This window comes from Hypanus sabinus, chromosome 7, assembly GCF_030144855.1.
Source record: "Hypanus sabinus isolate sHypSab1 chromosome 7, sHypSab1.hap1, whole genome shotgun sequence".
NCBI lineage: Eukaryota > Metazoa > Chordata > Chondrichthyes > Myliobatiformes > Dasyatidae > Hypanus > Hypanus sabinus.
Genome location: NC_082712.1, coordinates 83,405,428 through 83,549,606, shown reverse-complemented (window position 1 = coordinate 83,549,606; position 144,179 = coordinate 83,405,428). Strand labels below are relative to the sequence as shown.

The window sequence follows — 144,179 nt, the reverse complement described above, 5'->3', positions numbered from 1 at the left end:
CCATGCCAAACCACTTAAACTGCCTTTATCCCATTGGTCTGTACCCATTCCGTAGCCCTCCATACCCCTACCATCCATGTACCTATCCAAACTTCTCTTAAATATAGAAATCAAGTTTGCATGCGCCACTTCTGCTGGCAGCTCATTCCACACTCTCACCACCCTCTGAGTGAAGAAGTTTCCCTTCATGGTCCTCTTAAACTTTTCACCTTTCACCCTTAACCCATGACCTCTAGTTGTATCCCACCCAACCTCAGTGGGAAGAGCCTGCTTGCATTTACCCTATCTATACCCCCATAATATTGTACACCTCTGTCAAATCTCCCCTCAGTCTTCTACATTCCAAGGAATAAAGTCCTAACCTATTCAATCTTTCCTCCAGACCCAGCTACATCCATGTAAGTTTTCTCTGTACTCTTTAAACCTTATTTACATCTTTCTGTAACCAGTCAGGATACTGTCCATGGTGCATCTATAGAAGTTTGTCAAAGATTTTGATGACATGTTGTATCAACACAAATTTCTAAGAAAGTGGTGGTCCTTACAAACTATTAAGCTTTTCTCCTAATTGCGTTTGTGGGATCTTCCTGTGTACAGATAGGGCATTGCATTTCCCTGCCCTCCAACATGGCTGAGTTGTTGCAGTGAGAGGTAAAATATATGTTTGTTTGTATCTTGTATGTTTGACCATGATCCATAGGGAAGAAAGTGGAGTCATTGGGACGCTGTTGTAACAGCCTGATTTTAGGTTTTAACAAAGATGAGTTGCTAGCTCGACGCTCAACCCAGCACGGGTGGAAAGCGTGCACGGGAGCCGGCTGGATTCGAACTCGGGACCCTTCGCTCCAAAGTCCAGCGCTGATGCCACTACGCCACCGGCTGGCAGGAGCTTAGCTCTAAATGATCCCACCCTGCCCCAGGGTAACCGGGGCTAGCAATCGCTCCTTCTCTCACGGTCAACATCTGCCATTCCTTTCCGTCCAGAGAAACGGGAGCAGGGAAATTCAGTCAGTGGAGTCTCTGCCCTGTGCCAGCGAAGTGGTTCGGAGAGAGACCAAAGCGGCTCACGATATTCCACCAATGTCTTAAACCACTTCAATATGACATCCCAACACCTTGATGTACTCCGGTGCTCTGGTTTCCTCTCACAGTCCAAACACGTTCTGGTTAGTAGGTTAGTTGTAAATTGTCCTGTGATCGGGATTAGGCCAGTGTTAAATGGGTGTGTTACTGGATGGGATGGCAGGGTACATTCTGTGCTGGATCTCCACACCTCCACAAGCCTCAGATCAGCAACATCGAGCGGCCGGCCAGTCCTTGTCCATCAACAGAGTGTGTGTGTGTGTGTGTGTGTGTCTGTGTGTGTCTGTGTCTGTGTGTGTGCGTGTGTGCGTGTGTGTGTGTGTGTGTGTGTGTGTATGTCTGTGTGTGTGTGTGTGTGTGTGTATGTCTGTGTGTGTGTGTGTGTGTGTGTATGTGTGTGTGTGTGTGTGTGTGTGTATGTCTGTGTGTGTGTGTGTGTGTGTATGTCTGTGTGTGTGTGTGTGTGTGTGCGTGTGTGTGTGTATGTCTGTGTGTGTGTGTGTATGTGTGTGTGTGTATGTCTGTGTGTGTGTGTGTGTGTATACATGTGTGTTCATGTGCATGTGTGCCTCTGTGTGTGTGTGTGTGTGTATGTCTGTGTGTGTGTGTGTCTGTGTGTGTATCTGTGTGTGTGTGTGTGTGTGTGTGTATCTGTCTGTGTGTGTATCTGTCTGTGTTTGTATCTGTGTGTGTGTGTGTGTGTATCTGTCTGTGTGTGTATCTGTGTGTGTGTATGTGTGTGTGTATGTGTGTGTGTGTGTGTGCGTGTGTGTGTGTCTGTGTGTGTATCTGTGTGTGTGTATGTCTGTGTGTGTGTGTATGTCTGTGTGTCTGTGTGAGTGTGTGTGTGTGTGTGTGTGTGTGCGTGTGAGTGTGTGTGTGTGTGCGTGTGTGTGTGTGTGTGTGTGAGAGTGTGTGTGTGTGTGCGTGTGTGTGTGTGTGTGTGTGTGTGTGTGTGTGTGTGCGTGTGTCTGTGTGTGTGTGAGTGTGTGTGTGTGTTTTCATGTGCTTTTTTGTGTGCCAACATTTCTGAAGCTGCCTGTGCAGGTGACTGGCGATGACTACAGTGTGACCCTGTGGGTGAGACAACTGCCCCCCACTCCCTCCCACTCACTGAGTTTCAGACCCTGCCTGCCAACACCCCCTGTGAAAGCCCTCGGGCCGTTGTCAGCAGCTACAGAAATTCAGCTCCCTCTGATAACCCCGAGAGTCGAAACCCTTGCCTGGGATTTGGTTCACACCGAGCGAAAGAGCAGCAATTAGCGTGCGTTTATTCACGCCAGCTCTGTGGATAATCTGTCTGAATCGAGCAAACCCTTTGATGCCGCCACAATTAAAGCAACAACTGAGAAGGCATGGGTTACATCGCCCGAATCACTGCCGGGGCCTGGCACCGTGCCAAGGAACCGCCCGTTCTCGGTTTCCCGGGAGACTCCCTTCAGAGTTAAACCACCTTCCCTCTCCGCAACCTTGGGCTGACCTTGGAGTCTGTCTCTTTATACAACCTTGTTCGTGGGTCTCAGACGTTGTTGGCATCCGCCTGTGTTTACCTTCCGCTCCTTTCCCCCTTGGATGACGGGTGTATCCATCGGGTGGGTGTGGGTGGTAAGGCTCAGTGTGGGACCTCGTCTTCCACCTGGGCGTGTCGTCGCCTTCTTGACTCGGTATCACATTCAAAAGTTCAAAGTAAGTTTAGTATCGAAGTACATGTTAGTCCTTAAGACACAGGAGCAGAATTAGGTCATTTGTTCCTTGAGTTAGCTCCACCATTTCACCATAGCTGATCCATTTCCCTCAGCCCAGTATCCTGCCTTCTCCCCACATCCCTTTGTGCCCTGACTAATCAAGAATCTATCAGCCTCTGCCTTAAATATACATAAAGACTTGGCCTCTACAGCCACCTGTGGCAATGAATTCCACAGATTCACCATTCCCAGGCAAAAGAAATTCCTCCTCACCTCCGTTCGAAGAAGATGCCCCTCTGTTCTGAGGCTGTCCCCTCTGGTCTCAGACTCTCCCACTATCCTCTCCACACCCACTCTGTCAAGGCCTTTCAACATATATGTCACCATATACAACACTGAGATTCAGGGAGCTTCGTAGGGTTCAACAGGCCACTCTGCCCAACTGGTCGGTGCTGAACAGGATTCTCAACATGTCCCATTTGCCCCCTTTGAACCACTTCCTATAACCTGTCCAACTCCCTGTTAATGCGTCTACCTCAACCGCTTCCTCTGGCAATTCTTTCCATCTACTCATCACTTTCTGGTAAATATGTTATCACTCAGATGCCTATTAAATTTCTCCCCTCTCACCTTAAACCTATAGTGTGTCTAGTCCTCCAAAGGGATCACAACCATGTCGTAGGGTTTGGAGGTTTGCGTGCCTCAATGACCCGACTACTTTGGCTGGAATCAGGGCTCTATGCTTTGGCTCTTGGTAGGGTCACCCATGCCAAACAGGTCAAAGGGGAGAGGCCAGACTAAAAGTGCTCCACCAATCTCCCAGGTTAAGAGGTTCAGCTCAGGGTCAACAACCCTGACTCGTAAAACAAAACTTTTTCTACATCTGAGTGTGACAGTATTCCTGAGTCTCCAGCCGGGACTTGTGTGACTGACAGTGGTGAAAACCGAGAGGAAGATAAAGACCTCCGATGGAAATGTCAACTGTTATTCCCCCCCCCACCCCTCACCTATCTCCTATAGATGCTGCCTGACCTGCAGAATTCTTCCAACATTTTGTGTGTACTTCTCTAATTCGCAGTTCCTCAGCTCTGGGGAAAAAGACTGGGTATAGAGGTTGATAGAGTCTTGATTAGTCAGAGCATGAAGGGATATGGAAAAAAGGCAGGACACTGAGGCTGGGAGGGAAAATGGATCAGCCATGATGAAATGGCAGGGCAGACTCGATGGGTCGAATGGCCTAATTTTGCTCCTATACCTTATGGCCTAGGACATAAGACATAGACATGGAATTGTACGGCACAGGAACAGGCCCTTCAGCCTGTAATTTTGTGCCAAACCAGATAAAAAGTAAATTTAAAAAAAAACAAACACAAATCCCTCCTACCTACACAATGTCCACATCCCTCCATCTTCCTCATACTCATGTGCCTATCCAAACATCTCTTAAAAGACTTTCGGCAAGATGGCAGCGCAACTGGTCGCAGTGGCTTCTATGCGGTCAACAAAAGGTGCTAGCGTTTTACCGAAACATATCGCTAATGACCGCAAGATCCTGTTGTACATTGTTACGTACCCTGTGGGTATCTTGTGACTGTCACATGATCATGATGTAGTTGAGTATCTGGTGAGCATGATGTAATGGTCTTGTGATGGCGGGGTGATGTCCCACCAGTGAGAGGTCATGTGATGGTCTGTTTCACCAGGTATAAAAGGGGAAAACCTTGCTGTGACGCAGGTCAGTTCGTTGTTTAATTTGTCAGCTACTCTGTTATGCTGCGTATTCATCTCATGATGCAGTTTTGTTTTAAAGTGGAATTTTATTTTCTATCTTAAGTTTCAAAGGTTATTGCCAGCAGTTTCGCTAAACACTGCCAGTTGCGATATATAACCATATAACATATAACAATCACAGCACAGAAACAGGCCATCTCGGCCCTCCTAGTCCGTGCCGAACTCTTAATTTCACCTAGTCCCACCTACCTGCACTCAGCCCATAATCCTCCACTCCTTTCCTGTCCATATACCTATCCAATTTTACCTTAAATGACACAACTGAACTGGCCTCTACTACTTCTAAAGGAAGCTCATTCCACACAGCTATCCCTCTCGGAGTAAAGAAATACCCCCTCGTGTTTCCTTTAAACTTCTGCCCCCTAACTCTCAAAACATGTCCTCTCATTTGAATCTCCCCTACTCTCAATGGAAACAGCCTATTCACGTCAATTCTATCTATCCCTCTCAAAATTTTAAATACCTCGATCAAATCCCCCCTCAACCTTCTACGCTCCAATGAATAGAGACCTAACTTGTTCAACCTTCCTCTGTAACTTAAATGCTGAAACCCAGGTAACATCCTAGTAAATCATCTCTGCACTCTCTCTAATTTATTGATATCTTTCCTGTAATTCGGTGACCAGAACTGTACACAATATTCCAAATTTGGCCTTACCAATGCCTTGTACAATTTTAACATTACATCCCAACTTCTGTACTCAATGCTTTGATTTATAAAGGCCAGCGTTCCAAAAGCCTTCTTCACCACCATATCCACATGAGACTCCACCTTCAGGGAACTATGCACTGTTATTCCTAGATCTCTCTGTTCCTCCGCATTCTTCAATGCCCTACCATTTACCCTGTATGTTCTATTTGGATTATTCCTGCCAAAATGTAGAACCTCACACTTCTCAGCATTAAACTCCATCTGCCAACGTTCAGCCCATTCTTCTAACCGGCATAAATCCCCCTGCAAGCTTTGAAAACCCACCTCATTATCCACAACACCTCCTACCTTAGTATCATCGGCATAGTTACTAATCCAATTTACCACCCCATCATCCAGATCATTTATGTATATTACAAACAACATTGGGCCCAAAACAGATCCCTGAAGCACCCCGCTAGTCACCGGCCTCCATCCCGATAAACAATTATCCACCACTACTCTCTGGCATCTCCCATCTACCCACTGTTGAATCCATTTTATTACTCCAAAGGTGCAAAGGTTTCAACCTTTGCAATTCAGTTGGAGAGTGAAGAATTTATCGAAGTACGGGAACCCAAAGGATCAAGAAAAGTTGGTGTTGTTGGCGGTAAAACAGGAGCGACCTTATTTAATCTTCGTTCAAGAAATTAGTGGCCAGCATCCGAGATAGCTCCTGCATTGTGAAAGCAGAAAGAGCTGGACGCAGTGGTATTCGCCAAGGAAAGGTCAGTGCCTTTAAACTGTGTTAATTTCCTGCGTTGTAAATCCTTTGGGCAAGGCATATTTCGACTAGGATCAGCAGTAATGTCACATCATTGAGGAATTCGTTACTTCAGGAAAGTCTCTCCTAATTGACTGTGTAAATAGTTTGGACTTTTGCATTTTGCTTTAAGAATGGTTAGAGTTGCCGTATAGAAGTTAACTTCCAGTTTACTTTTCATTTTTGTTGAGCTGTGTTTAATAAATGTTTTATTTGTTTGATAAAAAAATTTGATTCTATATTCATTGTTGCCATATCGTAACAACGTTAAGGACTGAAAGTACTGCAGGTCTACACCATCAGTGAGTCGCTCACTAGTGGAGATAATGACAGAGCTGTGCACCGTGCTGTTGCCTGAGTCGATGGAGTCAAACAGCGAGTGGTCGTCACGGTCGCTTGACACCTTTGGATGTGGTTAATTGGGTAGGCCACAAGTTGGATTCACTGATTCATTGGATGCGAGCAGGGTTGGATGGAGGGGGCCTGGACCTCGGTTGAGGACTGGGCCAGTTTGCGGTTCACCTGGGCCGGTGTTGAAGCTGGCCTCCCAGAGGCAGAAGGGAAGCTCTGTTGTGTCTGACTGCAGATTTTTAGTGGCACTCGATGGACTCGGGCTTCAAACTGTGGGGTCTATGCTTTTCATACACTGGAGGAGAGGCCTCGAGCCATCGCACTCTACCAGGGGTGGTGGCAACTGAAGATTTAAAATGGATTGAGGGAATATGGACTATATATTTGTGTGGTTGTTTTATTCTCTCTAATATTCTATATGTGCATGTGTATGTGAGGGCTGGGCCTCAAAGACACAGATTTACCTAGCGGAAGTCAGGCATCAGGGCGAAGACTGGGCCTCAAAGACACAGTGTCGCCTAGCAGGCGTCAAAGGACAGTGGACAGATGATATCAGTGGGCTGGGGCAGTGAGACTGCATATATACATGCATGTTCTGCATGGTTGTATTTTTACTGATGTTCTGTGTAGGTTTGTTGACTTGTATGTGTGAGGACAGGGTCTCATCCCATGGCATCGTGAAGGAGGGGGAGAGGTGGGCATTGGTCATAAATCAGATGTTGAATCAGGACCCAACTGCAGGACATAGACACTGGAGTCCCAGAAACAGGATGAGACAGAACCCGAGGATGGGATGGGATGCAGTCCAGGCAAGGGAAGCAGGACCAGGAGACGGACTGGGAACAAGCCTGGGGTGGACTCTGAACCCGAGACTGGACAAGGACCCAGAACCTGGGTCTTGCCTCGGGCTTGGACCCCAAACCCAGGAGAGGACGTAATGAGGCTTGGCTAGGGGCTTAGGTGGGGGCTGCAGGCTTGGGTCAAGTCTTGAGGCTGCAGGCTTGGAGCTTGAGGAGCTCAGAGGCTGGAGCTAGGGGCAGACTAGGAACTGTACATCAATGTGGAGTCAGGACTTATCCTCCAACAAGCCAGGACTCATCTTTAAAAAGGCACTGACATGAGACAGGACAGTACACAAACAGAGCCAGGAGTTATCCTCCAACAAGCCAGGACTCATCTATAACTCCACACCAAGGTGGGGCAGGACCATCCATCAGGTAACAGCAGAACAGCCAGACCTACCCCACAGGGGCAAGGACAGAAAGAGACAAACACCAAGGAACAACAGACAGTTCCACCTCTGCATCAGGGTAGCTCCAAGTAGCCATTATGGCCAGCAGCCTTGACTGGCTACTGAAACAACCAGATCCCCACCTAGCTCAGAGTGGCTTACGGCCACCCAGCTGGCCCGGGAAACAGCTGAATCCATACCACAGTGACCACTCCAACTACTAACAGAAGCCATGGTTCTCCACCACAGCCCCAAGGATGGCAAGAGTCCATTCTAGCCTTCCACCAGCCATCTGTGCCATGAGTATCTTGACAAGACAACCCCCAACCACACTCAATACCAGGGCCACTTATATTCCCAGTTCCAATATGAGCCTCAGGTGTTTCTGGTTAAGTCCAACTGCAGCAAGGGACCGCCGGAAAACCCGGAGTCCGCAGACCGGATCACGGACTTCGGACTGAACCACCACATCGTTACATGATTGGGAACTTTGGGTGCTTATTGTGTGTGACTGTTGGCTTTGTATCCTTGCACCTTGACCCCATAGAAACGCTGTCTCGTTTTGTAGTAGTCTTGAATATTCATATATGATTAAATGACAATTAAACTTATTTGTCTCTACCACCACACCAAGCAGCGCATTCCGGGCATCCACCACTCTCTGAGTAAAAAAACTTACCCCTCACATCCCCTTTGAACCTACCCCCTCTCACCTTCAACGCACGTCCTCTGGTATTAGACATTTCTACCCTGGGAAACAGATACTCCCTGTCCACTCTATCGATGTCTCTCATAATCTTGTAATCCTCTGTCAGATCTCCCCTCAGCCTCCAGCACTCCAGAGGAAACAACCCAAGTTTATCCAGCCTCTCGTGACAGCACATGCCCTGTAAACCAGGCAGCATCCTGGTAAACCTCTTCCCTCATGACTCCTCGATGAGATCTTCCCTCATCCTCATTCCCGCCAATGAAAGGCCCCAATCTGCCCAACCTGAAGGAATGTGAGGGGAAACTTCTTTGCTCAGAGGGTGGTGTGAGTGTGGAACGAGATGTCAGCAGAAGTGGTGGACATAGTTTTGATTGTAATGTTTAAGAGAAGTACATGGATGGGAGGGGTATAGTCCAGGTGCAGGTCGATGGCATTCAAAGAGCATTTACCATCAAAGTATGCATGCAGAATACAACCCACAGACAGCCATGAAACAGAGAAACACCATGGAACCTGTTTAAAGAAGAAACATCAACCCCCCATGCACAGAAAAAACATATCACTCAAACGGTAACAAGAATATCAGTCCCCCCCCCCCCCACCCCACATGCACGGGAAGCAAATCGCGCAAACACAACGAGAAAGAACGAGTGAAAACACAGAATATAAAACACAAAATCGAAAGAGTCCATATTCAGTCCAGCTCAGTGTTCAGTATCTGCAGACTGCCCCAGATTTAGTAATAGAGAAAGGAGCTGCCAGGAACTACAGAATAATAGTCAGCCACAGATGAGATGGGCTGAAGGGCCTGTTTGGCACTGACATTCTCTATGACTCTAACCTCTCTCCATATCTCCCAACATCATCCTTGCAAATTTCTTCTGCACTCTCTCCAGTGTATGGGGCCGTCTTCCCTCCCGCGGGGCAACCAATGCCCCCAATATGGCCTCAGCAATGCAGCACAACGCCCCAGCTTCTGTACTCTACCCTGACTGCCGTCGCCAGGGTTGCGGGAGGATTATTGCAGAGCTGGTTCTCGGGTCATCTTGCCGTACTGAGAGGCCGTGGGCCCAAATGGCATCGTGACACGGTGCAAACTCGTGGGTGGGCCCAGCCCAAGAGGCTGCGAACATCCTCTTGTTCGAAATGTCTGCCAAGAGGCTGTAAACAACTGGTGAAGAGGGGAAGCAGAGCCGGAAAGAAAAGGTGAACATTCTTTGCCAGCTGCCTGGAATTAAAAACAATAATTCAGACAGGATCGCTAACTTGGAATTAGGCCCAGTTGCTCTGCGTCTGGCAGGTTTACAAACTTAATTGTTCATCTTTTATCTCAGAATCAATTTCTCTTCCTTCTGTGTGTTCTCTCCCCAGGGCATCATGTGGGTAGGTTTGCGGACTACCCACCTGAGCTGCTGTTTAGTGTTGGAGTCTCTCCTGCCTTCTCCGTCATGGTTGTGGGGTTGGCCTCGCTCGTCCTGCCTGCCTTCATGGGGAGAAGGAGGGCATTCAGCTTTCTGGGACTACCCCAGCTCTCTGAGCAGCCCCACTCTCCCCACATTGCAGGCAGCTTCCCCGCACCACCCAGATTCCATCCCTCACCCACACATGAGAAGGCAATTTACAGCGGCCAGTTAACTGACCGCATACATCATTGGAATGTGGGAGGAACACACACAGACACAAAAATGCTGGAAGAACTCAGCAGGTCAGGCAGCATCTATGGAGGGGAGTAAACAGTCGATGTTTCAAACTGAGACCCTTCATCAGCTCTTACAGAACCTCGGATCGAAATGTCGACTGTTTAATTCCCTCCATAGATGCTGTCTGACTAGCTGAGTTCCTCCAGCACTTTGCATGTGTTGCTCGAGATTTCCAGAATTTCAAAGTTCAAAGTAAATTTTATTACCAAAGTACATATGCAACCCTGGGATTCATTTTCTTGTGGGCAGACTCAATAAATCTATAGAATAATAACCATGTCAGAACCAGTGAAAGACCGTTCAGCTGGAGTGCAGAAGACAACAAACTGTGCAAATACAAAAATAGAGAAATAATAATAAATAAATAAATAAGCAATATATATCGAGAACATGGAATGAAGAGTCAGTGAAAGTGAGTCCATTGGTTGCAGGAGCATTTGAATGCTGAGGTAAATGAAGTTGTCCCCTTTGGTTCAAGAGCCTGATGGTTGAGGGGTAGTTACTGTTTCCGAACCTGGTGGTGTGGGACCTGAGGCTTCTGTACCGTCTACCTGACGGCAGCAGCGAGAAGAGAGAGAGCATGTCCTGGGTGGCGGGGGTCCCAGGTAATGGATGCTACCTTCCTGTGCCGGCGTTCCAGCTGGACGTGCTCAGTGGTTGCAGATGTGTGAATGGTCTTGCTTTTTGCAGAACCTCTTGTGTTTGTTGGAAGAACTCGGAACAGCCGGGGGGAAACTCAAGCGATCTCACACACAGAACGCCAGAGAGTGGGATCGACCTCATGTCCCTGGGGCTGTGAGACAGCAGCTCTACCCAGAGGATGAGGAGTAGTCCCTCATTAAGGCTGCTCATCCTGTAGTACCCGTCTTTATAGGCAAGACTTCAACAGGAGCTGTCAGTGATTCCCGGGACAGCAGAGGCTCCTGCGCTCTTGAGGGGCGAGCGGCTGTTACTCCAGAGTTTGAGACTACGCAAGCCTGTCCGACTTGCATCGTAAGCTGGGGCTCACTGCTAATTTAAGAGATGCCACAAAAACGGTTCAATGTAATAACAGAGACTGTATACAGTCTACACCCTGAAATTCTTACCCTTCACAGGCATCCAAGAAACAAGAAACCCCAAAGTATGAATGACAGAAACTTCAGAGCACTGAAGACCCCTTACCCCCTCCGGTGCACAAGCAGCAACCCGCACCCCCTCCCCACCACGTACCAGCTAAAGCACGGACCCCCCCCCATACAAGCAATAGCAAAAGCCCCGAAAGAGCCTCTGCTCCAGAGTCTGTCAAAAACTACAGTCCCCAAACCAGCTCTTAGGTGTCTCAGATAGTCTCTCTCTCTCTCTCTCCATCGAGGGAGAGATCTCTCCTGCGACAAGGAGAGCGCGAAGCAAGCAGCTCGTCGTTCCGGTGTTACTTCTCCAAACACGGCCCCACCCCCCGACTCGGCAACTGACTCTCCACTGGGAGAGGGAGGGAGGAATCGCTGGTGTCCGGGGTGCACTCCGCCTGCCGTCCTATTGTTTCTCTGTGTTGGACCATGAGAGCTGAATCAGGCCATCTGGCTCATTGAGTACTCTCTGCCATTTAATCATTGCAGACGGGGACAGCAGAGCAGAGTTAAAGCTGCCTAATGTATCACCTACCTATCGTGAAGGACACTTCCACTTCCGAGGAATCTTCATCGCATGTTCTCGATTTTGATTGTTTGTTTGTTTATTTATTTATTTTTCTTTCTTCCTTTTTGCATTTGCACAGTTTATTGTCTTTTGCCCACTGGTTGAACCCCAAGTTGGTGCGGTCTTTCATTGATTCCAGTATGGTTATTCTACAGATTCACTGAGTACGCCCACAAGAAAATGGATCTCAGGATGACATATTTGTACTTTGATAATAAACTTACTTTGAACTTTATACAGAAAGGACTGGAAAAAGGCCAGCAACATCACAAATGATCTATTTTATGTCACTTTACGTACATACAATCAGTCTACATATAATGTACAGTACTGTGTGGAAATCTTCGGCACGGGCTGAGATTTGGCACAGTTCTGTATTTGTCGATGTGGAGCGGAGAGCAAGCTTGTAAATCTGGAAGGAGCAGAGGATGTCGGGAATGCTGAGGATGGAGCGCCGTGGGAGGGGCGCGGGTCAAGTGGCAGAAGAGAAGTTCTAGGGACTGGGGGAGGGTGCGGCTGCAGACACACCCAGCCCTGAGACACCAGGCAAGGTCACTTGATTCCAAACAATTGGTGTATTGATCATTACAGAATGTCTCTCTGGTGCTTCCCACCCCCTTCCCCTTTCCCCAACCATGATTCCCCTCTCCCTGCCCCCTTCCCTCTCTCAGTCCACAATACAGACCCAGATCAGAATCAGGTTTATCATCACTCACACATGTCAGGAATTTTTTTTTTGCAGCAGTACAGTGCAGAACGTAAAATGACTACAGTACTGTGCAAAAGTCTTGTGTACCCTAGCTGTATATATGTACCTAAGACTTTTGCACAGGACTGTATAAACCTATGTATGTATAAGCTTAATCTTATGTAAATACAGCCACACTCAGTTATATTGTGTTATATAGAATTGCTTTCATAAATATATTTATTGTGCTTTTTATGTTCTTTGTGTTTTTTTGAGCTGCGTCAGATCCAGAGTAACAATCATTTTGTTCTCCTTTACACTCGTGAACTGAAGAATGACAAGAAATGATCTTGAATCTTGAGTTTTTTTCTCAAACACATTCTTCCCATCCCCCCATAACTTTTAAGCCCCCTACTAATCAAGAACTCATCAGACTCTGCCTTGAATACATCCGCAGCTTTCAATGTCTACAAGTTCCACAGATTCACCCCCCACTGGCTGAAGAAATTCCTCCCCTGTTCTAGAGAAACATCGCCTCATTGTACACTATACCCTTGGTGGTAATCACTTCAGTGATATTGCAATGTTCCGGAAGCCTCTGTTCAAATCTTGTTGTCACAATAAACACACGTTTTCCCTCGTGTTTTAATAACATTAGAATGTAAGAACCAGAAATACCACCCTCCGGGGAGGAGAGCTTCCAAAGATTTCCCCGCCCTCTGGGATAAGGGACATTGTCCCATCACTGTCCTGAATGCCAAAATTCTTATTCGGAGATTGCAAACCCCCTCCCCAATGGTTCTAGACAACGTTCTCTCTCATTTTTTTACAATTGCTCAGACCAACTATTGCTCTGAGTGGGAAATTTTTACATGGCCTGAAAACTGTACGATCCTTTAAATGTCTTTATTCATTGTATACATACTATGAATATTTAGAATGAATCAAATCAAATTCAAGTTTAATTATCATTTAATCATACATGAAGATAGCTGAATAAAGCCTTTGGGGCCAAGTTGTAAAACATACATAGCACATTCAAAATAGCAAGCAAAAAAACATACTAACGCAAAAAAAAACCCCAAATACAGCCTAAGATCCTGAACATCATGTCCCACAAACTGACGGTACAGTTCCTGGCAGTGCGGTACAGTTCCATGTGCAGTCCAACCTGTCATTCAACCAAACGAGCACTAGAGGGCAGCACCAACAGGAGAAGCCGGCCCCAATTGAGCACGGAGGCCATGCTGCACTGTCTCCCCTCCTGGACTGCAGTAACAGGCGAGCCCGCAGCTTCAGGCCCAGTCCTTGTAATAAACAAAGCCGTGCAGTTTATCCACCACCTGTCATGTCACCAAACAAGGGAAATAGGGCTGTGGTATTTTAACAACCCCATTTCCTGAAAAGTTGGGATATTTTCCAAAATGTAATAAAAACAAAAATCTGTGATATGTTTATTCACATGAATCTTTACTTAACTGACTAGAAGTACAAAGAAAACATTTTCAATGGTTTTACTGGCCAACTTAATTGTATTTTGTAAATATACACAAATTTAGAATTTGATGGCTGCAACACACTCAACAAAAGTTGGGACAGAGGCATGTTTACCATTGTGTTACATCAGCTTTCCTTTTAATAACACTTTTTAATCAATTTGGAACTGAGGATACTAATTGTAGTAGATTTGCAACTGGAAATTTTGTCCATTCTTGCTTGATATAAGACTTCGGCTGCTCAACAGTCCGTGGTCTCTGTTGTCTGATTCTCCTCTTCATGATGCGCCATACATTTTCAGTAGGAGATAGATCTGGACTGGCAGCAGGCCAGTCAAGCACACACACTCTGTGTCTACAAAGCCACACTGTTGTAGCCCGTGCAGAATGTGGTCTGGCATTGTCCTGCTGAAATAAGCATGGACGTCCTGGGAAGAGACGTCGCCTTGATGGCAACATATGTCTCTCTAAAATCCTAATATACGCCTCAGAGTCAATGGTACCTTCACATACATGCAACTCACCCATGCTGTGGGCACTGATGCACCCCCATACCATCACAGATGCTGGCTTTTGCACCTTTCACTGATAACAATCAGAATGGTCGTTTTCATCTTTGGCACAGAGAACTCGACGCCTGTTTTTTCCAAAAACTAGCTGAAATGTGGACTCATCTGACCACAGCACACGGTTCCACAGTCTTTCGGTCCATCTGAGATGGGCTCGGGCCCAGAGAACTCGCCGGCGTTTCTGCATAGAGTTGATGTATGGCTTCCTCCTTGCGTAATACAGTTTCAAGTTGCATTTCTGGATGCAGCGACGGACTGTGTTAAGTGACAATGGTTTTCCGAAGTACTCCCGAGCCCAGGAGGCTATAATTGTCACAGTAGCATAACGATTCCTTAGGCACTGCCGCTTGAGGGCTCGAAGATCATGCGCATTCAACAGTGGTTTCCAACCTTGCCCTTTACGCGCTGAGATGTCTCTGAATTCTCTGAATCTTTTCACAATATTATGTACTGTAGATGTTGAAAGACATAAATTCTCTGCAATCTTGCATTGGGAAATGTTCCTTTCGAACTGACTAACAATTCTCTCATGAATTTTGGCACAAAGGGGTGAGCCACGACCCATCCTTGCTTGCAAAGACTGAGCCTTTGATGGATGCTACTTTTATACCCAGTCATGATACCTCACCTGCTACCAATCAGCCTGCTTAATGTGGTGTCTTCCAAACCGGTGTTACTTGAATATTCTGTGCACTTTTCAATCTTATTTTAACTCTGTCCCAACTTTTGTTGAGTGTGTTGCAGCCATCAAATTCTAAATTTGTGCATATTTACAAAATACAAATAAGTTGGTCAGTAAAACTATTGAAAATCTTTTCTTTCTACTTTTATCAGTTAAATAAGGGTTCACGTGAATTAACATATCACAGATTTTTGTTTTTATTGCATTTTGGAAAATATCCCAATGTTATTGGAAATGGGGTTTATACATTGTCACTCATCTGACAGGGTCTTGTGATTACAACATGAACATTTAACAATCATATTTTATTCATTAAATGAAGGGTATAATTAAATACATTACAACAAAGGATATCTTCCAAGTTTCACAAACTTTTAAATTTAGACACCATTGGCACTCAGCTGACAAGCGGTTTATTAACAATGAGCTGCTGACTTCCATTCTGTGTTTATTGTTACAATTTGTAACAGTGCTGTCACTTGAAACACAGACAATGTAAATACATAGAGGTTCTAAAATCTTTCCAAGTAAAGACCGAGGAACCCGGGAAACACTCTCACAGCGATCCGTCCGGTCCAGGGACTCACTCTCCCACAATCTGTCCTGTCCAGGGATTCATTTTCCTACCATCTGACCTGTACAGGGATTCACTCTCCTACAATCTGCACTGTTCAATAATAACACTCACCTACCATCTATCCTGTGCAAGTTAACACTCTCCTACCAGCTGTTCTGTCCAGGGATTCACTGTTCAACCATCTGTCCTGTCGAGGGTAACACTCTCTTGCCATCTGTCCTGTTCAGTGATAACACTCTCGTACCACATGTCCTGTCCAGGGATTCACTCTCCCACCATCTGTCCAGTTCAGGTATTCAATCTCCTACCATCTGTCATGTCCAGGATAACACTCTCCTACAATCTGCCCTGTTCAGTGATAACACTCTCCCACCATCTGTACTGCCCAGGGTAACACTCTCCTACCATCTGTCCTGTGCAAGTTAACACTCTCCTACCAGCTGTCCTGTCCAGGGATTCACTCCCCTACCAGCTGTCCTGGCCAGGGTAGCACTCTCCAAACATCTGTCCTGTCCAGGGTAACACTCTCCTGCTGTCTGTTCTGTCCAGAAATTCACTTTCCTATCGTCTGTCCTGTCCAAGTATTCACTCTCCACCATCTGTTCTGTACAGGGATTCACTGTTCAACCATCTGTCCTGTCCAGGGTAACACTCTCCTGCCATCTGTCTTGTGCACGGATTCACTCTCTTATCATCTGTCCTGTCCAGGTATTCACTCCACTACCATCCCTCCTGTCCAGGGATTAGCCGTTCCACCATCTGTCCTGTCGAGGGTAACACTCTCCTGCCGTCTGTGCTGTCCAGGGAGTCTCTCTCCTACCATTTGACCTTCCTGGGATTCACTCTCGGACCATCTGTCATGTCCAGGATAACACTCACCTACCATCTGTCCTGTGCAAGTTAACACTTTCCTACAATCTGTCCTGTCCAGGGATTCATTCCCCTATCATCTGTCCTGGCCAGGGTAGCACTCTCCTGCCATCTGTCCTGTGCAGGACTTCACTTTCCTATCATCTGTCCTGTCCAAGTATTCACTCTCCACCATCTGTTCTGTCCAGTGATTCACTCTCCTACAATCTGCCCTGTTCAGTGATAACACTCTCCTACCATCTGTACTGTCTGGGGATTCATTCTCCTATCGTACGTCCTGTACAGGGATTCACTGTCCCACCATCTGTCCAGTTCAGGTATTCAATCACCTACCATCTGTCATGTCCAGGGTAACACTCTCCTGCTGTCTGTCCTGTCCAGGAATTCACTTTCCTATTATCTGTCCTGTCCAATTATCTACTCTCCTACCATCTGCCCTGTTCAATGATAACACTCTCCCACCCTCTGTCCAGTTCAGGTATTCAATCTCCTACCAACTGTCCTGTCCAGGGTAACACTCTCCCACTATCTGTCCTATCCAGGTAACACTCTCCCACCCTCTGTCCTGTCCTGGGATTCACTCTCCCAACAACTGTCCTGTCCAGGGTAACACTCACCTACCAACTGTCCTGTCCAGGGATTAATTCTCCAAGATCTGCCCTATCCAGTGATAACACTCTCGTACCATATGTCCTGTCCAGGGATTCACTCTCCTGCCATCTGCCCTGTTCAGTGATAACACTCTCCCACCGTCTGTCCTGTCCAGGCATTCACTCTCTTATCATCTGTCCTGTCCAGGGAGACTCTCTCCTACTGTCTGTCCTGTCCAGGGTGAACACTATCCCACCATCTGTCCTGTACAGGGATTCACTCTGCCACCCTCTGTCCAGTTCAGGTATTCAATCTCCCACCATCTGTCATGTCCAGGGTAACACTCTCCCACTATCTGTCCTGACCAGACATTCACTCTCCTACCATCTGCCCTGTCCAGTGATAACACTCTCCCACCATCTGTCCTGTCCAGGGTTTCAATCTCCTACCATCTGTATTGTCCAAGATAGCACTCTCCTACCATCTGCCCTGTGGAAATTAAAACTCTCTCACCATCTGTCCTGTCCAAGGTAACATACTCCTGCCATCTGTCCTGTCCAGGGATTAATTCTCCAAGATCTGCCCTGTCCAGTGATAACACTCTCATACCATATGTCCTGTCCAGGGATTCACTCTCCTGCCATCTGCCCTGTTCAGTGATAACACTCTCCCACCGTCTGTCCTGTCCAGGCATTCACTCTCCTACCATCTGCCCTGTTTAGTGCTAACACTTTCCCACCATCTGTCCTGCCCAGGGTAACATACTCCTGCCATCTGTCCTGTGCACGGATTCACACTCGTATTATCTGTCCTGACCAGACATTCACTCTCCTACCATCTGCCCTGTTCAGTGATAACACTCTCCCACCATCTGTCCAGTTCAGGTATTCAATCTCCTACCATCTGTCCTGTCCAGGGTTTCAATCTCCTACCATCTGTATTGTCCAGGATAAAACTCACCTACCATCTGCCCTGTGGAAGTTAAAACTCTCCTACCATCTGTCCTGTCCAGACATTCACTCTCCCAACATCTGTCCTGTCCAGGGTAACTCGTCCCTACCATCTGTCCTGTCCAAACATTCACTCTCCTACCATCTGCCCTGTTCAGTGATAACACTCTCCCACCATCTGTCCAGTCCAGGGATTCACTCTTCCAACATCTGTCCTGTCTGGGGATTCACTCTCCTACCATCTGTCCTGTCCAGGGTAACATACTCCTGCCATCTGTCCTGTCCAGGGATTAATTCTCCAAGATCTGCCCTGTTCAGTGATAACACTCTCCCACCGTCTGTCCTGTCCAGGGATTCACTCTTCCAACATCTGTCCTGTCTGGGGATTCACTCTCCTACCATCTGTCCTGTCCAGTAATTCACTTTTCCTGCATCTGTCCTGTCTAGATATTCATTATGCTACCATCTGTCCTGTCCAGGCATTCACTCTCTAATCATCTGTCCTCTCCAGGGTAACTCTTCCCTACCAACTGTCCTGTCCAGGGATTAATCCTCCTACCATCTGTACTGTTCAGTGATAACACTCTCCCACCATCTGTCCAGTCCAGGGATTCACTCTTCCAACATCTGTCCTGTCTGGGGATTCACTCTCCTACCATCTGTCCTGTCCAGGGTAACATACTCCTGCCATCTGTCCTGTCCAGGGATTAATTCTCCAAGATCTGCCCTGTTCAGTGATAACACTCTCCCACCGTCTGTCCTGTCCAGGGATTCACTCTTCCAACATCTGTCCTGTCTGGGGATTCACTCTCCTACCATCTGTCCTGTCCAGTAATTCACTTTTCCTGCATCTGTCCTGTCTAGATATTCATTATGCTACCATCTGTCCTGTCCAGGCATTCACTCTCTAATCATCTGTCCTCTCCAGGGTAACTCTTCCCTACCAACTGTCCTGTCCAGGGATTAATCCTTCTACCATCTGTCCTGTTCAGTGATAACACTCTCCCACCATCTGTCCTGTCGAGGGTAACACTCTCCTACCATCTGTCCTATCCAGGTAACACTCTCCCACCCTCTGTCCTGTCCAGGAATTCACTTTCCTATTATCTGTCCTGTCCAAGTATCTACTCTCCACCATCTGTCCTGTCCAGGGATTAATTCTCCAAGATCTGCCCTGTTCAGTGATAACACTCTCCCACCGTCTGTCCTGTCCAGGGATTCACTCTTCCAACATCTGTCCTGTCTGGGGATTCATTATGCTACCATCTGTCCTGTCCAGGCATTCACTCTCTAATCATCTGTCCTCTCCAGGGTAACTCTTCCCTACCAACTGTCCTGTCCAGGGATTAATCCTTCTACCATCTGTCCTGTTCAGTGATAACACTCTCCCACCATCTGTCCTGTCGAGGGTAACACTCTCCTACCATCTGTCTTGTCCAGAGTAAGACTCTCCTACCATCTGTCCTGTCCAAACATTAACTCTCCCACCATCTGTCCTGTCCAGGGTTTCAATCTCCTACCATCTGTACTGTCTGGGGATTCATTCTCCTATTGTACGTCCTGTACAGGGATTCACTGTCCCAACATCTGTCCTGTCCAGGGATTCACTGTGTCACCATCTGTCCTGTCCCGTTTAACACTCCCCTACCATCTGTGATGACCAGGGATTCACTCTCCTACCATCTGCCCTGTTCAGTGATAACACTCTCCCACCATCTGTCCAGTTCAGGTATTCAATCTCCTACCATCTGTCCTGTACAGGGTTTCAATCTCCTACCATCTGTATTGTCCAAGATAACACTCACCTACCATCTGCCCTGTGGAAGTTAAAACTCTCCTACCATCTGTCCTGCCCAGGCATTCACTCTCTAATCATCTGTCCTGTCCAGGGATTCACTGTTCCACCATCTGTCCTGTCCAGGGATTCACTCTCCCAACATCTGTCCTGTCCAGGGATTCACTGTGTCACCATCTGTCCTGTCCCGTTTAACACTCCCCTACCATCTGTGATGACCAGGGATTCACTCTCCTACCATCTGCCCTGTTTCGTCCTAACACTCTCCCACCATCTGTCCTGCCCAGGGTAACATACTCCTGCCAGCTGTACTGTGCATGGATTCACTCTCGTATTATCTGTCCAGTAATTCATTGTTCCTGCATCTGTCCTGTCTAGATATTCATTATGCTACCATCTGTCCTGTCCAGGCATTCACTCTCTAATCATCTGTCCTCTCCAGGGTAACTCTTCCCTACCAACTGTCCTGTCCAGGGTTTAATCCTCCTACCATCTGTCCTGTTCAGTGATAACACTCTCCCACCATCTGTCCTGTCGAGGGTAACACTCTCCTACCATCTGCCCTGTTCAGTGATAACACTCTCCCACCATCTGTCCTATCCAGGTAACACTCTCCCACCCTCTGTCCTGTCCAGGAATTCACTTTCCTATTATCTGTCCTGTCCAAGTATCTACTCTCCACCATCTGTCCTGTCCAGGGATTAATTCTCCAAGATCTGCCCTGTTCAGTGATAACACTCTCCCACCGTCTGTCCTGTCCAGGGATTCACTCTCCCAACATCTGTCCTGTCCAGAGTAACACTCTCCTACCATCTGCCCTGTTCAGTGATAACACTCTCTCACCCTCTGTCCTGTCCAGTCATTCACTCTCTAATCATCTGTCCTGTCCAGGGTAACTCTCACCTAGCAACTGTCCTGTCCAGGGATTAATTCTCCAAGATCTGCCCTGTTCAGTGAGAACACTCTCCCACCGTCTGTCCTGTTCAGTGATAACACTCTCCTACCGTCTGTCCTGTCCAGAGTAACACTCTCCCACTATCTGTCCTGTCCGGGGATTCATTCTCCTATTGTACGTCCTGTACAGGGATTCACTGTCCCACCATCTGTCCAGTTCAGGTATTCAATCTCCTACCATCTGCCCTGTGGAAGTTAAAACTCTCTCACCATCTGTCCTGCCCAGGCATTCACTCTCTAATCATCTGTCCTGTCCAGGGATTCACTGTTCCACCATCTGTCCTGTCCAGGGATTCACTCTCCCAACATCTGTCCTGTCCAGGGATTCACTGTGTCACCATCTGTCCTGTCCCGTTTAACACTCCCCTACCATCTGTGATGACCAGGGATTCACTCTCCTACCATCTGCCCTGTTTCGTCCTAACACTCTCCCACCATCTGTCCTGCCCAGGGTAACATACTCCTGCCAGCTGTACTGTGCACGGATTCACTCTCCTACCATCTGTCCTGTCCAGTAATTCACTGTTCCTGCATCTGTCCTGTCTAGATATTCATTATGCTACCATCTGTCCTGTCCAGGCATTCACTCTCTAATCGTCTGTCCTCTCCAGGGTAACTCTTCCCTACCAACTGTCCTGTCCAGGGATTAATCCTTCTACCATCTGTCCTGTTCAGTGATAACACTCTCCCACCATCTGTCCTGTCGAGGGTAACACTCTCCTACCATCTGTCTTGTCCAGAGTAAGACTCTCCTACCATCTGTCCTGTCCAAACATTCACTCTCCCACCATCTGTCCTGTCCAGAGTAACACTCTCCTACCATCTGTCCTGTCCAGGGTTTCAATCTCCTACCATCTGTACTGTCTGGGGATTCATTCTCCTATCGTACGTCCTGTACAGGGATTCACTGTCCCACCATCTGTCCAGTTCAGGTATTCAATCACCTACCATCTGTCATGTCCAGGGTAACACTCTCCCACTATCTGTCCTATCCAGGTAACACTCTCCCACCCTCTGTCCTGTCCAGGAATTCACTTTCCTATTATCTGTCCAGTCCAGGGATTAATTCTCCAAGATCTGCCCTGTTCAGTGATAACACTCTCCCACCATCTGTCCTGTCCAGGGTAACTCTTCCCTACCATCTGCCCTGTTCAATGATAACACTCTCCCACCCTCTGTCCTGTCCTGGGATTCACTCTCCCAACATCTGTCCTGTCCAGGGTAACACTCACCTACCAACTGTCCTGTCCAGGGATTAATTCTCCAAGATCTGCCCTGTCCAGTGATAACCCTCTCATACCATATGTCCTGTCCAGGGATTCACTCTCCTACCATCTGCCCTGTTTAGTGCTAACACTTTCCCACCATCTGTCCTGCCCAGGGTAACATACTCCTGCCATCTGTCCTGTGCACGGATTCACTCTCGTATTATCTGTCCTGACCAGACATTCACTCTCCTACCATCTGCCCTGTTCAGTGATAACACTCTCCCACCATCTGTCCAGTTCAGGTATTCAATCTCCTACCATCTGCCCTGTACAGGGTTTCAATCTCCTACCATCTGTATTGTCCAAGATAACACTCACCTACCATCTGCCCTGTGGAAGTTAAAACTCTCCTACCATCTGTCCTGCCCAGGCATTCACTCTCCCAACATCTGTCCTGTCCAGGGATTCACTGTTCCACCATCTGTCCTGTCCAGGGATTCACTCTCCCAACATCTGTCTTGTCCAGGGATTCACTGTGTCACCATCTGTCCTGTCCCGTTTAACACTCCCCTACCATCTGTGATGACCAGGGATTCACTCTCCTACCATCTGCCCTGTTCAGTGATAACACTCTCCCACCATCTGTCCAGTTCAGGTATTCAATCTCCTACCATCTGTCCTGTCCAGGGTTTCAATCTCCTACCATCTGTATTGTCCAGGATAAAACTCACCTACCATCTGCCCTGTGGAAGTTAAAACTCTCCTACCATCTGTCCTGCCCAGGCATTCACTCTCTAATCTGTCCTGTCCAGGGTAACTCGTCCCTACCATCTGTCCTGTCCAAACATTCACTCTCCTACCATCTGCCCTGTTCAGTGATAACACTCTCTCACCATCTGTCCTGTCCAGGCATTCACTCTCTAATCATCTGTCCTGTCCAGGGTAACTCGTCCCTACCATCTGTCCTGTCCAAACATTCACTCTCCTACCATCTGCCCTGTTCAGTGATAACACTCTCCCACCATCTGTCCTGTACAGGCATTCACTCTCTAATCATCTGTCCTGTCCAGGGTAACTCTTCCCTACCAACTGTCCTGTCCAGGGATTAATTCTCCAAGATCTGCCCTGTTCAGTGATAACACTCTCCCACCGTCTGTCCTGTCCAGGGATTCACTCTTCCAACATCTGTCCTGTCTGGGGATTCACTCTCCTACCATCTGTCCTGTCCAGTAATTCACTTTTCCTGCATCTGTCCTGTCTAGATATTCATTATGCTACCATCTGTCCTGTCCAGGCATTCACTCTCTAATCATCTGTCCTCTCCAGGGTAACTCTTCCCTACCAACTGTCCTGTCCAGGGATTAATCCTCCTACCATCTGTCCTGTTCAGTGATAACACTCTCCCACCATCTGTCCTGTCGAGGGTAACACTCTCCTACCATCTGTCTTGTCCAGAGTAAGACTCTCCTACCATCTGTCCTGTCCAAACATTCACTCTCCCACCATCTGTCCTGTCCAGAGTAACACTCTCCTACCATCTGCCCTGTTCAGTGATAACACTCTCCCACCATCTGTCCTATCCAGGTAACACTCTCCCACCCTCTGTCCTGTCCAGGAATTCACTTTCCTATTATCTGTCCTGTCCAAGTATCTACTCTCCACCATCTGTCCTGTCCAGGGATTAATTCTCCAAGATCTGCCCTGTTCAGTGATAACACTCTCCCACCGTCTGTCCTGTCCAGGGATTCACTCTTCCAACATCTGTCCTGTCTGGGGATTCATTCTCCTATTGTACGTCCTGTACAGGGATTCACTGTCCCACCATCTGTCCAGTTCAGGTATTCAATCTCCTACCATCTGTCCTGTCCAGGGTTTCAATCTCCTACCATCGGTACTGTCTGGGGATTCACTCTCCTATCGTATGTCCTGTCCAGTAATTCACTTTTCCTGCATCTGTCCTGTCTAGATATTCATTATGCTACCATCTGTCCTGTCCAGGCATTCACTCTCTAATCATCTGTCCTCTCCAGGGTAACTCTTCCCTACCAACTGTCCTGTCCAGGGATTAATCCTTCAACCATCTGTCCTGTTCAGTGATAACACTCTCCTGCCATCTGTCCTGTCGAGGGTAACACTCTCCTACCATCTGCCCTGTTCAGTGATAACACTCTCCCACCATCTGTCCTATCCAGGTAACACTCTCCCACCCTCTGTCCTGACCAGGAATTCACTTTCCTATTATCTGTCCTGTCCAAGTATCTACTCTCCACCATCTGTCCTGTCCAGGGATTAATTCTCCAAGATCTGCCCTGTTCAGTGATAACACTCTCCCACCGTCTGTCCTGTCCAGGGATTCACTCTTCCAACATCTGTCCTGTCTGGGGATTCATTCTCCTATTGTACGTCCTGTCCAGTAATTCACTTTTCCTGCATCTGTCCTGTCTAGATATTCATTATGCTACCATCTGTCCTGTCCAGGCATTCACTCTCTAATCATCTGTCCTCTCCAGGGTAACTCTTCCCTACCAACTGTCCTGTCCAGGGATTAATCCTCCTACCATCTGTCCTGTTCAGTGATAACACTCTCCTACCATCTGTCCTGTCGAGGGTAACACTCTCCTACCATCTGTCCTGTCCAGAGTAACACTCTCCTACCATCTGTCCTGCCCAGAGTAAGACTCTCCTACCATCTGTCCTGTCCAAACATTCACTCTCCCACCATCTGTCCTGTCCAGAGTAACACTCTCCTACCATCTGCCCTGTTCAGTGATAACACTCTCCCACCATCTGTCCTATCCAGGTAACACTCTCCCACCCTCTGTCCTGTCCAGGAATTCACTTTCCTATTATCTGTCCTGTCCAAGTATCTACTCTCCACCATCTGTCCTGTCCAGGGATTAATTCTCCAAGATCTGCCCTGTTCAGTGATAACACTCTCCCACCATCTGTCCTGTCCAGGGATTCACTCTTCCAACATCTGTCCTGTCTGGGGATTCATTCTCCTATTGTACATCCTGTACAGGGATTCACTGTCCCACCATCTGTCCAGTTCAGGTATTCAATCTCCTACCATCTGTCCTGTCCAGGGTTTCAATCTCCTACCATCGGTACTGTCTGGGGATTCACTCTCCTATCGTATGTCCTGTCCAGTAATTCACTTTTCCTGCATCTGTCCTGTCTAGATATTCATTATGCTACCATCTGTCCTGTCCAGGCATTCACTCTCTAATCATCTGTCCTCTCCAGGGTAACTCTTCCCTACCAACTGTCCTGTCCAGGGATTAATCCTTCTACCATCTGTCCTGTTCAGTGATAACACTCTCCCACCATCTGTCCTGTCGAGGGTAACACTCTCCTACCATCTGTCTTGTCCAGAGTAAGACTCTCCTACCATCTGTCCTGTCCAAACATTCACTCTCCCACCATCTGTCCTGTCCAGAGTAACACTCTCCTACCATCTGCCCTGTTCAGTGATAACACTCTCCCACCATCTGTCCTATCCAGGTAACACTCTCCCACCCTCTGTCCTGTCCAGGAATTCACTTTCCTATTATCTGTCCTGTCCAAGTATCTACTCTCCACCATCTGTCCTGTCCAGGGATTAATTCTCCAAGATCTGCCCTGTTCAGTGATAACACTCTCCCACCGTCTGTCCTGTCCAGGGATTCACTCTTCCAACATCTGTCCTGTCTGGGGATTCATTATGCTACCATCTGTCCTGTCCAGGCATTCACTCTCTAATCATCTGTCCTCTCCAGGGTAACTCTTCCCTACCAACTGTCCTGTCCAGGGATTAATCCTTCTACCATCTGTCCTGTTCAGTGATAACACTCTCCCACCATCTGTCCTGTCGAGGGTAACACTCTCCTACCATCTGTCTTGTCCAGAGTAAGACTCTCCTACCATCTGTCCTGTCCAAACATTAACTCTCCCACCATCTGTCCTGTCCAGGGTTTCAATCTCCTACCATCTGTACTGTCTGGGGATTCATTCTCCTATTGTACGTCCTGTACAGGGATTCACTGTCCCACCATCTGTCCAGTTCAGGTATTCAATCTCCTACCATCTGTCCTGTACAGGGTTTCAATCTCCTACCATCTGTATTGTCCAAGATAACACTCACCTACCATCTGCCCTGTGGAAGTTAAAACTCTCCTACCATCTGTCCTGCCCAGGCATTCACTCTCTAATCATCTGTCCTGTCCAGGGATTCACTGTTCCACCATCTGTCCTGTCCAGGGATTCACTCTCCCAACATCTGTCCTGTCCAGGGATTCACTGTGTCACCATCTGTCCTGTCCCGTTTAACACTCCCCTACCATCTGTGATGACCAGGGATTCACTCTCCTACCATCTGCCCTGTTTCGTCCTAACACTCTCCCACCATCTGTCCTGCCCAGGGTAACATACTCCTGCCAGCTGTACTGTGCACGGATTCACTCTCGTATTATCTGTCCAGTAATTCATTGTTCCTGCATCTGTCCTGTCTAGATATTCATTATGCTACCATCTGTCCTGTCCAGGCATTCACTCTCTAATCATCTGTCCTCTCCAGGGTAACTCTTCCCTACCAACTGTCCTGTCCAGGGTTTAATCCTCCTACCATCTGTCCTGTTCAGTGATAACACTCTCCCACCATCTGTCCTGTCCAGGGATTCACTCTCCCAACATCTGTCCTGTCCAGAGTAACACTCTCCTACCATCTGCCCTGTTCAGTGATAACACTCTCTCACCCTCTGTCCTGTCCAGTCATTCACTCTCTAATCATCTGTCCTGTCCAGGGTAACTCTCACCTAGCAACTGTCCTGTCCAGGGATTAATTCTCAAAGATCTGCCCTGTTCAGTGAGAACACTCTCCCAGCATCTGTCCTGTCCAGTGTCTCCTTCTCTTACCATCTGTCCTGTTCAGTGATAACACTCTCCCACCATCTGCCCTGTGGAAGTTAAAACTCTCCTACCATCTGTCCTGCCCAGGCATTCACTCTCTAATAATCTGTCCTGTCCAGGGATTAATTCTCCTACCATCTGCCCTGTTCAGTGATAACACTCTCCCACCATCTGTCCTGTCCAGGGTTTCACTCTCCTTCCATCTCCCCTGTCTGGGGATTCACTCTCCTATCATACGTCCTGTACAGGGATTCACTGTCCCACCATCTGTCCAGTTCAGGTATTCAATCTCCTACCATCTGTCATGTCCAGGATAACACTCTGCTACCATCTGCCTTGTCCAGGGTGAACACTCTACCACCATCTGTCCTGTCTAGGCATTCACTCTCCTACCATCTGCCCTGTTCAGTGATAACACTCTCCTAATATCTGTCCTGTCCAGGGTTTCAATCTCCTACCATCCTTATTTTCCAGGATAAAACTCACCTACCATCTGCCCTGTGGAAGTTAAAATTCTCCTACCATCTGTCCTGTCCAGGCATTCACTCTGTAATCATCTGTCCTGTCCAGGGTAACTTGTCCCTACCATCTGTCCTGTCCAGGGATTAATTCTCCTACCAACTGCCCTGTTCAGTGATAACACTCTCCCACCATCTGTCCTGTGCACGGATTCACTCTCCTACCATCAGTCCTGTTCGGGTATTCACTGTTCTACCGTCTGTCCTGTCCAGGATAACACTCTACTACAATCTGTCTTGTCCAGGGTGAATACCCTCCCACCATCTGTCCTGTCCTGGGATTCACTGTCCTACAATCTGCCCTCTTCAGTGATAATACTCTCGTACCATCTGTCCTGACCAGGCATTAACTCTCCCACCATCTGTCCTGTACAGGGATTCACTCTCTTATCATCTGTCCTTCCCAGGGATTCACTGTCTCACCATCTGTCCTGTCCACGGATTCACTGTCTCACCATCTGTCCTGTCCTGTTTAACACTCCCCTACCATCTGACCTGACCAGGCATTCACTCTCCCACCATCTGTCCTGTCCAGGGTTTCAATCTCCTACCATCTGTACTGTCTGGGGATTCACTCTCCTATCATATGTCCTGTCCAGCGATTCACTGTTCCACCATCTGTCCTTTCGAGGGTAACGCTCTCCTGCCGTCTGTCCTGTCCAGGAATTCACTCTCCTATCATCTGTCCTGTTCAAGTAGTCACTCTCCACCATCTGTTCTGTTCAGGGATTCACTCTCCTACCATCTGCCCTGTTCACTGATAACACTCTCCCTCCACCTGTCCTGTACAGGGATTCACTCTCTTATCATCTGCCCTGTCCAGGGATTCACTCTTCTACCATCTGCCCTGTTCAGTGATAACACTCTCCCTCCACCTGTCCTGTACAGGGATTCACTCTCTTATCATCTGCCCTGTCCAGGGATTCACTCTTCTACCATCTGCCCTGTTCAGTGATAACACTCTCCCACCATCTGTCCTGTCCAGGGATTCACTCTCCTTCAATCTGCCCTGTTCAGTGATAACAGTCTCCTACCATCTGTTCTGTCCAGGGATTCACTCTCTGACCATCTGTTCTGTCCATGGATTCACTCTCCTACCATCTGTCCTTTCCAGAGATTCACTGTCTCACCATCCGTCCTGTCCATGGATTCGCTCTCCCACCATCTGTCCTGTCCAGGGTAACACTCTCTCACCATCTGTCCTGTTCAGGGTAATACCCTCTTTTCATCTGTCCACTGAAGGCTTGGAAGTATTTTGTTTCTTCCTCCCTGATCGCACCTCACACTTGGAACGGAAGGGGATTCCGATTCTTTCCTGTTCATGGGGCAACCTCGCCAGGCGGGCTGTATGTCAGGTGTTGCAACCCCTATGTACAGTTAATTATCTGATCTGTATGAACACTGCAAGATGAGCTTTCACCATTTCTGGGTGCATTTGACAGTGTACCAGTGTGTGTAAACCAGCTCTTCTGTTCAAAGATTAGTTATATTTGTCACGTCTGCAATGTGAGATGTGTCCTTTGAGGCAGCCATCAAGCGCAACCATACTTTCAGCACCTACGTAGCTTTCCCACAACTTACTAAACCTCATCTGTATTTTTGTGTTGTCAGTTCGTTACATATTGATTGATTGACAAACTGCAGAATGGGCACTTCCGGCCTTTGAGCTTTTCCAGACAGCAACGTCTGATTTCATCAAATAGTGATGAGAGGGTGTAACGGAGTGAGATATACCAGCTAGCTGAGTGGTGTCAGAGCTATAACCTTGCTTTGAATGCCAGTAAGACTAAAGAGATATCTGTGCACTTCAGAAAGGGGAGGATGAGTCACATGAACCAATCCTCATAGAGGGATCAGAAGTGGAGAGGTGTGCAATTTCTGGGAGTCAAGATCTCTGAGGATCTAACCTGGTCCCAACATATCGATGCAGCTATAAAGAAGGCAAGACTGTGGTTATATTTCATTGGGAGTTTGTGGAGATTTGGTTTGTCACTAAAACACTCACAAACTTCTACAGACGTGCCATGGAGAGCATTCTGACTGGTGGCAACACTCTCTTGTATGGGGGTAGAGGGAGCTACTGCACAGGTTCGAAAGTTGTCAAATTAGTGAGCTCCATCTTGGGTACTAGCTTCCATTGTATCGAAGATATCTTCAAGGGGCGGTGGCTCAGAAAGGCAGCATCTACTATTAAGGACCCCCATCACCCAGGATCAGCCCTCTTCTCATTGCTACCATCAGGGAGGAGGTACAGAAGCCTGAAGACACACACTCAGTGATTCAGGAACAGCTTTTCCCCCTCTGCCATCTGATTTCTGAATGAACTTTGAACCCATGACTCTACCTGCCTTTTTTCAAATATTATTTCTGTTTTGGACTATTTTTAATTTAACTGTTTAATATACATGTATGTACTTAATATAATTGATTTACTCATTTTTTTTTCTGTCTTTTCAGGTATTGCACTATACTACCGCTGCTAAGTTAACAAATTTCATGAAATGCTTCGGTGGTATTGAAACCTGACTGTGATTCTGAACCCACGGGACAATTCGCAAAGACCAATTAACCAACCAACCGGAGAACCTGGAGGAAACCCGCACACAGGGAGAACTCCTGCCAGGCAGTGTCGGCAGTTAAACACTGCTCGCTGGCACTGTTATGCCAACCACTATGCTACGGTGCAACCCTTTTCTCAGCGGCGTCCCTGTATCCAAAATCTGTCCACAGTCTTCCTAAGGGTTCACTGCAAGTTTGAGAGGGTGCCGAGGTAGGCAAATGCAATGTTAGCACTCACTTCCCGGGGCCTAGAATATAAAAGCTCGGGTGTAATGACACAGAGGTATACGGTAATGGTTACACTGTACTGGGAATACGGTGGGCAGGTTCGAGCCCTTAATCTAAGAAAGGATGTGCTGGCATCGGAGAGGGTCCAGAGGAGGTTCACAAGACTAATCCAGGGAATCAAAGGGTTAATGTACGAGGAGCATTTGATGGCTCTGGGTCTGTTCTTGCTGCAGTTTAAAAGAACGAGATGGGGAATCTCATTGAAACCTATTGAATATTGAATGTGGATGTGGAGAGGATGTTTCCTATAGTGGGGGATTCTCAATGAACGCTACCTCACTAGTTCCCTCTCTCTTTTTTGAAGTATTTATTTAATTTTTTAGATATACTTATTACTGTAAGTTATAGTTTTTATTATGTGTTGCAAGGTACTACTGCCACGGAACAACAGATTTCATGACACTTGCCAGTGATATTAAACCTGATTCTGACTCTGACCAGAGCACAGCCTCAGGATACAAGCACATCCTGGTCGCCCCGCTATAGCAGGGATGTTGAGGCTTTGGAGAGGGTGCAGAGGAGGTTCACCAGGATGCTGTCTGGTTTAGAGGGCGTGTGCTGTCACGAGAGGCTGGACAAACTTGAGTTGTTTTCTCTGGAGTGGCAAAGGCAGAGGGGAGATCTGATAGAGGTTTAAGAGATTATGAGAGGCATAGACAGAGGGTATCTGATTCCCAGGGATGAAACGCCTAATACCAGAGGAAGGTGACAGGGGGTAGGTTCAAGGGGGATGTGAGGGGTAAGTTTTTACTCAGAGAGGGGTGGATGCCTGGTATGGTACATTAGAGGCTTTTAAGAGATGTTTGGACAGGCACATTGGGTGTGAGGAAGACTGAGGGATATGGACATAGTGTAGGAAGGAGAGATTAGTGTTTGGGTGTTTCTGATTTGTCTTTTAGCTGGTTCAGCACAACATTGTGGGCCGAATGGCCTGTTCCTGTGCTGTACTCTTCTAGGTTCTATGTTCTTCAGAGAAGATGACGAGGAATTTCTGTGTGAATCTGTGGAATTCCATATTCAAAATGTAAGTTGATAGGTTCTTGATTCGTCGGGGTATCGAAGGATATGAGGAGAAGGCAGGAGAGTGGAGTAGAGAGGGTAATAAATCAGGCATGATGGAATGGCAGAGTAAACTTGATTGGCGAAATGGCCTACCTCTGCTCCTATGTCTTATGGTCTTAGTATCACAAGGACTAAGTGAAGAGGGGCTGGTGGGTTGTTGTGGTTGAGTTCACAATGAATAAACATCTGATGTAATTCAAACAGCCCGTGACAGGGACTGCTAGCCAGGGAATTCAAGTTCAGCGGCCGTACTGCCGGCATTTTGATGTGGTCCAGCCAAGGGAAATGCCAGATGAGCCACTTAAGGCCTGGAATGCATCACAGCCTTAACTCCAAATCGCAGCCATTTCCCTGAGCAAACATTTGCAGCTGCCAACATCTGGTGCTCCAAGGCACTTCACTCCGGGTCGCTGCCTGAAGAGGCTCGGGAATAACGATCCACAGATGTTCCCAGCTTTCCCGGTGTCCCAATCCATGCTTCAGAATTCTTTCCCCTGAGACCAATTGTGAATTAGCAGTCATTGGTACACTTGCTTCTGTCAGGAAATTCCAGGATACTTTAAACAGGCTCTAACACTCCAGGATTTTAACGGAACGTCAGGGGAATCGAAAATTTTTAAAAATCGTCGGATTACTTAGAAGATTACATTCATTTTTGGCTACCCTGTTGCGGGGAAGACATCAGTTTACTGGAAAGACCACCGGTGACCCGGGTTCAATTCTGCCGCAGTCTGCAAGGAGTCTGTACGTTCTCCCCATGACCGCGTGGGGGTTTCCTCCGGGTGCCCTGGTTTCCTCCCACAGTCCGAAGACGTAGCGGCTGGCAGGTTAATCGGTCATTGTAATTTGACCTGCGATTAGGCGAGGGTTAAATCGGGGGGGTGCTGGTCAGCTCGGCTCAAAGGGCTGGAAGGGCCTGTTCTGTGCTGAGGGAGCGAGGGAAGGAGAGGGAGAGAGAGGGAGTGGGGGAGGAAGAGGGGGAGAGGGAGTGGGATTGGGAGAAGGAAAGGGAGAGAGGGAATGAGAGGGGAGAGGGAGTGGCAGATGAATAACAAGGGGCACAGATTCGGTGAATACTCTCAGCCTTTTACCCCAGGGTTGGGGGATCAAGAACTGAAAGGCATAGGTTTAAGGTGAGAGGGGAGAGATTAAAAAGAGATTAAAGAGATTTAAAGATTAGCTTGATTTGTCACACATACATCAAAACGTAGAGTGAGATGTCGTGTTTGCATTGAGGATGTGTTGGAGGCAGCCGCAGGTGTCACAACATAGCAAGTCCACAAGTCACTAACCCGAACTCGTACGTCGTTGGAACGTGGAAGCTCGAAGGAAACCCAGGTGGTCATGAGGAAAACTGACAAACTCCTTACAGACAGCGGTGGGAATTGAACCCCAGACTTACAGCCGGTGCTGTAACGGTTACAAAGACTTCTTCCACTTCAAGGGGGTCAGTACACAGAGGCAGGTACAATAACAACATGGAAGATGGTATTGACGGCTTTGTGGCCAAGTTCGCAGATGATACCGAGGCAGGTCGAGGGCCAGGTAGTTTTGAGGAAGCAGAATCTGCAGAAGGATTTAGACAGATTAGGAGAATCGGCAAGGAAGTGGCAGATGGAATATAGTGTAGGGAAGTGTTTGACCATACACTTTGGCAGAAGGGATAAAGAAGTAGACTAACTGGGTGAAAATTCAGAAATCAGAGGTGCAGAGGAACTTGGGAGCCCTCGTGCAGGAGGAGTCGAAGGTTAGCATTCATTTCGAGAGAATGTATAAGCAAGGCTGTAATACTGAGACTACAAGGCACTGGTCAGGATGCAATTGGAGTATTCCGAGCAGTTTTGAGCCTCATTTCTAAGAAAGGATATGCTGACATTGGAGAGGGTCCAGAAGAGGTTTATGAGTATAATCCTGGGAATGAAAGGGTTAACGTGTGAGGAGCGTCTGAGGGCTGTGAGCCTGTACTCTCTGGGTTTTCGAAGGATGAGAGGGGGATCTCATTGAAACCTATCAAATATTGAAAGGCCAAAATAGCGTGTTTGTGGAGGGGATGCTTTCTACAGAAGGGGAGGCTAGGGCCAGAGGACGCAGCCTCAGAATAGGATATCCATTTAGAACAGAGGTGAGGAAAATTCTTTTGGCCAGAGAGTGATGAATTTGTGGAATTCATTGCCACAACGACTATGGAGGCCAAGTGAGTGGGTATATTTAAAGTGGAGGTTAATAGGTTCTTGATTAGTAAGGGTGTCAAAGGTTACAGGGAGAAAGCAAGGGATTGGGGTTGAGAGGGATAATAAATCAGCCAAGATGAAATGGCAGAGCAGACTTGATGGGCCGAATGGCCTAATTTGTTCCTATGTCTAGTAGTCTTATGATCTAACATTTAAAAGACATTTGGGTAAGTACAAGGATAGCAGAGATTTATAGGGATATGAGCCAAACGTTGAAAATGGGACTAGATTGGTCAGCATGGATGAGAAGGGCTGAAAGGCCTGTTTCTGTGCTGTGTGACTCCATGATACTATCAGGGAGGGTGAAATAAACTCTCTCATGGCCTCAGCAGGTAGGTGTGGCTTGGGGAGGAGATGGGGAAAGGAAAGAATGGGTTTCAAACCATCCGGTTGGATTTTCTTCCCAGGAAACATCTTCCAGACCACGACCCAAGTCAGCTCCAGACGCGAGGACCTCGGTGCCCTGGGTATAACGCTGAAGGAGAGTTTGAGAATCTCTTTGAGGGACACATGCCAGAGTAGAGGTGGGCATCACCCCCAAACCTCCACGGCCATTTTTTCACTGAGGTGCAGCGTGGAAAAAGCCCTTCCCGTCCTTCGAGCTGTACTGCCCACCAATCTCCCAAATTAATGGCAGCCGAAACACAGGACAACTTACAACGACCAATTAACCTACCAACCTACACACCTCTGGACTGTGAGAGGAAACCTATGTGGTCATGGGGGTGGGGGGAGGAATGTACAAACTCCTTACAGGTAACGGTGGGAACCCCCTCCTGGCAGGGGTATCTGGAACTAAAGGAGGGGGGGGTTTATAAGGTGTCTGCCATTCAGGAGAGAAATGGGAAGAAGTTTCCTCCCCCAGAAGGTGGGAGAGGTTTGGAATTCTCTTCTGGAGAGACTCCATGAACTCAAGGCACAGAGTTTGGGATGTTAAGCTTGATGGAAATGGCACTGAGGTCAAAGATCAGCCAAGTTTGAAAAGACCTCCTGCTCTGGTTTCCAGTGGTCTCAGTAAGTAACATATGATGCTTGGCGATGTAATTAAGTTGGCGAAGGAGGAAGCCAATCAGCTGACCCCCGCGGTGACCTAGAAGTACCTGTGATGGCATGCCGAGGATGGTGAGTGATGCCACATGCTGCCAATCTGCCGTAGTTATAGAATCATACCAGAAACTCCCCTTCGCTCTCTGTGTGGCTAAGTGCAGCTCCAACAACATATTCAAGTTTGCTGATGACGCCATTGTTGTGGGCCGTAACAAAGGGGGTGATGAATCAGCATACAGGAGAGAGAGCGAAACTTTGACTGAGCGGTATCATAACAACAACCTCTCACAATGTTAGCAACACCAAGGAACTGATCATAGACTTCATGGGAAGGAAACCAGAAGCCCATGAGTCAGTCCTCATCAGAGGATCAGAGGTGGAGAGGGTCAGCACCTTTAATTTTCTGGGTGTCACTATTTCAGAGGATCTATCCTGGACACCTAAGAACAATTGCAAAGAAAGCATGGCAGTGCCTCTAGGAGTTTGTGGAGTTTTGGCATGACATCTAAAACTTTGACAAACTTGTACAGATGGAGAGTTTATTGACTGGCTGCATCACAGCTTGGTATGGAAACACCAATGCCTTTGAATAGAAAATTCTACAAAAAGTAATGGATTCAGCCCAGTCCATCACGGGAAAAGCCCTCCCAAACATTGAGCACATCCACATGAAATGCTGTCGCAGGAAAGCAGCGTCCACCATCACAGATCCCCACCACCCAGGCCACGCTCTTTTCTCGAGCTGCCATCAGGAAGAAGGTACAGGAGCCTCAGGACTCACACCACTAGGTCCAGGATCAGTTACTACCCCTCAACCATCAGGCTCTTGAACAAAAGGTGATAACTACACTCACTTGCCCATCCATTGTGATGTTCCCACAACCAGTGACCTCACTTTAAACGGGATCTGAAGTGGGAGGAGGAGTGTCGGTGGATGGAGCCACTTCCTCACGGTTCCAGAGATCCTGACCTCCGGTACCATGTGCTCGTGGGCTTGTGTGTTTGTGGAGTTTGGACGTTCTCCCTGTGACCGCAAGGGCTTCTCCCGAGTGCCCAAGTTTCCTCCACATCCCAACAATGTGCAAGGTTGGTGAGTTAATTGAATCTCCAAAGGATATCTCTTTACTCCACTCTGTCTCAACTTCTCCCTCTCTCTAAATCTTCTGCCTCACTCTTTCTCTCTTTTCTACCTCACTCTCTCTCATGCCTCCCTATCTGTCTCTCCTGTTTTACTTTCTCCTCTTCCTGGACGTCTTCAAGGAGTGATGCCTTAAAAAGACAGTGTCTGATGTTGTAGCGCACTGTGCTGTTTCTACAGACGTACTGTGGAGAGTGGTGCAATGCCATCTGGTATTGTGGGGTGAGGGGGGGGGGGTTCTACTGCAGAGAATTGTAATCATAGTCAGCTCCATAAAGGGCACTAGCCTCTGTAGTATTCAAGACATCTTCAAAGAGCAATGCCTCAAAACGGCAGCATCCATCATTAAGGACCCACATATGCCAGTGATATTAAACTTGGTTCTGATTCTCTCTCTCTCTCTCTCTCTCTCTCTCTCTTCCCCTATCTTTATCTCCCCTACCTCACTCTTTCTCCTGCCTGCTCTATTTCTCTCTCATCTGCCCCTCCCTTTTCTACCTCATTCTCACTCCTGTTCCTCTCCTACCTGTCTCCCCCCACCTCTTTCTCTACTCTCTCTATTACCTCTGCCACCTCTCTGTCTTCGCCAAGGAGGAGTCAGTGATGAAGATGAGCAGCTTGTGGGAACTGATGGGCTGTCTTGGGTTGACGGGACGATGGGGATGAAACGACTGTGTGGCCAGGCACAGCTCAAATGCCATCTACAAATTTGCTAATAACACAACTGTCATTGGTGGTATTTCAGATATGATGAGGGTGTACAGGAATGAGATATATCAGCTAGTTAAGTGGTGTCATAGCAACAACCTTGCACTTAACGTCAGTAAGACCAAAGAACTGATTGTGGATTTTAAAAAGGATAAAATGAGGGAACTCACTCCAGTCCTCAGAGAGGGATCATCAGTGGAAGGAGTGAGCAATTTCGAGTTCCTGAGTGTCAATATCTCCGCGGATCTAACCTGGACCCAACATATTGATGTAGCTACAAAGAAGACAGGACACCGGCTATATTTCATTTGGAGTTTGAGGAGACTCGGTATGTCACCAAAGACACTCGAAAATTTTTACAGAAGTAGCGTGGAGAGCATTAAGTGGCTACCTCACTGTTTGGTGGGCGGGCGGGAGCTATTGCGCAGGATCGAAATAAGCTGCAGAGAGTTGTAAACATAGTCATCTCCATCATGGACACTGGCCTCCGTAGTATCCAGGACATCTTCAAGGAGCAATGCCTCAGAAAGACGTTGTCCATCATTAAAGGTGTCATCCCGTCACCCAGGACATGCCCTCTTCTCACTGCCACCATCAGGGAGGGGTACAGAAGCCTGAAGACACACACTCAGTGATTCAGGAACAGCTGCTTCCCCCCTGCCATCCAATTTCTGAATGGACATTGAACCCATGAACACTAACTCATTATTTATTTATTTCTATTTTTGCACAACTTATTTAATTTAATGTACTTATTTAATATACAGTTTATTATACACTTACTGTAATTCACATTTTTTCTATTATGTATTGCATTGTGCTGCTGCCACAAAGACAACAAATTTCCCGACATATAAAACCTGATTCTGATGGCATCATGGATGGTGAATGGTTGAAGCAGACATGATGGGCCAAAGGGCCTGTTTCTTACACATGAGTAAGCGGTCGAAAATGGAGAGCAAGAGATACTTCGGGAGAGAGAAGGCTGGCGTAATTAAACAAAACTTCAGATCAAAAGGCAGGCTTATCCTGCCTATTGTGCACAGGGCTTTCCCCGGCTGAGTGAGAGAACAAGACTGACAGATCCCGTCAGTCACACATCTCCCTGTACCTCATCAATCACTCCTCGGCTCAAATGTATTGAGATAAGCCACATTGTCTCATTATCACTGGAAGGGGGAATTAGAGAACCACCATTGCTGTTATTAATAAGAGCACAACAGGCTTCCTTTGTGAGGAGAATGGGTTATTACAGCCTGCTTTTCAATCACTTTGCTTTTAGGCCTTAGGCACTGGCAACACCACTGACTAATTAAACACTGGGTAAGGTAGCTCTCTCCTACCTCGCTTTCTCTCCTGCCCCCTCCCTCTTTCTGTCTCTTCCCTACCTCTCTCCTTATATGTCTCCACTACCATGCTTTCTCTCCTGCTCTCCTCTCGTTCTCTGCACAACCCCCTACCTCACTCCCTCTTCTGCCTCCATCTCTCTCCTCCCTATCTCTCTCTTGTTACGTCTCTCCTACCACACTTTCTCTCCTGCTTCCTTCTCACCCTCTCAACATCTCTTCCCTACCTCACTCTCCCTCCTCCTCCCTCTCTCCCTCTACCTCACTCTCTTCCCTGCTCTCCTCTCTCCCCCATCTCTTCCCCTCTCTCTTCCCTACCTATCTCACACTCTTTCTCCCCACCTCTCTCTCGCTATCTCTCTTCCCTTCTTGTTCTCTTTCCCCTCTATTTTTCTCTTCTACCTCACTCTCTCCTGCTCCTCCCTCTTTCTCCCCTACCTCTCACTACATCTCTCCCCTTTATCTCTCTCCTCTCCTCCTCTCCCCAATGTGCTTTCTCCCCTCTCTCTCTCTTTCTTTCTCTCTTGCTCTCCTGCCTCACTCTATCTTTCCTGCCTCACTTTTCCTCACGCCTTCCCATCTGCTGCCTCACCTTCTCCCCCCACCTCATCTTGCTCTTTTCTACCTCGTTCTCTTTCCTGCCCCTCTCTCATCCCTGTCTCACTCTCTCTTCTGTCCTCTCTCTCTCCCACTACCCATTAAACGTCCCAGCAGCCTGAGTCTCAGACAGCCTTGGACTACCATGTCCAGCTCCAGGCCTTTACAAGTAAGAGAAAATCTGCAGACCTACATTGAGTTCAGTGGTAATGGGCAACTCCTGCAACACCATCGATGCCAAATTGTATCTGTCTCTGCCACTCCTGGGGACCATGGACCCCTTGGTTAACGGTAGGGGATATAAAGGTTGGGAGGCCAGCTTTGGATTCATCAGCTCTGTGGAGACGAGGAGCCTGCTTTATGGGCAACAGCTGCCCTCCCTTATCGTACAGCCCTGCTTTGTGTATCACATTAGACAATTAAGACACAGTATCAATGATCAACCATATTTTTATAGATGTAACGTAACGCCCCAACTCTCCTATGCTATACCCAGACCCAGGGAGGCAAGCAGGGCATCACCACTGTGCCAATCTTTCCAGGGAACTATCAACCCCCTCATGAATCTCATCTGCCATAGAGCATTACAGCACAGTACAGGCCCTTCAGCCCTCCATGTTGTGCCAACCCATATATTCCTTAAAAAAAGTACTAAACCCACACTACCTCATAACCCTCTATTTTTCTTTCATCCATGTGCCTGTCCAAGAGGCTCTTAAATACCCCTAATGTTTTAGCCTCCACCACCATCCCTGACAAGTCATTCCAGGCATTCACAACCCTCTGTGTAAAAAACTTACCCCTGATGTCTCCTCTAAACTTCCCTCCTTTAATTTTGTACCTATGCCCTCTGGTGTTTGCTATTGGTGCCCTGGGAAACAGGTACTGACTATCCACCCTATCTATGCCTCTCATAATCTTGTAGACCTCTATCAAGTCCCCTCTCATTCTTCTACGCTCCAAAGAGAAATGTCCCAGCTCTGCTAACCTTGCTTCATATGACTTGTTCTCCAAACCAGGCAACATCCTGGTAAATCCCCTCTGCACCCTCTCCATAGCTTCCACATCCTTCCTATAATGAGGTGACCAGAATTGAACACAATACTCTGTGTGGTCTCATCAGAGATTTGTAGAGTTGCAACATGACCTCTCTACTCTTGAACTCAGTCCCCCTATTAATGAAGCCTAGCAACTCATTGGCCTTCTTAACTACCCTATCAGCCTGTGCAGCGACCTTGAGGGATGTGTGGATTTGAACCCCAAGGTCCCTTTGTTCATCCACACTCTTAAGTAACTGACCATTAACCCTGTACTCAGTCTTTTGGTTTGTCCTTCCAAAATGCATCACCTCACACTTGTCCAGATTGAACTCCATCTGCCATTTTTCTGCCCAACTCTGCAGCCTGTCTATATCCTCATGTAACCTTCGACAACCTGCAGCTCCATTCACAACTCCTCCAATCTTCGTGTCATCTGCAAACTTACACACTCATCCTTCCACCTCTTCATCCAGGTCATTTATAAAAATCACAAAGAGCAGGGGTTCCAGGACAGATCCCTGCGGCACTCCACTAGTCACCGACCTCCAGGCAGAATACTTTCACTACTACCCTCTGCTTTCTTCCTTTAAGCCAATTTTTTATCCAAACAGCCAAGGTTCCACTTATCCCATGCCTCATGACTTTCTGGATAAGTTTCTCATGAGGGATCTTGTCAAATGCTTTGTTAAAGTCCATGTAGACCACATCCACTGCCCTACCCTCATCAATTTCTTTTGTTACCTCTTCAAAAAAACTCAATTAGGCTCGTGAGGCACGATCTTCCCTGCACAAAGCCATGTTGATTATCCATGAGTAGACTGTACTTCTCCAAATGCTCGTAGATCTATCCTTAAGAATCCTTTCCAGTAGCTTACAGACCACTGACGTAAGACTCACCAGTCTATAGTTCCCAAGTTTCTCCCGATTACATTTTTTAAACATTTGCCGTTCTCCAGTCCTCCGGCACTTCCCCTGTAGCCAAAGAGGATTCTTTGGCCTTCTCTCTAAACCCCTCACCTACATCCAGAAGTGGTACAATACTCTAGCTGTGTGTGAACCAGTATTTTGCAAACTTTCTTCATGACTTCTTTACTACTGTACTCCCTTTTTTAAAAAAAATTCCTTAAATTCCACGACCCTAACCACTTTTAATTAACCTTACACATGTCCTCAGTCCTCAGTTATTTTAGAACCAGGAATTTAAATCTCCTGATTTAAAAAATTTAAATTTACTAGCAGTTGTAGTGGGATTTGAATTCACAACCACACCCCCGCTCCCCCCCCCAGTGATGAATCTGAAATTTGGCTACTATCACCACGTCCCTGAATGTAAGCAATTAGAGTAACACTGGACAACAAAGGTTTTGGGCTGCTGACCATGAAAATCACCATGAAATCTCCCTATCATGCATTATTTTTTGTAATCACCTATATTTGTTATTTTAATTCATAACTCAAGTCAGAATAACTGATGCCAAGATGAAGAAAAGCATTTGTGTTGGTCCACAAATCAAACAGGTCCTCAATGACAGGCAATTCAAAGAACTTCTAGTGGGACCAGAGAAAATCACATGGAAGGCATTAAAGGATATAGTTGAAAATTTTCTTGGCAACTATAGAGCACCAAACTACGTGCAGCTGGTTGACAACAGGCTTCAAGCACACAGAACCATGAAGTGCAACATGTCACTAAAGATTCATTTTCTGCATTCCCATTTAGACTTCTCCCCTGCGAATCTTGGTGCTGTCAGTGACGAGCACGGTGAAAGGTTTCACCAGGACATTGCGGTCATGGAGAAACTGTATCAGGGCAACTGGAATCCATCCATACTGGCTGATTATTGCTGGACACTTAAGTGAGAAGCCTCAAACACTGAGTACAAATGAAAATCATCAGCAAGACATTTTTATCCCAGTTGAACTATTGCCATGTGTAAGCACCATTATGCAATTAAACACATTATATTCAATAAAAGTTAATTTCTTGTTTCACCAAATTTCTACATGATAAAAATAGCCGAAAATTATATTTGTGTTCAGCTTCAAGTGCTCTACCATAAACAAAAAAAATTCTGAGCAAGCAACACTTTTGAAAGGAATTGTTGTCCAGTGTAATTTTAAAAATGCTTGCTCCCCCAGGCAATGGTTAGAGCAATGTGTAGAGGTACCTTAAAGGGGACGACAGGAGAGAGAGAAGGTTAACAAAGACTGACAGCTCGTCGTCTCGGTATCACCTGGGGCAACGCCTGTGGAAGGACAGAATGGGACGCGAGTCACTGAGGAGGCCATTGTGCCCGTTTTATTTGTTCTAGCCACCCGGGAAGGTACTGACAGGCCCTAGCAGATACAGTTGCTATGCTTGAGAGGGGTTAGGAGGCTTATGGGCCTAACAAAGGCAGCTGGGATTAGCAAGAAGGATGTCATGGTCAGCCAAAGGGCCTGGTTCTGTGTTGTACTGATCTACGACTAGGTCAGTAAGAAACACAGCCCTATATCACCCACATGCATAACCTTTGAGGCAAGAGAACACAAAAATGAAAGGGCTAGGAGCAGGATGAGTCCATTCAGCCCATCGAGCCTGTTCCACATCGATTGTGAACACTTGGAACTCCTGGTTCCAGCCGTTTCCATTCCCCTCCCCACGTCGACAGCCACACTGATCTGTCTGTCCTTGGCTTCCTCCATCGCCAGGATGAGTTACGGCTCTGGGTGCTCAGCAACCCGACGGCACGAAAACTCCATTCTCCAACTTCTGGTCCCCCTTGTTACGAGTGTGTATATTCCCTCCTTCAATCTCTTCCCTCACACCCTTTCCTACCTTTCCCATCCTCCTCAGTCCTCCATTTGTCTTCCCCTTCCTTATAACCCCTCCACTACTACACCCTCAACCTCGTTGTCTTTCTCCCCCGTTGGTTCCATCCAACCACATCTCACACAATTCGCCCACCGCCTCCCCTCCCTGGTTTGTCTTCTATCTCCTCTCAACCAGAATAACTTCTGCCGACCCATCTCCATGAACCAGCCTCCTCTCGATCTTCTCCCACTCGGACACAACCACCCCCGGCTTCTCCAGTCTGAACTAAAAACCTCTCGGAGAACCTCAGCTCAGCCTTTTCAGGCCACTCTACTCTTTCCTCAGGCAAAGAGCCAGAACCGGATATGCTCACGGTCTGGCTGATGTTCTGCATAACCTCCCTACTTTTGTTTCTCTTCCTCAAGCCATTGCATGCCACACATAAGAGCTGGCCGTTGAACCGAGAAAGCAGGGAAGGATTCACACCCCCGTCAATGATGCTGAGGAGGACATGGTCGAGAGCTTTGTCTCCATATGCAAATATCACCAGCCACTGAGACACCGTGACAAAGAAAGGCTCCACTCCCTCGGAAAGTCAGCACGCCCACAACATTTCTCACAAATGTTTAAAGATAGCGAAGTGGAGATAAGTCTCTGCCAAAGGAGGTGTAAGGTGCTCCTTCCCTCCCCTAGCCTGCAGGTCACCCTTGGGTGAGGTGTAGCACCTGCTTAGGTCCTCCCCCCGATCAGAGTCATGTGGTGGACGGTCATACGAGCAGCTGCTGTAGATCACGTCCTGTTTACGTGACTCCTGACGTCAGGCAGACAATCTCTGGAGTATCGACAGTGGCTGGGGTCACCCGTCTTGTAAAGACACTGCCCAGAAGGCGGCAATGGCAAACCACTTGGGTGTCACGGTAGCGTAGTGGTTAGCATGACGCTTTATCGTACCAGCGACCCGGGTTCAATTCCTGTCTCTGCCTGTAAGGAGTTTGTACGTTTCCTCCCACAGTCCAAAGACCAACCGGGTGGTAGGTTAATTGGTCATTGTAAATTGTCCTGGGATTAAATCGGGGAGGGACTGCTGGCTGGTGTGGCTCGAAGGGTCTATTCCACACTGTACTTCAATAAATAAAACCAGGTCTGTAGAAAAATTAGGCAAGTACGATTATAGTTATGGGTAGACCACGATCCCCCACCTCATGCAACACGGCACATAGCATGCGTCAGTGTCTCCACTCCCTCAGGAGGCTAAGGAAATTTGGCAGTTCCCTTTGGGCACTTCATCATTCCTATCGGGATGCAACACAGCTCAGAATGGCAATGGCTTTCCCCATGTCCATAAGAAACAGCAGATTGTTGCGAACACAGCTCAGCACCCTCCCCTCCCAGGACTCCATCCGCACTGGCCTCTGACAACCGATACATCAGGGATCCCGTCACCCCGGTCACGCCCTCCTCTCCACACACCCATCTTGGAGAAGATATAGGTGTTTGAGAACACAGGGACACCGTCTACCCTGCTGTTATCAGTATCAGGTTAATATTAGTGGCATATATGGGTCCTTAACGATGGATGCCACCTTTCTGAGGCGTCGCTCCTCGAAGACGTCCTGGATACTACAGAGGCCAGTGCCCACGATGGAGCTGACCGAGTTCACAACTCTCTGCGGCTGATTTCGATCCTGTGCAGTAGCTCCCCTCTCCCCCACCCCAATACCAGACGGTGATGCAGCCGGTTAGGATGCTCTCCAGGGTGTGTCTGTCGAAATCTGCGAGTGTTAGTTTGGAGAGGTACCAAATCTCCTCACACTCCTAATGAAATACAGCCGCTGTCGCGCTCCTTTGCGGCTGCATCGATATGTTGATATCAAGGTTCTTGAATGGACCTCCCCTACGCAAACAGAAAAATTCTTGATCGCCAGTCTACCTCATTGCGCCCTTATCTTCCTTTTCCTGCACGGCTCACTCGCAGTAACTGTAACACAATATTCTGCATTCCTTTAATCACGGCGATGTACTTATGTGTGGGATGATCTGTCTGGATGGCACGCAATCTAAATCTTCTCGGTCTATCGCAGGGCAGTGACAACAATAAACAGATTAACCCCTCCCTCTCCACTTCCAGGATTCATGAACACACACACTTACCATAAGATATTGGAGCAGAATTAGGCCATTCGTCACATCGAGACTGCTCCACCATTTCATCATGGCTGATCCAATTTTCCCCCTCAGCCCCAATCTCCTGCCTTCTCCCCGTATCCCCTCATGCCCTGACTGATCAAGAATCGACCAACCTCTGCCTTAAATATGGACCAGTGACTTGACCTCCACAGGCAATGAATTCTACCAATTCACCTCTCTCTGGCCAAATAAATTTCTCATCTCCAATCTAAATGGACGTCCCTCTATTCTGAGGTGGTGTCCTCTGGTCTTAGACTCCCCCACCATGCAGGGCACTCGTGCATTTAAAGTAGCTGTGCCTTCCAAGCAAACACGAGGAAATCTACAGATGCTGGAAATTCAAACAACACGATGGAGCTGACCGAGTTCACAACTCTCTGAGGCTGATTTCGATCCTGTGCAGTAGCTCCCCTCTCCCCCACCCCAATACCAGACGGTGATGCAGCCGGTTAGGATACTCTCGATCATGTGTCTTCCTAATCCTTCTTCAAGCCTCGACCCATTGGTGCGGGGTGGGGGAAGAACCGCTCCAGCAGGCTGCTTCAATGTGACACCGAAAGACCAGACTGAGTGGATGCAATCTCTCATTGACTCTGCCTGCTTATTACTCTGTAGATGTATTGAGTATGCCCACAAGAAAATGAATCCCAGGGTTGTATACGGTGACACATACGCTTTGAATTTTTCCAGGAGACAGAGAGAGTGCGAGTTTGTGTTTTGCACCTTCTGACCATGTGTTACATTGGTTTCCCCCCCCCACCCCGCCCCAAGTCTATGGCCAACGACCGGTGCTTTAAATGGCCACTGTACATTGCACCCCCAGAGGCGTTGGTGGGAGCGTGGGGAGAGAAAATACGATCAACGTAAATGGGAGACTGATGGCCAGCGGGGTTCATCTGCCATCCACAGAAACTCGGCACTTGTCCATCTCCCCAGGGGTGACGGAATGTTTCCCGTGACCCACTCTGACCCTCTCCCCAGGGGTGACAGCACTTTGCCCCGTGACCCACCCTGACCCTCTCCCCAGGGGTGACGGAATGTTTCCCGTGACCCACTCTGACCCTCTCCCCAGGGGTGACAGCACTTTGCCCCGTGACCCACTCTGACCCTCTCCCCAGGGGTGACAGCACTTTGCCCCGTGACCCACTCTGACCCTCTCCCCAGGGGTGACAGAATGTTCCCCGTGACCCACTCTGACCCTCTCCCCAGGGGTGACAGCACTTTGCCCCGTGACCCTCTCTGACCCTCTCCCCAGGGGTGACAGAATGTTTCCCGTGACCCACTCTGACCCTCTCCCCAGGGGTGACAGCACGTTGCCCCGTGACCCACCCTGACCCTCTCCCCAGGGGTGACGGAATGTTTCCCGTGACCCACCCTGACCCTCTCCTCAGGGGTAACGGAATGTTTCCCGTGACCCACTCTGACCCTCTCCCCAGGGGTGACGGAATGTTTCCCGTGACCCACCCTGACCCTCTCCTCAGGGGTGACGGAATGTTTCCCGTGACCCACCCTGACCCTCTCCTCAGGGGTGACAGCACTTTGCCCCGTGACCCACCCTGACCCTCTCCCCAGGGGTGACGGAACGTTTCCCGTGACCCACTCTGACCCTCTCCCCAGGGGTGACAGCACTTTGCCCCGTGACCCACTCTGACCCTCTCCCCAGGGGTGACAGAATGTTTCCCGTGACCCACCCTGACCCTCTCCACAGGGGTGACGGAATGTTTCCCGTGACCCACCCTGACCCTCTCCTCAGGGGTGACAGCACTTTGCCCCGTGACCCACCCTGACCCTCTCCCCAGGGGTGACGGAACGTTTCCCGTGACCCACTCTGACCCTCTCCCCAGGGGTGACAGCACTTTGCCCCGTGACCCACTCTGACCCTCTCCCCAGGGGTGACAGAATGTTTCCCGTGACCCACTCTGACCCTCTCCCCAGGGGTGACAGCACTTTGCCCCGTGACCCACCCTGACCCTCTCCCCAGGGGTGACGGAATGTTTCCTGTGACCCACCCTGACCCTCTCCTCAGGGGTGACGGAATGTTTCCCGTGACCCACTCTGACCCTCTCCCCAGGGGTGACGGAATGTTTCCTGTGATCCACCCTGACCCTCTCCTCAGGGGTGACGGAATGTTTCCCGTGACCCACCCTGACCCTCTCCCCAGGGGTGACAGAATGTTTCCCGTGACCCACCCTGACCCTCTCCCCAGGGGTGACGTAATGTTTCCCATGACCCACTCTGACCCTCTCCCCAGGGGTGACAGAATGTTGTCCCGTGCCCCACTCTGACCCTCTCCCCAGGGGTGACGGAACGTTTCCCGTGACCCACCCTGACCCTCTCTCCAGGGGTGACGGAATGTTTCCCGTGTCCCACCCTGACCCTCTCCCCAGGGGTGACGGAATGTTTCCCGTGCCCCACTCTGACCCTCTCCCCAGGGTTAACGGAATGTTGTCCAGTGACCCACTCTGACCCTCTCCCCAGGGGTGACAGAATGTTGTCCCGTGCCCCACTCTGACCCTCTCCCCAGGGGTGACGGAACGTTTCCCGTGACCCACCATGACCCGCTCCCCAGGGGTGACAGAATGTTTCCCGTGACCCACCCTGACCCTCTCCCCAGGGGTGACAGAATGTTTCCCGTGATCCACCCTGACCCTCTCCCCAGGGGTGACAGAATGTTGCCCCGTGACCCACCCTGACCCTCTCCCCAGGGGTGACAGAATGTTGCCCCGTGACCCACTCTGACCCTCTCCCCAGGGGTGACAGAATGTTTCCCGTGACCCACCCTGACCCTCTCCCCAGGGGTGACAGAATGTTGTCCTGTGACCCTCTCCCCAGGGATGACAGAATGTTGCCCCGTGATCCACCCTGACCCTCTCCCCAGGGGTGACAGAATGTTGCCCCGTGACCCACCCTGACCCTCTCCCCAGGGGTGACAGAATGTTGTCCCGTGACCCACTCTGACCCTCTCCCCAGGGGTGACAGAATGTTGCCCCGTGCCCCACCCTGACCCTCTCCCCAGGGGTGACAGAATGTTGTCCCGTGACCCACTCTGACCCTCTCCCCAGGGGTGACGGAATGTTGCCCCGTGACCCACTCTGACCCTCTCCCCAGGGGTGACAGAATGTTGCCCCGTGACCCACTCTGACCCTCTCCCCAGGGGTGACAGAATGTTTCCAGTGACCCACCCTGACCCTCTCCCCAGGGGTGACAGAATGTTGTCCTGTGACCCTCTCCCCAGGGGTGACAGAATGTTTCCCGTGATCCACCCTGACCCTCTCCCCAGGGGTGACAGAATGTTGCCCCGTGACCCACCCTGACCCTCTCCCCAGGGGTGACAGAATGTTGCCCCGTGACCCACTCTGACCCTCTCCCCAGGGGTGACGGAATGTTGCCCCGTGGCCCACCCTGACCCTCTCCCCAGGGGTGACAGCACTTTGTCCCGTGACCCACCCTGACCCTCTCCCCAGGGGTGATGGAACGTTTCCCGTGACCCATCCTGATCCTCTCCCCAGGGGTGACAGAATGTTGCCCCGTGCCCCACTCTGACCCTCTCCCCAGGGGTGACGGAATGTTGCCCCGTGCCCCACTCTGACCCTCTCCCCAGGGGTGACGGAAAGTTTCCCGTGACCCACCCTGACCCTCTCCCCAGGGGTGACAGCACTTTGTCCCGTGCCCCACCCTGACCCTCTCCCCAGGGGTGACGGAACGTTTCCCGTGACCCACCCTGACCCTCTCCCCAGGGGTGACGGAATGTTTCCCGTGACCCACTCTGACCCTCTCCCCAGGGGTGACAGAACGTTTCCCGTGACCCACTCTGACCCTCTCCCCAGGGGTGACGGAACGTTTCCCGTGACCCACCCTGACCCTCTCCCCAGGGGTGACAGAATGTTTCCCGTGACCCACTCTGACCCTCTCCCCAGGGGTGACAGAATGTTTCCTGTGACCCACCCTGACCCTCTCCCCAGGGGTGACAGAATGTTTCCCGTGACCCACCCTGACCCTCTCCCCAGGGGTGACAGCACTTTGCCCCGTGACCCACCCTGACCCTCTCCCCAGGGGTGACGGAATGTTTCCCGTGACCCACCCTGACCCTCTCCCCAGGGGTGACAGAATGTTTCCCGTGACCCACCCTGACCCTCTTCCCAGGGGTGACAGAATGTTGTCCCGTGACCCACTCTGACCCTCTCCCCAGGGGTGACGGAATGTTGTCCTGTGACCCACTCTGACCCTCTCCCCAGGGGTGACAGAATGTTGCCCCGTGACCCACTCTGACCCTCTCCCCAGGGGTGACAGAATGTTGTCCCGTGACCCACACTGACCCTCTCCCCAGGGGTGACGGAACGTTTCCCGTGACCCACCCTGACCCTCTCCCCAGGGGTGACAGAATGTTTCCCGTGACCCACCCTGACCCTCTCCCCAGGGGTGACAGAATGTTTCCCGTGATCCACCCTGACCCTCTCCCCAGGGGTGACAGAATGTTGCCCCGTGACCCACGCTGACCCTCTCCCCAGGGGTGATGGAACGTTTCCCGTGACCCATGCTGACGCTCTCCCCAGGGGTGACAGAATGTTTCCCGTGACCCACTCTGACCCTCTCCCCAGGTGTGACGGAATGTTGCCCCGTGCCCCACTCTGACCCTCTCCCCAGGGGTGACGGAACGTTTCCCGTGACCCACCCTGACCCTCTCCCCAGGGGTGACGGAATGTTTCCCCGTGACCCACCCTGACCCTCTCCCCAGGGGTGACGTAATGTTGTCCCGTGCCCCACCCTGACCCTCTCCCCAGGGGTGACAGAATGTTTCCCGTGCCCCACCCTGACCCTCTCCCCAGGGGTGACGGAACGTTTCCCGTGACCCACCCTGACCCTCTCCCCAGGGGTGACAGAATGTTTCCCGTGACCCACCCTAAAGCTCTCCCCAGGGGTGACAGAATGTTTCCCGTGCCCCACCCTGACCCTCTCCCCAGGGGTGACGGAACGTTTCCCGTGACCCACCCTGACCCTCTCCCCAGGGGTGACGGAATGTTTCCCGTGACCCACTCTGACCCTCTCCCCAGGGGTGACAGAATGTTTCCCATGACCCACCCTGACCCTCTCCCCAGGGGTGACAGAATGTTTCCCGTGACCCACCCTGACCCTCTCCCCAGGGGTGACAGCACTTTGCCCCGTGACCCACCCTGACCCTCTCCCCAGGGGTGACGGAATGTTTCCCGTGACCCACCCTGACCCTCTCCCCAGGGGTGACGGAACGTTTCCCGTGACCCACCCTGACCCTCTCCCCAGGGGTGACAGAATGTTGCCCCGTGCCCCACTCTGACCCTCTCCCCAGGGGTGACAGAATGTTTCCCGTGACCCACCCTGACCCTCTCCCCAGGGGTGACAGAATGTTGTCCCGTGACCCACTCTGACCCTCTCCCCAGGGGTGACAGAATGTTGCCCCGTGCCCCACCCTGACCCTCTCCCCAGGGGTGACAGAATGTTGTCCCGTGACCCACTCTGACCCTCTCCCCAGGGGTGACGGAATGTTGCCCCGTGACCCACTCTGACCCTCTCCCCAGGGGTGACAGAATGTTGTCCCGTGACCCACTCTGACCCTCTCCCCAGGGGTGACGGAACGTTTCCCGTGACCCACCCTGACCCTCTCCCCAGGGGTGACAGAATGTTGTCCCGTGACCCACTCTGACCCTCTCCCCAGGGGTGACGGAACGTTTCCCGTGACCCACCCTGACCCTCTCCCCAGGGGTGACAGAATGTTTCCCGTGACCCACCCTGACCCTCTCCCCAGGGGTGACGGAATGTTGCCCCGTGACCCACGCTGACCCTCTCCCCAGGGGTGACGGAATGTTGCCCCGTGACCCATGCTGACCCTCTCCCCAGGGGTGACAGAATGTTTCCCGTGACCCACTCTGACCCTCTCCCCAGGTGTGACGGAACGTTGTCCCGTGCCCCACCCTGACCCTCTCCCCAGGGGTGACAGAATGTTTCCCCTTGACCCACCCTGACCCTCTCCCCAGGGGTGACAGCACTTCGCCCCGTGACCCACTCTGACCCTCTCCCCAGGGGTGACAGCACTTTGCCCCGTGACCCACTCTGACCCTCTCCCCAGGGGTGGCAGAATGTTTCCCGTGACCCACTCTGACCCTCTCCCCAGGGGTGACAGCACTTTGCCCCGTGACCCACTCTGACCCTCTCCCCAGGGGTGACAGAATGTTTCCCGTGACCCACTCTGACCCTCTCCCCAGGGGTGACAGCACTTTGCCCCGTGACCCACCCTGACCCTCTCCCCAGGGGTGACGGAATGTTTCCCGTGACCCACCCTGACCCTCTCCTCAGGGGTAACGGAATGTTTCCCGTGACCCACCCTGACCCTCTCCTCAGGGGTGACGGAATGTTTCCCGTGACCCACCCTGACCCTCTCCTCAGGGGTGACGGAATGTTTCCCGTGACCCACCCTGACCCTCTCCTCAGGGGTGACAGAATGTTTCCCGTGACCCACTCTGACCCTCTCCCCAGGGGTGACAGCACTTTGCCCCGTGACCCACCCTGACCCTCTCCCCAGGGGTGACGGAATGTTTCCCGTGACCCACCCTGACCCTCTCCTTAGGGGTGACAGCACTTTGCCCCGTGACCCACCCTGACCCTCTCCCCAGGGGTGACGGAATGTTTCCCGTGACCCACTCTGACCCTCTCCCCAGGGGTGACAGCACTTTGCCCCGTGACCCACTCTGACCCTCTCCCCAGGGGTGACAGAATGTTTCCCGTGACCCACTCTGACCCTCTCCCCAGGGGTGACCTCACTTTGCCCCGTGACCCACCCTGACCCTCTCCCCAGGGGTGACGGAATGTTTCCTGTGACCCACCCTGACCCTCTCCTCAGGGGTGACGGAATGTTTCCCGTGACCCACCCTGACCCTCTCCCCAGGGGTGACGGAATGTTTCCCGTGATCCACCCTGACCCTCTCCTCAGGGGTGACGGAATGTTTCCCGTGACCCACCCTGACCCTCTCCCCAGGGGTGACAGAATGTTTCCCGTGACCCACCCTGACCCTCTCCCCAGGGGTGACGTAATGTTTCCCGTGACCCACTCTGACCCTCTCCCCAGGGGTGACGGAATGTTTCCCGTGACCCACCCTGACCCTCTCCCCAGGGGTGACGTAATGTTTCCCGTGACCCACTCTGACCCTCTCCCCAGGGTTAACGGAATGTTGTCCAGTGACCCACCCTGACCCTCTCCCCAGGGGTGACAGAATGTTGTCCCGTGCCCCACTCTGACCCTCTCCCCAGGGGTGACGGAACGTTTCCCGTGACCCACTCTGACCCTCTCCCCAGGGGTGACAGAATGTTTCCCGTGACCCACCCTGACCCTCTCCCCAGGGGTGACAGAATGTTTCCCGTGATCCACCCTGACCCTCTCCCCAGGGGTGACAGAATGTTGCCCCGTGACCCACCCTGACCCTCTCCCCAGGGGTGACAGAATGTTGCCCCGTGACCCACTCTGACCCTCTCCCCAGGGGAGACAGAATGTTTCCCGTGACCCACCCTGACCCTCTCCCCAGGGGTGACAGAATGTTTCCCGTGATCCACCCTGACCCTCTCCCCAGGGGTGACAGAATGTTGCCCCGTGACCCACCCTGACCCTCTCCCCAGGGGTGACGGAATGTTTCCTGTGCCCCACTCTGACCCTCTCCCCAGGGGTGACAGAATGTTGCCCCGTGACCCACTCTGACCCTCTCCCCAGGGGTGACGGAATGTTGCCCCATGGCCCACCCTGACCCTCTCCCCAGGGGTGACAGCACTTTGTCCCGTGACCCACCCTGACCCTCTCCCCAGGGGTGATGGAACGTTTCCCGTGACCCATCCTGATCCTCTCCCCAGGGGTGACAGAATGTTGCCCCGTGCCCCACTCTGACCCTCTCCCCAGGGGTGACGGAATGTTGCCCCGTGCCCCTCTCTGACCCTCTCCACAGGGGTGACGGAACGTTTCCCGTGACCCACCCTGACCCTCTCCCCAGGGGTGACGTAATGTTGTCCCATGCCCCACCCTGACCCTCTCCCCAGGGGTGACAGAATGTTTCCCGTGCCCCACCCTGACCCTCTCCCCAGGGGTGACGGAACGTTTCCCGTGACCCACCCTGACCCTCTCCCCAGGGGTGACGGAATGTTTCCCGTGACCCACTCTGATCCTTTCCCCAGGGGTGATGGAATGTTTCCCGTGCCCCACCCTGACCCTCTCCCCAGGGGTGACAGAATGTTTCCCGTGACCCACCCTGACCCTCTCCCCAGGGGTGACAGAATGTTTCCCGTGACCCACTCTGACCCTCTCCCCAGGGGTGACAGAATGTTTCCCGTGACCCACCCTGACCCTCTACCCAGGGGTGACAGAATGTTTCCCGTGACCCACCCTGACCCTCTGCCCAGGGGTGACAGCACTTTGCCCCGTGACCCACCCTGACCCTCTCCCCAGGGGTGACGGAATGTTTCCCGTGACCCACCCTGACCCTCTCCCCAGGGGTGACAGAATGTTTCCCGTGACCCACCCTGACCCTCTCCCCAGGGGTGACAGAATGTTGTCCCGTGACCCACCCTGACCCTCTCCCCAGGGGTGACGGAATGTTTCCCGTGCCCCACTCTGACCCTCTCCCCAGGGGTGACAGAATGTTGCCCCGTGCCCCACCCTGACCCTCTCCCCAGGGGTGACAGAATGTTGTCCCGTGATCCACTCTGACCCTCTCCCCAGGGGTGACGGAATGTTTCCTGTGACCCACCCTGACCCTCTCCTCAGGGGTGACGGAATGTTTCCCGTGACCCACCCTGACCCTCTCCCCAGGGGTGACGGAATGTTTCCCGTGATCCACCCTGACCCTCTCCTCAGGGGTGACGGAATGTTTCCCGTGACCCACCCTGACCCTCTCCCCAGGGGTGACAGAATGTTTCCCGTGACCCACCCTGACCCTCTCCCCAGGGGTGACGTAATGTTTCCCATGACCCACTCTGACCCTCTCCCCAGGGGTGACGGAATGTTTCCCGTGACCCACCCTGACCCTCTCCCCAGGGGTGACGTAATGTTTCCCGTGACCCACTCTGACCCTCTCCCCAGGGTTAACGGAATGTTGTCCAGTGACCCACCCTGACCCTCTCCCCAGGGGTGACAGAATGTTGTCCCGTGCCCCACTCTGACCCTCTCCCCAGGGGTGACGGAACGTTTCCCGTGACCCACCCTGACCCTCTCCCCAGGGGTGACAGAATGTTGTCCCGTGCCCCACTCTGACCCTCTCCCCAGGGGTGACAGAATGTTTCCCGTGACCCACCCTGACCCTCTCCCCAGGGGTGACAGAATGTTTCCCGTGATCCACCCTGACCCTCTCCCCAGGGGTGACAGAATGTTGCCCCGTGACCCACCCTGACCCTCTCCCCAGGGGTGACAGAATGTTGCCCCGTGACCCACTCTGACCCTCTCCCCAGGGGTGACAGAATGTTTCCCGTGACCCACCCTGACCCTCTCCCCAGGGGTGACAGAATGTTTCCCGTGATCCACCCTGACCCTCTCCCCAGGGGTGACAGAATGTTGCCCCGTGACCCACCCTGACCCTCTCCCCAGGGGTGACGGAATGTTTCCTGTGCCCCACTCTGACCCTCTCCCCAGGGGTGACAGAATGTTGCCCCGTGACCCACTCTGACCCTCTCCCCAGGGGTGACGGAATGTTGCCCCGTGGCCCACCCTGACCCTCTCCCCAGGGGTGACAGCACTTTGTCCCGTGACCCACCCTGACCCTCTCCCCAGGGGTGATGGAACGTTTCCCGTGACCCATCCTGATCCTCTCCCCAGGGGTGACAGAATGTTGCCCCGTGCCCCACTCTGACCCTCTCCCCAGGGGTGACGGAATGTTGCCCCGTGCCCCACTCTGACCCTCTCCCCAGGGGTGACGGAACGTTTCCCGTGACCCACCCTGACCCTCTCCCCAGGGGTGACGGAACGTTTCCCGTGACCCACCCTGACCCTCTCCCCAGGGGTGACGGAATGTTTCCCGTGACCCACCCTGACCCTCTCCCCAGGGGTGACAGAATGTTTCCCGTGACCCACCCTGACCCTCTCCCCAGGGGTGACAGAATGTTGTCCCGTGACCCACCCTGACCCTCTCCCCAGGGGTGACGGAATGTTTCCCGTGCCCCACTCTGACCCTCTCCCCAGGGGTGACAGAATGTTGCCCCGTGCCCCACCCTGACCCTCTCCCCAGGGGTGACAGAATGTTGTCCCGTGACCCACTCTGACCCTCTCCCCAGGGGTGACGGAATGTTGTCCTGTGACCCACTCTGACCCTCTCCCCAGGGGTGACAGAATGTTGCCCCGTGACACACTCTGACCCTCTCCCCAGGGGTGACAGAATGTTGTCCCGTGACCCACTCTGACCCTCTCCCCAGGGGTGACGGAACGTTTCCCGTGACCCACCCTGACCCTCTCCCCAGGGGTGACAGAATGTTTCCCGTGACCCACCCTGACCCTCTCCCCAGGGGTGACAGAATGTTTCCCGTGATCCACCCTGACCCTCTCCCCAGGGGTGACAGAATGTTGCCCCGTGACCCACGCTGACCCTCTCCCCAGGGGTGATGGAACGTTTCCCGTGACCCATGCTGACCCTCTCCCCAGGGGTGACAGAATGTTTCCTGTGACCCACTCTGACCCTCTCCCCAGGTGTGACGGAATGTTGCCCCGTACCCCACTCTGACCCTCTCCCCAGGGGTGACGGAACGTTTCCCGTGCCCCACCCTGACCCTCTCCCCAGGGGTGACGTAATGTTGTCCCGTGCCCCACCCTGACCCTCTCCCCAGGGGTGACAGAATGTTTCCCGTGACCCACCCTGACCCTCTCCCCAGGGGTGACAGAATGTTTCCCGTGCCCCACCCTGACCCTCTCCACAGGGGTGACAGAATGTTTCCCGTGACCCACCCTGACCCTCTCCCCAGGGGTGACAGAATGTTTCCCGTGACCCACTCTGACCCTCTCCCCAGGGGTGACAGAATGTTTCCCATGACCCACCCTGACCCTCTCCCCAGGGGTGACAGAATGTTTCCCGTGACCCACCCTGACCCTCTCCCCAGGGGTGACAGCACTTTGCCCCGTGACCCACCCTGACCCTCTCCCCAGGGGTGACGGAATGTTTCCCGTGACCCACCCTGACCCTCTCCCCAGGGGTGACGGAACGTTTCCCTTGACCCACCCTGACCCTCTCCCCAGGGGTGACAGAATGTTGCCCCGTGCCCCACTCTGACCCTCTCCCCAGGGGTGACAGAATGTTTCCCGTGACCCACCCTGACCCTCTCCCCAGGGGTGACAGAATGTTGTCCCGTGACCCACTCTGACCCTCTCCCCAGGGGTGACAGAATGTTGTCCCGTGACCCACCCTGACCCTCTCCCCAGGGGTGACGGAATGTTTCCCGTGACCCACCCTGACCCTCTCCCCAGGGGTGACAGAATGTTGCCCCGTGACCCACTCTGACCCTCTCCCCAGGGGTGACAGAATGTTGCCCCGTGACCCACTCTGACCCTCTCCCCAGGGGTGACAGAATGTTTCCCGTGCCCCACTCTGACCCTCTCCCCAGGGGTGACAGAATGTTGTCCCGTGACCCACTCTGACCCTCTCCCCAGGGGTGACAGAATGTTGTCCCGTGCCCCACTCTGACCCTCTCCCCAGGGGTGACGGAACGTTTCCCGTGACCCACTCTGACCCTCTCCCCAGGGGTGACAGAATGTTGTCCCGTGACCCACTCTGACCCTCTCCCCAGGGGTGACGGAACGTTTCCCGTGACCCACCCTGACCCTCTCCCCAGGGGTGACAGAATGTTTCCCGTGACCCACCCTGACCCTCTCCCCAGGGGTGACGGAATGTTGCCCCGTGACCCACGCTGACCCTCTCCCCAGGGGTGACGGAATGTTGCCCCGTGACCCATGCTGACCCTCTCCCCAGGGGTGACAGAATGTTTCCCGTGACCCACTCTGACCCTCTCCCCAGGTGTGACGGAACGTTGTCCCGTGCCCCACCCTGACCCTCTCCCCAGGGGTGACAGAATGTTTCCCCTTGACCCACCCTGACCCTCTCCCCAGGGGTGACAGCACTTCGCCCCGTGACCCACTCTGACCCTCTCCCCAGGGGTGACAGCACTTTGCCCCGTGACCCACTCTGACCCTCTCCCCAGGGGTGGCAGAATGTTTCCCGTGACCCACTCTGACCCTCTCCCCAGGGGTGACAGCACTTTGCCCCGTGACCCACTCTGACCCTCTCCCCAGGGGTGACAGAATGTTTCCCGTGACCCACTCTGACCCTCTCCCCAGGGGTGACAGCACTTTGCCCCGTGACCCACCCTGACCCTCTCCCCAGGGGTGACGGAATGTTTCCCGTGACCCACCCTGACCCTCTCCTCAGGGGTAACGGAATGTTTCCCGTGACCCACCCTGACCCTCTCCTCAGGGGTGACGGAATGTTTCCCGTGACCCACCCTGACCCTCTCCTCAGGGGTGACGGAATGTTTCCCGTGACCCACCCTGACCCTCTCCTCAGGGGTGACAGAATGTTTCCCGTGACCCACTCTGACCCTCTCCCCAGGGGTGACAGCACTTTGCCCCGTGACCCACCCTGACCCTCTCCCCAGGGGTGACGGAATGTTTCCCGTGACCCACCCTGACCCTCTCCTCAGGGGTGACAGCACTTTGCCCCGTGACCCACCCTGACCCTCTCCCCAGGGGTGACGGAATGTTTCCCGTGACCCACTCTGACCCTCTCCCCAGGGGTGACAGCACTTTGCCCCGTGACCCACTCTGACCCTCTCCCCAGGGGTGACAGAATGTTTCCCGTGACCCACTCTGACCCTCTCCCCAGGGGTGACCTCACTTTGCCCCGTGACCCACCCTGACCCTCTCCCCAGGGGTGACGGAATGTTTCCTGTGACCCACCCTGACCCTCTCCTCAGGGGTGACGGAATGTTTCCCGTGACCCACCCTGACCCTCTCCCCAGGGGTGACGGAATGTTTCCCGTGATCCACCCTGACCCTCTCCTCAGGGGTGACGGAATGTTTCCCGTGACCCACCCTGACCCTCTCCCCAGGGGTGACAGAATGTTTCCCGTGACCCACCCTGACCCTCTCCCCAGGGGTGACGTAATGTTTCCCATGACCCACTCTGACCCTCTCCCCAGGGGTGACGGAATGTTTCCCGTGACCCACCCTGACCCTCTCCCCAGGGGTGACGTAATGTTTCCCGTGACCCACTCTGACCCTCTCCCCAGGGTTAACGGAATGTTGTCCAGTGACCCACCCTGACCCTCTCCCCAGGGGTGACAGAATGTTGTCCCGTGCCCCACTCTGACCCTCTCCCCAGGGGTGACGGAACGTTTCCCGTGACCCACTCTGACCCTCTCCCCAGGGGTGACAGAATGTTTCCCGTGACCCACCCTGACCCTCTCCCCAGGGGTGACAGAATGTTTCCCGTGATCCACCCTGACCCTCTCCCCAGGGGTGACAGAATGTTGCCCCGTGACCCACCCTGACCCTCTCCCCAGGGGTGACAGAATGTTGCCCCGTGACCCACTCTGACCCTCTCCCCAGGGGAGACAGAATGTTTCCCGTGACCCACCCTGACCCTCTCCCCAGGGGTGACAGAATGTTTCCCGTGATCCACCCTGACCCTCTCCCCAGGGGTGACAGAATGTTGCCCCGTGACCCACCCTGACCCTCTCCCCAGGGGTGACGGAATGTTTCCTGTGCCCCACTCTGACCCTCTCCCCAGGGGTGACAGAATGTTGCCCCGTGACCCACTCTGACCCTCTCCCCAGGGGTGACGGAATGTTGCCCCGTGGCCCACCCTGACCCTCTCCCCAGGGGTGACAGCACTTTGTCCCGTGACCCACCCTGACCCTCTCCCCAGGGGTGATGGAACGTTTCCCGTGACCCATCCTGATCCTCTCCCCAGGGGTGACAGAATGTTGCCCCGTGCCCCACTCTGACCCTCTCCCCAGGGGTGACGGAATGTTGCCCCGTGCCCCTCTCTGACCCTCTCCACAGGGGTGACGGAACGTTTCCCGTGACCCACCCTGACCCTCTCCCCAGGGGTGACGTAATGTTGTCCCATGCCCCACCCTGACCCTCTCCCCAGGGGTGACAGAATGTTTCCCGTGCCCCACCCTGACCCTCTCCCCAGGGGTGACGGAACGTTTCCCGTGACCCACCCTGACCCTCTCCCCAGGGGTGACGGAATGTTTCCCGTGACCCACTCTGATCCTTTCCCCAGGGGTGATGGAATGTTTCCCGTGCCCCACCCTGACCCTCTCCCCAGGGGTGACAGAATGTTTCCCGTGACCCACCCTGACCCTCTCCCCAGGGGTGACAGAATGTTTCCCGTGACCCACTCTGACCCTCTCCCCAGGGGTGACAGAATGTTTCCCGTGACCCACCCTGACCCTCTACCCAGGGGTGACAGAATGTTTCCCGTGACCCACCCTGACCCTCTCCCCAGGGGTGACAGCACTTTGCCCCGTGACCCACCCTGACCCTCTCCCCAGGGGTGACGGAATGTTTCCCGTGACCCACCCTGACCCTCTCCCCAGGGGTGACAGAATGTTTCCCGTGACCCACCCTGACCCTCTCCCCAGGGGTGACAGAATGTTGTCCCGTGACCCACCCTGACCCTCTCCCCAGGGGTGACGGAATGTTTCCCGTGCCCCACTCTGACCCTCTCCCCAGGGGTGACAGAATGTTGCCCCGTGCCCCACCCTGACCCTCTCCCCAGGGGTGACAGAATGTTGTCCCGTGATCCACTCTGACCCTCTCCCCAGGGGTGACGGAATGTTTCCTGTGACCCACCCTGACCCTCTCCTCAGGGGTGACGGAATGTTTCCCGTGACCCACCCTGACCCTCTCCCCAGGGGTGACGGAATGTTTCCCGTGATCCACCCTGACCCTCTCCTCAGGGGTGACGGAATGTTTCCCGTGACCCACCCTGACCCTCTCCCCAGGGGTGACAGAATGTTTCCCGTGACCCACCCTGACCCTCTCCCCAGGGGTGACGTAATGTTTCCCATGACCCACTCTGACCCTCTCCCCAGGGGTGACGGAATGTTTCCCGTGACCCACCCTGACCCTCTCCCCAGGGGTGACGTAATGTTTCCCGTGACCCACTCTGACCCTCTCCCCAGGGTTAACGGAATGTTGTCCAGTGACCCACCCTGACCCTCTCCTCAGGGGTGACAGAATGTTGTCCCGTGCCCCACTCTGACCCTCTCCCCAGGGGTGACGGAACGTTTCCCGTGACCCACCCTGACCCTCTCCCCAGGGGTGACAGAATGTTGTCCCGTGCCCCACTCTGACCCTCTCCCCAGGGGTGACAGAATGTTTCCCGTGACCCACCCTGACCCTCTCCCCAGGGGTGACAGAATGTTTCCCGTGATCCACCCTGACCCTCTCCCCAGGGGTGACAGAATGTTGCCCCGTGACCCACCCTGACCCTCTCCCCAGGGGTGACAGAATGTTGCCCCGTGACCCACTCTGACCCTCTCCCCAGGGGTGACAGAATGTTTCCCGTGACCCACCCTGACCCTCTCCCCAGGGGTGACAGAATGTTTCCCGTGATCCACCCTGACCCTCTCCCCAGGGGTGACAGAATGTTGCCCCGTGACCCACCCTGACCCTCTCCCCAGGGGTGACGGAATGTTTCCTGTGCCCCACTCTGACCCTCTCCCCAGGGGTGACAGAATGTTGCCCCGTGACCCACTCTGACCCTCTCCCCAGGGGTGACGGAATGTTGCCCCGTGGCCCACCCTGACCCTCTCCCCAGGGGTGACAGCACTTTGTCCCGTGACCCACCCTGACCCTCTCCCCAGGGGTGATGGAACGTTTCCCGTGACCCATCCTGATCCTCTCCCCAGGGGTGACAGAATGTTGCCCCGTGCCCCACTCTGACCCTCTCCCCAGGGGTGACGGAATGTTGCCCCGTGCCCCACTCTGACCCTCTCCCCAGGGGTGACGGAACGTTTCCCGTGACCCACCCTGACCCTCTCCCCAGGGGTGACGTAATGTTGTCCCATGCCCCACCCTGACCCTCTCCCCAGGGGTGACAGAATGTTTCCCGTGCCCCACCCTGACCCTCTCCCCAGGGGTGACGGAACGTTTCCCGTGACCCACCCTGACCCTCTCCCCAGGGGTGACGGAATGTTTCCCGTGACCCACCCTGACCCTCTCCCCAGGGGTGACAGAATGTTTCCCGTGACCCACCCTGACCCTCTCCCCAGGGGTGACAGAATGTTGTCCCGTGACCCACCCTGACCCTCTCCCCAGGGGTGACGGAATGTTTCCCGTGCCCCACTCTGACCCTCTCCCCAGGGGTGACAGAATGTTGCCCCGTGCCCCACCCTGACCCTCTCCCCAGGGGTGACAGAATGTTGTCCCGTGACCCACTCTGACCCTCTCCCCAGGGGTGACGGAATGTTGTCCTGTGACCCACTCTGACCCTCTCCCCAGGGGTGACAGAATGTTGCCCCGTGACACACTCTGACCCTCTCCCCAGGGGTGACAGAATGTTGTCCCGTGACCCACTCTGACCCTCTCCCCAGGGGTGACGGAACGTTTCCCGTGACCCACCCTGACCCTCTCCCCAGGGGTGACAGAATGTTTCCCGTGACCCACCCTGACCCTCTCCCCAGGGGTGACAGAATGTTTCCCGTGATCCACCCTGACCCTCTCCCCAGGGGTGACAGAATGTTGCCCCGTGACCCACGCTGACCCTCTCCCCAGGGGTGATGGAACGTTTCCCGTGACCCATGCTGACCCTCTCCCCAGGGGTGACAGAATGTTTCCTGTGACCCACTCTGACCCTCTCCCCAGGTGTGACGGAATGTTGCCCCGTACCCCACTCTGACCCTCTCCCCAGGGGTGACGGAACGTTTCCCGTGCCCCACCCTGACCCTCTCCCCAGGGGTGACGTAATGTTGTCCCGTGCCCCACCCTGACCCTCTCCCCAGGGGTGACAGAATGTTTCCCGTGACCCACCCTGACCCTCTCCCCAGGGGTGACAGAATGTTTCCCGTGCCCCACCCTGACCCTCTCCACAGGGGTGACAGAATGTTTCCCGTGACCCACCCTGACCCTCTCCCCAGGGGTGACAGAATGTTTCCCGTGACCCACTCTGACCCTCTCCCCAGGGGTGACAGAATGTTTCCCATGACCCACCCTGACCCTCTCCCCAGGGGTGACAGAATGTTTCCCGTGACCCACCCTGACCCTCTCCCCAGGGGTGACAGCACTTTGCCCCGTGACCCACCCTGACCCTCTCCCCAGGGGTGACGGAATGTTTCCCGTGACCCACCCTGACCCTCTCCCCAGGGGTGACGGAACGTTTCCCTTGACCCACCCTGACCCTCTCCCCAGGGGTGACAGAATGTTGCCCCGTGCCCCACTCTGACCCTCTCCCCAGGGGTGACAGAATGTTTCCCGTGACCCACCCTGACCCTCTCCCCAGGGGTGACAGAATGTTGTCCCGTGACCCACTCTGACCCTCTCCCCAGGGGTGACAGAATGTTGTCCCGTGACCCACCCTGACCCTCTCCCCAGGGGTGACGGAATGTTTCCCGTGACCCACCCTGACCCTCTCCCCAGGGGTGACAGAATGTTGCCCCGTGACCCACTCTGACCCTCTCCCCAGGGGTGACAGAATGTTGCCCCGTGACCCACTCTGACCCTCTCCCCAGGGGTGACAGAATGTTTCCCGTGCCCCACTCTGACCCTCTCCCCAGGGGTGACAGAATGTTGTCCCGTGACCCACTCTGACCCTCTCCCCAGGGGTGACAGAATGTTGTCCCGTGACCCACCCTGACCCTCTCCCCAGGGGTGACGGAATGTTTCCCGTGACCCACCCTGACCCTCTCCCCAGGGGTGACAGAATGTTGCCCCGTGACCCACTCTGACCCTCTCCCCAGGGGTGACAGAATGTTTCCCGTGCCCCACTCTGACCCTCTCCCCAGGGGTGACAGAATGTTGTCCCGTGACCCACTCTGACCCTCTCCCCAGGGGTGACAGAATGTTGTCCCGTGACCCACCCTGACCCTCTCCCTAGGGGTGACGGAATGTTTCCCGTGACCCACCCTGACCCTCTCCCCAGGGGTGACAGAATGTTGCCCCGTGACCCACTCTGACCCTCTCCCCAGGGGTGACAGAATGTTTCCCGTGCCCCACTCTGACCCTCTCCCCAGGGGTGACGGAATGTTTCCCGTGCCCCACTCTGACCCTCTCCCCAGGGGTGACAGAATGTTGCCCCGTGCCCCACCCTGACCCTCTCCCCAGGGGTGACAGAATGTTGTCCCGTGACCCACTCTGACCCTCTCCCCAGGGGTGACAGAATGTTGCCCCGTGACCCACTCTGACCCTCTCCCCAGGGGTGACAGAATGTTGTCCCGTGACCCACTCTGACCCTCTCCCCAGGGGTGACGGAACGTTTCCCGTGACCCACCCTGACCCTCTCCCCAGGGGTGACAGAATGTTGCCCCGTGACCCACTCTGACCCTCTCCCCAGGGGTGACAGAATGTTGTCCCGTGACCCACTCTGACCCTCTCCCCAGGGGTGACGGAACGTTTCCCGTGACCCACCCTGACCCTCTCCCCAGGGGTGACAGAATGTTTCCCGTGACCCACCCTGACCCTCTCCCCAGGGGTGACGGAATGTTGCCCCGTGACCCACGCTGACCCTCTCCCCAGGGGTGACGGAATGTTGCCCCGTGACCCATGCTGACCCTCTCCCCAGGGGTGACAGAATGTTTCCCGTGACCCACTCTGACCCTCTCCCCAGGTGTGACGGAACGTTGTCCCGTGCCCCACCCTGACCCTCTCCCCAGGGGTGACAGAATGTTGCCCCGTGCCCCACTCTGACCCTCTCCCGAGGGGTGACGGAATGTTGTCCCGTGCCCCACTCTGACCCTCTCCCCAGGGGTGACAGAATTTTGTCCCGTGACCCACCCTGACCCTCTCCCCAGGGGTGACAGAATGTTTCCCCATGACCCTCTCCCCAGGGGTGACAGAATGTTGCCCCGTGCCCCACTCTGACCCTCTCCCCAGGGGTGACGGAATTTTGCCCGTGACCCACTCTGACCCTCTCCCCAGGGGTGACGGAATGTTACCCCGTGACCCACCCTGACCCTCTCCCCAGGGGTGACGGAATGTTTCCCCGTGACCCACCCTGACCCTCTCCCCAGGGGTGACGGAATTTTGCCCGTGACCCACTCTGACCCTCTCCCCAGGGGTGACGGAATGTTACCCCGTGACCCACCCTGACCCTCTCCCCAGGGGTGACGGAATGTTTCCCCGTGACCCACCCTGACCCTCTCCCCAGGGGTGATGGAATGTTGCCCCGTGACCCATCCTGACCCTCTCCCCAGGGGTGACGGAATGTTGCCCAGTGACCCACCCTGACCCTCTCCCCAGGGGTGACGGAATGTTGCCCTGTGCCCCAGCCTGACCCTCTCCCCAGGGGTGACAGAATATCCTGTGCCCCATGGTACCAATGGCACTGTGTGTGGGACAGTACATTAAACGTAGCCTCCCTGGGTGGGTGGGTACGTCATCGTCCCGAGTCCCCCTTAGCCCAGGGCAGACAGGAACCCATTGTCATCAGGGTATCAACACTTCTGTGTTCAAGAGACCAGGGTAGGACGAGGTGTTGTGTCCCAACTACCCTCCACCTCTCTCACTCTCTCCTTCCTTTCCCAAAGCTTTCTCCTCGCCTCCTATTCTCTCCACATTCCTCCTTCACCTCAACAATTCTGTCCTCTTTACCATCTCGATCTTATCACTCCCCCTCCCTCGCACATCTCTTCTCCAACTCCCCATCCACCCCAAATCTTCTCCTCCCTTTCCCCCTATCCACACCAACCCTCTCCTACCACGCCTTACGGTAACTCTTTACCTCATTGCACCCTTATCTTCATTCCTTGCATTGCTCCTTCTCAGTAACTGTAACGCAATATTCTGCATTCTTTTAATTATGTCGATGTTTTTATGTGTGGAACTGATCTGTCTGGATGGCATGCAATCTGAATCTTCTTGCTTTGTTGCCGGACAGAGACGACAATAAACCAATTAGCCCCTCCCTTTCCACTTCCAGGATTTGTGAGTAAACACACACACACACACACACTCACATACACCGACACACTCACACACACACACTCACACACAGACACACACACTCACACAGACACACTCACTCACACACACACACTCACTCACTCACTCACACACACACAGACACAGGCACACTCACTCACACACACACACACAGACACACTCACTCACACACACAGCAAGAGAGCGAGCGCCAGCCTCCCTGTACATTTAAGCTTCCGCATTCCTTCTCCCTATCTCGGCTCACCAGCGCAGAGGGCAGAGGTTGAAGCCCATGCCCTAGTCTGAGCCCCTCTCCCTGGCGCTGATGGTACTGTGTGTGGGACAGTACATTAGACAAAGCCTGCTTGGGCCATCATCCCAAGACCCACTGTACCCAGAGGCCGACAGGAACCCCTCCTGTGGTGTCAGAGTAACACCTCTCTGTTCCACATAGACCAGGGTAGACCGAGGTGTGTCCCAAATACCTACCCCCCCACTCCCAATACTTTCTCCTCACCTCCTATTCTCTCCTTGGTCGTTCCTTCTCCATCTCACCAATCACCTTCTCTCTTTACCCGGTCTCAACCATCTTATCACTTCCCCTTGAACCCTCCCAAACCTCTTCTCCAGCTCCCTCATGTCATTCACCCTCTCTCCTTCCCCTCCATCCCAAACTCTCCCCCCTTTTCCTCATTTCCCCATCCATCTCTTTTGCTACTCCCAGAATTCCCCCCCTATCCCCCCCCCAGGCCGACCCTCTCGTCCCCACCACACTGACCCTCTCCCCTTGTACCCCCCCCCCCAGGCCAACCCTCTCCCCTTGTCACCCCTATGCCAACCCTTTCCCCTCGTCCCACCCCACCCCGACCCTCTCCCCTTGCCCCCCCCACACTGACCCTCTCCCCCCTTCTCCCCCCCCACACTGACCCTCTCCTCCCTTGTCCCCCCCCGGGCCAACCCTCTCCCCTTGTCACCCCTATGCCAACCCTTTCCCCTCGTCCCTCCCCACCCCGACCCTCTCCCCTTGTCCCCCCCCACACTGACCCTCTCCCCCCCCACACTGACCCTCTCCCCTTGTCCCCCCCACACCTGACCCTCTCCCCTTGTCACCCCCCCACGATGACCCTCTCCCCTTGTCCCCCCCCCACGATGACCCTCTCCCCTTGTCCCCCCCCACGATGACCCTCTCCCCTTGTCACCCCCAGGCCGAACGTCTCCCCTTGTCCCCCCCCACGATGACCCTCTCCCCTTGTCCCCCCCCACGATGACCCTCTCCCCTTGTCACCCCCAGGCCGAACGTCTCCCCCTTCTTTCCCTCGTCCATTCTCTCACCCTCCCTTCTTTGCTCCCATCTCACCCAAGGTATCGGGAGCATGACCATCTCCAATCTTCTGCCCACACCCCACACGCTCCACCTCAACCCCCGAGACCACCCACTTCCCCTCGGCCCTGCGCCTTTGACACCTAAAGGACAAGTTATGTCACTCGCTTTGAGAATAAAAGACAGGAAGAAGTGGAAACCAGACACAACACAGGAAGTTAAAATGAACTTTAGAAGTTTAATGTCAAAGAGGTGGTGTCACTGTTACCCTTGGGGTACGATCCCTGGCAGGATTCTCACTACTAAACTCCTGAGTAATCCAGGGGCATGAATAAGAGTGGAAGAGCAGCCCTCAGCTCCAGGTCTAGCTCTCCATCTTGAATAAGGTGGTGGATAGGGTGCGGGTCATGCCAGACACAGAGAAAAGGCAATGTAGGCCAGGTTCTGAGGGAGATCTTAACCTGCCCCTCCCGAGGTTGTTGACACCTCCTCAGCACCACCCCCTCGTCAATCTCATGGGGTCTTCTCACACCTCTCCTCAACTGACCAACCAGCAAAGGAACAACCCGCCCCCACATCCCCACCACGTGAACTACCGCTACCTCCAGGAGATGGAGGGGCGTCACCTCACCCAACAGCGGACACCCCTGGGTGGTGGTCAGATGTTTGGCGGGGTGTGGTGCTCACCACAACAGGAGAGGTTCTGTGCAAGTGACCCCAGGTTCTGAGAGTGAAGCATATTGTTGGAAGTTCCTTCACATCCCCTCCCTCCCAACCACCCTCTGCTGTCTCTTCCTCCCTCCTACTGATGGAAGCATGCCCACTCACTCACCCTCACCCACCCCCCACTCTAACCCCAGTGAGAGTTCTCCATCTCTGGCTGGGCTTCACACCGCTGCGGGCAGGGAGTTAGAGGAGTCGAGCGGCCAGTTGCCAGAAGACGACAAGCTGGCATGGGGGTGAACAGGAGGCGTTGAGGGAGGAAGACAAGGTAGGGAGAGATTGGGTACTGAGGGAGGGAAGGAGGTTTGACAGAGGGAAGATGGGGGTTGCTGAAAAAAGGTGAGGGAAGAAAGGAGGAATTGAAGGACGGAGGGAAGTGTGAATTTGAGGGAGGGAAGGGCGATTTTGAGGAGGGCAAAGTGGGCAGAGAAGAATAGGGAGGACAGGAAAGGGGAAAAAGACATCTCGGGTAAGTGATGAAAGGGAAATCTGACCCTATCCCTGGATTTTGGAGGCCTTGGAGTCTTGAACGAGGATCATTTGACTGTGTCCATCGCTCACCCTTTCCACATCGTTACATTAAACATTATAAAACAATACAAAAGTACAAAAGAGGACCAGGCTTGGAAGTGAGGTGGAGCCCAGTCTGTGTCAGCCAGTAATATTAATATTCAACTGTTGTTTTCTCTTATCTCCACTGGGGAAACCAGGCCAATCCCGAAACTGGGAGTCCACTGGTGCAGTTAAATTCGCTCATCTTCAATATGAAGACAACAGGCCAATTGGTCTCTCCATCTTGCGTGCAACTGTGCCCACTCCGGCCTCCTCAGGACATCTTTGTGCCTACGTGGGGAGGGTCTCAGAATTCATCCTTCCTCCAGCAGCTCGGCCAAAGTCCCCCCTCCTGGAACAGGGAAGGGTCACGGACGGGTCCAAGAGTTTCAGCGGTTGCCACAGGAACCGGGACTGCTCATGGTGAGGTGAAGCCGAGACCTCAAAGTGCAAACAATAAAGGCCAAAAGTCCGGGAGATCCTCGGCCAACGGGGAGAGGGGGAGGGTGGAGGGGGTTGCACGGCAGAGTGGGCACCCGAAGCGCCCATCTCTGCAGAAGCAGTGTCCCACTCACCCCCTCAGTCATCCTCCACCCTTGCTCCTCAGCGGTGCCCGCGGCAGTCAGTTGTGGGCAGAGGCTGGTGGCCTCGTCTGTTTCAACATCGCCTGGATGCTGGAGAGAATCTTCTTCTGGTGTCCGGCTGGAGTGACTCCAATTCGCAGTAGATCTCTGCGGGCAATCAAACTTTCATCAGTGATACGGGCATCTCCTCTCCTCCCCCCATCATCCTACACCCCTCCTCCTCTCCTTTCCTGCCTTCCTCCCCTCCCCCATCGTCCTCTCCCATTCCCCCCCACACTATCGTCCTCCCTTTCTCTCCCCATCCCTCCCTCCTACACCTCCCCATCCTCATCCCCTCTTCTCTCCCCATCACTCCCTCCTACCCCTCCCCATCCTCTTCCCCTCTTCTCTCCCCATCACTCCCTCCTACCCCTCCCCATCCTCCTCCCCTCTTCTCTCCCCATCCCTCCCTCCTACCCCTCCCCATCCTCCCATTCCCCTTTCTTCAACTCTACTCCTCTCTCCCCCACTTACCCCCTCTCTCCTACATGCTGTTTTGCTCCCTCCCCTCTCCTTTCCACCTCTCTTTCTTCTCCTCTCCTCCCCTTCCCTATCCCATCCTCTCCCCCCCTTCCCTTTTCATCTCCTTCCTCTTATCCCCTCCCTCTCCCCCTCACACTCAACTGCCCCTCCCTCTTCTCCTCCTTCCTGCCCCCTCTGATCCAGCCTCACTGAGAGTCGGGAACGGCTTGACATAACCCCAACTCTCCCCAAGCCACTGAGCCATACCTCCCCCAGAACAGGTTCCCCTCTTTCCAGCACACTCCTCCCCATCCCCAGCCCCCTCGAGAGGTGACCTACTCTGCTGAGATCTGAGCAATGAGGTCGAAGGTCGTGAAGCCAGCATTGACAAAGTTCTCCTCGTACCGGCCCATCTTTATGGCCCTCAGCCACTCGCCGGCACTGGAGAAGGCAGTGTAGTGAGGACTACCCCGGTCCAGCAGTGGCTGGGAGAGTCTGCGGAGAGAGTGTGGCGTCAGTTACTAGCTGTGGCATTAAAGGGGGGGGGGGGGGGGGTGAAAACGCCGGCTTCCCAGCACCACCCTCACCCTGCCAGCATCATCCACCTCAGTCACCACCGTGGCAACCCCACGATCGCCAATAACCCAGAACGTTTGGTTCTGACGCTGGTTGAGGATCGAAATGTGCACAAGGCTGCGGCCTCTATTCTCTTATCGGAGGGGGTTGCTCCTTTCCTTATGGTTGCATTTTAACCCCACCCTCTTCATATTTGGTCATCCGGTACCACGGTGGGGGCAACAAGTGGGGAGGATGTCCTGGGGCTGGCTAAGTTAGCTCTCCGTGAGTCCTGGAGATGGGCAATGAAGGGTTCTGCCCAGGCCGACTGCCTGGTAATATTCCGGGGGAGGGGGGTGTCCATGCGTGGATAACCCTGAGGAAAGAACACAGTATCCATGGGATCCATGGCCGTGTCCTAGAACCATTGGGCACCACGGGAGACACATATCATATTAGATGAGCAGATGAGAAGGCGTACAGGAGCAAGATATACCAGCTGGTTGAGTGGTGTAATAGCAACACCTTGCACTTAACATCAGTAAGACCAAAGAACTGATTGTGGCCCTCAGAAAGGGTAAGACGAGGGAACATATCAATCCTCGTAGAAGGGTCAAAGAGTGGAGAGAGTGAGCAAGTTCAAGTTCCAGCGTGTCAATATCTCTGAGGATCTAACCTAGATCCTGCATATCAATGCAGTTACATTTCATTAGGGGTTTGAGGAGATTTGGTATGTCTCCAGAAACACTAGCAATTTTCTACAGATGTACCGTGGAGAGCATTCTGACTGGCTGCACTACCATCTGGTACGGGGGAGGGTGCAACTACTGCACAGGATGGAAATCAGCTGCAGAGAGTTGTAAACTCAGTCAGCTCTATCAAGGGCACTACCCTCCATAGTATTCAGGACATCTTGAAAGAGCGATGCTTTAAAAAGGCAGCATCCATCATTAATGACCCCCACCACCCAGGACATTGCTACCATCAGGAAGGAGGTACAGAAGCCTGAAGACACACACTCAACGATTCAGGATCAGCTTCTCCCCGTCTATCATTGGATTTTTGAATGGACATTGAACCCATGAACACTACCACACTACTTTTTTTTAAAATTTCTATTTCCTCTGCACTACCTATTTAACTATTTAATATATATACTTAATGTAATTCATATTTTCCCTCTATCATGTATTGTGGTGTACAGCTTCCGCAAAAACAACAAATTTCACCACATATGCCGATGATATTAAACCTGAACAATTAGTTTCATCTGTGCTAGTCACTGTTATTGTCACTAACATTTTTGTGGTACATTACAGTAATGTAGAAGTTGAAATTAATCTATATTTATAAGAAAAAAAGCCTCAAACCTCCTTTGTGGGGGGGGGGGGGAACTACCTTGTGAGGAGGTTGCCATAAAGCCTCATTAATTCCTTCAGCTCTCTGGGAACTGAGAACCTGGAGGCAGGGCTGTCATTGATTCAAGGAGACGTATTGTGTCACCACAGTCTCTACAGTTTTCTGCAGATAGACCGGGGGGAGAGCATTCTAACTGGTTGCATCAGTGGCTGGTATGGAGGGGGCAGGGCACTGCACCGGATCAGAAAAAGCTGGAGAAAGTTGCAAGCATTGGCTTTGTGGGAGGAGCCAGGGAGTGGTAGTAGAGAGTTGCCTCTCTGACTGGAGGCCTGCGACTAGAGGAGTGCCTCAGGGGCCTCTGTAGTTTGTCATCTATATCAACGATCTGGATGGTTGATGGGATCAAATTTGCCAATGACATCAAGATTGGGAGTGCAGTGGACAGCGAGGAAGACTACCAAAGCATGCAGAGGGATCTGCACCAGCTGGAAAACGGAAGGGGGAATTTAACGCTTCAAGTGCTGCACTTCATTAGGACCAGCCTTACATACTGAACAGAGTTAGGAAAACACACAGGGAGCAGTGGGGCATCGAGGAGTGGAGTGGGACAGAGTTAGGAAAACACACAGGGAGCAGTGGGGCATCGAGGAGTGCAGTGGGACAGAGTTAGGAAAACACACAGGGAGCGGGGGGGCATCGAGGAGTGCAGTGGGACAGAGTTAGGAAAACACACAGGGAGCGGTGGGGCATCGAGGAGTGCAGTGGGACAGAGTTAGGAAAACACACAGGGAGCAGTGGGGCATCGAGGAGTGCAGTGGGACAGAGTTAGGAAAACACACAGGGAGCGGGGGGGCATCGAGGAGTGCAGTGGGACAGAGTTAGGAAAACACACAGGGAGCGGTGGGGCATCGAGGAGTGCAGTGGGACAGAGTTAGGTAAACACACAGGGAGCGGTGGGGCATCGAGGAGTGCAGTGGGACAGAGTTAGGAAAACACAGGGAGCGGTGGCGCATCGAGGAGTGGAGTGGGACAGAGTTAGGAAAACACACAGGGAGCGGTGGGGCATTGAGGAGTGGAGTGGGACAGAGTTAGGAAAACACACAGGGAGCGGTGGGGCATCGAGGAGTGGAGTGGGACAGAGTTAGGAAAACACACAGGGAGCAGTGGGGCATCGAGGAGTGCAGTGGGACAGAGTTAGGAAGACACACAGGGAGCAGTGGGGCATCGAGGAGTGCAGTGGGACAGAGTTAGGAAAACACAGGGAGCAGTGGGGCATCGAGGAGTGCAGTGGGACAGAGTTAGGAAGACACACAGGGAGCAGTGGGGCATCGAGGAGTGCAGTGGGACAGAGTTAGGAAGACACACAGGGAGCAGTGGGGCATCGAGGAGTGCAGTGGGACAGAGTTAGGAAAACACACAGGGAGCAGTGGCGCATCGAGGAGTGGAGTGGGACAGAGTTAGGAAAACACACAGGAAGTGGTGGGGCATCGAGGAGTGCAGTGGGACAGAGTTAGGAAAACACACAGGGAGCGGTGGGGCATTGAGGAGTGGAGTGGGACAGAGTTAGGAAAACACACAGGGAGCGGTGGCACATCGAGGAGTGGAGTGGGACAGAGTTAGGAAAACACACAGGGAGCGGTGGCACATCGAGGAGTGGAGTGGGACAGAGTTAGGAAAACACACAGGGAGCGGTGGCACATCGAGGAGTGGAGTGGGACAGAGTTAGGAAAACACAGGGAGCGGTGGGGCATTGAGGAGTGCAGTGGGACAGAGTTGGGAAAACAACTTCAACATAAAATCCCATCTTCTGTGCTCAATACTTTGATTTATGAAGGCCAAAAGTTTTCTTTACGACCCTATCCACCTGCGACGCCACTTTCAATGAATTATGGACCTGTATTCCCAAATTGATTCAGCATAGAAAAGGCCCTTTGGGTCATTCCAGCCAGCAAACCACTGATATAACCCTACTCTAAACACAGGACCATTTACCTTTGGACTGTGGGAGGAAACTGGAGGTGGAGGAAACCCACATGGTCATGGGGAGAACGTACAAACTCCTTACAGGCAGCGGCAGGAATTGAACCCGGGTCACTGGTACGGTAAAGCGTTGTGCTAACCACTACACTACTATGCCATCCCACATACACATAGAGATGAAAGAAAAATGGAGGCATTAGACTGTAGTGTGGTGGTACAGTACTGGATCCAATTCCCGCTGTTGCCCTGTAAGGTTTGCATGTTCTCCCTGTGACCACGTGGGTTTCCTCCGGGTGCTCCAGTTTCCTCCCACAGTCCAAAGACATAGTGGCCAGTAGGTTAACTGGTCATTGCAAACTGTCCTGTGATCAGGGCGAGGGTTAAATCGGGGAATTGTTGGGGGGGGGCTGCACTGACTTCTTCCACACTATATCTCAATAAAAGGTCAGCACTACTTTATGGACTGATGAGGCTCTGCTGAGCTGCATTGTTTTAAGAAATGTCGGGCAATCGGCCCCTTCAACCTAGCCCCATCACTCTTTCTGACTAAGCCCCTAAACCTCAACTCCTTTCCTTTCCCAGATTCGCCCTCAAGTTCACACATTTAACCCCCTCCTCTTTAATGGGAGGAAACTTTTCTGCCCAAAAGTTGTCGTATGTGGAACATGCTGAGGCAAGTCCGTTAGTATTGATCGGCCCGTGGGGAAGCGGGACTACTTCAGACAGTCTGACGAGCCTGCCGCGGTACAGGGGGTTGCAGAAAGGCCGGACTCACGTTCCTAACTCCCGGGTCACGATCTTCAGGCTGGCGGGGTTGCGGATGAGCTTGTCCAGGGCACTGACGATCTGAATGAAGCGCGGCCTGGTGTTGCGGTCCTTCTGCCAGCAGTCCAGCATCAGCTGGTGCAGGGAGGCGGGGCAGTCCGTGGGTGGCGGCAGCCGGTAGTCCTGCTCGATGGCGTTGATCACCTGCAGAAAGGGAGCGACAGCGGTGACTATGCAGACCCCGTTCCCGCAGACACCCCTCCCCTCACACCAGTCTCTTGGTGCCTGCCCCTCTCCACGTATCTACCACCCGAGTTCACATCCCTGGATGTCAATGACCACTCCTCTGAGGCAGTGGTCCCCAACCACCGGGCCGCGAGGAAACAATATGAGTCAGCTGCACCTTTCCTCATTCCCCGTCACGCCCAGGGACCCACGCAAAGCCATCAGTCGCCTAAACGTACTGATACCCTCGCGCCAGGGATCACTGGTTGGCCTGGGGTAACAGCCGGCGGGAAGTGCCGTTGCTACCGGCCCGGAACGCGGACAGATGGGCGCCGCCTCTAAACCTGTTTACCACTCCTAATGTTCGTGGGGAACCCGGTGCTAAAATATTCACAGGCAACCTAATTCGGGCTCAGGGTTTTGTAAGTAACAGAGCAGCTACCTCGCTGTGATCTACTGAAAGTCATCTCTCCAGCCAAACTTTTGTCGGCCGATAGTTGCTACAAGGAGCGGGCGGGCACGCGCCCTGTCGCACCCCTCGCTCGGTCGGTCGCTCTCTCCGGACTGTGACCGTCGCAGCACTGGTACGGGGACCTCCGGCCCTTACCGTGTCCTCTCACTGGTGTGTTGCAATGATTTTATATGTTCATACGAGGGAAATATACGCTGTGTGTTTAATATCCAAATGTTGCTTAAAATGTTATGATGCTATTGACTAATGAGTGAGTTATAATTGACTTATCATTATGTCCATGTGAGGAAAATATGTGCTGTGTGTTTAATATTAAATTCATTAGATAAACCCTTTTTGAAGCGAAATTGAGTGTATTAGCCACTTATAAGTGACTTATAGTTGACCTATCACCTATATTCCAATCACGATTAACACCACCCCCTCGGTCGGCCGGTCCGCAAGAATATTGTCAATACTGTATCAAACCAGTCCGCGGTGCAAGAAAGGTTGGTGACCCCTGCTCGGAGGTATTTCAGACAGGGCTTCAGCCAGCATCTATACCCAGCCAGCAAGGATAGCAAATTCTGTTTCTTTCACGGGCATTAGTGGAACAGGCAGGTTTTTAACCACAATTCCCTCGTTTTTGTGACCACCACTGCGATTGTTTTCTCCTCTTGGAGTAAACCGTGAGCAGCACAGTGGCAAAGTGGGTAGAGCCACTGACTCACAGCTCCCAGGGGCCAAGTCCAGCGCTGCGCGTGTCCGCCTGCATACGTGTGAGAATGTGCACTGCGCACTTGCGCATGTGTGCCTGTATGTGTTCCTACGTGCATATCCACATGCATGTGCATGTCTCACTGTGTGCGTCTCTCTCTCTCTCTCTCTCTCTCTGCCTCTGTGCGTCACCATCTCTGCCCGTGTGTCTCCATGCATCGAGTTTGCTTGGGTTTCTGCCCCAGGTGCACCGTTTTCCTCCCGTAAGACAATGGTATGTTGGGTCGTTGGGGTAGCTGCCCCCCTCCCTGCAGCATGCGGGTGAGGAGTGAAATCTGGGGGGAGTCTATGGGAATGTGGGGAAAATAAGATCTGATGAGTGTTAATGTGGCTGATGGTCAGCATGGACTCAGTGGGCCGAATGGCTGCTTTCTGTGATTCTATGACAGAGCATAGTCTGGGTGCAACATTCCTCATTAACAGCTCTGGAAGCTGAATCGGGAATTGTCCCAGACTGCTCAAATGCATGGTATGGCAGTACTTACGTCCTGATTGGACATGTCCCAGTAGGGTCTCTCTCCAAACGACATCACCTCCCACATGACAATGCCGTAACTCCACACGTCGCTCGCCGTGGTGAACTTGCGGAAGGCGATAGCTTCAGGGGCCGTCCAGCGGATCGGAATCTTTCCGCCCTGTGGCCAAGAGGGGAAGTGGTCAGTCCAGGTGAAGGGAAGAGGAGGATGGCGAAACATGGGAAGAGTAGGAAGAGGTTCATCCCTCATTCCATACTATCCCCGTTGACCCTCAATATCATGCTCCCACTCCATCCCCACACATCTTCCATGAACAAATTGTCTAGTCTTTGCTGACCAAGATTTCCATCTTAACTAATATTCTACAACATTCCCAAAGTCTGTACCATTCACTGTAAGATCTCCTAAATATTTCTTTTCAATCTTCTTCACTCAGTTTCACTCGCCCCATCACTGAAATGTCCCACAACCTATGGACTCACTCTTAAGAATTCTTCATCTCATCTTCTCGATATTTATTGCTTATTTATTACTCCTCCAAGAGGACCACAACCTCATTGTAGGGTCTGGAGGCTTGCGTGCCTCAGTGACCCAGAGAGCGATGTTGGCTGGAGTCAGGGCTTTATGCTCTGGCTCTTGGTAGGTTCACCCATGCCAAACAGCCCAAAGAGGTCTTGGCTTCCACGGGGTCACCCACCTCGGAGTGAGAAAATTTCTGCTAATCCTCATCCTACGTGCCTTATCCTAGATCTTGGACCTGTGACTCCTGGTTCTAGATCTCCCACCTGAGGGAAACACTGTCCCACACACCCTGTCTGTCCGATCCAGACAGAATTCCGTACCCTTTCACGAGATCTGCTTCTCATTCTTCTAAACCTCAGCAAACATGGACGTGGTTACTCCAATCCCGCACGTTGTACTTTAATGATCTGGATTATGGAAATTGATGGCTTTGTGACCAAGCCTGCAGATCGGTGGAGGGACAAGTAGCATTAAGGAAGCAGGAAGTCTTCAGAAGGACTTGGACAGGTTGGGAGAAAGGAGTGGCAGATGGAATATAGGATAGGAAATGGTGCAATTATTCTCTTTGGGATTAAGAGCAAAGGTGCAACTATTTTCTAAACGGAAAGAGAATTGGAGGTGCAAAGGGATTTGGGAGTACTTGTGTAGGACTCCCGAAAGGTTACCTTGTAGGTTGTGTTGATAGTTAGGAAGGAAAATGAATTTCCTTTCAAGAGGACTGGAATATAAAAATAAGGATGTAATGCTGAGGCTTTATAAGGCATTGGTCAGACCACACCTGGAGTACTGTGAGCAATGTTGAGCCTCATATCTGAGGAAGAACATGCTGGCATTGGACAGGGTCCAGAAGAGGTTTACAAAAATAATCGTGGGGATGGAAGGGTTAACATTTGACATCAATGAGTCTGTACTTGCTGAAGTTTAGAAGAATGAGAGGGTTCTCTTTGAAATCTAATGAACATTGAAAGGTCTGGATTGAGTGAACCTGGAGAGGTTGTTTCCAGTAGTGGGAAAGTCTCAGATCCAAAGGCATAGCCTCACAATAAAAGGATGTCCCTTTAGAACAAAGATGAGAAGGGATTTTTTTTGGAGGGTGGCAGATCTGTGAAATTCACTGCTACAAAGGGCTGTTAAAAGGCCAATTGGTGAAGACTGATAGGTTCCTGATTGATAAGGGTATCAAAGGTTATGTAGGAGAAGACATGAGAATGGGGTTGAGAGGGATAATAAATCAGCTGTTGTCAAATTAGGTAAAGACTTGATGGGCCAAACCTCCTCTTTCTGCTCCTATGCCTGGCACATCAGGCTCTGAGTTCAGGAAGCAGTGTGGTGAATCTTCACTATGCCTCTTCCACGGAAAGTGCGTCACTCCCTGAGTGATGAGATTAAATCTGCACTAAAGTGCTCCAGATACGGTCATGTCAAGGCTCTGTCTAATTGCAGCCAGACATCCTTGAAATTGGAATTGGTTGATTGAGCTACAGTGGAGAAATGTGGCTTTGCTTACCATCCATACAGATCCTATCATCACACACGTCATCGTCATGTGCCATGACCTGGCTGATCACAGTCTTTCCATGACCATGATTGTTCTTGGCTAATTTTTCCAGCAGAAGTGGCTTATCACTGCCCTCTTCTGGGTTGACCCCAACCATGATCAAAACTCTTCAGAGATTGTCTGCCTGGCGTTAGTGATCACATAACCAGGAGTTGTGTTGTGCTCATTCGACCATCCACCATCTGCTCCCATGGCTTCACGTGACCGTGACTGGGGGGGGGGGGGGGGGGGGCAAGCTAAGCAGGTGTTACACCTTTCCCAAGTTGACCTGCAGGCTAGCAGAGGGAAGGAGTACCTTATACCTTCATTGGTGGAGACATATCTCCACACTACCACCCTATCACATCAGTACATCAAGGAAATGCGATGAGAAAGGGAAAATTCTTGCTCCTGTAACTTAAAGACTCTTGTATTGAGGGCCAATATATCTTCTGCTTCTTAACTGCTTGCTATATTGGTATGCTTGCTCTGAGAGACTGGGCACCAGGTTTCCTAATCCAACCTTATGCCATAATAAACTGCCATTCTGTCTCCCCGACAAATTGCTGATCTCCACCTTAAACTGTACCTGCCACATACTTGCCCGCTCAGGCAGCTTGTCTAAGACATGAGGTAATAAGGGCAGGAGTAGGCAACTCAGCTTCTCAAGCCTGCCCCACCATTACATGGCTCAGCTGCCCAAGGTTTCACCTTTGGTGGCAGTTCCTAGTCGCTCTTCTCCTTCAATATTTCAAACATTAAACGCCCTTCTCTTGCAACCACTTCCACCCGTCTAGCCCCACAGTTCTGCAGGGAAGAGGTCGAAGATTCAACGTCCTCAGCAGGAAATCCAAATTCCAAGGCACTAACACCTTGAACATTCTGTCTTAGGCCCAACATATAGAAGTATAGTGCCGTGCAAAAATTCTAGATGCACATATGTAGCTAGGGTGCCCAAGACTTTTGCACAGTACTGTAGTAATTTTATGTATTACACTATACTGCTTCTGCAAATAAAAAAACTAATTTCATGATGTGTGATTCTGATATGGGTCTCTATTGAGAACTGAGAGTGGGAAGAGGGCAGGGAGAGGAGAATCATGGTTGGGAAAAGGGGAGGGGAGTGAAAAGCACCAGAGGGACTTTCTGCAATGACCAATAGCCAATTGAAAAAGGATCTAGTGCTTTCCTGGCGTAAATGACAAATAAACTTCCCTCTGGCTTTCAGCCGGGTTCGGGTCTCAATTATAACTAACATTTCAATGACAAACTCTGTCACCTTCATCAGGAATGATGTCTGGGCACATCTAGTCCAGTGGTATTTATACCCCTATAGTCCATCCCTCCTGATTGGATGAGAACTAACCAATCAGGTTTCTGCTCTCCCACCTTGTTTACAATCGAATTCCAATCCTTACTTAGAGTAAGACTTTTGCCTTTGTGAAAATTCCTTTTCTCTCGTGCTATTTCAATGGCTTACTTCACCAATTGATCCCAAAAACCACTGGGCCCTGCACAGTAGTTTTGTGCTGTCAAAGTCAATCCTATGGCCACTGTGAATGCAGTGTTCTGCTACCGGCGATTTCTCTGGGTAACCCGAACAGATTCACCTCCTGTGCTCCTCGATGCGGGTTTCCACCGTGCGTTTCATCTGGCCGATGTACGCTGCTCCATATTCACAAGGAATCGTGTAAAGGCCAGCCAACCTGAGTTCCAGGCCATCTTTGACGCACCTAAGCTGTGACTTCAGCTTGCTACTTTTTTTCTACTTTGATTAACTGTGAGAAAACTATTTTGGACCCAGAGAGTCTCCCTGAGGATATAAGACGATAATACACGATGTTCCTACAGAATGGCAACAAGGAGAAGGAAATCAAAAGGGCTGACAAAGAAACCAGGAAGCTTAACAAGAGGAGGAGCCTGTCACTACCGCCTGCCTTCCCAATATATCCACAGCTTCTGGAAGGATCGCCATGATCCTGAAGTAATGCGGGATTCATATCATCCACAAACCTATGAGCAAGCTCAAGTTACAGCTTATTCGATTGTGAACAAGGTGGGAGAGCAGAAAGCTAGGCTGGGCGTATAAATACCACCGGCCTAGACATGCCCAGACATCATCCCTGAAGAAGATGGCAGAGTCTGTCATCGAAACATCAGTTATAATTGATACCTATGTAAGGGGTTCCTTCTTCTACGTTACTACTAAGGCTAATAAAATGGCTTACCAGGGGGCTACACCTATATCCGACTGGAAGCCTGAGAAGAGCTTATTTGTAATAAACCAATTGTTTGGAATCAAATGACCTTGCCAGGTACATCAAGGTCCCCTGCGTCACCCCCCCCCCCCACCCCAACTGCCCCGGCACTCCTCCGACATCTGTCTCACACTCCTCTCCCAGCACTCCACCCTCACCATTCCCAACATATAGCAGATTTACAAACTCGCTCTCCACTTTACACTGTCAAATACAGTGCTGTGCAGAAGTCTTAGGCACCCTGGCTGTATCCATACGCCCAAGACTTTTGCACAGTATTTAAGTCACAATGAAGCAACGTCAGTGCCTCTAGTTTCTTAGAAGCTTAGGACATTTGGCAAGTTACCCATTACACCAACAAACTTCTACAGTTGCACTGTGGAAAGTATCTGACCAGTTGCATTAAATCCAATGCACAGGAACCCAAGAGCCTGTAGAGAGGAGTGGACACAGCCAGGTCCATCGCGGGCAAAGCCCTACCCACTACTGACAGCCCCTAGAGGAGGCACTGCTTCAAGAAGGTGGCATCTTTCAAAGGTCCCCACAACTTCTCAGGCAGGAGGTACAGAAGCCTGAAGTCCCACACCACTAGGCTCAGAAAACAGCTAGTTTTGTCAAGTTCTTGACTGAGATGCACAACGCTGTCCCTACCTTAGCAACAGAACACATGGCACTGCCATGGACTTGTTTCCGAATCTGTTTTTGTCATGGCTTCTTGTTTTACAGATATTTTATTTTACTGTCCCCCCACTCCCTTGCTTAAGTCGTACATAAATTGTACATAGATTATGTTCTGCGCTCTCTGTACGTAGGGAGTTTGTAATGCTGCTGCGAGCAAGTTCCTCATTGTATTGTGCACTTGATGATAAACCCGAGTTAGACCTGCTTCTTCACAATCCCACACAGAGTTGGGCGGTCAGCAAACTCTGCAAGGCAACGTTCTGTCCCTGCACCTGGCCGTTGGGGTATAATTTGAAAATCAGGGCCTGAGAGGGGTGCTCACTTTGGTAACTCTCTTAACACTCTACCCAACACACCAGGAATGTCCCACGAGAGGCAGAGAGGTCAATGGTTGGGGGAGGGTGGGATGAAAAATAGGGAGAAGGGTGGAGACATATGACAGGGAGGAAGGGGGGTAATTGGCAGGAGGTACGGGGTGGGGGAGGGAGGGAGATAGGAGGGAGAGACTGGGAGAGGAGATGAATTGAAGCAGGGAGGGTTGGAGAGGTAGGATGGCAGTCGGGATGGTGGGGAGAAGTCAGTAAGGGTAACGGGAGGGGAAGTAGACCACAGGGAGATGGGGGCGGGGAACAAGAGCCTTACCAGGGAGCTGGTGTAGGTCGGGTCCGAGGAGTTCTCCTCCAGGAAGCGGGACAGGCCGAAGTCAGACACCTTACACACCAAGTTGCTGTTAACCAGAATGTTGCGGGCGGCCAGGTCTCGGTGCACGTAACTCATATCTGACAGGTATTTCATTCCCGAGGCGATTCCCCGCAGCATGCCCACAAGCTGGATGGGGGTGAATTGCCCGTCGTTCAGCTGTTGGGGGGGGGGGGGGGGGGAGGGAGACAGGCATAGAAACATGTTACAAAACAAGACCAGGCCTCAAGCTACAAGCAAGTGGGCAAGTGGCTCACTAAATTACAACGTGGCCGGTTCAAGACCCAATCTGGACCCTTGAACCTCACTCACTGAAGGCCAGCCTACACTGAACATCCGGATATCTATGGATGTGATCCACGAGCGAGGTCCTGTCTATGTAGAACATCTGTGTTTCTGCAGGCATGGACTAGACACAAGGCCCAGTCTACAAAAAACAATTAATAACCACACACTACCTATTTTTATTCCTAAGACCTACTTTGATTCTTTAGATTCAATTTTAACATCTTATATTTGGAATAACAAACAAGCTCATTTAAGTGAAGTTTATCTACAAAGAAATAAAGAGATGGGTGGATTAGCCCTACCCAATTTTAGGTTTTACTATTGGGCTGCCAATATAAGGAATATTACTTTTTGGTCATATTATATTTATCGTAAAGATTGCCCATCATGGGTCTCCTTAGAAGTTAATTCTGTAAAAAATTCCTCTATTGTCTCTCTTCTTGGATCATACTCTTCTTTTTCAGCAAATAAAACAACAGATAACATAATTGTTAAGCAAACTTTAAAGATCTGGTCTTAATTTAGAAAATTTTTTGGTTTAGCGAATTTTTCATTATCATCTCCCATTCTCCTTAATTTTTTTTAATCCCTTCCATGACTGACAAAGTCTTTAAGGATTGGGATGAACTAGGTATTAAGTGTTTTTGGGACCTGTTTATCTCAGGATCTCTTGCTTCATTTGACCAATTGTCAAATAAATTTGCACTCCCAAAAACACATTTTTACAGATACCTTCAAATTAGAGATTTCTTACGTTTCCAATTAGCTACTTTTCCTATAGGTCCTGATAAAACTTTACTGGACGATCGTTTAAATTTAAAACCTTTTGTTAATGGTTCTATTACCGGTATCTATAACTTGTTGATTGATTCTAGACAAGACTTTTTAGATAAAATAAAAAAAGCTTGGGAGGATGACCTAAATTGTCAGATTTCTGATGATAGATGGAATAAAATTCTTAAACGGGTTAATAAATCATCTTTCTGTGCTCATCATTCTCTTTTCTTTCTTTCTTTCTAAATCTTTTTATTAATATTAGTAATATGGACAGAATACAGATGATATATTGATAAAGAAATTACCAACATACACATTCCATTACATATGAAAAAAAAACATACATAATAGTTACAATATAAATGAGTTTACCAAGACATCAGCCATAAGATATATGTATGGACATAGTAAATCTAAATATTTCATAATGTATAATATAAAAAAAACAGAAAAAAGAAAGAAAAAAAACAAAAAAAAATTTATATAATGCAGAACTAGCTAATCTAATCTAATAACTATAACTAATAAGTAATATAAAAGAAAAAAAAACAAAAGAGAAGGGAAAAAAAAACGGGCTGTTTATAATATCTCACAAAAATAAGTATTCATCAATGCCGTCACTTCCGGTCCTCTCAACATACATAAGCTAAAAGCTGGGAAATCAAATGAACTTGGCACAGGGTCATATTACATCATATGAAAATGTTGAATAAATGGTCTCCATAACTTTTCAAATTTAATAGAAGTCTCAAAAGTACCACTTCTAATTTTTTCTAAATTTAAACATAACATAGTTTGAGAGAACCAATTAAATACAGTGGGAGGATCAATTTCTTTCCAATTCAACAATATTTCTTACCAATTCAACAATACATCATTCTCTTCTACAATTTAAAGTGGTTCATAGAGCTTACATTTCTAAACAGAAGCTGTCCAGTTTTTATCCGAATGTTTCTCCACTTTGTAATAAATGCAACTCTGCTGATGCCTCTTTAATTCATATGTTTTGGTTTTGCCCTAAAATTGAAAAGTTTTGGCAGGAAGTACTCCATATCTTCTCACAACTTTTTAGGGTCCAATTTGACCCAAATCCCCTTACTGCTTTGTTTGGTATTATTGCAAATGAAGATATAACTTTAAATACTCCTAACCTACAGGTTTTAGTTTTTACCTCTCTTTTAGCAAGAAGAGCAATCTTGCTTAAATGGAAGGAGTCTACCCCTCCTACACATCTTCAATGGCTACGTGATATTATGTCGTATTTAAATTTAGAAAAGATCCGCTGCTCAGTCTTAAATTCGAAACAATCTTTTTATGATATCTGGGGACCTTTCCTAAATTACTTTTCCAATTTATAAAGTTTAACAGTGCACAGACTTTTATGTATATTTTTATCTTCTCTTCTTAGGCGAATATGTTTTTTTTTCTAATTATCCATTGTCATCCATCAGCTTTTTTCTTTGGTAGTTGGTAGCGGGTTGATTTTTTTTAATATGAAAAATTTATTTTATGCTGTATGTCCTATCTTTAAATTTTTGATTACAGAGTGGTATACCTTTATGTGTTATGCTATAACATTTTGATCAATTTTATTACAATATATGAATGTACACAAGTTATGTTGAGATTTAGCTATGTGTTACACTCTGTAAATCTTGTTTTTTTCTTCTGAATAAAAATATTGTAAAAAGAAAAAGGAAAAGAATAACCACACACAAGACTTGGTACCATAGAACATCTGGATATTTATAGAACAGGACCAGGCCTCGGGCTACAGATGGGTGGGTACACACCCCCAATATCCCAGGGTGGCCTGTTCCAGACCCATGTTAGATGCTTCAACTCACTCACGTAAGGCCCAGTGTGCACTGGATATCTACAGGTGTGATCCTCACACAAGATCCTACTTACATCAAACATCTGGATACCAGCAGATGTGAACCAGAACAGCTGTGTCTCTTAAGTTTGGTCAATAGTTTATACTGCTCCCACACCCCAGCCTTGGTGGGTGTTTACGTTTAGATCAGGCTGCTTGGGTTGGAATGGAGCTCCTTCTATTTTACCAGGTGAGGGCAGACAGCACTGGCCCTCCACCTTCAGACTGAGGTTCCCAACTCTGGATTGGCCACAGCTGGCCACCATTACCCGCTCAGCCTGATGGTGCAGAGACTGGCCAACTCACCCGTAGGAAGGAATCGAGGGCGCCATTCTCCATAAACTCCGTGATGATCATCACCGGGCAGCTGTTGGTCACCACGCCCTCCAGGTGGATGATGTTGGGGTGGTCGAACTGGCCCATGATGCTCGCCTCGCTCAAGAAGTCCCGCCTCTGCTTGTCCGTGTAGCCGCCTTTCAACGTCTTGATCGCCACGTAGATCTCTCTCTTACCCGGGACTTTCAGGCGGCCTCGGCACACCTCTCCGAACTCGCCTGCAATGACAAGACAGGTCAAACGTCCACCTCGCAAAGAAGGCCACTTGGCCCCTCACACCCCCTACTAGCTCTCCATAACAGCTTCACCACTTCTCCCACAGCTCTCTCCCCCTGTAGCCCTACCTTCTAATATTCACTCAGGAGCAAGAGACAGGGAGAGAGCTCTCCGACCTATCGTGACATTCCTTGACAACGTGCCTCAGAATGTAACTGATCATACCCAGGCCCACTTTCCACCTGCCTATTGACCAATCACAGTTCTGGTTGGTACATATTTTTTAGCAAGGGCAAGAGAAGTTGCAGGAAAGGACATTGCCTGGACTGGAGGGCTTCGGTAAGTTAGGCCCTGACTGTTTTCGCAGGAGCGAAGGAGGTTGAGGGCTAACATTCCAGGATTGAAAAGCTTATCACATGAGCAGCGACTGATTTTGGGCACAGACAATTGGTGAGAAATACAATTCAGAACAGTTTTACACACTGCGGTTTCAAGCATTCAGGTTCGGAGATGCCAGTAACAGTCAGGATTTCAAATGAAACCATTTCATTACTTCAACAAGTTAGGAAACGTGAAGAATTTGAAGGTATTGACAATAATATTACAATAAAAATTAAGATTTGGAGGATGCAATCGTTAAAAGCGTTATAAAAAGGCAGGCCGTTATCTATACTGGGTGTCCGCACTGATTTTGTTCATTTACAGTCAAACTAGAAACACAACCTCCAAGAGGACTGCAACCTCGTTGTAGGGTTTGGAGGCTTGCGTGCCTCAGTGACCCAGAGAGCGATGTTGGCTGGAGTCAGGGCTTTATGCTTTGGCTCTTGGTAGGTTCACCCATGCTGAACAGGTCAAAGGGTAAAGGGCAGACCAAGAGTGGCCCACTGGTCCTCCAGATTTGGGGGTTCAGCTCAAGGCTAAAAAAAACAAAATTGTTACGGAAACAGCAATGAAGAATCTTTCTACACCTGAGTGTGACGGTATTCCTGAGTCTCCACCCGGGACAGAAAACCGAGAGGAAGCTGCTGACACGATGAAGGAAGCTCTGAACTTCACCAGAGATGGAGGACCTTCACTGCTGCCTTAAATAGCAGCGGCGTAATGGGAAGTGAGTAAAAGAACATACAGTGTACTCTAGATGAATTCCTCCATCAATACTATTAGGAATTAATACACAGTTTTGTGGTACTGCAGCAATACTGGCCGTGTTGCAATTTGTTCTATACTATATTTCATTTAAATACATAATTTATTACCAAGTTAAATGGGAGTTTGTCATTTATATACCTTTTCAACTATTTCCATGAAACTTCGGCTAATTGGGACAGCTTCTTAATTGGGCTAAAATGCAACAGTCCCAATGTAACCGAATCCACCGTACTCCAGAAAATAAAAAACCTTGCCTCGGTTCATCCTGAGCAGGGGACTCTCTGAGCCAGGGGCACACAGCAAGCGTTAGCCACTGCTGCCAAAAGATCACCAGCTCGCTGATAGACCCACATCAGCCAGTCCAGCGTAAGGAGATGTCAGTCAGGGAACAATGCCGACTGGCACATCCAAGGGTGCGGAGGTGCATGCCGAGGGATCCATAAGGGGAAAGAATCCAGCCTCGGGTCCTGTTACTGCTGAACACCGAGGGATTGGATGCTGTTCCTCAAACACTCATGGGTGCAATGATGATGGCAGTGACTCACTGAAAGAAGGGATAGAAAAGTTTTATCATAAACAGAGTTATAACACTCTGGTTCAGCCACATCTGGAGTATTGTATACTGTCTGGTCACCCCACTACAGGAGGGATGTCGAGGCTTTGGAGAGGGTGCAGAAGAGGTTTATCAGGATGCTGCCTGGTTTAGAGGGAATCTGCTAACACGAGAGGCTGGACAAATGGGCTGTTTTCTCTGGAGTGCTGGAGGCTGAGGGGAGATCTGACAGAGGATTAGAAGATTCTGAGAGAGGCATAAATAGAGTGGACAGGGAGTATCTGTTTCCCAGGTTAGGAATGTCTAATACCAGAGGGCATATATTGAAGCTAGGAAGAGTTAGGTTCAAAGGGGGATGTGAGGGGCAAGTGTTTTTTTTTACTCAGAGCGTGGTTGATGCCTGGAATTCACTGCATGGTATGGTGGTAGAGCAAATACATCACAGACTATGAAGAGACGTTTGGACAGGCACATGGATGTGAGGAAGATGGAGGGATATGAACGTCGTGTAGGAAGGAGGGATTAGTGTTTGGGTGTTTCTGATTTGCTTTTTAGCTGGTTCAGCACAACATTGTGGGCCGAATGGCCTGGTCCTGTGTGGTACTGTTTTATTTTCCCCGATGTGCATAAGGAATAAAGTATTTAATTGAGAAATATAAGCAAGTGCCTGAAGGCTGTTCACTCGTAGACACAAGAGAATCTGCCCACCTGACACCGACGCAGATCAAGTCGCCGGCACAGAGTGGTCTTCACTCACCAGCGCCTATGACTTCTTCGATCTTCACGTAGGACACATCGATCTCCTTGGCAAATTCCCGGACAGCCTCATTGGGATCCTCATAGGTGAAGGGGTCAATGTAAACCTTGATGCCCGGAGCTGATGTGGAGTGAAGGGAGAAGTTACCAGGAGACAGGTCACCGAGCAGCATGCACTTGCTTCGCCATTTAATTGGTTCACCACAGCCCCTTCCAGCCAATGAGGGGAGGCTTTCGTCAATGGATGCCACTGAGGATGGGAACCGTTGTCCACCTCATGACATGGCCAATGGCTGCAAAGGACTCACTTCTCCCTCTGGCCCTGGGTGTCAGTCTAGTCAGACTCCAATTCAAGAGGTTGTCTAAACAAGACCCCAGAGCACAGTCTAAGGGCTTTAGCCTACAAACTCTGATCCAAGAGCTCACTCTAGACAAGTCCCAGCACAAAAGCTTTATTCTAGAATTCTCATATTGTAACCCATAGGCTTTGATCTAGAATACCTAACCCTTTGGGATAACCCAAAGATACCAAATCTCCCAGGGTCCCTATCTAGAACTACCAACCCAAGGAACATCCAACCAAAATAGTCCCAATCTAGAACCATCAAGCCAAGGGACATCAATCCAATGATACCACCCTTCCAACCCAAGGGTGCCGATCTGGAACCCCAACACAAGGAAGGCCTATCTAGAACACCGAACCCATGATCTTTAGTTGAAACCCTTCAGACCAAGTACTTTGATCTACAAAATCCAAATCAATGCTCCTGATCTAGAAGCCCAACAAGAGATCTCGGTGGAGACACCCCGGGATCAAGAACACTGATCTAGACAACCCACTCCAGCCCACAGGGCTCAGACCAGGCAGCCTTATGGTTCTATGACCTTTCACACTTCAGCGCAGTCTGATGGGAATGGGGATGGACGGTCACAGGGCCACAGCAGGTACAAGGTACCCAGCTGGAGAACAGCCCGCAAATCTCATTGCTAAGAGGCTTCTTCCCACCCTTTCCTATCCACACCCCACCCCTCCCAGAAGCTCTGAGATCTCGGTGTTCTTACCAGCTGTCGGGGGCATCTTCTCTGAGTAATTCGGGTCCCGCTTTCGCTGCTTCCTGTTGGGAGAGGAGACGTTGAAGGTTTGGAGAGGATAAACTTTCAGAGCTTGGAACACAGGCCACTGAGGGCCACAAAGGGATGGTAGGCAGGGGGCTGGAGGTGAGTGTGATGCAGGTGACAGGACACACGTGCAGATGGGGGTGATAGCTGCATCAATGCTGTCCCCCAGGGACAACCTCAGTACCAACACTAAAGTACTGGAATCTTCATGTGCATAGAGCCACTGCCTCCCTGCGAGAGACGTGGGCTCTATCCTGATCCCTGGCACCATATGCCCGCGCTGCAGTAAGTGGCATGGATGGGTGGTAGCACAGGCCAAGAGGGAAAAGGAGTGGCGAGAATGGGATTGGCCTGTGAGCCAGCACAGATTCAATAGACCAAACAACCTTCTATCCCGTGAGGAACCATGGAAATCTCAGTCTGTTTGCCCTGGAGTGAAGGATCGAGGCATTAAATTTATCAGGTGTATAAATGAGGGTTAGTCTGCAAGAAACTTTACTTCTTTATCAGAGATAGTTAAAATTAGAGGACATGGATTTTGGGCTGGGGTGGTAGAGATATAGAGGGCGTCAGACAGGGACTTTTCTTACTCAGAGAGAGTGGTGGAAACAGAGACACCGATGGTGTTTAAGACGAGTCTAAACGAGCTCTTGAATCACCCAGGGACAGACGTCTACAGGCCGAACGCCAGGCGATAGAGTTACCATAGGTAGGTACCCATGGGTCAGAATGGATCTGTGGACCGAATGGCCAGTTTCCACGTTGTGCGACTCCATGACCCTCCTCCAGCTCGTTCCGGCCACTGGCTCCTGACTCCTCCCTACAGTTGGACATGGGTTCCCTCTGCAGCTTCTCTGCCGAAGCCACCCCGTGTCTAAAAACACTCGTAACGTCCAGCCCACCCCCCCCCCCAGCCACTCCCAGACGGGGTGGGAATGCCAGGGAAGCCCCTGCATCCGACTGTACCTGAAACAGACCACGGCCACCACAGCCAGCACCAGCAGGACAAAGATGGCAGAGGCAGAACTGCCGATGAGGAACAGGTCTTCCCGGCGGCTGGAGCTCTCTGCAAAACGAGAGGAGAGGGCTCAGTGCCGGCTGATTCCCGGACAGGCCGGACAGTTGAGGGTTCGTCAGCAAACGCAGTGATCAGGTTAATTTTTTTTGAGATAGAGCGCGGAAAAGGCCCTTCTGGCCCTTTGAGCCAAGCCACCAAGCAATCCCCTGATTTAATGCTACACTGATCACGGGACATCACCGGCCGCTGGTGCAGTGACAGCCACACTGGACTTCCAGCGAGAGGTCCCGGGTTCGAATCCGGCCGACTCCTTGCACACTTTCCACTTGCGCTGGATTGAGCGTCGAGGGAACAACTCAGCCTCATAAGGGGCGGACAAAATGCTGAGGGAACGGCAAGGTTGCCGCCCGATGCACCACCAGACGTGGAGAGGAACAGCAACAATCACGGGACAAGTTACAGCAACCAATTAACCTACCAACCAGTCCGTCTTTGGACTGTGGGAGGAAACCAGAGCACCGGGAGGAAACCCGCGCAGTCACTGGGAGAAGGTACAAACTCCTTGCTGACAGTGGCAGGAATTGAACCCGGGTCGCTGCTTCTGTAAAGTGTTGTGCTCACCGTTATACTACCAAAGAAGGGCACAACAGTAGCGTAGTGGTTAGCGTGACTCTATTACAGCTTGGAGTGTCAGAGTTTAGAGTTCGATTCCGTAAGGAGTCCTCCCCATGGAATGCGCCCGTTTTCTCCAGGAGCTCCAGTTTCCTCTCACAGTCCAAAGATGTACCTGGTAGGTTAACTGGCCATTGTAAATTGTCCTTAATTAGATTAGGGTTAAATCAGGGTAGTCAGGGGTTGTGGGGCAACACGGTTTGAAGGGCTAACCAAAGCTATTGCGGGTAAACACAGGAGCCCTGTAGTTCACGGTAAGGTCCCACACCTGAATGAATAATACTTTAAGTATTCTAATACTTGAGAATGAACCTTTCAGATGACCTGTCCTAGGCCCATCACGTCCTCTCAGTGGCCACTCTATTAGGTACACCTGTGCACCTGCTCGTTAATGGAAATATCCAATCAGCCAATCACGTGGCAGCAACTCAATGCAAGCAGACATGGTCAAGAGGTTCAGTTGTTGTTCAGACCAGACATCAGAATGGGGAAGAAATGTGATCGAAGTGACTTTCACCATGTAATGGATTGTTGGTGCCAGATGGGGTGGTTTGAGTATCTTAGAAGCTGCTTACTCTGGGGTTTTCACACAGTTGATAGAGCAGGGGTTCCCAACATGGGGTCCACAGACCCCTCAGTTAATGGCAAGGCTCCGTGGCATATAAAAGGTTGGGAAGCCCTGCTCTAGAGTTTAAAGAGAACGGTGTGAAAAAAATCCAGTGAGCAACAGTTCTGCGGGCAAAAATGCCTTGTTAATGACAGAGGTTAGAGGAGAACGGCCAGACTGGCTCAAGCTGACAGGAAGGTGACAAAAACTCAAATAAGCACATGTTACAACAGCGGTGTGCAAAGAGGTTTCTCTGAGTACACAGCGTGTCAAACTTTGAAGTGGGTGCAGCAGCACCAGCAGAAGATGGCATGGTAGTGTAGTGGTTAGCACAACACTCCACGGTAGCGGTGACATGGGTTCAATTCCTGCCGCGGCCTGTAAGAAGTTTGTACGTTCTCCCTACGACCCAATGTCTTTCCTCCGGGTAATCCGGTTTCCTCCCACAGTCCTGACATACCACTTGGTAGTCTAGTGGATTGTCCTGTGATTAGTCTGGGGTTAAATTGGGGGACTGCTGGGAGGAGCAGCTCGAAGGTCCTATTCCACGCAATATCTCAATAAATAAATAAGACAATGAATATACACTTTGAGGTACAGGAGCTTTCTAACAAAATGGCCACTGAGTGTAGATGTAATCATGAAAAAGTCACACCAGTTCCTCTACTTTCTTAGAAGCTTAAGTAGATTTAGCATGCACCAAACTTCTTCCCTGACCTGTCACAGAATGGTCCGGTACAGCAATTGCAGCCCACAGGGGCGCAAGCCCTCCCCAACTCCGACAGCATCTACAGAAGGCGCTGCCTTAAGGTCCATCATCAAAACTCCATACCATCTGGGTCAGGCTCGGCTTCTCGCTGCTGCCGTCCGGCAGGAGGTACAGAAGCCTGAAGTCCCACATCACCAGGTTCAGGGACAGTGATGTCCCGTCAACCGTTTGGTTCCTGAACTGCCCTGCACAACCCTAACCCTCCCTTAGCAAAAGAACACTATAGAGAGTGTGTGTGTGTGTGTGTGTGTGTGTGTTTTTAAACTGTTTTGTTTTACATTTTAAGTCTCATAGGATTTTATGTGAAGTTTATGTCTGTAACTACTTGCCTGTCATGCTGTTACAAGGTTTTCTACTGTCCCTTTACCTCACCATAAATGTTCACATCACTATATAAATATATATATTTATATCACTATATATCATCATATATCATATCATCATACTTGACCTATCTTTCCCCCTACCTAACTTCTCTGGTATATTTACAACTGGCCAAAGCAATGCAAAGCACATGCTCTCAACTTCTGTGCAATTTTGCCTGATTTAAAGATAAATACTTAATTCCTGGAGGCCCTGGGGAAACTCCCAAGAGGATACCAAAAGAGGGAGGATGAGGAACTAAGCGGCCTATACTGGACTCAAGCCTGGGCCTTTCCTGTACCTGTGCTCAGGGTCAAGAAGCTTTTCTTTCTGCTGAACCTTCCGTAGCCTGCTTCTGTCCTTGCCCGAACCTGCACCACGTAGACAACCCCGCTCCTCAGTCCGTCTATTGCCAGGGAGTTGGTGGAGCTATTGACGTGCGAGGCACTGGATTCGTTCTTCTCCTGCAGAAGGACAGGGAGTAACAGGGTCAGATACGCGAGCTGCGCTATCAAAACGGTTGTCCTGTATTCTTATTGCCCCTCTCCACTGCCTCCTCTAGTGTCCACAGAACTCTGGTGCATTGGTGGGGAAGACGGTAGCCATCTTGTGCTCCCCTAATGAAAGTCAAACCTGTCTGTGGGTGAGGTTAGTCAGGGGACCCAGGAATCCCCCATGCTTCACAAAAAACACACACCCCAGGAAGCAAGGGCAGAAGGGCTCCTTTTAGCACTTCACAGCCTGTCACAAAGGCCAGGATCTGATCGGTCTTGGAATGCCCTTCCTCTTGGCCCACCCTGCTCTCTGTCCCTCCTCCCTCCACCCCCCCTTGTCCATTCTACCCTCCATCTTCACCCACTCTCTTATGCTCCTGCCTACCTTACTCTCCCCTGCTATCTTCCACTGCTTTTTCTTCCCCTTAGCCTCCCTCCTTCCTCCTCCATCTCTTTAACTTTCTCTTCTTCCCCTCTCCTCTTTCTTACCCTCTCTCCGCCTTGCAACTCCACACTTTCTTCAACAACCCCCCCGACCTTAATCACCCTAACTCTGTCCCTTCATCCCTCCCCCCAAATCCCTTACTGCCCCTTCCCCCGCACACGAGACTGCTGACACCCAGAGCCACCTCCGGGACACAGAACAAGCCGACCACGTACCTTCTCGTAGTACTTGACCTCGTAGTCGAGGACGTGTGCGTTGAGATCGGAGGGGATGGGCCAGCGCAGGATGATGCTGTTCTCGGTCACAGTCGTCTGCTCGATCTTGTTGATGGCCAGGGGGTGGTCTGCGGGGGGGGAGAAGCGGATGCCACCGTCATACCACAGTCTGGCTCACAGATCTGACCGCCCAGGACAAACTGGACCAACCCTCCAACACAGCATCCCACCACGTGAACACACGAGCAGCCCGTTGTGAGAGGGAAGGGGTGGTGCAGAGACTGGGAGTGGGGAGGAGAAGAACGAGAGAAATGGGGAGCAACAAGGGAGGGGGAGAGAATGGGGGAGAAAGTGAGAGAAAGGGACAAAGGGGGAGCAGAAGAGAATTGGTGAGAAGGAAAAGAGAAGGGAGAATGAGAGAAAGCAAGAGAGAAAAGGAAGAGAGAGAGGGAGTTAAAGAGAGAGGGGAGACACACACACAAAGACAGTTAGTGCGTAAAGAGAGGCAGAGAGGGGGGAAGATGGAAGGGGAGAGATGGAGGGGGAGAGAGATAGGGGATGGGGGGAGAGGGAGAGAGAGCGAGAGACAGAGAGATGCACGCAGAGACAATGTGGCTGAGAGACACAGAATAGGGTGACAGATAAAATCAATATGAAGGCCAGTCAATAACCCCCCCCCCCACCCCCACATCATACAAGTTCCCGCCCCATACTCACCGTCCTGACTGGTGGTGACGTTGATGGTGGCGGACCGTGGCGGGTATACACTCTGGCTTGACACCCCGTTGAACGCCTGCACCTCGAAGGCGTAGCTGGTGTGGGGCCAGAGCCCGGTGACGATCACCCACCGCTGCCTGAACCTGCTCTGGCTGGGGGAGAAGCTGACGTCCTCGGCGCACGGGCCAGGAGGAGTGCCCTCCTGGAACTGGCGGCACAGCACCCCGTAAGTCAGGTCGCTCCTCCCGCCCGCGTCCAGCGGCTCACTCCACGTCAGCATCACCGTGGTGTCGTTCACCGTTGCCCGCACGTCCCGCGGCCTCGTTGGGATGGCTGGACAAGCACAAGGAGGACCAATGGGTAAAACCGGGGAAGGGTGTGCCGTAACCAATGGCAACACACTTGACTACAACCCTCCCCACACAACACACAGCTCATGGGATCATTTCTACCCCATTCTCTCCTCGGCAAGGCACTCATCCCTCCTCCGAGCCAACTGCTCACCCCCCTTCCCTGTACCTCGGTTATCCTGTAGGTTAATGTCCTAACTCACACGCACCGGCATTCTGCTGGGTTCACATTCAGAGACTGGTCTGCCGTGATGATGTAATTACGCAAACTTCAGTTACCACACTTGGCACTCAGTATTTTGATTACAATAAACGAGTCATTACATATTTTCTTGAACATTAAACACCTCACGCCATTTTATTTGCGAAAACCTACAATCCACAGGGTCAGGAGCTCATGGAATCCTCTCTCTTTCACTCACAGTCCCTCGAGACAGGAGTTTGTGGCATCCACACTCTCTCCCCCTCTCTCACTCACAATCCCTAGAGACAGGAGTTTGTGGCATTCTCTCTCATTCCCTCCCTCCATAAAAACATAAATAGGAGTAGGAGTTGGTTATCCGACCCGGTGAGTCTTCTCCACCACAGCAGATCTGGTCGCAGATTCAGCTCTGCCAGCCTACTGTTCCCTATAGTCCTCGATCCCTCTGCTATGAGAAGATCTATCTAACTCTGTCTTGTTTTTATTTAATGAGCTAGCCTCTACTGTTTTTCTAGCAAAGAATTGCACAGATTCACTACTCTCCGGGAGAAGCAATTTCTCCTCATCTCCCTCTTAAATCTATTCCTCTGAACCTTACAACTGCAAACCCCAGTTCCACTCAATCCGAGGAAACAACTTTCCTGCCCCTAACCCCCCCCCCACCCGAAAACTCCAGAATTTAATACATTTCTTCAAGATTCCTTCTCATAATTTTGAATTCCAGCCTGGTTTTGAACCCACGGCTTCGGGGATTGAGGGAGACTTACTGGTGCAAGGCATCTCGGGCTGCTCATTGTGGGCTCGGTAGTGCCCCCGCAGGCAAGTGCAGAAGGTGGCACCCTGGCCAATGGCCTGGCTGTTCCGCGGACAGAGACTGCACGGCTCCTCGCCTTGGCTGGCCTTGAACCTGCCTGAAGGACAACCTGGAAGAGAAGGTGGGGGAGGGGAGAATTAAAAAAAAGCAGAGTTAAATCATTCAGAATCTAGAAAGTTCTCTTTCACTGTCTCAGTAAGAGGACAATTTGCAAGTGTCCAACACAGTTAATACAGCTCCAATATCCCAAGTTGTTTTAGGAAATCATTATTAGACCATTGGATATAGGAACAGAACCAGGCCGATTGGCTCATCCAGTCTGTTCAGTCACCCAACCATGACTGCTTCTTTTCAACCCCATTTTCCAGACTTCCTGTAACCCTGAAACGCCCTCTGGAACCCATCAAACTCTGCCTTGGCGATGGCATGGTAGCATAGTGGTTATTAGGACACTTTACCATACAGGCGACCCGGGTTCAACTCCTGCCACTGCCTGTAAGGAATCTGCATGTCCTCCCTCTGACCGCATGGGTTTCCTCCGGGTGCTCCGGTTTCCTCCCGCAGTCCAAAGGTGCACAGGTTGGTAAGTTAACTGCTCATTGTAAACTGTCCAGTGACTAGGCTAGGATTAAATCGGGAGATGCTGGGTGGTGTGTCTCAGAGGGCCAGGAGGTCCTACTGCGTACTGTATCTCAATCAATAAATATACCCAATGACGTGGCCCCCACCTGTCAATGAATTCCACAGATTCACCACCCTCTAGCTAAAGAAATTCCTCCTCATCTCTGCTCCAAATGGACGCTCCTTTACTCTGAGGCCGTGCCCTTGGATCCTAGACTCTCCCACTGATGGTGACATCCTCTCCATTTCCACTCTAACCTGGCTTAACCAGGTGTTCTCAACCTGGGGTCTACGGGCCACTTGCTTAGTGGTATTGGTCCATGGCATTAATAAGGTTGGGGCTCCCTGCTTTCGGTTTCAATAAGATTCCCCCCCCCCCCACCCCAACCCTCTTCTGAACTCCAAGTACAGCACCAGAGAATCAGAATGTAGAATAGTTCAGCAAAGTATGGGCCCTGCAGAGAATCTGCGGAATCTGTTGCCATAGAGACCATGTCATACAGTGTATTTGAGGCAGAGATTGATAAGTTCCTTCTTCAAGAGGACCACAACCTTGTCATAGGGTTTTTATGCTTTGCCTTCTGCTTGGGTCATCCACGCCAAACAGGTCAAAGGTTAGAGGCCAGACTAATAGTGGTCCACCTGTCCTCCAGGTTCGGGGGTTTAGCTCAGGGCTAACAACCCTGACTGGTCAAACAAAATTATTACTGAAATGGCAGCGAAGAATCCTTCTAGATCTGAGTGTGACTGAGGACCCTGAACCATGCCTGGGGCACAATAGATGGTCAAGGACAGACAGATGGAGGACTTTTGTTGGTGCCTAAACACCAGTGGTGTAGCGGGCAGTGAGTTAATTGGTTCCTGATCAGTTCGGGCGCTGGGGTGCGGGGGGGGGGAGTGGTTACAAGTTAAGGGAGAAAGGGTTTAGGGGAAAAATATCAGCTGAGATTGAAAAGCATCTTATGGTCTTCAGTGAACTGCCAAGGCCATCCACAAGGCGAAGCCAGTTTCCAGACAACAGTGAGGCCTCAGAAGCCTTGCCCAGTTCTGGCAGTTTAAATTCCCCGATACCACTCAGTACCCAGATGCTGACACAGCTGAACATGATCTCAAATAAATTACGATAAAATCCCTTAAAGTGTTGTAAATTAATTAAAAACACCCTGACTAAAATAATTTAAAAAATACGAATTATTTCAGTGCACACTTCAGATGGATAACGCCAGAGTTCAGCATCGGACCCCCGTCACTGGAGCTGCAGCTTCATCTTCTGCGCCACTCTGCAAGTCCCTCTGTTTCACCCCTTTCCGGAGGCTTTCATGCTTTGTTGAGGACACCTCCTGCCCTTCTGCTCAATTACTCTGTATGGCTATGGCCCCAAATCCCTGGATTATGTGTGGATGCAGAGAGTGTGATCCCAGCTTCCAGGACGGAAGAGAATTCCATCCGCCTTCCTTGCCTGCCCTCCTAGCCGCAGGTCTTGGGACTTTTAGTGACCACAGGCAGCTCCTGACACTGAAAGGTTCCTCATCGCTGCAGTGAGAGAGGTAGTGGGGCATTCTGTTCGAAGTCACCCTCCCTTCTCTCTTTTTCCTCAACTCTCCCCATCCCCCACTCTCTCTTCCCCCCTTCTCTGCCCTTAAATCTGGGCTCTAAAAAATATCCCCTCCATCTCTCTCTCTCCCCTTCACCCCTTGACTTCTCTATCTCTCCCCATCTTCCCATTCACCAGCTCCTACCTACCTCACCCTCCCATTTTCACTCTCCTCCCTCCGCCTCTCCCCTGCCCTCCATCACCCTTAGATCTAAAAATTCCCCTCCATCTCTCCCACCTTCCTAATCACACCCTCATCTGCGTTCCCCCACCATCCTCCCCCTCTCCACTCACTCTCCCCACATTCTCCTCTCCCCCTCCCTCACACTTTAACCCCCCCATCCTTAAATCTGCACATTAAAAGTAACCTCCAACACCCACAGTTTCCAAGCTCCCACATCCTTGCACTGAAGGCCCTTTCTGGCACATGACACAGAAATACTTTTCTTTCTCCCCCTCCCTTGCAGAACTAAAAGCCCACATCACTCTCGACTGCCTGGGGCCTTTTCATCTTTACTTCCAGCTGAAGGAACGCAGATTTACTTGTAGTGTAAGGGGAGGGGGAGTGTGGGGGAATCCACACACAAGTAATGGGGCCTACATAGGCTTCAGTGTCAACCCACAGCCCCCTGGCAACCCCTCCTGTCTAACAAGATTTCCCTTCCGTCCTCCCGGGCTTGGTTTTGGTCTGGGAGCGTGGAAAGGCAGCACGCACTCAGAGAAAAGGAGGAATTCAGCATCCATCGCTCCCCAGACCGATGGGAGGCCTCTGACTGCTCCCCCCCACCAGTCCTTGCTCCCTCCACAGGGATCCGTCGGAACAGAAGTCTGCGAGACGAATAAATCTCCTTTTTTATTGTTCAGCAGTCTGAAGCTCGCTGCGTGAAGCAATTAGACCCGGATCTCCCCCCCCACCACCAGCCTCACTCTTCACCAGCAAGCAGCACTAATTGTTTTGGGCAACGGGCCTCGGACTTTTAGGGAGGGAGTGAGGAGGGAGGAATGGACAAATCAACGAGGACAAATTGGAGGCAAGTTCAACCACTGTCACAACGCGGTTAATGTTAACAGCAGGAGGAGAATAGCAGAATTCAAAAGGAGATGGAAAGGAGGGTCTGGGGGTCCCATTTTAAATTTCTTCAGTGACACAGAGCTCCAGACACCCAGGTTCAATCCCCAACCCGTATGCATGAGTGTCTATCTGTGTAGTGAGAGACAGACACACAGAGACCTGGGTTCAACACTGTGTGTCTGTGTAGTGAGAGAGACAGAGAGCGGGCATGAGAGCGAGTGTGAGTTTCACACCCCTCCTCCCCGCTCTGCAGGATCTGAGTCAATGGCAAAATGGGATAAAAGGAGGAGGGGATTAGTATAGGATTACTGTGAGCAGGTGATGATTGAAAGTCAGGACAGTGCCAGTGGGCCAAAGGGCCTCTTTCTATCTAATATCTCTCGGTGACCTGTTGCAGCAGTAGGGTCTTTGCTTTGGGATTGGTGGCTCAGGACAGAGATCAAAGATGGAGGGTGAATATTCCTGGGACATCGATAACCCGAATAGACATCAGGTGAAGAGGTGTGCCAGGCACAAAGGACAAGCAAGTTCACCATGACAAAGGCACCTTGCAGTGTAAGGGGAGGGGGAGTGTGGGGGAATCCACACACAAGTAATGGGGCCTACATAGGCTTCAGTGTCAACCCACAGCCCCTTGGCAACCCAAGTCACTCCCCTCCACCGTTCCTCTTCGTGGAGTATGGATTTAAACGAGGAAATAGTAACCATGGAAATCCCCTCGCAACCAGTGGCTATGTTGGGTTGGCACTGGGCCCCACAGTGTAATTGGTTACTGTAATTGGTCCTGTTAGGTGTTGGGGTAAAGATGCATCTCCACCAAAGGAGCTGTAAGGTGCTCTTTCTCCACTAGCCTGCGGGTCACCCTTGGGCACGGTGCAGCACCTGCTTAGACCCCCAACCCCTCCCACATCAAGCCATGGGAGCAGGTGGTGGGTGGTCGTATGAACAGCCGGTGCAGATCACAAGTCTGGTTATGTGACCACTGACACCAGGCAGACAATCTCTGAAGAGTATTGTTAATGGCTGGGGTCACTCGTCTTGTAAAGACACTGCCCAGAAAATTATTAATATAATTCCTAAATTATAAATGATAAATCAATTGGATTGGAATTGGTTATTATTGTCACATGTACCAAGATACAATGAAGAGCTTGTCTTGCATCCTGTCCATACAGATCAGATCATCACACAGTGTATTGAGGCAGAACAATAACAGACTGCCGAATAAAGTGTCACAGCCACAAAGACAGTACAGTGTAGACACACAAAAGGTACAAGCTCATAATGAGAGAGACTGTGAGGTAACCAGTCCATCTTTATTTATTTAGAGATACAGCACGGTCCCAGCCCCTTCTAGCTAGGCGAGCTCGAATTGCCTAGTTACACCTGTGTGCCCAATGGCCTACTGATGAGTACGCCTCTGAGGTGCGAGAGGACACCGAGCATATGGAGGAAACCCATGCCGCCATGGGGGCAGCATACAGAGACCCGGTCCATTGTCGCTGACACCGGTGCTGGCAAACGCGGAGGCAGGCACGAAAATTTTTAGAATCGTGATTCTCTTCTGATAACACCACAAACAAACATATTGAAATAGACTCCATCTATGAACCCCTAAGAGGCAAAGAAGTGTGAACCAATGGAATTCAAAAGTCAAACAAAGGGGTAGCCAATCAGGACCGAGGCAAGCGAACAGGGACCCATATAAACGTGAGCACACCGACAACTGCGCACTGAGGATGGCATCTTGACCGGTGATGAAACTGCTCTGTCTGTAAAGCCCTCCCAACCACTGAGCACCCTGACGTGAAACACTGGCGCAGGAAAGCCGCATCCATCATCAGAGACCCCCACCACCCAGGCCGTGCTCTTTTCTCTCTGCTGCCATCAGGAAGAAGATACAGGAGCCTCAAGACTTGCACCACCAGGTTCAGGAACAGTTTCTGCCCCTCAGCCATCAGGCTCTTGAACAAAAGGAGATAACTACACACACAAAATGCTGGTGGAACACAGCAGGCCAGACAGCACCTATAAGGAGAAGCACTGTCGACGTTTCGGGCCGAGACACTTTGTCAGGACTAACTGAAAGGAGAGATAGTAAGAGATTTGAAAGTAGTGGGGGGAGGGGGAAATGATAGGAGAAGACCGGAGGGGGTGAGAACTACACTCACTTGCCCATCCATTGAGACGTTCCCACAACCAATGATCTCATTTTAAGGATTCTTTATCTCAAGTTCTCACTATTTATTTATGTTTGCATTTGCGCAGTTTGTTGTCTTCTGCACTCTGTTTGACCCTTCATTGATCCTGTTCTGGTTACTATTCTATAACTTGCAGAGTATGCCCACAGGAAAATGAATCTCAGGATTGTGTAGGGTGACATACATGTACTTTGATAATAAAATTTACTTTGGACTTTTAAGTCGGCTCAGCACATCATGGAAACCAGCCTCCCCACTGTGTAATGATCTGATCTGTATGACCAGCTTTTCACTGCATCTCGAAACATCCGTCAATAATAAACCCATTCCAATTCGAGGCGAGTTTTTCATTGCCCCTGTGCACACGCCAAGAAGCTTTAGTTGTGGGTTTTCCCACCTTCCGACTGAGATTTGCTTCCAGTAGGATCATGCGCCAAATGTTTCCCGTGTCTCAACAGTCAGGGAAAACAGAAAAGAGGGTTGTCTGCCCAACCCAGCCCCTCGGGCTCAGTCTCCGTCTCTCTCCAGCACTGACTCAGTGAGCGAGAGGCAGACTGGCTGCTTTGGGCCTCTCATCTGTGTCAACCCAGCTAGTCACCGCCTGCTAAACCCCGACAGCCGGCGATGACTTCAGAAACAGAGCAAGACCCATCCTGCTTTCCCTTTCAGCTCCCCTCATCTTTCCCAGAAGCCAGCCAACGCTTGGGATTACCGGCAAGGGAGGGAACACGAGACGAGTGAGAGGGGCTGGCTGCCATGGCAACGGATTCTTACCAGTCACTCCTGGTTCGGCCGCCAGCCCTCAATGGTGGCTCACGATCCCTTCCTTCACTTCTTCATCACATGGACACACCCCCTCCTCCCACTCCCACTCATTCCCATCTCCCAGATCACTTTTGTTAGAGTTCAGACCGAGGAAACTCCCCCCCCCCCCCCCCGCCAACCACCGGTGCCCCTCTAATCCTCAAGTTAGCCCTTCTGGTTTCCTCCTCACGTCCCCTCGGACCCTTACCAACCTCCCTCAACTCCCTCCCCATCTTCAATTGCTCCAAATCCCTCATTGTCCCCTCCTCCCCCCACTCACTCAAACCAAAACTCTCCGATCACTATTCCTCACTCTTCCTTAAATCAATCCTTCCAAAGTCCTCCACAACGTTCCAAACAAATCCCTTTTGACTTCTTCCCACAGTTCCCGCAAACCAACTCCCTCCACTGGCCCCCCTCAGCTGGCTCAAATTAATCCCTCAACTCCCTAACTCCAATTCCCTCCCCAACTCCTTCACTCCCTACAACTAATCCCTCCAACTACCTTGCTCTTCCCTCAAAGCAGTCCCTCCAATGGCTGCCTCAACTTCCTCAAAAATCACTCCAACACCCTCCACCACCTTCTGTCACTCCCCATCTTCCTCCAACCAATCTTCCCTACTCCCTTGCTTTTGCCTCAAACTGACCCCTCACAAGTCCAAAGCAACACACACAAAATGCTGGAGGAACTTAGCAGGTCAGGTAGCATCGATGGAAAAGAGTGAACAGCTGATGTTTTGGGCCGAGACCCTTCAGCAGGACTGGAAAGAAATGGGTGAAGTCAGGACGAGAAAATGGTGGGGGGGAGACAGGGCAGAAGTAGAACAAGATGGCAGGTGATAGATGAAACCAGGAGAGGGGGGAGAATGAAGTAAAGAGCTGGGAAGTTAATTGGTGAGAAATAAAGGGTCGGAGAAGGGAGAATCTGACAGGAGAGGACAAGACCATGGAAGAAAGGGAAAGGGGAGGAGCACCAGAGAGAGGTGATGGGCAGGTAAGGAGGAAAGGTGAGAGGGAAATAAGGATGGGGTATGGTAAGGGGGGCATTACTGGAAGGTTGAGACATCAGTGTTCATGCCATCAGGTTGGAGGCTACCCAGGTGTTACTCCTCCAACCTGAGTTTGGCATCCTGACAGTAGGGGAAGCCATGGACTGACATGTAGAAAAGTCTCCTCTCTTTCCTCCAACTAATCCCTGCAGCACCCACCCACTTCCCTCAGATCAATTCCCTCAACTTTCCCCAACCAATCCCTCCATCTCCCTCATTCTCTCACTTTGTTCAAACCAATTCTCTTCCCTGTTTCCTCCAACTCCCTCCCCCCTTCTCTAGTCAAACCAACTCTCTCCAAATGTCTCGCACATCCCTCAAAGACATTCCTCCAAAGGCCTCCTCAGCTTCCCCCAACCAATCTCTCCAACTTCCTACAACAAATCCCTCCAAACTCTCAGCCACCCTAACTCCTCCAAACCCCTCTCCCTCCATCACCCCAGCAACCCCTCACCTCTGCAGGCCGTGTTCTTCTCGGCGGGCTGGTGGCCGGGTGCGCAGGTACAGGCCCCCACCGCCACCATCCACTCTCCGTTGCTGTTGCAGTGGTACTTGAGGGGGATGGAGACCTCGACGGCGTTAGGGATGCAGGTGCCAGGCGCCACGGCCAGCGAGGTGTGCTCGGCGCCCGTCACCGTCTCGGCGAAGGAGGCGAAGTGGACAACGGTGGGCGAGCACTTCTTGTAGAAGACGCGGACGGAGAGGAGGGCCATGCAAGCCCCTTGGTCCTGGAAGGCCAGGTAGAACCCCCTGGCCGTCAGCGGGCCCAGGCTGACCGTCTTGGTGTTGGCCCGGCCGTTCTGCTTGTTGGGGAAGGTCGACTCGGCTGCCACCGTGTCCACCTTCACGTAGGGGTTCTCCATCCAGGCCGGCCAGCGAGAGGTCGCCGAGTCTCTGTCTGACTCGAAGTAGTAGAGATTGAAGGTCTCCTTGCAGGAGCCACGGACGTTGGGGATGGTGGCGCAGTCCCTCACAGTGAACTTCAGCTCCACATAGACCCGCTGGGCGCTGCGCCGGGGGATATAGGTGGTGCGTAGCCAGTTGTTCTGGCCCGGCTCGAAGACCCGGCAGATCTGGTAGGTGCGGACCGTGTTCATCTCGTCGTCCCTGCCGCTCACCTCCTCCCACTGCAAGGGGCAGAAGCAGAGGGTGGTGAGACGAGACCCAGATACCTCCTCTCAGCATTTGACACGCATCCCCAACACAAGATATGTTGGATGGGTAGATGGGACCCAGAGACTCCCTGTCAACATCTAGCCCCATCCCACAACACAACACATGCAGGGTGGGGTGGAAGATAGACCCAGACTCCCCGCCAACCTTTGTTCATAATCCTGATCACAATCCCAACACAAGGCAAGGAAGGTGGGTGGGGAGAGGGGGTGGGGGGAAGAGGTGATGGAGATGGGATCCAGAGGTTCCCTGCCAACACCTAGCCCATGTTCCCAACATGAGACATGGACAGTGAAAAGAGGTTGGGGGGGGGGGGGGGATGTGAAAGAGAGATGACCCACTGCCAACAGCACAGCAATGCTTTACAGTACAGGTAAACCTGGGTTCAGTTCCCACTGCTGTCTGTAAGGAGTTTGTATGTTCTCCCTGTGATTGCGTGGGTTTCCTCTGGGTGCCCTGGTTTCCTCCCACAGTCCAAAGGCAGGTTAATTGGTTATTTGATCATTGTAAATTGTTTGATGATTAGGATAGGGTTAAATCAAGGGATTAGTAGGCGGCTCAGTTCAAAGAGCTGGATGGATGGAGGGAGAGAGAGATAAGTGGGACAGTAGCCCCAGAGGGGCAGGCGCTGGGGTTGGGGGCTAAATCCCCCACCATCACCTGGCCCATATCTCTAACACTACATGTCACTGGGTTGAGAGAGAGAACTGGGAGAAAACACACGTAGTTACAGGAAGAACACACAGACACACGCACACACACACACACATGAATTTCTTTAGCCAGAGGGTGGTGAAAGTGTGGAATTCATTGCCACAGACAGCTGTGGAGACCAAGTCATTGGGTGTATTTAAGGCAGTGGTTCATAAGTTTCAAGACCTTGGCTGCGGTACCTGCTTGTGCAATGGATCCTTGACTTACTCATTTGATATTAATTGCCTACTTGTTTATTATTATTGTTTCTTTATTTTTGTATTTCTGCACAGTTTGTTGTCTTCTGTATTCTGGTTGAACACCCAAATCGGTGCGGTCTTTCATTGATAGAAATTGGGTGGGCACAGTGATGCAGTGTGTCCTCTCATATTACTCCATTTGAATTTAGTAAGTATGCCTGCAGAAAATGAATCTCAAGATTGTATATGGTGACATATATGTACTTCAATGATAAATTATCAAAGGTTACAAGAGAATGGGGTTGACAGGGATAATATATTAGTCATGATGGGATGATGGAGCTGAATGGCCTATTTCTGCTCCTACAGCTTGTGGACCCACAGCTGACAAATGGGTTTTAGCACAGTTAAGTAGAAGGGATAGCAGGGACATACTGGAGCAGACTCAATGGGCTGAATGGCATAATTCTGCTCCTATGTCTTGTGTATATACACCCACACACACGCGTGAGCACCAGGGTTTAGAATCAAAACCAGATCTCTGGAGCCGTCAGCCAGTGGGTTCTACCCACTGCATCACTGTGCCCACCCAATTTCTAACCTGGCGGAAACCCTCAACATCCTCGCGAACCAACCTGAGGCTCAGCTCAGAGTTCCAGCCCTCCACAAGACCCCGGCAAACGTTGTGCGGAAACGTCTCCACTGGTACCGTGTGGCAAGGCCCCAGCCTCTGTGGGCTCTCCATTACCTCCCTGCGTGCGCCCAACCTCTCAACCACAAGGGAAGCCTTGGAAGTGGCACGGGGGTTCAGAAATTAAGAACTCTTACCCCGGATTCTGGATAAACCGTCCACTTCAGATCTGCTGTCTCCAACCGTGTGTTCATCAACATTTCTGCAGACACGGGGGGTGGGGGAGGAAAGAAAAAAAAAACAGGTTTTCAGCATGTTTTGGGCTTGTTCTCCCAATACGTTTGCCAGCATTTTTATTAAAGCACATCCGCAGATGCCTTGAGACAGAGCAGACCATGGGATTGGAGTCCCAGAGCAGCGGGGAGAAGGAGAGAGAGCAGGGCAGAGTTCTGTCCCGAAGGCATGGCGGTGTCGGGAGTCTCTCCTGACAGTCCAGGACCTCACCAGTTTGGAGTCTGCTCGAGTGGAGGCTCTTTGCCTCCTCCCTGTAGTCTCTCACGGTCCATGATTCAACTGCAAAGTGGCCGGTTACCATCCCAACGCCCCCTCATCAGTGTCCCCACCACTACAGCCTGGGTGAGTGTCCATCTGCCGGCGTCTGTGTTGGGTGTGAGCCCTCCAAATGGAGGAGAAAGGAGGGAGGGAGAAGGAGTGAGGGCTTTTCAGATTGAGAGGGAAGCCAGGTGGCCAGAGTGAGTGAGGGGAGGCAAGTGGGGGAGGAGTGGAGAATGAGGGGAGTAATGGGGGGGAGTCGGAGTGAGAGGTGAGCGAGGGATGGAGAGGGAGAGGGAGACAGAGGGCTGGAGTGAGTGAGGAGGAGGGGTGGGAGGGCTGGAGTGAGTGAGGGGGAGGGGTTGGAGGGCTGGAGTGAGTGAGGGGGAGGGGTTGGAGGGCTGGAGTGAGTGAGGGGGAGGGGTTGGAGGGCTGGAGTGAGTGAGGAGGAGGGTTTGGAGGGCTGGACAGTGAGGGGGAGGGGTTGGAGGGCTGGAGTGAGTGAGGGGGAGGGTTTGGAGGGCTGGACTGAGTGGGGGAGGGTTTGTGGGGCTGGAGGGAGTGAGGGGAGGGTTTGGAGGGCTGGAGTGAGTGAGGGGGAGGGGTTGGAGGGCTGGAGTGAGTGAGGGGGAGGGGTTGGAGGGCTGGAGTGAGTGAGGGGTGGGTTTGGAGGGCTGGACTGAGTGAGGGGGAGTGAGTTGGAGGCCTGGAGTAGTAGGACAGGCAGACACCGATCTGAATTCAGTCTCTTTGCGGCTCCCACTAAGCGTGCGTTCCTGTGGGATGAACGACTCCCAATTCCCTGCAGGAACGTGTCGGGACACGAGCAGAGCAGGATTAACAGCTGCCCAGCAAAGGAGATTCCGGAGATTTCTGCAAACACTCTGGATAAGACTCCTTGTGTTTATGACATTATAAGTTTTGAAAGATTTTGTGCCTGCAGATTCTGGAAATCCAAAGCAACACACACAAAACGCTGGAGGAACTCAAAGGCAGCATCTATGGAAAAGAGTAAACAGTTGATGTTTTGGGCCAAGACCCTTCTTCAGGACTGAGAAGGATGGGGGCAGCGGAAAGAGGCTGGCTGGAAGGTGATAGGTGAGACCAGGTCAGTAGGTGGGAAAGGTCAAGGGTTGGAGAAGGAAGAACCTGACGAGAGAGGAGAGTGGACAACAGGAGAAGGGGAAGGCTGAGGGGACCCAGGGGAAAGTAATAGGCGGGAGAGAAGTGGAAGTTCAGAGGAAGGGGATGGGAGACGTGTTCACTGGAAGGAGAAATCAAAATTCATTCCATCTGGTTGGAGGCTACAAAATGTTGCTCCTCCACCAAGGGCGGTCGCATCTTAGCACAAGAGGAGACCGTGGATAGGAGACTGAGGGGTGACTTTAGGACTTCAGCCCACTCCCTTTACTACTCAGTTTAAAACCCCACCCACAGTATGATCTTGGACCCAGTGTGCTTCGGTTGGAGCCCGTCCCATTATAACAGCTCCCCCCTCCCCAATACTGGTGTCATGAATTCAAAACCACCTCTCCCACACTGACCTTTCAGTCTGCAGATCACGGGGTGGCTGGCAGACGTCTGACAGGCCAAAAGGCCTGTTTATTCACTGACTCTTCAGTGTGCGCAAGTCTGAGGTAAAAGGACTAAACAGTGGACTAGTTTCTGCAAGGTTATAAAAAACTGAACTGAATTCCAGTAAAACTGTTTCGATCTGCCGGGGGAGTATTGTGTCCATGTTTTGGCAGCAGGCCACAGGAAGGATGTCAAGGCAGAGGGTGTGGAGGAAGCTTGCTAGATCCGTTCAAGTGCCGAAGTTTATAAGGAGCAGTTTGAATTGTTCTACTTGGCCAAGAGGTCAAGAGGGAGTGAATGCAAGGGGACTCATGGATGGGTCGGTGAGAGGTCGGTCACACAGGCGCCAGGCCCCCCCTGAATCCTGGAGATACACAGCACAGAAAAGGCCCTTCAGCTGAGGCTATGCTAACTGCCAAACACAAATTTAAACCATCGAATTGCAATCTCTCCCGATTATACCAAGTTCTCCACCTCAACCCCCCAGTTCTGCCCTTCAACAGCCCAAATATCAGCAACACAGGGTGAACTCACAGAGTCACGGGGGAACAGGGACATGAGAACTTCACTCAGACACAGATATATACACACATGAATGCATAGACAGACACAAGCACACACTCACTCACCCTCCACCCTCAGCAGAACTGTACCTCAGTGTTATACAGTGACAGACCCGTCCCCACCGGACCGTACCCCGATGTTATACAGTGACAGACCCGTCCCCGCCGGTACCGTACCCCGGTGTTATACAGTGACAGACCCGTCCCCACCGGTACCGTACCCCAGTGTAACACAGTGACAGACCCGTCCCCACAGGTACTGTACCCCAGTGTAACACAGTGACAAACCCGTCCCCACTGGTACCGTACCCCAGTGTAACACAGTGACAGACCCATCCCCATCGGACCGTACCCCGATGTTATACAGAAACAGACCCGTCCCCACCGGACCGTACCCCAGTGTAACACAGTGACAGACCCGTCCCCACAGGTACCGTACCCCAGTGTAACACAGTGACAGACCCGTCCCCACTGGTACCGTACCCCAGTGTAACACAGTGACAGACCCATCCCCATCGGACCGTACCCCAATGTTATACAGTGACAGACCCGTCCCCACCGGTACCGTACCCCAGTGTAACACAGTGACAGACCCGTCCCCACAGGTACCGTACCCCAGTGTAACACAGTGACAGACCCGTCCCCACTGGTACCGTACCCCAGTGTAACACAGTGACAGACCCATCCCCATCGGACCGTACCCCGATGTTATACAGTAACAGACCCGTCCCCACCGGTACCGTACCCCGGTGTTATACAGTGACAGACCCGTACCCTGGTGTTAAACAGATGGTACTGTACTCCAGTATAATAGAGACAGACCCGTACCCTGGTGTTATACAGATGGTACTGTACTCCAGTATAATAGAGACAGACCCGTACCCTGGTGTTAAACAGACGGTACTGTACTCCAGTATAACAGAGACAGACCCGTACCCTGGTGTTATACAGACGGTACTGTACTCCAGTATAACAGAGACAGACCCGTACCCCGGTGTTATACAGACGGTACTGTACTCCAGTATAACAGAGACAGACCCGTATCCCGGTGTTATACAGACGGTACAGTACTCCAGTATAATAGAGACAGACCCGTACCCTGGTGTTAAACAGACGGTACTGTACTCCAGTATAACAGAGACAGACCCGTACCCTGGTGTTATACAGACGGTACTGTACTCCAGTATAACAGAGACAGACCCGTACCCTGGTGTTATACAGACGGTACTGTACTCCAGTATAACATAGACAGACCCGTACCCTGGTGTTATACAGACGGTACTGTACTCCAGTATAACAGAGACAGACCCGTATCCTGGTGTTATACAGACGGTACTGTACTCCAGTATAACAGAGACAGACCCGTATCCTGGTGTTATACAGACGGTACTGTACTCCAGTATAACAGAGACAGACCCGTACCCTGGTGTTATACAGACGGTACTGTACTCCAGTATAACAGAGACAGACCCGTATCCTGGTGTTATACAGACGGTACTGTACTCCAGTATAACAGAGACAGACCCGTACCCTGGTGTTATACAGACGGTACTGTACTGTAGTATAATAGAGACAGACCCGTACCCTGGTGTTAAACAGACAGGTACTGTACTCCAGTATAATAGAGACAGACCAGTACCCTGGTGTTAAACAGACGGTACTGTACTGTAGTATAATAGAGACAGACCCGTACCCTGGTGTTAAACAGATGGTACTGTACTCCAGTATAACAGAGACAGACCCGTACCCTGGTGTTAAACAGATGGTACTGTACTCCAGTATAACAGAGACAGACCCATACCCTGGTGTTAAACAGACGGTACTGTACTCCTGTATAATAGAGACAGACCCGTACCCTGGTGTTAAACAGATGGTACTGTACTCCAGTATAACAGAGACAGACCCATACCCTGGTGTTAAACAGACGGTACTGTACTCCAGTATAATAGAGACAGACCCGTACCCTGGTGTTAAACAGACGGTACTGTACTCCAGTATAATAGAGACAGACCCGTATCCTGGTGTTATACAGACGGTACTGTACTCCAGTATAATAGAGACAGACCCGTATCCTGGTGTTATACAGACGGTACTGTACTCCAGTATAACAGAGACAGACCCGTATCCTGGTGTTATACAGACGGTACTGTACTCCAGTATAACAGAGACAGACCCGTACCCTGGTGTTAAACAGACGGTACTGTACTCCAGTATAACAGAGACAGACCCGTACCCTGGTGTTAAACAGACGGTACTGTACTCCAGTATAACAGAGACAGACCCGTACCCTGGTGTTATACAGACGGTACTGTACTCCAGTATAACAGAGACAGACCCGTACCCTGGTGTTATACAGACGGTACTGTACCCCAGTATAACAGAGACAGACCCGTACCCTGGTGTTAAACAGACGGTACTGTACTCCAGTATAACAGAGACAGACCCGTACCCTGGTGTTATACAGACGGTACTGTACTCCAGTATAACAGAGACAGACCCGTACCCTGGTGTTAAACAGACGGTACTGTACTGTAGTATAATAGAGACAGACCCGTATCCTGGTGTTATACAGACGGTACTGTACTCCAGTATAACAGTGACAGACCTGTACCCTGGTGTTATACAGACGGTACTGTACTCCAGTATAACAGAGACAGACCCGTACCCTGGTGTTAAACAGACGGTACTGTACTCCAGTATAACAGAGACAGACCCGTACCCTGGTGTTAAACAGACGGTACTGTACTGTAGTATAATAGAGACAGACCCGTATCCTGGTGTTATACAGACGGTACTGTACTCCAGTATAACAGAGACAGACCCGTACCCTGGTGTTAAACAGACGGTACTGTACTCCAGTATAACAGAGACAGACCTGTACCCTGGTGTTAAACAGACGGTACTGTACTCCAGTATAACAGAGACAGACCCGTACCCTGGTGTTAAACAGACGGTACTGTACTCCAGTATAACAGAGACAAACCCGTACCCTGGTGTTAAACAGACGGTACTGTACTGTAGTATAATAGAGACAGACCCGTACCCTGGTGTTAAACAGACGGTACTGTACTCCAGTATAACAGAGACAGACCCGTACCCTGGTGTTAAACAGACGGTACTGTACTCCAGTATAACAGAGACAGACCCGTACCCTGGTGTTATACAGACGGTACTGTACTCCAGTATAACAGAGACAGACCCGTACCCTGGTGTTAAACAGACGGTACTGTACTCCAGTATAACAGAGACAGACCCGTACCCTGGTGTTAAACAGACGGTACTGTACTCCAGTATAACAGAGACAGACCCGTACCCTGGTGTTAAACAGACGGTACTGTACTCCAGTATAATAGAGACAGACCCATACCCTCGTGTTAAACAGACGGTACTGTACTCCAGTATAACAGAGACAGACCCTTACCCTGGTGTTAAACAGACGGTACTGTACTCCAGTATAACAGAGACAGACCCGTACCCTGGTGTTAAACAGACGGTACTGTACTCCAGTATAACAGAGACAAACCCGTACCCTGGTGTTAAACAGACGGTACTGTACTGTAGTATAATAGAGACAGACCCGTACCCTGGTGTTAAACAGACGGTACTGTACTCCAGTATAAAAGAGACAGACCCGTACCCTGGTGTTATACAGACGGTACTGTACTCCAGTATAATAGAGACAGACCCGTATCCTGGTGTTATACAGACGGTACTGTACTCCAGTATAACAGAGACAGACCCGTACCCTGGTGTTATACAGACGGTACTGTACTCCAGTATAACAGAGACAGACCTGTACCCTGGTGTTAAACAGACGGTACTGTACTGTAGTATAATAGAGACAGACCCGTACCCTGGTGTTAAACAGACGGTACTGTACTCCAGTATAACAGAGACAGACCCGTACCCTGGTGTTAAACAGATGGTACTGTACTCCAGTATAACAGAGACAGACCCGTACCCTGGTGTTATACAGACGGTACTGTACTCCAGTATAACAGAGACAGACCCGTACCCTGGTGTTATACAGACGGTACTGTACTCCAGTATAACAGAGACAGACCCGTACCCTGGTGTTATACAGACAGTACTGTACTCCAGTATAACAGAGACAGACCCGTACCCTGGTGTTAAACAGACGGTACTGTACTGTAGTATAACAGAGACAGACCCGTACCCTGGTGTTAAACAGACGGTACTGTACTCCAGTATAATAGAGACAGACCCATACCCTGGTGTTAAACAGATGGTACTGTACTGTAGTATAATAGAGACAGACCCGTACCCTGGTGTTATACAGACGGTACTGTACTCTAGTATAATAGAGACAGACCCGTACCCTGGTGTTATACAGACGATACTGTACTCCAGTATAATAGAGACAGACCCGTACCCTGGTGTTAAACAGACGGTACTGTACTGTAGTATAACAGAGACAGACCCGTACCCTGGTGTTAAACAGACGGTACTGTATTCCAGTATAATAGAGACAGACCCGTACCCAGCATTTAAAGGTGTTGTGCTGGTTCTCCAGTAGGAAAGGAGTGGGGTGACATGGGCCAGCTGGATTTTCATACATAGATACGCAAGTTAGCATGGACATGGTGCAGAACGTGGTCCTGTCATCGCTGCACGATTGTTTCACCCAGTTGTTGGAATCGTTGACACAAAGACTGCACCTTCTCCCACACCTTATCTAAGCTGACTCGCAAACCCATGTATGCAAATCCCAACAGGCCCACGTCAGCCCAAAGTTTTTCCATTGGAGAACCTGCAGGGCACCTTTAAATGTAGTAACCAGCACCGCCTCCTCCAATGGCTTGTTCTTCACTCCGTTTATAGAAACTTTACCCTCTGAGGTTAAACCCTAACCCTCTGGTTCCTTGAGAGGTTAGAAAGGGCCCCAGCTCCCCGCCCATCCAGATTCCTCAGTATTTTACAAGGTCAACATTCAGCCTCTTGTGTTGCTATGCAGGTGAACACAGTGTTGTCCCACGTTCGTCTGATTCTAATCAGAGCAATACCGCTTCTTAGATCAGTGAACCCGATGTACTCATGGTACTCGCGCCGTGGACACACTAACTGGGTTCACCTGCGACGATAATACCCCATTCCTGTTTTCCAAACCTCTTGCAACACGCCATATGCCTTCCCTAGCATGAAATGTGAGGTGTAAATGTTAGGTGGAACCAGTGCATCATAGGAGGGAGGGATAAATTGGCCAATAGGGTGAGTCTTAAGGTTGTTATAGCCAGGGGAGCTGGTGGGGGTCAGCTCCCACTCCCTATTAAATGTTCCCAATGGCGTGCGTCTCAAACAGTCTCTAACAACCAAGTCCAGCTCCTGGCCTTCACGTGTGGCTTAGCTACCAAGGCCCGGCTGAACCGTTTCTACTGACAGGAGAAGGGGCAAAGGCAGATTACTGGAGCCTTAAAACCAGTCGCTTCTAGCAGATGGGGCTTGCCAGCCGTGGTTGGCAGCTTACTTGGGAGAATGAAAACTCTGATCTCAAACCCCCACTTGTGGCTACACCCACTCACAGGGAGGGCTTCGGGTGTGAACCCCGAGGGAAAAATCCAGAGCTGGAATCCCTAAGGCCGTCAACCGTTGAAATTAACGCTGACCAGCAACTCCTGCGACGCCGCCAGTGCCAAACTGTATCGGTCTCTGCCGTTCAATGGGTTCCTCAAATGTGTGGAGGGGGGAGCTTCAGCTTGCTCTCCATATCATACTGACCTGGCTTGCGTATCCAGACAGATGTGATACAACATCCATGGTCGGCCCCGACCAACGGAGTGGGTGAGACTGGGAGATGGAAAAAGGCGCTGGTGGAGGAATGATACCGTGCAACAGATTTCTGCCCTGATTCACATCGGCCTGTCCCTCCCACATTTGACAGGAGTCAGTGTACTATGTATATTAGAAGCGGGGGTGCTCGCAGACCCTGTCTGAGTATCTGAATGGGTTGCTCAGATTCTGCTGCGCTTCAGCCCTGTGCTCCTGATCTGTCGGTCAGTACGGGATGGATCTCCTGGCCCTGGCCAAGCTGGCCGTTGACGGGTCCATGCGGCAGGCAGCTGAGGGCTCTGCCCAAGCCCCTTGCCCCTCTCCCGTGCTTGCCAGAGTGTCCTTGGATAATGAGCACATTCGGATGCTGTTCATAGACTTCAGTTCAGCATTCAACACAATCATTCCTCAGAAACTGATTGGAAAGCTGAGCCTGTTGGGCCTGAACACCTCCCTCTGCAACTGGATCCTTTTTATCGGTGTAGTTTTTTTCAGTTGTTTTTTTACTAGTTTAGTAAGTCTAGTCTAGTCTAGTTTTTGTTCTGTCATGGTCCTGAAAAAAAGCCTCATTTTTACTATGCATTATACCAGCAGTTATGGTTGAAATAACAATAAAAGTGACTTGACTTGACTTGACCTGACGTAATCTTCGTGGGCACAATTGGGAATTCCGAGAACGGTGGGTACTACAGGGGCTTGAATGCTTTTTGGGTAATAGTAAAGGTATTTTAATTTGAAAGTGTAAACCATTTTGTGATTGTTGCATGTACTTTCAGTTCTGATTTGGATTGTGTATATTTGTTAAAATGGTCTACAGCGGGAAGCCACGAAGACTGCTCCATGTTCCGGGCGAGTCGCAGACACACTCCTCCAGAGTTCTAGCGAAATACGCTGTGGGAAGTCAGCGCCAATAACTGAGCGGTTCATAATCAGCCACTCTGCCAACCTGGCGCGGCTCTGTGTTTAACTTTCCTGCGGGCTGCTCCTCTTATCCTTCTCTTTGTTGACAGATCTGAGCCAATATCCCCAGTTATTGCACTGCTTTCCCTCCTGCTTTGATACTGTTATCTTGTACGTTAAACACTCCCTTGTTTCTCCTGCACTCCCATACTCAGTCAACCACACACTACACGCCAGAGCCATTCCCAGCACAGCATCCGTGCGAGCTCGGCGTGGGAACTTTCACACTCACTCCAACACAAGCCGGCGCACTTTCCGGCCCGTGTCAGCAGTGGTCATGTTCATAGAGTCATGGAAAAGTACGGCGCAGAGACAGGCCTTTCTGCCCATCTAGTCCGTGCCAAAACATTTAAACTGATTACTCCCACAGTCCTCCATTCCCCTACCATGTACCTATCCAAACTTCCCTTCAACATTGAAATCGAGCTTGCATGCACCATTTGCACTGGCAACTCGTTCCCCACTCTCACCACCCTCTGACTGATGAAGTTTCCCCTCATGTTCCCCTTAAACTTTTCACCTTTCACCCTTAACCCATGACCTCTGGTTGAGGGCCCACCCAGTCCCAGTGAGAAAGCCTGCTTGCATTTATCCTATCAATACCCCTCATAATTTTGAATGCCTCTCCACACAATCTTCTGAGTTCCATGGAATAAAGTCCTAACCTTTCCATGTAACGCAGGTTCTCCAGTTCCAGCAACAGCCATGTGAATTTACAAAATTCCCAGACTATCAGGCAGGGATCTGTTCTGCATATTACAGGTTCAAATCTCAACACATTCCAGAAATGCGGGGGTTAACTGATGAAGAGAGAGTGATTCGTCTGGGACAAGACTCGCTGAATTCAGAAGAATGAGAGAGGAATCAAACAGTCCTGTGTAAGTTTACATATGTGTTTATAACCTGATTCTGGTATGGATCTCTATTATAGTCTGAGAGTGGGAAGGGGGCAGGGAGAGAGCAGGGAGCGGGAGTAGCTGAGAGACACTCTGTAATAAACCAATTGTTCGGAATCAAATGACCTTGGTTTGGTGTCTGAGGGCTGGGTGTGTCTGCACCTGTGCCAACCCCCACCCCAGGCACTCCTTCTCTGCCACCTGTCCCTCACCGCTCTTCCTGCAGGCAGCAATTAAAGCAACTGCAGGAACCAAAGTGGCCCTCATACATACTTCAGCGAGGTGAACCAAGACAGTCCTTTTTTTTGGTGAGGAAGGCAAATGTGATGTTAGCATTCTTTTCGAGAGGACTGGAATATAAAAACAAGGACGTTATGTTGAGGCTTTATAAAGCACCAGAGAGGCTTCATCTGGAGTACTGAGAGCAGTTTTGGGCCCCTTATCTCAGAAAGGAGGTGCTGACATTAGAAAGATTTCAAAGGAGATTCACAAAAAATGATTGAAAGAATTGTCACACGAGGAGTGTTTGATGGCTCTGGACCTGTAATCACTGAAATTCTGAAGAATGAGGGGTGCCCTCATTGAAACCTACCAATAGAGCAGATAGGGAGGATGTTTCCTCTGGTGAGCGAGTCTAAGACCAGAGGGCACAGCCTCAGAACAGAGGGGCGTCATTTTAGGACGGAGATGAGGAGGAATTTCTTTAGCCAGAGAGTGGTGAATCTGTGAAATTCGTTGCCACAGGTGGCTGTGGAGGCCAAATCATTGTGTATATTTGAGGCAGAGGTTGATAGGTTCTTGATTAGTCAGGGTATGAAAGGAGATTGGGGCTGAGAGGGAAATGGATCAGCCATGATGAAATGGCAGAGCAGATTCAATGGGACAAGTGGCCTAATTCTGTTCCTGTATCTTATGGTCTAAAAGTCTGTATTTCATATATAAACAAACAAAATATTTACAAGACAGTGAACATACTCAAATTACAATATCACAAAGCGAGAATCTGCAGATGCTGGAAATCTGAGCAACACACACAAAATGCTGGAGGAACTCAGCAGCATGTACGGGAAGAGAGTCCAGTCGACGTTTCAGGCCGAGACACTTCAGCGGGACTGGAGGGGAAAAAAGATGAGGAGTAAATTTAAAAGGTGGTGGGGGGGGGAAGGAAGAAACACAAGGTGACAGGTGAAACCAAGGGGGGTGGGTTAAGTAAAGAGCTGGTATGTTGATTGGTCAAAGAGATATAGGGCTGGAAGGGGAGGGGGATCTAATATTGGAGGACAGAAGGTTATGGAAGAAAGTAAAGGGGGGGGAGGAGTACCAGAGGGAGGTGATGGGGGGGGGCAAGGAAATAAAGAGAGGGAAAAGGGGATGGGGAATGGTGGGGGGGGAGGGGGTTCGCATTACCGGAAGTTTAAGAAATCGATGCATTAGGCTGGAGGAAAACCTCCTCTGTCGTGATGAGGCCACACTCAGGTTGGAGGAACAACACCTTGTGTCCCGTCTGGGTAACCTCCAGCCTGATGGCATGGTCATCGATTTCTCAAACTTCCGGTAATACCACCCCTTCACCATTAGAGTTTAGAACTGGCTTTTACATGTTGTTTTTATTGAAGTCATCATTGATTCACTATGTTGAATTCTAAAGAAGCAAAGGCTGTGAAGCAAAAATGAACTGTGAGTTCATTGAAAGTGGAATGGCTTAATGGAACAGTGGAAACTGCTGCACTGAAAGCTCATGAGGTCAGGAACATGCAGGTAGGAGAAATATTCATGAATGATACAGAAACTGGTGTTACCCTTATGTATTTTTGTGATACAAAAGTCACAATGTAAAGTAACTATCTAGATATTTTATCAACTAGCTTTGCAATTTTATAAGTTTTGTTTGACCAGTTCAAACAACTTTAGTAACGTGAAAAGATTGATATTATTACATACTGTCATATAGTCTATGAGAAATAAGACTTATTGATGTATATTACTTTATTTCTTTTAAACAATGAACAACAAACTAGACTTGGGAGTTTATTATCCTTAGAATAGCTTCAGCTTTGCTTCCGTTTAAAAATTCAGTGTGCACATGCTGTTGTGACCAGGCAAGACATGGCACAGCACAAGATTTTTGTGCACACTGGGTCATTACAAATTAGAGGGAACATTGCATGGAGGCAACTTGAGGTGGCAGAGGAGAGGCAGTAGGCCCGTCACCGAGAGTGAGGAGAAACCAAGGTTCGATCGACTTAAGTGCCAGGCTAAATCAGAAAGGCCAGGTACAGGCTGAATCGAGACAGCATGGTCCAGCTCGCAGATCGCAGATCGCAGCTCGCGACTGAACCCAATGTTTGGATGGCGACTTGGGCGCTGGGCCAGATTGAAAAGGCCAGGGTGTTGAGGTTCGAGGTGAGGATTGGGCTGGTTCAGCTCGCTGCTCCACTCTGTGCAGAACTGAGGGTCTGGGGATTTCAATTTAGAGCGATATCTGATTGAATTTATTGTTTGCACGATTTGTTTATTTTCTCTCTGCACATAGCGTGCTTGACTGTCTTTTTTTTAAAAATGGGTCCTTTTGGGATTCTTTGTATTGTGACTGCCTGTCAGGAGAATCTCAAAGTTGTATATTGTATACATTGTTAATAACAGTACTTTGAACACAAAACGGCAGAGCAGTCTCAATGGGCCAAATGGCCTAATTCTGCTCCTATATCCTAAGGTTTAAAAACAGCACACAACAAGACAAAGAACTCGTTCAAAAGACTATAAACTGAGCAAACAACAAAATAATAATTAATAAGCAATAAATATCAAGAACAGGAGGTGAGGAGACAGTGTTGACAGCCACTTTCAATTTGTGACCCACTTGTCGTGGAAGATGACAATCCAAAGTGAAGCCAAGGGTTTGACTGTCTGAAGGCCAACAGGATGCCAGAGAGACTGAGATTCAGGAAGGACTGGGAAAGTTGCGACAGCGAGTGCCTTTTGAGAAGCACTTCATCAACACGAGGCTTTAGGGAAATGAACGGTCATTTCCATCCACTCCAAAGAAAGAAAAAACTTCAAAAGTGAATTTATTATCAGAGTGCGTATACGTCACCATATACAACCCTGAGGTTCATTTTCCTGTGGGCATAGTCAGCAAATCTATAGAATAGTAACAGGATCAATGAAAGACTGGCTAACTGGGGTGATAAACCACTGAGCATAGAAGACAAACTGTGCAAGTACAAAAAGAAAGAACTAATAACAAAAAATAAATAAACAACAAATATCGAGAACATGAGATGAAGAGCCCACTGGTTGTGGGATGGGGTAAGTGAAGTTGAGTGGTTATCCTCTTGATTCAAGAGCCTGATGGTTGAGGGGTAATAACTGTTCTTGAATCTGGTGGTGTGGGTCTTGAGGCTCCTGATGGCAGCAGTGAGGAGAGAGCATGAACTGGGTGGTGAGGATCTCTGATGTCCTATGACAGCGTTTCATGTAGATGTGTTCAATGGTGGGGAGGGCTTTACCCATGATGGGCTAGGCAGTATCCGTTGCTTTTTGTAGGATTTTCTGTTCAAAGGCATTGGTGTTTCCATACCAGGCTGTAATGCAGCCAGTCAATACACTCTCCACCACACTTCTATAGAAGTTTGTCAAAGTTTTTAGATGTCAAAGTTTGTCTCTCCTCGGGATCCCACATGGAGAGGGTGCTCTGTAGGGACACAACCCTCCTACAGGAGTTTCCCTGCCTCTTGTAATGATGCACAGCATTACCTCAGCAGATGGGGGTTAACAACATCAGCACACAGAAGCATTCAGCAGCTGATCAATCCAGCGTGTCCTGTGCCAGGTAGAGACAGCTGCAGGAAAATCAACTACAGCTCCTCACTCATTAACTGAACTGTTACAGATAACACCAGTGATCTACAGAAACAGACTGGTCCCCACCATAACTACCCCAGTGTTACAGTGACAGACCCGTCCCCACCATAACTACCCCAGTGTAACAGTGACAGACCCGTCCCCACCAGTACTGTACCCCAGTGTAAAACAGTGACAGACCTGTCCCCACCGGTACCGTATCCCGGGTGTTACACAGTGACAGACCCATCCCCACCGGTACCGTACCCCAGTGTTATACAGTGACAGACCCATCCCCACCGGTACCGTACCCTGGTGTAACTCAGTGACAGACCCGTCCCCACCGGTACCGTACCCCAGTGTAAAACAGTGACAGACCCGTCCCCACCGGTACCGTATCCCGGGTGTTACACAGTGACAGACCCATCCCCACCGGTACCGTACCCCAGTGTTATACAGTGACAGACCCATCCCCACCGGTACCGTACCCCAGTGTTATACAGTGACAGACTCGTCCCCACCGGTACTGTACACCAGTGTTATACAGTGACAGACCCGTCCCCACCGGTACCGTACCCCAGTGTTATACAGTGTCAGACCTGTCCCCAGCGGTACCGTACCCCAGTGTTATACAGTGAAAGACCTGTCCGCACCGGTACCGTACCCCAGTGTAAAACAGTGACAGACCCGTCCCCACCGGTACCGTACCCCGGTGTTATACAGTGACAGACCCGTCCCCACCGGTACCGTACCCCAGTGTAACACAGTGACAGACTCGTCCCCACCGGTACCGTACCCCAGTGTAAAACAGTGACAGACCCGTCCCCACCGGTACCGTACCCCGGTGTTATACAGTGACAGACCCGTCCCCACCGGTACCGTACCCCAGTGTAACACAGTGACAGACTCGTCCCCACCGGTACCGTACCCTGGTGTTACACAGTGACAGACCCGTCCCCACCGGTACTGTACCCCGGTGTAACACAGTGACAGACCCGTCCCCACCGGTACCGTACCCCAGTGTAACACAGTGACAGACCCGTCCCCACCGGTACCGTACCCCAGTGTAACACAGTGACAGACTCGTCCCCACCGGTACCGTACCCTGGTGTTACACAGTGACAGACTCGTCCCCACCGGTACCGTACCCGGGTGTTATACAGTGACAGACCCGTCCCCACCGGTACCGTACCCGGGTGTTACACAGTGACAGACTCGTCCCCACCGGTACCGTACCCGGGTGTTATACAGTGACAGACCCGTCCCCACCGGTACCGTACCCTGGTGTTACACAGTGACAGACTCGTCCCCACCGGTACCGTACCCGGGTGTTATACAGTGTCAGACCCGTCCCCACCGGTACCGTACCCGGGTGTTATACAGTGTCAGACCTGTCCCCACCGGTACCGTACCCCGGTGTTATACAGTGTCAGACCTGTCCCCACCGGTACTGTACCCCGGTGTAACACAGTGACAGACCTGTCCCCACCTGTACTGTACCCCGGTGTTATACAGTGACAGACCTGTCCCCACCGGTACTGTACCCCGGTGTAACACAGTGACAGACCTGTCCCCACCGGTACCGTACCCCGGTGTTATACAGTGACAGACCTGTCCCCACCGGTACTGTACCCCGGTGTAACACAGTGACAGACCTGTCCCCATCGGTACTGTACCCCGGTGTAACACAGTGACAGACCTGTCCCCATCGGTACCGTACCCCAGATACAAACAACACAATTCAAACAACACTTATGCTTTGATGCACATGTGAAAAATAAGATTTCAATCTCAACTCTGATCACCTTCAGAGACAATGCTGGCATCTTGAACCAGGAATCGGTCTCCTCTAGTGTCAAGATGAGGCCACCCTCAGGGTGGAGGAGCACCATCTGACATTCCGTCTGGGTAGCCTCCAATCTGATGGCATGAATATCAATTTCTCCTTCTGCTAAAAAAAAAATCCATCTCCCTACCCTCTGACTTTTTACTGCTTTCTCACCTGTCACACCTCCCCCTTCCTTTTCTCCTACGCTCCACTCTCCTCTCCCATCAGATTCCTTCCTCTCCTCTCCAGCCCTTGACCTCTCCCTCCCACTTGGCTTCACCTATCACCTTCTAGCTATCCTCCTTCCCCAACCCCCACCTTTTATTCTCGCTCCTTTTCCAGTCCCGAAGAAGGGTCTCGGCCCGAAATGTCCACTGTTTATTCATTTCCATTGATGCTGCCTGACCCGGCCGAGTTCCTCCAGCATTTTGTGTGCATTGCTTTGGATTTCCAGCATCTGAAGAATTTACATTTTGTTCTGGGTCTGCTTTACTGAAGCATTCTGGCATTGGGATCAAATCCCTGGCCTTCGGCGAATGATCAGCAGGGAGGTGACTTTGAGCTTGCTCATGAACTTCTGTGAGAATCAAACATCTTGGCTGTTCATATCAGAGCCGCCATTAACGATAATGTTAATCCATCGCTTGTAAACATTGACTCAAACTGCACATTATCAGGCCCGCATTCAACTTAAGGGCAGTTACTCTACAAATATTGTAAACATTGTTAGTCCTGACAAAGATATGGTCAGTTACCCTATCGCTGAATAAACACAGTTTCCCTGAGACTGAGAGAATCCACTGTTCTCATCCCGACTCTGTGACTCTTCCCACCATCTACAAGGCAGAGCCAGGAGTGTGACGGAACACTCCCCGCTCGCCTGGATAAGTGCGGCTCCAATAATTCTCAGCAAGTTCAACGTGACCACCTCCAACAGGACCACAATCATGTTGTAGGGTTTGGAGGTTTGCGTGCCTCAATGACCCGACTACGTTGGCTGGAGTCAGGGCTTTATGCTTTGGCTCTTGGTAGGGTCACCCATGCCAAACAGGTCAAAGGGTAGAGGCCAGACTAAGAGTGGTCCACTGGTCCTCCAGGTTCAGGGGTTCAGCTCAGGGCTAACAAGCCTGACTAGTAAAACAAAATTGTTATGGAAACAGCAACGAAGAATCCTTCTACATCTGAGTGTGACGGTATTCCTGAGTCTCCACCCGGGACTTACATGACTGACCTGAGAGGAAGCTACTGACACAATGAAGGAAGCCCTGAACACCGCCAGAGATACAGGACCTTTGCTGCTGCATTAAACACCAGCGGCTTAATGGGCCGTAAGTCGACACAAGCAGGGTCAAGAGAGCCCACTCAACCTTGTTAAACAGTCCAAATGCTCTCCCTCCCTCCACCACTGGCCCACAGCGTGTTAATCATCTACAGAAGGCACGGCCACAGGTGAAAGGCTTGGACAGACTGGACGTGAATGAAGAGAATGGCTTCATCAGTAGGAGGTTTACAGTACACTACAGCACGGAAGCAGGTCCTTCGGCCCCTCTAATCCATGCCAATCCCATTGACCTGCGCCTGGACCTCAGCCCTCCATATCCCTCCTATTGCATCCAACCTTCTCTTAAATGTGGAAATCAAACCCACATCCACTGGCAGCTCGTTCCACACTCACACCGCCATCTGAAGTAGTATCCCCTACGGTTAAACGTTTCACCTTTCAACCTTAACCTATGACCTCTAGTTCTGGACTCACCCAACGTTAGTGGAAAATAGTCCGCTTGCATTTACCTTATCATTCGTTCATTACGTGCCGTAAAACATGAGGTAAGCTAACATGGTTTTTCCATGACCATGTTTGTACTTGACAAAATTAACAACAGAAGTGGTTTGCCGTTTTCTTCTCCTGGGCAGTGTCTTCACAAGATGGTTGACCCCCAACCATGTCAATACACTTCAGAGATTGTATGCCTGGTGTCAGTGGTCGCATAACCAGGACTTGTGATCTGCACCGGCTGCTCATACGACCATCCACCACCTGCTCCCATGGCTTTACATCACCCTGATCAGGGCTAAGCAGGTGCTACACCTTGCCCGAGGGTGACCTGCAGGCTAGCCGAAGGAAGGAGTGTCTTACACCTCCTTTGGTAGAGATGTATCCCCATCCCAACACCCAACCCTATCTTTGCCCCTCATGATTTTGTGTATCAAATCTTCACCTGAGTCTAGGATGCGAGGGCACAAGAATGCCTCTGTAGAAATGAGAAGAGTAGGAATTTTTCAACCACAGGTTGACACATTTCCATGGAACGCAGAGACCAACAGGTTCCTGACTGGTGGGGAGGGAGGTGAGTTTAAGGGTTACGGGGATAAGGTGGGAGAACGTCTGTGGTCGACTGGTGGAGTAGACTCGATGAGCCAGACAGCCCAGTTCTGACCCCATATGTCTCACCTTGAAACTCCATGCACTTACCCTCCCCGGCTACGCTGATAGCCCTCGGCAGGAGAGTACCTTCACCAGAGCAGGCTTCTGCTCAGCAAACGAGCCCCCTTCCCCACCCACCTTCTCTCGGGGATGCATGATAAATACCTGCACCGCACATATCCTAATTTGAATAACACAGGTATATGCCCAGTGGCCACTTTATTCAAGTATCTAATCAGCCAATCACGTGGCAGCAACTCAATGCATGTAGACATGGTCGAGAGGTTCAGTTGTTGTTCCAACCAAACATCAGAACGGGGGAAGGAATGCAATCAAAGTGACTTTGACCGTGGAATGATTTCTAGTGTCGTCCGGCGTGGTCTGATTGTCTCAGGAACTGGTGATCTGGGATCTTCACGCACAACGGTGGCTCGAGTTTACAGAGAACGGTGCGAAAACCAAAAAGAAAAAATCCAGTGAGCGGCAGTTCTGTGGGCGAAAATGCCTTGTTAATGGGAGAGGTCGGAGGAGAACGGCCAGACTGGTTCAATCTGACAGTAACTCAAATAACCACAGATTGCAACAGTGGTGTGCAGAAGAGCATCTCTGAATGCTCAACACGTTGAACCTTGAAGAGGACGGGCTATACCAGCAGAAAACAGAAACATACAGTCAGTGACTACTTTATTAGGTACCTGCTATATCTTAATAAGGCTAGAACACAATCAGGCCATTCGGCCCATCAAGTCTGCTCCGCTCTTTGATCCTGGCTGATTTATTTTCCCTCCCAACCCCATTCTTCCAGCTTCTCCCTGTAACTTGTAGTAGAGGCCAGTTCAGTTGTGTCATTTAAGGTAAAATTGGATAGGTATATGGACAGGAAAGGAGTGGAGGGTTATGGGCTGAGTGCGGGTAGGTGGGACTAGGTGAGATTAAGGGTTCGGCACGGACTAGGAGGGCCAAGATGGCCTGTTTCCGTGCTGTGATTGTTATATGGTTAACTTTTGATGCCCCGACTAATCAAAAGCCCATCCACTCCCATTTGAAAAATACCCAGCAAGTTGGCCCCCACAGCCGTCTTAACGGCAATGAATTCCAGCTTCCAGTCCTGTGCCTAATAAAGTGGCTACTGAACGCAAAAAAAAATGCAGCTTAAAGCAGTCAGATTTCATTCCCATATCTGCTACAGAGCAGCGTGAAGATTAGACACAGAACAAGCCCACGTCACCAAAACCTTTGAAGTTCATTCCTAAATCCAGTCTTCAGAACAAGAGATATATTGTAATCCCGTGTTTGGCTTGAGTACTCTCCCCTCCTTAATCGTCAATTCTTATCAGTTCTGAGTAACTGATACGCTTTGATGTTTCTTTCTGTCTGTATAGAGTTATGCTTTTTTGGTGTATAGTTTCACAATAATGCCAGATAGCTCATTCCGCCCCAACCCGCCCAAATGCATCACTTCAAACCACACAGGTTGTTTGCGCAGTTATCTAGTTACTGTCCAAGCCAGCTATCGCCAGGTGAACACACCCACCCCCAAATGACAGGCAAGCCACTCTTAAAAGTTCCCTCCACCGCCTTCCCGTCCGCGGTACAACAACAAAAAATTACTGGAAGATCACAGCCAGTCGGGCGGCATCTACAGAGAGGGGAGTTTCCCTGTTTACCTTTAAACCCCCTCTCGTGGCATCAAGAATTCCCTGCATGGAGGATGGAGCAATCTGGAATTCTCTATCTTGAGGGAATTGTGGAGTGTGAATCACTACATCACACTACATGGATGGAAACAGGTCCTTTTACGCATCGAAACCACCCCTCCCCCCCCGTTTAAACCAATATTCCCATCAACTACCCCACCCTCAAGATTTTACCCATAACCCCCTCCCCCACGAACACACTGGGCAGCAATTAAGCCACCGACCCACAAATTATTGGGATGAGAGAGGAACCTGGAGAGCATAGAAGAGTACAGCACAGGAACAGGCCATTCGGCCCACAGTGTTGTGCTGTACCAGCTAAAAAGCAAATCAGAAACACCCAAACACTAATCCCTCCATCTTCCTCACATCCATGCGCCTATCCAAACATCTCTTAAAAACCTCTGCAGCACCCTGGCCAGCTGAGTTCCTCCAGAATTTTGTGTGTGTTCCAACAACTGTAGATTCTCTTTTGTTTGGGACCTTAAAAGTCTCTAATGTATTTGCCTCTGTCACCATAACAGGCAAAGCATTCCCAGCATCCACCACCCTGAGTAAAAAAACTTACCTCTCATATCCCACTTAAACCTATCCCCTCTCACCTTCATTTCTACCCTGAGAAACAGATACTCCCTGTCCACTCTCTCTCTATGTCTCTCATACTCTTGCAAACCTCTATCAGATCTCCCCTCAGCCTCTGACACTCCAGAGAAAACAGCCCAAGTTTATCCAGCCTCTCGTGACGGCACACACCCTCTAAACCAGGCAGTAACTTGGTAAACCTCTTCTGCACTCCCTCCAAAGCCTCAGCAGCCTTCAGCCTGGGGCCAAACCCACACATTCCCACAGGGAGATACACACACACACACCCCCCCCCCCCCGGTAAGGAGCTTGTTTCCCCGTGACTGCGTGCGTTTCCTCGTGTTCCGCTTTCCTCCCACAGTCCAAAGACGTACCAATTAGTAGGTCAGTTGATCATGGAAATTGTCCTGTGATCAGGCTAGGATTAAATCAGGGCAGCATGGCTTGGAGGGTCACTGTATCCCACTAAACAATAACTACAGACTCAGTGGGTGTCAGGGTGGAGTTCTGTCTCTATCAAAGGACGAGTAAAGGTCTCCTTCCCTTCGCTAGCCTACAGGTCACCCTTGGGCAAGGTGTAGCACCTGGGTGGCCCTTCGATCAGGGTCATGTGAAGCCATGGGAGCAGGTGGTGGGTGGTCGTACGAGGAGCCGGTGCAGATCACAAGTTCTGGTTATGTGACCACTGACGCCAGGCAGACAATCTCTGAAGAGTATTAATAATGGCCGGGATCACCCGTCTTGTAAAGACACTGCCCAGAAGAAGGCAATGGCAAACCACTCCTGTAGAAAAATTTGCCAAGAGCAATCATGGTCATGGATAGAACATGATCGCCCAACGTCATATAATGAACAACATATTGAGTGACGTAGGTCAGTATCGATCTCGTGTTTCCAACGCTGTGAGGCAGCAACTCCACGTACTTCTTCTGCTATGGCACAGTGGTTAACGAGGAGATGAACAGATTTTTCAAAGATAGGGGAATTGAGGGTAGCATTGGAGAGGGTCAGAGGAAGAATGAGGCCGGGGGCCATCCATTCATCATCGTACTGAGTACTGGGGCAGGGTTAAGTGCTTCAGCATGCCATCTTGCTGCTACACTCCGTTCTTAGAAGCTTTCAACCAGGTTCGCCCTGCTAGCTGGTGCTACAGAACGTGCTTCGTGACCACATTGCCCGCTAGAAAGATAATGAGGCGACAGATGCTGAGGACTCCTCCCCCGCTTGTGCAGGTAGTTTCGTGATTATGGTATCTAGCCCCCAATTCACTAAGGTAGCAGGTTCAAATCCCGCTGTGACCAATTAGGCATCCAAACCCATCCAAAGCAGTTAATTCCCCGCAAGGCCAAACTGATCGAAGCCTTTGATGTGGTGACCCTCCTTAGTAATTAGACAGAAAAAGTCTGTTTCATGGTGGGGGGGGGAGGAAACAGAGCAAAAGGGCAGCTGAAGTTACCACTTGGGCAACCGAGAGAGGGCAACTTCTCCATTTCTTTCTCTCTTTCCCTTGCTCCTTATCAGGAGAACCTTGCCCCGGGCACACTCCGGACAGATTACATGACCAGGCTCCGGAAGACAGGACCTTTCTCCAGCTCTTTGCCAATACACTTGGAACTAAATAAAAGTTCCCATACAAGGTGTATTAGACATAACGAGCCCCCACTCCACGGGTCAACTCTCAGCTCCAGGAGGACGTCACGTTCCCAAGCTCTGGATACTCCTGGAAAGTGCTGGAGGATCATCGCTCTGCATGTCTGCGAATTCCACCACGTTGATAGCGGAGGCCGGCTTGCGCAGGAAAGACTTCACAACCACGGCCTACAGAAACCCAGACTCCAGTTATTCCCATGACCTTTCCAGCCTCAGGAATGATCCCGGGCAATATTTATCCTACATTTGGCCCATCAGATGCATGCTGGACAAAGTGAGGCTCTTCATGGGTGGACACAAAATTCACTGTCAAGAAGTTACACACAGTGACTGTGGGAAGGGGAACATCATCTCCCCTTTGATCAACACCCTCCAAAAGGCTCCAAAACTTATTTGTGGTATATGGGATCTTGCAGTGCATCCCCCACCCACCCTCAGCCTTACAACTAGGAATGAGTTTGAAGGGTGCTTCTTGGGTGATGCAGCAACATAAATACCTTTCCCCAAAGCGTGTACCTTCCCTCGACCATTGCAGGACATCCCAGAATTGGGACTGATGCTATCAAAATACAAGTCTAACTGATGTATTCAACAGAAAGGGTGAGAACTTGGGCTAACAGGTTAACCAGCTTGAACCACCAATATTCTTCTCCCTCACTACTCTTTAATATGCTAGGTTTGTATCTAAACGCAAGAAAATGTACAGGCAGTGGAAATCCAGAGCAACACATACACAACGCTGGAGGAACGCGACAGGTCAAGCAGCATCTACGGAAATAAACAGTTGATGTTTTGGGCCGAGAGTTCTTCAGGACTGGAAGGGGGGTGGGGGGAAGATGCCAGCCCAGAAGAGCTAGCAGGGAAAGAGGGTCTCACTGAACTCCCAAAAGGCAAGATTTAAACTTCTTCAAGGTAAGCATTCCTCTAAGATTCTTCACAGTGGAGTAGCAAATCGTAAACATGAGAAAACCTACAGTTGCTGGAAATCCAAAAGCAACACAGACAAAATGCTGGAGAAACTCAGCAGATCGAACAGCATCTATTGAAATGAATAAACGTTTGACAATTCCATAAGACTATAACATACAGGAGCAGAATTAGGCCATTTGGCCCATCAAGTCTGCTCTAACATTTCATTACAGCTGGTCAATTTTCCTCTCAACCCCAATCTCCTGCCTTCTCCCTGGAACCCATAAGATACAGGTGCAGATTTAGGCCATTCGGCCCATCAGTTCTACTCTAAGGGTTTCGGGCCAAGGGCCTTCTTCATGTCCTGTTCAAAAGCCTCTTGGGAACCTATCATACCTGGCTTCATCACCATCTCTGGCAGCACCTTCCAGCCACACACCATTGTGTAAAAATACTTGCCTCAAGGGCAGCCTCTACACAACTGGTTAAGACAATTAAATAGTTCCCTAGTACAATAAGATTCTTGACCTCACAATGACCGTGCACCTTATTGTTTACCTGCACTGTACTCTTTCTGTAGCTGTTACACTTTATTCTGCATTGTTATTTTACCTCAAAGTATTTATTATAAAAGTCATCGTTGCCATTATGTGCCGTGTCATATGACATGGGCAATCATGGTCTTCCCGTGACTGTGATTGTCCTTCGCAAATTTTTTTTCTACAGAAGTGGTTTACTATTGCCTTCTTCTGGATACTATTGCCTTCTTCTGGACAGTGTCTTTCCAAGACGGGCGACCCCAGCCACTATCAATACTCTTCAGAGATTGTCTGCCCGGTGTCAGTGTTCACATAACCAGGGCTTGTGATCCGCACCTGCTGCTCATACAACCATCCTCCAGCTGCTCCCGTGGCTTCACGTGACCCCGATCGGAGGGTGACAAGGGGCAAGGGGTCTAAGCAGGTGCTAAACCTTGCCTAAGGGTGACCTGAAGGCTAGTGGAGGCAAGAAGCACCTTTCATTTCTAGCAAAGGCGGTGTATCTCCACCCCGACACCCTATTATCAAAGTATGTATGATGTACAACCTTGAGGTTCCTCTCCTTACAGGCAGCACAAAGGAACCCTATTGAACCCATTAAAAAGACCAGAGACAAAAAAAACCAAACTGTGCAAATAATAAAAGTAAGCAAATAACATGCACAGCTGAAGTTCACAACAACGAGCCCACAGCCACAAGGCCGGTCATCGCCATAGTCGATCTAGGAGACAGTCAGCCGCAGGCCACAGCCTCAACTCACTGCAGAGATGAGTAAACCTCTGCCCTGAACACCGGCCCATCCCCGACACCCTGACCTTTCCAATCCGGCCCGGTGCTTAAATCTGCCAAACGTTCGGTCATTCCTCGCTCCCGGACCCCAGCCTTCATTCCACCAGCACCTGACCTTTCCAATCCGGCCCCGTGCTTAAATCCGCCAAACGGTGGGTCATTCCTCGCTCCCGGACCCCAGCCTTCATTCCACCAGCACCTGACCTTTCCAATCCGGCCCCGTGCTTAAAACGTTCAAACCACCTCAACTCTGCCTCTACGTTACGATCTGATCTGTATGAACTGCTTGCAAGACAAGCTGTTCACTGTGCCTCAGTACCTGGGCCAACGATCCCAAAGTTCCTTTAAACATTTCCCCTCTTCTTAAACCTACTCTCTCTACCGTCTACTAAAAGAGAACTTAAATGTAACGTTACTTAATTAACTTAAACATAACATCTCAGATCCTGAGGAAAACTGGTACGGTGAGTGCGGAAGAGAATGAGGGTCACCGTTAACAACAAAAGGTTGTCTCGGGATTCTCCCTGGGCAATAGTGTTCCTCAAAGATCAGTAAGAGTGCCTTTGAATATTTCTGCAGTATCGGTTTATTATTGTCACAGAAACTGAGACACACAGTGAAAAGCATTTCTTTGCATTCCACTCAGATAGATAATTCCATACAGTGCTGTGCAAAAGTCTTGGGCAAATACTATATACATAGCTAGTATGAAATACAGTACCGTATTTATCAACGTCAAGCGCAGAGGGAGTTTGTAAATCTGGCAGGAGCAAAGAATGTTGGGAATGGCGGGAGTGGAGCACTGTCGGAGGGGTATGGGACAGGTGGCAGGGAAGGAATGCTGGAGCAGGTGCAGACACACCCAGCCCTGAGACACCAGGCAAGGTCATTGATTCCAAACAATCAGTTTATTGATCATCACAGAATGTCTCTCTGGTGCTTCCTGCTCCCTCCCCGCTCCATTCCCCTTTTCCTAACCATGATTCCCCTCTCCCTGCCCCCTTCCCTCTCTCAGTCTACAACAGTGACCCAGATCAGAATCAGGTTTATCATCACTCACATCTGTCAGGAAATGTGTTTTTTGCAGCAGCAGTACAGTATAATACATAAAATTACCACAGCACCATGCAAAGTCCAAGACTTCTACAGAATACCATTTATATACACAACACCTTTAAAAAATGTTCACCCCCCCCCCCCCAGGATGTTTTCATGTTTTATTGTTTTACAATATTGAATCACCGTGGATTTAATTTGGCTTTTTTTTTTACATTGATTAACAGAAAAAGACTCTTTTGTGTCAAAGTGAAAACAAATTTTGATAAATTGATCTAATTATATTACAAGTATTAAACACAGAGTAATTGATTGCATAATAACTCACCCCCTTTCAAGTCAGTATTTAGCAGATGCACCTTTGGCAGCAATTACAGCCTTGAGTCTGTGTGGATGGGTCTCGATCAGCTTTGCACATCTGGACACTGAATTTTCCCCATTCTTCTTTACAAAACTGCTCAAGCTCTGTCAGATTGCATGGGGACTGTGAGTGAACAGCTCTTTTCAAATCCAGCCACAAACTTTCAATTGGATTGAGGCCTGGATTCTAACTTGGCCACTCCAGGACATTAACCATGTTGTTTTTAACCCATTCCTGTGTAGCTTTGGCTTTATGCTTGGAGCCCCTGTCTTGCTGGAAAACAAATCTCCCAAGTCACAGTTTTCCTCCAGGATTTCCCTGTATTTTGCTGCATTCATTTTAGCCTCTACCTTCACAAGCTGACCAGGACCTGTTGCAGTGAAGCATCCCCACAGCATGATGCAGACACCACCATGCTTCACGGTAGAGATGGTGTATTTTTCATGATGTGAGGTGTTTGGCTTACATCAAACATAGTGTTTAGTCTGATTAGACCATAGAACCTTCTTCTAACTCATTCCAGAATCTTCCACATGCCTTCTGCCAAACTCTAGTCAAGATTTCATGTGAGTATTTTTTCCCCAACACTGGCTTTCTCTTTGCCACTCTCCCATAAAGCTGTGACTGGTGAAGCATCCAGACAACAGTTGTTGTATGTACAGTCTCTCCCGTCTCAGCCACTGAAGCTTGTAACTCCTCCAGAGTGGTCATAGGTCTCTTGGTGGCCTCCCTCACTAGTCCCCTTCTTGCACGGTCACTCAGTTTTTGAGGACGGCCTGCTCTCGGCAGATTTACAGCGGTGCCAAATTCAGGTTACAGACTCACCTGCAGTTGGACCTTCCAGATACAGGTGTATTTTTACTGCAATCAATTGAAACACCTTGACTGCACACGGTGATCTCCATTTAACCAAGTACGTGATTTTAAAACCAATTAGTTTTGATTTTGTATGTCATATTAAAGGGGGTGATACTAATGCAATTATTTTGTGTTTTATATTTATAATTAATTTAGACCACTTTGTAGAGATCTGCTTTCACTTTGACACAAAAGAGTCCTTTTTTCCTGTTGATCAGAGTCAAAAAAGCCAAATTAAATCCACTGTGATTCAATGTTGTAAAACAATAAAACATGAAAACTTCCAAGTGGGGTGACTACTTTTTGTAGGAACTGTACGTTCCTGAAACTTTTACACAGTACCGTCTATACGTATGTGCCTCAGATTTTTGCATAGTACTGCTATACCATTATTTATGACTTTTGCACAGTACTGTACACAGGTACATCAAGTTAATAAAAAGTGTTAGGAGTTACAGAGAAAAGGCACTGCAGGCAGGCAACGTGCAAGGTTCAGCATTCTCCTTCTGGTTTCCACTCCCTTCCTACGCAGTCCTGATGAAGGGTCTCTGCTCAAAACGTCGACTGTTCATCTCCCTCCACACAGATGCTGCCTGACTTGCTGAGTTGCTCCAGCATTTAGCTGATATCGCTGGCATACTGTTCATGCTGATCAATGCATCGCACAGTAGACTAAGGTAAAACGAGAACCAATATTGAAAGACCCAGACAGAGTGGAAATGGAGAGGATGTTCCCTATAGTGGGAAAAGCCTAGAACACAGCCTCAGAAGAGAAGGGAGTCCTTTTACCACAGAGATGAGGAGGAATTTCTTTAGTCAGGGGGTGGTGAATCTGTGGAATTTATTGCCACATGAGGCTGTGGAGGCCAAATCATTGGGTATATTTAAAGTGGAAGTTGATAGGTTCAGAATTAGTGAAAGTGTCAAAGGTTGCAGGGAGAAGTGAAGAGAATGGGGTTGGGTGGGATTATAAATCATCCATGATGAAATAGTGACTCCACTCGAGGGGCCAAATGGCCTGATTCTGCTCCTATGTCTTATGGGACAATGCAGAACGAAGTGCAACAGCTACACAGTAAGTGCAGTGCTCAAGGTCTTAACGAGGCAGGTTGCATCACCAAGGGTCCTTCTCATCGTTGAAGAGTCTGACAACAGCAGGGTAGAAGCAGTGCTTGATCCTGCTGGTATGTGCTTTTGTACCTTCTGCCTGACAATGGTGGGTACAGGAGAGAACGTCCAGGATAGGTGGGACCCTGGACTATGTCGGCTGCTTTCCTCAGTCAGCACGGGTCCACAGAATGGAGTCGGGTCTCCTTGATGAGCTGAGCTCTGTTCACAGCTCTCTGCAATCTCCTGTGGTCCCAGGCAGAGCAGTTGCTGTACCGAGACATAACGCCTCGAGACAGAATGCGTTCTGTGATGCACCGACAAATACTGGTGAGGGTCAAAGGGGACATGCCAAACTCCCTCAGCCTTCTGGTGGTGGGGCAATGAGGGGTGCAACGTACCTGGGATGGACTGAATCTGATCTTGACAAATACCACAGCAGGTTTAAGATGCTGCAATTCCTAATCCGTACACACTTCCAGTCCATTTACTGTGCCTTTTACCCAGTGGTTAGGTCATAATACCTGCAGCCTGAACCTCCACAACTGACAATGAGGCATTAGTTCAAAACCTGCCAGGGTATTTAAAATTCTGGAGTGTGAGGTGACCTTATAGAGGAGTGTAAAATCACGAGAGGCAAAGAGTTCATTCCTTCTGTGCCATGGGTGAACACGGTCTTTCCAGGACCATGATTGTTCTTGGCAAATTTTTCTAAAGCACTGGTTTGCCATTGACTTCTTCTGGGCAGTATCTTTACAAGACACTGCCCCCAGTCATTGTCAAAACTCTTCAGAGATTGTCTGCCTGGTGTCAATGGTCACATAACCAGGATTTGTGATCTGCACCGGCTGCTCAACGACCACCCACCACCTGCCCCCAATGGCTTCATGTGACTCTGATCCATTCTTTGGGTGGGGGGGGGGGGGTGCTAAGCAGGTGTTAGACCTTGTCCAAGGGTGATCTGCAGGAGCTCCTTACTCTTTCTTTGGTCGTGACGCATCTCCACACTGCCACCCATAGATAACTCAGCAGGTCTACGGAGAGGAGTAAATTGTCTCTATCAGTTCTGATTACGAGTCCCGGCCCAAAATGTCATTGTTTATTCCTCCCTGTAGATGCTCTTTGGCATGCTGAGTTCTTACACCATTTTGGGTGTGTTGCTCTGGATTTATAGCATCTGCAGAATCTTGTGTTATACCTGTAGATAAGATCTTCCTCCCAGCATCGGAAACCAAAAACTGGTGGGTATAGGCTTACGATAAGACAGAGGGGCAACTTTATCCCCCACACAGAAGATTATGTGTGCATGCAACAAGTTGTCAGAGGAGGTGGCTGAGGCCGGTACAATAATAAAACTGAATTATTATTTGTAAAAATATACAGATAGAAAAGGTTTAAAAGGATACAGGCCAAACACAGGCAAATGGGACTTAGCACTTTGGTCAGAATGGATGAGATGGGCCGAAGGGCTTGAATCAGCATTGTAAGACTATGACTCCAAGCCTTGCTAACAAGTCAACTTTCCCATTCTAGATATGGATCTTGTACACCTTCACTAAACTGCCTCTTGTGCATTAACATCTGCCCTTAAGTAAGCAGACCAGGGGCAGCACAGCAGCTTGCATAATGGTTTACGTTACGTCACCGGCGATTGGGGTTCAATTCCCATCACTGCCTTTATGGGGTCTTGTACATCCTCTCCCGGCGACCTCACGGGTTTCCGACCGCATACATCACAAAGACATACAGGTTAGCAAGTTATGGGCCTGCTACACTGGAGGGATGGCAACATTTGCAGGCTGCCCCCAGTACATCCATGGACTGTGCTGGTTGTAGATGTAAATGACACATTTCTCTATGTTTTGATGTACATTTGATAAATAAAATCATTCTCTTATCTGTCCTCAAATAGCCACGCTCTCGTCTCACTTCTACCATCAGGAAGGAGGTACCGGAGCCTAAGGTCCCAGACCACCAGGTTCAGGAACAGTTATTACCCTTGAACCAATGTGGATAATTTCACTCACCTCAACCCTAAACTGATTTCACAGACACACTTTCAAGACTCAAATTCATTAACTCAATACTTTTAAATTTTAATTTGCACCCTTTGTCTTATTTTTTCACATTAGATGTTTGTCAGTCATGAATTCTATTCTATTTCTTCATTTTCCTGTAAAAGCCTGCAGAAAATGAATCTCAGGGTAGTATATGGTGACCACTTTGTGACATCAGGCTCTTGAACTAGTGGGGATAACTTCACTCACCCACTGAAACGTTCCACAACCAATGAACACAGCTTCCAGGACTCTTCACCTCAAGCTCTCGATATTTATCGCTTGGTTATTTATTATTAGTTCTTTTCTTTTGGTATTTGCAAGGTTTGTTGTCTTCTGCTGACTGGTTGAAAGCCCAGTTGCTGCAGTCTTTCACTGACTTTATTATGGTTATTATAATATGATGGATTTATTGATTATGCCCACAAGAAAATTGCTCTCAGTATCGTACATGTTCTGTGGTAATTCATTTATGTTGTACTTTGTTAGGTATACCTGCTCATTAATGCAAATATCTAATCAGCCATTCATGTGGCAGCAGTTGGCCTAACCAAACATCAGAACGGGGACGAAATGTGATCAAAGTGACTCTGACCACAGAACGATTGCTGGTATCAAGGTAGTTTGAATATCTCAGAATCTGCTGATCGGCTGGGATTTTCACACACAACAGTCCGAAGAGTTTACAGAGAACGGTGCAGGGAAAAAAACCGGAGAGCGGCAGTTCTGTGGGCGAAAACGGCTTGTTAATGAGAGAGGTCAGAAGAGAATGGCCAGTCTGGTTCAAACTGACAAGAAGGAGACAGCAGCTCAATAATCACACGTTACCACAGTGGTGTGCAAAAGAGCATGGTGAACCTTGAAGTGGATGGGTTATGACAGTGGAAGACCACACGGGTTCCATTGTGGCCACACTGAAAATAAATTCACTGCATCATTACTGTACACAGAGCTCTAGATGTGGTCCCGACAACAGCTCAGAACTGCACCGTGACCTTTTACGTACAGCACAAATCCCCTCACAATGATGAACATTCTGTTCAATTTCCTTATAACGCTCTGTTCATTCAGAAACCCTTTGTAATATGACATGACTCAGATCTCGCTGCATCTCAGTTCTTTAATCCCTCACTTAGATAGTCATCTTTGCTTACATTTCCCTTGCAAATTTCGACCACTTTATACTTTCCCTACCTCATACTTCAGTTGACAGTATTTACCCACTCACTTAACCTATCTATACCCTCCCCTCCCCCTCGTCACCTCCTTATCACTATTTTACTTTCCTACTTATCTTTGTGATAGGCACCAGCTGAGCAACTGGTACACATCACAAGTCCTGCTCGTGCGACCACTGACCTATCCTGAACTAATTGGAACAATATTCCATTCTGAATATTGTTTTCAGTTCCAGTTACCTCGCTGTAGGAGTCTGGTGACAGGGTGGAGATATGTCTCTACTGAAGAAGGTGTCAGGTGCTCCTTCCCTCCATTAGCCTGCAATCACCCTTGGGAATTCCACACTGCCCTCATATTTACCTGGTCCATTTCCAACACCTCCCTCCCCTTTTTCGACCTCATTGTCTCTATCTCTGGAGACAGCTTATCCACGGACTCTCACAGCTATCTGGACTATACCTTGTCCCACCCTGTTACTTGTAAAAACACCACCCCCTTCTCTCAAGTCCTCCGTCTCCGCCGCATCTGCTCCTTTTTTCAAAGAAAGGGGCTTCCCTTCCTCCACCATCAACACTTCCTTCAAACATCTCCTCCATTTCACACATCTGCTCTTATCCCATTCTTCTGCCACTCAGCCAGGGATAGGATTCCTCACGTCCTCACCTACCACCCCACCAGCCTCGGAGTCCAGCACATGATTCTCTGAAACTTCCACCATCTCCAACGGGATCTCACCACCAAGCACAACTTTCCCTCCCCTCTCCCACTTTCTGCTTTCCACAGGGATTGCTCCCTACGTGAATCCCTTGTCCATTCGTCCCTCCCCACTGATCTCCCTACTGGTGCTTATCCTTGTAAGTGGAACAAGTGCCATACCTGCCCCTACACCTCGTCCCTCACTACCATTCAGGGTCCTTCCAGGTGAGGCGACACTTCACCTGTGAGTCTGTTAGAGTCATCTACTGCGTTCGATGCTCCTGGTGTGGCCTCCTGTACATCGGTGAGACCCGACATAGACTGGGAGACCACTTCACTGAAAGCAGGATCTCCCAGTGGCCACCCATGTTAATTCCACGTCCCATTCCTATTCCTGTCGTGATGAGGCCACACTCAGGTTGGAGGAACAATACCTTATATTCCGTTTGGTTAGCCTTCAAGCTAATGGTATGAACGATTTCTCAAACTTCCAGTAATGGCCCCCACACCATCCCCCCAACTTCACCATTCCCCATCCCTTTTTCCCCTCTCTCATCTTCTCCTTGCCCACCCATTGCCTCCCTCTGGTGCTCCTCCCCCCTTTTCTTTCTTCCTCCCATGGCCTTGTCTCTTTCACCAATCAACTTTCCAGCTCTGTACTTCACCCTTCTCTCTCCAGGTTTCACCTATCACCTTGTGTTTCTCTCTCTTCTCTCCCCTCTATCCATCTTTTAAATCTACTCCTCAGCTTTTTTTCCTCCAGTGCTGCTGAAGGGCTTCAACTGTTTATTCTTTTCCTAGATGCTGTCCAGCCTGCTGAGTTCCCCCCCCCCCCACCCCCACCAATTAGGGTCACGTGAAGCCACGGGATCAGGTGGTGGATGGTCGTTGAGCAGCCGGTGCGGATCACAAGTCCTGGCTATGTGACCACTGACACCAGGCAGACAATCTCTGAAGAGTATTGATATTAGCTGGGGTCACCCGTCTTGTAAAGACACTGCCCAGAAGGCAGTAACAGCAAACCACTACAGTAGAAAATATTGCCAAGAACAATCACGGTCACGGAAAGACCATGGTCACCCATGTCATACGACCTGGCACACAGTAATGGTGATGCTGCTGGTAGAAAGATGCCTTTTAAGATAGAATACGTGCAGAAAAGATTCACAAAGATTTTGCCTGGACTCGCAGGGCTGAGTTATAGAGGAACGTCAGGGTTTATTCCTCACAGGGTAGGAGACTGATGGGCGATTTTACAGAGGTGTACAAAATCATGAGGGGGTAACCGTGCTGCCTTTTCCCCCCAGGGTTGGGAATCAAGACCTTGAGGACACAGGTTTAAGGTAAGGGACTGAATAGGAGGGTGTTCAGTAAATGGAACAAGCTTCACTCACATCAACACAGAACTGATTCCACAACCTATGACTCACTTCCAAGGTCTTTAAAACTGTTATTCGTTTATTATTATTTTATGTGCTGTATTTGCAGACTTGGTTTTTTGCACTTTGGTTGTTTGTCAGTCTTTGCGTGATTCTGTTCTATTTATTTGTTCTACTGTGAATGCCTGTAACAAAATAATCTCAGGGTAGCGTGTGTGGACATACATGCACTTTACTTTTGGACTTAAGATGATCCACAGGTATTTGGACCTGTGATGGTCTTGGAAGTTCTGGAGTTTGTGAAAAAGCCAACATCAGGGCACCCAAGGTGGCAGACACCATTTTTTTTGGCAGTGGGCAAACTACCACCATAACCATGTCTCTGGCTTTTGCATCCCCTGCTAATAAAGGAGGTTCCCAAATACCAGGAACTCATCAATCTGGGAATTCTCTACCTGCCCCATTATCTCCATCAGGACCCCAACCAAGTTTCCCCATCACAAAACCCAGCCTCCAATCTATACTTCTCACCGCCTTGGGTGACGGAGGTGGCTCTCGGCTCTGCGCCGGTATTCACAAACTCTTCCCACCCCTCCACCCCCATCTCCCATCCACCATGTGACTTTTGGCACATTTCTCCCCCCCCCCAACAGCAACAGTCAGACAAGATCAGCGTGCCCCTCGCTAACGTTCACCGAGGAGAATGGCAACTCCTCTACCCGTACCGACAGAGAGTTACACACACTGCTCAGAGGACACAAAAATCTACCACCAGGCTTGAGGTCAACTTCTGTCCCGCTGTTACAAGACGATTGAACAGTCCCCTAGCGCGACAACATGTTCTCTTGATCCCAATCTTCGTCGCAGTGGCCTGAGACCCTATGAACTTTATTCTGTGTTGGTCCAGATCTGTTCTGGAACCCTCATGCACATGCAAGTGCAATTGCAAAGAAAGGATGGCAGTGCTACCTGCAGAGAGTCTGCAGAGATTCAGCATGGCATCTAAAATTACAACAGATGTGCGAGGGAGAGTTTATTGACAGGTTGCACTACAACATCATTTATGGAAACACTAACGCTCTTGAATGGAAAATCCTACCAGTACATCAGGGGTAAAACCCTCCCAACCACTGAGCACATCTACATGAAACACTGTCGTAGGAGAACAACATCCATCAGAGATCCCCACCACCCAGGCCACGCTCTTTCCTCATGGCTGCCATCAGCTAGAAGGTCCAAGAACCTCAGGACTCACACCACCAGGTTCAAGAACAGTCACTACCCCTCGACCACCAGGCTCCTGAACAGAAGGGGATAACTACACTCACTTGCCCACCCATTCAAATGCCCCCACAACCACTGAGAAGGGTCTCAGCCCGAAACATTTACTGTTTATTCATTTCCATAGACGCTGCCTGACCTGCTGAGATCCTCCAGCACTTTGTGTGTGTTGCTTTGTTGGATTTCCAGCTTCTGCAGATTCTCTCATGCTTGTGTCACTTTAAGAACTATCTCACGTTCTTGTTATTTACTGCTATTTATTTATGTTTACATTTGCACAGTTTGTTGTCCTCTGCACTCTGGTTGATCTTTCACGGATCCTGTTACAGTTACTGTTCTATCGATTTGCTGAGTATGCCCGCAGGAAAATGAATCCCAGGGTTGTATATGGTGACATGTAGTTTGATAATAAAATTTACTTTGAACATCAACTGTTTATTTCCCTCCACAGATGCTGACTGACCAGCCAAAATCCTCCAGTATTGTGTGTCTGTGTGATGCTCTGTTATTGATTTTCCACTGTACTACCTCGATCTACAGATGTGGTGGAATTATCTGCAGTAAGAGAAAGATTTTCACTACACCTACAATTTATCACCCAAGGTGTTCTACAGTCAAGCCTACTACCCCTTCCGAGGCAAGAGATTCTGCAGATGCTGGAAATCTTGAGCAACATACACAAAGCGCTGGACAAACTCAGGTTTATCCCTCTCCATGGACGCTGCCTGGCCTGGCCCGCTGAGTTCCTTCAGCATTCTGGAGCAGCTCGTCAGGGCTACCCAGATGCTGGTTTAATATCACTGACAAATGTCATGAAATTCGTTGTCTTTGCGGCAGCAGTACAATGTTAATAAATGATAGAGAAAAAACTGTGAATTAAAGTGTGTGTGTGTATAAACAAAATAGTTAAATCAAATAGTGCAAAAATTGTAATAAATAAGTGGGAAGACAAAAATTCAGAAATGTGATGGCAGAGGGGAAGACAAGAAGTGAAAATCTTTAAGTAGGGTCTGGGCTGAAACATCAACAGCTTACTGTTTTCCATAGATGCTGCCTGGCCTGCTGAGTTCCTCCAGGTAGGGGTAGGGATGTGTGTGTGTGTGTGTGTGTGTGTGTGTGTGTGTGTGTGTGTGTGTGTGTGTGTGTGTGTGTGTGTGTGTGTGTGTGTGTGTGTGTGTGTGTGTGTGTGTGTGTATGGAAGAAGTTGTTAATGAATTGTTGACTGTGTGTCTTCAGGCTTCTGTACGTCCTCCCTGATGGTAGCAACGAGAAGAGGGCTGATCCTGGGTGTTGGGGGTCCTTAATGATGGACGCGCCTTTTTGAGGCATGGCTCCCGGAAGATATCCAGGATACTGGAGGCTAGTGCCCATGGTGGAGCTGACTGTTTACAACTCTCTGCCAGCTTACTTTGACCCTGTGCATCCCTCTCCCCAGACACTGCCTGACCTGCCGAGCTCCCTCAGCGTGTTGCTCTCGCATCGACCAGCATCCCCGCAGCCATGTACTAACCACGCCCGTCAACAACCCCTGCCGTCGACAGCAGGAATAGATCACAGCCACTTGGACGCTCGTTTGCCCCACAAGCTTTCCCCAGAGATCTCGCCCCGTTGACTCCCAGTCCCCCTCTCCGAGGCCTTATGCATGGTTCCTTTGTGAGGGTTAATCCCACGCTCTCTCCTCGGGAAACTCCTATTAAAGCTGTTCCCACCCCCTTCCCTTTCAAGAAACGCGTCACAACTACCAGCAGTACACGGACAAAAAACATAAAACATGCAATGCTCTTCCTTTCCCCCCTCCCCTCTGCATATGTTGTCAATTGTCTTAAAGCTGCGTCGGTTTACTGAATAGTCCACCCCATACCCTTGCACTGCAAGAAAATTCTGCTGGTTTAATCTACAAACGCCCGTCAGGATTCCAGAACATTGGCGAATAATTTTTCTCTCTCCAATAGACACACACTCACGAAAAAGTCACATACACAGGGGAAGGAAGCAGGCAAAACAATAGGTTAGGTTGTTTTCCCTTTAGGGGGGAGAGGCTCACACTCCAGAAGGTAGAGCCGGCTGACTCACAAGTATTTTACCGACTCAGATTACAATGGCATCGGGGAGTGTTCAGGGAACCAAGGAGAAAACGTAACAGGCTCTCAACACCCCATCCCAACTTAATGGATGCCAATCCGAATAGCTCAGTGGTTTTGTGGGGGGGGGGGGGTGTTGAGAGAAAGGACACCTCCCCCTTTACTCTCCTCTACTCTATCCTCTACCCCCTCAAACTTTCCCCAGGCCCCTGCTCCCCAGCACACCCTGCCCAACGCCACACTATTCGGATTTCAACCAAAACTCTCGCCATTTCAGAATCCGATTTAAAACGACGTTAAACCTGTTGTTTTGCGGCAGCAAGTACATTTCAACACACAACAGTAACAAAAACGATAAATTACTATATATAGTTAACATTTTTTAAAATGTTTTAAAAAATTCTCCCCTAAACACCAGCCGCTTCCCGTTTCCCAAATCCCCTTCACCAAATAACTTCTCACTCCCCTCTCTCTCTCGGTTTGCCTCCCCATCTTCTCCAGCACAGACCCAATGGGCAAAAGACCACCCAGACCCCAGCTCTGGCAGGGCAGCGCTGGCTCCCGGTTTCCCCCCGAGTGCCACTGAACTTGTTCCCAGTCCAATCCGCTCCTCCTCAGGAAGGCAGATGGTGTTTGCCTCTGACCAGAGCAGAAACACCTTCTCCACACCTCAACCACCTTTTGCCCCCACCTCGCGTCTTTGTCCTCCCCTCGTCTCACGCTTCTCCAACCTCTCCAAAGACCCCTGTCCCCCTCTCCCCAGCTTCTCAAGAAATTAACCCACCTCCTTCTGTCCCGACAGTCCTCACCCAATCTCTCCCTCTGATCCATCTACAACCCCCTCAGCCTCGACAATCCCCGTCGCCTCTGAAGCTTCACCGTAAACTCCCAAATCCAAATGCGCTCCACAATCTGCTGATCCCGTTGCCTCTCTACAATCCGGAACCTCCTAAACCCGACAATCCCTTCCCCTATTCTGCCCTCTAAACTGACAACCCCTTCCCCTCTCTGTACCCTCAGCGCGACTCTACACTAACAATCGCTCCCTTCTCTATTCTCTCGCTATACCCTCTTTTTCTCTCCTCTCCAACCCCTGTTCTATACTCTTGTCTCTCTGTGCTTTCCTCCCCGCTCTAATCCACTCTCTACTCCCCTCCTAACTCTTGAACACCCCCCCCCCCACCGTTCCCTACCCTCCTTCGCCAGTACCCTTGCACTCCAACCCAGCCCTCTCCCGACGCGAACGGCTCCGGCCGGAGTTACGCCGCGGATCCCAGGGGGGTGGGAGATTTTTCCTCGGATACCTTCCAACGCCATCGCGGCGGGCAGCAAGCAGCACAGCAGCCAGGGACCCATCGCGGCCGGTGTGCCGCTCCCGAAGTCAGCGCATAGCAAACAAAAATCCGGCGTAAACCTCTCACTCGGCACAAACTTTCCTCCCGTCCGCACAAAACTTCGCCAGCGTCTGCGACTAAAAGTGGCTCCTAGGCGCCCGGGGACCCGCCTCCTTCCCCGGATCCGCCCCTCCATCCTCCCATTGGCTGTCTCCTCGAGCCCCCGGGAGCGTTCCGCTACCTCGTTGGCTTATCGCTCTGTCAATCCACGCCGATTGATAGCCCCCAAGATATTTAACCCTGTAAAAACTTGTCAACTTTTCCTCGCAAGAAAATGTGAACTAAAGCGTGCTTTTGCAATCATTGATGAGATCTCCATGTTGGCAATCTATCACATTCGCAGATCTGACCTTTCTTTAGTCAGGAAAATTTGCTTTTTTTGCATTTACGGAATGTCCATTTTTGTCTAATTTTCCAATCAACTTTTTTTTGTGTGCTCGTGTCCGGCAGATTTACGGGAGAGTGAAAAGCTGATGCATTGCAGATCGGTCTCTCTCCGAAAAATTCCAATTTTAATTGTCTGCAGGTCTCGTTAAATTTGTTCCTCAATTCCTTCCGCGCACCTAATGCGCGTTTTTGTTCTTTTTGCACATGGCGAATCCGCCTCAAGTCTGCACACAAAAAGGATCTTTCTGCAGCGTTCACACCTCTAGCTGCAAGCGACGGGTTCTCGCCTCGGCGGTGACACCAGCCAGTCCGCGCGGTGCCAGCGCCCCCTGGCGGCGCCGCTTTGCTCCGTCCCGTAGATGCTGCTGAGTTCCCCCAGTATTTTCTGTGTGTTTCTTTGGATTTCCAGCATCTGGAGATCTTCTCGTGTTGACATTCCCTGCTCCTACAGCTCTGGCCGTGTGTGGGGGTGGGGAACCATTAACGATGAACACTACCTTTTTGAGGCATCTCTTCTCGAAGATGTCCTGGATACTACGGAGGTTAGTGCCCATGATGGAGCTGTCTGAGTTCGCAACTCTCTGCAGCTGATGTCGATCCTCTGCAGAAGCCCCCCCCCCCATACCAGAAGGTGATATAACCAGTTAGAATGATCTCCATAGTACATCTGTAGAAATTTGCGAGTGTCTTTGATGACATACCGAATTTCCTCAAACTCCAGATGAAATATAGCCCCTGTTGTGCCTTCTTTGTCGCTGCATCGGTATCTTGAGTCCAGGTTAGATCCTCAGAGATGTCGACACCCAGGAACTTGAAATTGCTCGCTCTTTCCACTTCTGATCCCTCTATGAGGACCAGGATGTGTTCCCTCACCTTACCCTTTCTGAAGTCCACATTCAGTTCCTCTGTCTTACTGATGTAGACTGCAAGGTTGTTGCTGTGACACCACTCATCCAGCTGGTACATCTCGCTCCTGTTCACCCTCTCATCACCATCTGAGATACTGCCAAAAATAGTTGTACCGTCAGCAAGTTTATAGATGGCTTTTGAGCACAGTCATGGGTGTAGAGAGAGTAGAGCAGTGGGCTGAGCAAGCACCCCTGAGGTGCACCAGGTTGCCTGTTCAAGGTTCAAGATTGCTTTTTGTCGTTCTTCAGTACGAGTTTAAATGGAAACAAAATGATTTTTTCTCTGGATCCAATCCTCCAAGAGGACCACAACCTTGTTGGAAGGATTGGAGGCTTGTGTGCCTCAGTGACCCAGACAGCCATGTTGGCTGGAGTCAGGGCTTTATGCTTTAGCTTTGGTAGGGTCACCCATGCCAAACAGGTCAAAGGGTAGAGGTCAGAATAAGACTGGTCCACTGGTCCTTCAGGTTCGGGGGTTCAGCTCAGGGCCAACAACCCTGACTGGT

At 50.4% G+C, this 144,179-nt stretch overlaps 1 protein-coding gene across 1 annotated transcript; it reads right to left on the bottom strand.

Annotated features, from left to right (window-relative positions):
- Positions 1–66,128: 66,128 nt before the first annotated feature.
- On the bottom strand, positions 66,129–142,477 carry LOC132396912 (ephrin type-B receptor 3-like). The gene is made up of 16 exons (XM_059974998.1): positions 142,289–142,477; positions 104,532–104,596; positions 102,092–102,764; positions 94,250–94,405; positions 92,931–93,263; positions 92,214–92,341; positions 91,361–91,523; positions 88,597–88,696; positions 87,574–87,626; positions 86,513–86,632; positions 83,808–84,055; positions 80,504–80,719; positions 74,873–75,022; positions 72,945–73,138; positions 68,615–68,770; positions 66,129–67,921 (listed from the first exon to the last, which is right to left on the bottom strand). The coding sequence occupies exons 1-16, from the start codon at positions 142,338–142,340 to the stop codon at positions 67,813–67,815; spliced, it is 2,916 nt and encodes a 971-aa protein (XP_059830981.1). The 5' UTR covers positions 142,341–142,477; the 3' UTR covers positions 66,129–67,812.
- Between the last annotated feature and the right edge of the window lie 1,702 nt (positions 142,478–144,179).

What these genes read in the sequence shown, in the direction of transcription:
- LOC132396912 (XM_059974998.1), bottom strand. Translation starts at nt 142,340, where the DNA reads ATGGGTCCCTGGCTGCTGTGCTGCTTGCTGCCCGCCGCGATGGCGTTG. An exon ending in CCCTCGATTCCTTCCTACGG is followed by an intron (nt 80,720 to 83,807) that starts GTGAGTTGGCCA and finishes CCCCCCCAACAG; the next exon opens with CTGAACGACGGGCAATTCAC. An exon ending in GGGACATGTCCAATCAGGAC is followed by an intron (nt 73,139 to 74,872) that starts GTAAGTACTGCC and finishes CCCTTTCTGCAG; the next exon opens with GTGATCAACGCCATCGAGCA.